Genomic DNA, 128,804 nt, shown 5'->3' with positions numbered 1-128,804 from the left:
TTGTTGGCCTCTAAAAGAAAAAAAAAATGTTGGGGTAGGGGAGGAGGAAAGACTTTTAATCTTTCAAAGACCAAAGGTTTTAATCATTTGCTGATAACTTGGTCCTGACCTCCACCCACCAGCACCATCCCCAGCCCCAATCCTCCCATCCCTGCCTGCCCCCCCCCCACTTCCCCAGCCATCATGTTGGAAATTAAATCAGCATGTTGTTTAGAGCACATGCACACACACGCATGCCTCCCAAGCTCTTAACCCCTGGTATTTATTTCTGGGAGACTTGGCTGGGCTGGGGAAGAAGAAAGGGGGGCCTTGAGCAGTTGGGTGTTTTTGTTTTTGTTTTGTTTTTAAAGAATGAAAAAGAAAGTGAAGCCCATCCAACAAAAAGAAAAATCATTAGCCAGTCTGGCAGGTCTTCCAGCCTGATATGATTCTCATGTCTCTGCGATATTAGTGGGTGCACTTTATATTTTGGGTTTGTTTTGTTTTTGATGTATTACTGACATTTTTTGTCTTTATTTCATCCTCCTTTCTGAATCCATTCCTCCACTCCCTCCCCCACCCAGCAAGTCATCCCTCCTAACAAAAGTTGAAAAGAGGGAGAACAAAGCAATTCAATAAAAACAATGACTATATCTACTATATCTGAGGAGATATATAATATTACACATCCATAGTCACCCCACCTCTGCAAAGAAGGGAGAGGTGTATATTTTCTCAACTTTTCTCCAGGGCCAAACTTGGGCATTATAATTACACAGGAATCTGTTTCTGGTTTGTTTGTGTTTTGTTTGTGGTATTAAACAAAAAAAAAAACTTAAAAAAAATCACCCCCATTGAAGCAGCTGGATATGGAGTCAGGAAGCCCTGAGTTCAAATCCCACCTCAGACATTTGCTAGCTCTGTAAACCTGGACAAGTCATTTAACCTTTCTCTGCCTCAGTATCCTTAACAGTAAAATGGGGATCATAATAGTACCTACCTCATACAGTTAATATGAAAATCAAAAGAAAAAATATTTGCAAAAAAGGCACTTAGCACATTGCCTGGCATATAATAGATGTTATATAGATGCTTTTCCCCTTCCCCTTCCCCCACTGGTGAAGATGCTGCTCAATTGGGAGGCCTTGTCTACAATACTAAAAATTTTGGAACTCCTCAATACTGTGTAACCCTGGGTAAGTTTTACTGCTTAGTAAAAAAGACTTGTGGTCCCTCTCTCAATTCTGTAGTTTTCATTTCATTCCTCGTTGAATTGAGCAATAAACTTTAATGTGGAGGTTGCAATTATTTGGGGGCCATGTGTGACTCTCTTAACAAGCTTGTAAGCCTGTGCACAAAAGCAAAGCCAAAGAGAGGGGCATGTTGTCCAAGTGGTGAAAAAAACAACGTGACTCCTCTCACACCCAGCAGTCCTTAACCCATCCCTAACAAAGCCCAGGAATTCTAGCCAGACATATTTGATTATATTCATGAGCTGAACTTATTAAAAGACTTGGTAAGGTGGTGTTGTTTTTTTAATAAGACTGAAAGCCAGGGGGAGAAAGAGTAAAGTGATAGAAGGCCATGAGGAAAAACACCAAGTAAAGGGGAGACAGAAAAAAGTCAAACAGCTAAAAGATAAAGGAAAAAGGAAGGAAGGAGGGAAGGAAATAAAACATTTATTAAGCACTTACTGCTTACTATGGGCCAAGCACTGTGCTAAATGCTGGAATTAAAAAGATTTTAAAAGAAACAATCATGCCCTCAAGGAGTTTACATTCTAATAGAAGAGAGTTATCTAGGATTGAGAATTTTGTTCGCAGGAGGTGGAAATCAAGACCAGCTGATGGTGAGAGAAGGTCAATGGCTGGATGGGATGTGAAACTGAGTCATGGTCTAGGATCTAAGTTCAGAAGTAAATAGAGGGAGCCAACTAGGCTAACTTCCACATGTTCTGTTACCAATCAACTGAATTAGGATCTAAGGAGCTCCAAAGATGAGTGGATTAATTTCCTCAGGGGTCTGGAGAATGGTTTCAGGAAGGCTGTGGCATGGAGAGGTCCAGGTGTCAAATCTAGTATGAAGGGCACTGGTCTAGTTAGAGACAAGTAAGTCAGTCAGTGGCAACAGGCAGATGATGAGATGACCTTGCTGTCTACTCAAGTGTCCCTCCCCCCCACTTTAAATAATAAATCATTTTCTAACACCTAGCCACAGTGCCCTAAGCACTTAAAAAATAACTGTTGATTGTCCTAAACTGAATTTCCAGAGATGCAACTGGGATTTTTTTTTTTTTTTGCACCTTGGGCAAATATTACAAACTGCTTCCCTTCACCCTTCAGCAAAAATTGCCCTGCCATCAGTTTCTTCCCTGAAGACATTCTTCAAAATTTCCATCTGGAGTTAAAGTCCCAGATGCATAGCCTTAGTCCTCACTAATGGTTTCACTGGTGCCAGGACCTCCCAGTGTAGAAACTTCTCTTACGGATGAAGATAGCCAATACACCCACAGCTTATATTCTTAAGAGCATAAGTCTAAGTTTTATATTAAGACTACTACAAATACCCAAAGTAACTATAAAGGATATATTGAAGGAAGATGCTCTCTGCATCCAAAGAAAGAACTGATATATAAAATGGTTCTATATATAATAATTAATTTAATTTAGTAATATATTCACATATGTATGTATACACTTATTTGTAGTAGCCATTTAAACACTTAAATCCCTTTACATAAATAGGATCATAGATTTGGAGGTAGAAGGAAAATTAGAAGCCATTGATTCCCATACCTTCATTTTATAGATTTGGAAATGGAGGTATAGAGAGGTAAATGATTTGCCCAAAGTCACACAGCTAGTAAGAACCTCAGGCAGGATTCTTTCCCTGACTATAAGTCCAGTGTTCTATGTACTGTGGTGATCAGATATCTTCATATCAGTAAACATGAACAACTCTATCATTTATTTTTAGCACTTCAAGGATCTCAGGGTATTCTCTCCGACTCTCTCAGTCCACCAATCATAATTCTTCTATAACAGCCTTTGAGAATCTGACTAAAATATTCATGACCCTGTAACTAATCTGGTGATGAGACTCTCCAAACTGGACGTGTCTTCAGAAAATACACATAGATCACATCATTGATGCCACACCTTTCCAGTTTGGCAGGGCTTATTCTGCTAGCAGAGTCATTGAGAACCCAGGGTCATCTGCATGCCTTTATGATACACTTGAAGATTTTTTTTTTTTAAAGACAATTCTGAGAGATAGGTTCTTTTGAAGAGAACCTATCAGAAATTAATTCAGTTCTTCACAGTTAGATCAATGATATTAATGACATTTATATAGCACTTTCTTTATAACAACACTTTGAAGTAGTTTACTATTCCTATTTTACAGATAAGAAAGTTGAGACTCAGAGAAATTAAGTAGCTTTGTGCAAGGCTACTATATGCAGAGTCAGGGTTTGAAATCAAGATTTCTGATTCTCAGACCAATATTCTTTTGGCTATATCACAATGCCTATCTCTTGGTACATACCTACACAGTTTGAGGCCATATACACACTCAATAAAAGGGCCAGTTCAATCATAAGCACATTTTTTTAAAAAAGAAAAGACATTACAACAATACTTAGAGTAAATCAGAGTTTTTTTCCTATCTTTAGGTAATTCTCACTCTCCAAAACCATCTGCAGTAGAGGAATTCAGTTTCATTAGACATGATATTTTTGTCAGCCCTCATGCTTTTTGTTTTGTTTTGTTTTGTTTTCTCTTGCTTTCAATTAAAGTATTTTTTCCCCTCCTGTAAATTCTTTGGGGATTTGAAACCCACTTCAAGAAGAAGAAAAAAAAAAAGAAATCCATCTCATGGTATTAGTCACTGAGATGAAGTATGAAGAAGCCCAGTTATAAACTGAAATCAACTCTGTCTTGAAAAAAAAAAGGGGGGAAAAAAACTAACAAACTGCTTTGAATTTTAAGAACTAGAAATAATGCTGGCAAACTAGTTTCCCTTTCTTAAAATGCAATAAAAAGCTCCAAATTGACTCCCAGTGGTTACATCCAAATAAAGAACACAGCCCAAGACTTCAGGCAAAGGCAAGGATGTTCCACAGGAGAAAAACACTTAGCTTTGAAGAAATAAAAATATGAGCTGGAAATAAAATTAAAATCACAGGAGGACTGATTTGGTATGCACCAGACCTCTTACATTTCACCAGTGAATAAAACCAATGTGTAGAGAGGGAGAAAGGGACTAAGAAGGGACCAGAATAAGTAGTGAAGGTCTGACTTGATATTAAAAGAAATGGAGATATAGAGTAGAAAAGTCCACACTGTGTATGTGCCTGTGCCCAAAGCAGGATGGTTTCATATTAAATAATTCTCCTTGATCCCACAGTCACCATTCCCCACACTCTTAAGATAGTCAATTTCTCAGTTCTCAGGACTTCTTTGTTTTAATTGGAAGTGAACGTTGTCACAAAAATCACGTGTCACCTACATTCACCGGTGTCTTCACTTTGAAGCATGAAGGAGCAGGTGTAAGAAGGCTGGTAGGAAGAAAGCAAGCATGTCCCATACAAGCTTGAACTTCCATAAATGGGGAGGCACTGACCCAAGGGAACAAAAAATTCACACATTCTTGGCAAAGCTCCCCCAGAGCTCACAAAGATATTATCACTCTGTCAGACCTGGGCAAATGCTCCCACTGATGACTTGTTCTGGAATTTGGAATTCTTCAAGAAGAGGCCAGTCACAAATATCTTGCCTTCAGCAGCCAGATGCTCCTTCCATTTACTACCACCCCCTGATGTTTGCCCCTTCTAAGGTATCTCAATGGGGTAGTTTAGAGTCAAGGTCCTGACCTGAACTGTGCCTGGAATTTCTTTCTAAGAGTTTTACCTCTGCAGGACAACGCTGGGCCTCTGAGGTCCCTTCAAATGCTAAAACTATGATCCTATCATTATCAGGTTCCTATTTTCAGACACAGAGCAGGAAAGACCAAGAGTGAATTACTGTTGGTGAACTGGTGTGCTTAAACGAGGGGGGGGGAGCAAGAGGAAGAGAGGAAATGGGCAGGCACATGCTTAGCGCGCACACACACACGCCAGGAAAGGAAAGGCTACTCTACCACCTGAGGCAGAATTAGCACAGGCCCAAGACCCAGAAAGCGTCTTCCAGTTGCTATCATGGGATCGTTACAGAGTCAGAGTAACTTGTTATAAATGATAAACAAATAACTTCCCACCTCCTAAAGCCTCACTTGTTCTATGTTGTCATTGCTTTAAAAAAAAAAAAAGAAACAAAACTCTCTCCCACTTCCCTCTAATTTATGTGGATCTTCCATATCCCTCCCTCTACTCTGGCTGCCCCCTGTTCACATACATGTTTTGCATAATGATCAATCAATAAACATGTGTGATAATGATGCTTCCCATCTTAATAGCTCATAATGTAACTGTATGGTAGGAATTAGGCAGAAGAGGAGTGTAACTTTTCCTCAAAATATGAATGAATTAAATGGAGTTCTTAGAAGGCAAAACTGGATATCTGGGAAAATGAAACATGTGTGATAAAGCTAGGAGTGGGCTGTGGCCTTCCTTCTCCCTAGAACCTCCTCCCACTCAAAAATTTGTATACAAAATATACTCCAAAAGTGTCACCCAAAAAACATAAGAGTTACTTGTTCAAAGATTTAAGTGGTATTATATGTGTAGTAAGAGCTGTCTCCCCCACATTTAGCTCAGGGAGGTAGTTACACGGCTCAGAGGGAGACAGAGTAGACATGTCTAGTTTCTTTTCCAAGGAGATTTTATTTCCTGCCAGGACGGGGAGAAACAGGAGGTTGGGCTAGAGGCTTGGCCACTCTGCTCTCTTCAGAGAGAAGGGCTACTGGGCTAGAATTCTATCTGTCTACTCCCTTAAATAGTAGTAGTCTAGGGAATGCAGCTCTCAGGTTCGATTGAACTTCTGAAAGCTGTTTCATTAATCGGGGGGAACAGGACACCAAGCTTTATAGCCAAGGATTGACTGGCTTCCCACCAAATATCAGTTCCACAATGAACACACATAGTAGGTAGCCAAGAAAGCCTTTTATTCATATCAGTAGCAAAACAGAAATCAAATAAGGTATGCATAGGAAAATACAGACCAGATAAAACAGAGTGAAGAAACTCTGCTATGGAGAGTGGAGAGGGAGAGAGAGACAGACAGTCACAGAGACAGAGAGAGACAGGGAGAGAGACAGAGAGAAAGGGACAGAGAGAGACAGAAAAAGAGAAGAGAGAGACAGAGTGAGAAAGAGAGAGAGACAGAGACAGAGAAGAGAGAGAGACAGGGAGAGATGGGGGGGAGAGAGAGAGAGATCTTACCTAAGGGGGAGTCCCTCAAAGTCTCTAGAGTAGCAAGTTGGGGATAGGGAAATGATGAAGCCTGCCAGTTACTCTCCTGCTGGCTTTTTCACATTCTTCCTTCAGCTGCCTGAAGTGGAGTTGGCATCTTCCATCATCTCTCTTGAAAATGGAAGCCAAAAGTGCCCCAAGCCCAGAGATACTGAAGAAACTGAAGAGTGTCAAAGAGCTTCTCGAGCTTGAAGAGATCATTGTAAGTGAGTAGGCCACTGCTGCTCTCCTCTCTCCTGCTCTCACCAACTCCAACTGAACCCATCACACAGGGTCAATGGATTGATTTCCTACAATGAGAAAAGAGTCCCATGCTGATGGACTCTGGGACTCGGGTTACATATGTAATGACAAAAAGGTAGAAGCAACCTAAATGTTCAAGAATAGGGAAATGATTAAATTACTTTCATTAATACAATGGGATACTATAAAACAATTAAGACTGACGGTTATTAGGAATACAGTGAAATTTACAAGGACTTTTGTGAAATAATGGAAAGGGGGCAAAACAGAGCTAGAAAAATTGAGTACACGTTAAGATCATCTAAGACAAAGGTTCTTCACCTGGAGTTCGTGGATAGATTTCAAAGCCCCCATAAACTGGGCAGGGAAAGGGAGGGGAATTACACCTTTATTTTCATTAACCTCTACCTAAAATTTGATGTTTCCTTCAATAAGTTAAAAACTTTATTCTGAAAGGGGGTCAGTGGACTTCACCATACTGCCAAATGGGTCTATGTCACAAAAAAAAAAAAAAAAGGAGATGGGGGATTAAGAATCTATGATCTAAGAGAAAAAGCTAATGATAAACAGTCCTGATGGGAAATTTGAGGGAGTGGCTGAAAAGTTGTTATGATACATCATACACTTAAATTAATGTGAATGTAAACAATTACTGAGCCAAGTCTAATTGACTGTATCAATGTAAAATATTGTTATTTTCTGTGGAAGAATGAAATGATCATCAAGGCAATAATTTATTAACTGCTCTACTTTAATCAGAAAGAGAACTCTGTGTACCACAATAGAAAAAAAAAATTTTTTTTTTAAAGCAATTGGGGTTAAGTAACTTGCTCAAGGTTACACGGCCAGGTTTTTCTGGGTGGGTGCTAAGTGTCTGAGCCCAGGATTCGATCTCCAGGTCTTCTCAACACTGGAGCCAGTGCTCTTACTCGCTGTGCTACCTGGCCGCCCCTAGAAAAAAAAATTTTTAAGGTTAGATCAGGAGTCATAAAACATGGAATGCAATCCAAGGTTATGATATTTACCAGTTAGGTGACCTAGGGCATTTCATTGTAACCTTTTAGGATCTCAGTTTTGTCCATTTTGACAGGGCTGGATTTGATTATCCCTAAGACCCTTTTGAGTTCTAAATACTATGACCCTATGTTTGTATAGCTGAAATCCTGCATCACCATCAAAGAATGCTTCTGCACAACTTTTGTGACCTATTTCTGTAACTCATCATTCACTTTCTCCTTCTGAACAAGTGCTCTGTAATATACATCTGCCACAATATTGCTTCTATTTCTCTCTCCATTGATCTTCAACCGAATGCTCTCTGTAATTCTGTCCCCTCCCTCATATCCTAGACTCATAGTTAATAACATGTCTTTTTAAAAGTTCTAATGCATTCTTCCACTTCTAAGACCTTGTTCTTTCTCTTTCCTTTCCTGTTATGGGCCTTGTCAATACCATGTTATATTTCCCCATCATCAATATCACCAGTGAATGAACTCAGTGAGCCCATTCTCTAATTCTCTTGCAGTCTATTTAAGTATTTGATGGGTATAAGAGAGACTGGATTTTTTCAGCGTGGCCTTACATAGCAGAATGAGAAGAACTGGGAAGAAGTTACAGAGTTATTTAAGTTTAATGTAAGACAAAATTCCTAATACTTCAAGATAACCAAAAATTAAATGGGCTTTCCCAGAAAGTTGTGGATCTCCCCTTCATCGGAAGTCTTCAAATGAAGGCTCAATATCCACTCGTCAGAAATACAGTTGGACTAGATGACCTCTGAGATCCATTCTAGGGACTCAAGCTTCCATGGAACCCGTGATTGCATAAAATCTTAATGTGTGTAGCCAGTTATAAACTAGGATAAAAGCTTCTTGAGAGCTAGGACTATGTGTTGTTTTTGTTATCTTTTGTTTTTTGTCTTTGTCTCCATTGGCACATAGCAGATACATACCAAATACTTTTTAACGAATTAAATAATGAACCAGTAAGTAGCATTCTCTTCCTATAGGAAAGACTACACATTAAGAAAAATTACTGTTTTATTCATAGGAGCCATTGATCTTTTTCAAATGTCTCCTTCACACACCTTCCCTTCTTTAGTAATCACACCTCCTTGCACCTAAATGGACAGATTCAGCAGATGTCATAGCTTACTTTATCTTTCACCTTGTCTACAGTCATTTCCTCTCTGTTGGGCACAGCCAGGGCAGAGGCAAAAAAGGACAATGTTGTCCCTTCTGATGCAAGAAAGCAAAGAAAAATAACCTTGGACCTTTCTTTTACTAGCAAATATCCTGCCTCTTTCCATCATGGCCTGCTCCTGCCTTCTGGATCATTTTCAAAAAGGCTTTCATTCCTCTACCACTAGTATGATGGGCCTGACTAGCTAATGACCTCTTTCCTTTCTTCAACTCTTTATGGATTCCCTATCTTTTCTCTGTTTCTTTCAGAGTTCCTTGATAATAATAATCAACTTTCTCTCTTGGTAAGAGAAACATTCTGAGATAATGTAATCCACTCTATTCATAACCTGTCAATAGCACAAATTCAACTGGGAGAACACGTAGCCAGGAAGTGACACAAGAGAGGCAAATGCACAAGGTCAGTTCTCTAGCTGCAACTTCTAAAGTGTGACTTTGTCCACATCACTTAATTGTTTTTTCCCAATCTGGAAAATTAAGACACCATTAGATAACCTGTTGGCCAGCCATGCCACATAACGATAAATAAGAGATAGGAATACACTTCACAATTAAATAATTATGTAAGAATACAGTGACGCTTAATATCAATGGTTCTCATTTGTGTTATTCCAAGAAGAAATTCCTCATTCTATTCTCATTTTTCAGGTTCTGAGTCTGGATCGTATCTTCAAATACAATGGGACATCTTCTAACACCGATGTGGGGGACCAGAACCAACAGCTACCTTATAGGCTAATCATGTCTTATCAGGCTTTTGCTGAATGTAGCTTTTTATCTTTTAGGAGATAGGATTTGACCTAAATTATAACTAAGTACATTTAATTATAAATACAACAAAGTGTAATTTATTTTATATGCCCTTTTTAACCATCTTCTTTCCTCTCTCTGGGAGATCTCACCAATCACCTGTAGGCTTAATTATTACCACTATCTTCAAGTTAGTGAAGATTCTCGGATTCTTTTGAAGTTTGCTAGCCCATCTTGTAGATATTTGCTTTTTTAATTTCATACCTCTCAGTTCTATTTGAGAGCCAGTAAATGTGATAAAGGGCCAACCTGGGAATCAGGAAAACCTGTGTTTGGATCCTCACCTTTCCCACATACTTTCCTGATGACATTGAACTCCTCTATTCTATATATTCTATATCGAAATTCTCTAAAACACTAAATTGCAAGATGGTTGCTGAATGGTCTTGGTAGGAGTTTCTTCCCTAAGAGTTCCCTACTCAGATATAATCACAAGTATAGTCAAAGACAAGTTCTTAGTTAAAAGGATTTTTCTCAGTTACCACCTTTGTGTCCAGGACCCTAACATCATTCCCAGGTATGATGCTTTTACGGTATTCTTGACTTTGACTTTTCTTCCTTCTATTTCCTTTTCATTGTTGTAGAAGACTCCAAGAGCACTAGAACCAAACTATATTCCCTTCCTCTGTCTACATTATAACCTCTAGCATAGTAGAGTTGAAGGAACCCTAGACCAAGAATTAGAAGGTCTGGGTTCAAGTTCTAGCTGATGCCTTACTAGGCATAGGATGTGGGACAAGTCACTTAACCTTACTGAGTCTCAATAACCTCACTTATAAAATGAAAGTTTTAGATGTCCTGGCTTTCTATTCTGTGATTCAAATATTGCCAACCCTGTCTGTCATTCACTGAAAACAGAAGGGACATCAAAATCCTATATATCAGAATATGACACTACAGTTACCTGCCATCATTTTAGACAGCAGATCTTTTTTTAAAAAAAATTTAATTCAAAACAAAATGTGTATGTTTCCAGAAATTCTCCTCTGGCATTTTGGTCCATACTAACCCTTTTGCTTTTATTCTTAAAAATTGAGAGATCAAATGTATCTTTCAATTACTTCTACTTTAAACACCTACTTTCTCCTCTCCCCTTAATTTCTTCCTTCTGTAAACTTATAGTTAACACTAAAAATCATTCTATAATCCTACCTAGAAAGGACATTATACACAAATAAAGTTTTGGTTTTCTGCATTTGAGGGTTATGATGGAAAACATGATCACTAGTCCCCCCAAGATAATATGTGGATAAAGGCATGTGTGTATATATTTATACATAGACACAAACACATCTAAATCAGCCTTTGATATTCGTCTATAAAGTGAGACATGTGTTTGAAAATATTGTTTCTATTCTGCTTTCCCCCTCCCCCATGGCCCCCAATCAAACGTTCCCAGATCTTTTCAGGACTGAGCTATTCATTGATGGAACTTATGCTCTCAGAATGTTCCTTACATTTTTCCAGACCCTCCACGTTTGCTGAGAACCTTCAGGGTGGCCATCAGATCCCCCACCACTGCCAGGAGACCCCTCTTCTAGAGGCTCAGAGGTTATGCCATCATGGGCCATCTTTGTATGCTAGTCAAGAGTTTTGGGTCTTCCCCACAAGGCTGCGCACAGAGAGACTAATCAGTCAGTGTTGCTCTGGTAGGCCGAACTTTGCTCCCCATCTTTTGTGGAGTATAAAAATGATTAATTGCTTACATAGAAATTGATCTAACCACTGTTTTATGAAAAATGCAGGATTTCCATATCTTTAAGAGGGCTGCACAGAGAAGTTTGAATTTAGGGAACAAAGTAATTGAATTTCTCTGTCTTTCCTGGCATTTTAAGATACTGATTAATGTAGAGGCCTAGGTGTTGAAGAGACCTAGGGAAATCAATACTAATATTAACCCTTATGAAAAGGTTTACTGTAAGAGAGAATTGCAGCTGAGGGTCTCTAAAATGGAAAGGGGCCATCCAAGACCCTGGCTCACCAGTGTCTCTATTCTGTTCTCCAGGTACACCCAACCAGTCTGTTTCCCTCCCTTCTCCCCTACATCCTATAACCCTTGCCCTGGGACCTAACTCTCCTTTGGTCCCTGGGAGTCAGATACCTGACAGATCCATGGGACAGTTGGGAGTGGGGGTTAAGCAAGTCACCATAGCCCTGCCAGGAGTATGAATGGGTATATTGAAGGGAGGGAGCACCTCCTCCTCCCCTTAGCTCACCCCCTCAAGAACACCCTGCTTTGTCTCCTAAAGAAGAACGCCCCTTGTCTGTCTCTCTGGCCACAGTTGGTCAGGAAGGATTAACCTCTCCCATCCCCCCTCCCCAGTCACAACCCCCACCCCTCCCTTTCCAACAGTCCCTTTTGGGTTGATGTGCCTGACAAGAGTGCCACAAGCGATGATGTCACAAAGAGAGGGGCACAGTGTGTCCTGCTAGACCATCTTTCACTCCAGTGGACTCGCCTTCACAGACAAATTGATTTGCAAAGGTTCAGGCTGGCAGGCCAGCCTGCTTTGCATACAGAACGCTCCCTTGTGTCACAATAAGTAGTAGCCAGGCTAACAGAGGAACCCAGCAGGAACTGGCCGGTTCAAAGTCCAGGCTCCACACCCCCTCACCCCAGTCTGGTTTGAAAGGTCACTGTGTGTCTGGGAAAAGAGTCTCAGGATACAATCCTTTATTAAAGGTCACTATTTTTCAACGGCACTTAACACACACTTACACACAAATTGAGACTGAAAAAAAAAAAACCTGGGGGCTGCCTTCCATTGTACATTGTGCTGGCAAGATTTATGTCTTGTGGTCACCAGCAATAAACACACACCGCTTCAGTATTAAAGTTCACATTAATCCACAGATTCCCCCCCACACCCCCCTTTTAAATCAGCCTCTGTCTTTGCAAGGCAAACAGTGGCAAGCCAAGACTTTCGTTAATCTCTTTTGTTTCTGCTCCTCCGTGGTCTACCCTCATTGTGAGAGATTTTGGTTGCTGTGATGGGAGGCATAACTCGACATTTGCTGGTAGGAGTTTTCTCTGCCCTGCATCAGTGGGTACTCACTGATTCCATCTGCCCCCCCCCCTCAACCCATACCCCCAAACACCTTAGTTCTTGTGTGTGTGTGTGTGAGTGTGTGTGTGTGAGAGAGTGTGGATGAACACGTGGGTTAAGAAAAGTTATTATTTTACATGCTGTCTGTGGAAATAGAGAGAACACTCGACCTGAGACAGTTGTCTTAAGACCATTCAGAAAAGTGTCTGTCCCAACCCCTCAGTTTGTGTTGTATATTTTACTTGGGCAAATAAATCTAATACAAACAAAAAAATCACAATTGTGTTTCCCCCAGTAACAGACAGTCCAAGTCTGGATCCAAAAGAATGTTAACAATAGCAATCTCTGCATCTGGAACAAAAGAGATTATCCAAAAAGATGGCCCAGAGTTGTTAGATTAATTTACTCAAGAACTGCAAAAGAAAATATTTAGGGGAAATTCTGTGAATTTCAAATAGGCAAAATATATAATGTTGAGGATTTCCACTCTGCCGTGTAACACATTTTTGTAATGCGTTTGCCAATGATAGATTTCCAAGCTATCAAAAGCACATTAATTTTTCTGATTAAAACAGCTGTGAAAATATACAAGTATAACTGTGAAAAATCCAGGGCTTATTGTAATACTTTAAGCAAAACAAGGATGAAAGATCTTTAAATACTGACTTGCCAAAAGTAAAATATTTAACACCATGAGAACTAATTCTACCCATGTTTCGAATATTTTGCCATAAATACTTTAATCCTCTTGTCCGTCCAGTTTGCACCTCATCTGGATTTGACTTGTTAAAGGTTAGTTCCTTTGTAATGTCTTCAGCACCTCTCCATGGTTATTGATTGTGCTCTCATTAAAACGGCGAGATCATAAACCAGCAGCAGAACTGGCAAAGGAGGGAGGCAGCCAAGGAGAAATAGCCCCTCACTCCTAAGGTGTTCTGAAAAGCAACAAGAAGGTAAAGGGGAAATGAAAGTGTTTGACAGAAGTGAAACTCTCAGGCTGGGGAGCATCTCTGAGGTTTGGGCGTTTGTTTTCAGGTTTTTATTTGTTTGTTTGTAGAAAAGCTTGAAGTTGCTTTCAAGTTCTTCCTTCCTCCTATTCTAGGCTGTATTACACACATATACACTTATTGCTCATGGGGTACAAACAGGCATGTGCTTACACATGTGTGTAATATTGCACTGCCCTGAATCCTCACACAGAAGGCTATGTATTTCTTTTCTTATCTCCATTACTTGGAAAAGAAATCCCCTTCATTGGAAATGTCGACTTCATCTTGCTTCTCCTTCTCTCTCTCACCCGATTTCAGCTTGGCTGATAATGACTTAGCTGTCTCCTTGGCCCCTTCATTCCCTAATCTGTTGTCTAGAAAGACGTGATGGTATGAATAAAGTCATTATGTAATGGAAAGATACTGGGGAAAAGAGACCCTCGTGTTTGGACAAAGCAAGTCCAGGAGAATCGCCCAAAATTTCTTCCCCAGAACTCTGAAAACAGGATAAAAATTGGGAAAAAAAAAAAATGTAAAAAACCCCACTGCCTTTTCTGCACCTTTGCTGTAGGCTGCGAATACAGTCAGGATTGGGAAGTAAGCCAGCACTGACCCTCTGCTGGTTCAGTTTCAAATAAGAGTTCTGGGATTTGAGGGCCATGGGTCAGACAGTAAGAGAGCCAAGTACTACCCATTACAAATATACGCCCAGATACCGCTTTCCCCTCTCTCCTGAGGCAGCCGCTCTCCTTAACACTAACACGAATGTCCCTCAAAGCTGTTAGGAGAGGGAGCTGGAGTCACACTGTAAACATAAGTGCCTGGAATCCAAACTTTAAGCCCCCAAAGTGTTGAAAGTTGACGCTCTAATACAGGAAACATGTGTGGCTCAGCAGAGGGGTCTCGTCAGCCTCAGCAAATGAGGCTTTTAGGACAGCAGGGAATGAAGAGTTAGGATTCCGAGAGGGGTTGGCAGTCATCTGCATGGGAGATCTTCCTCCCCTCTCTCCTCCTCTCCTCTTCTCCCCTCCCCTCCCTTCCCCTCCCTTTCCTTTTTCTTTCCTCCCCTCCCCTCCTCTTTCCCAACCTCTCTTTTTATACTCTTGGCTCTCTCCCTTGAAGCCCCCACCTCTCCCCTCCTCTCCAGCCAGGTGATTGATTCCCTGTCCCCTTGAGGGCCACTAAGTGATGTACATTAGCTGTAGTGACACCCAGAGAGGAGGGCACAGCTCAGCTATTGGCGGCCCTCTCCTGCTGCCAAACTTAGCAGATAACTCACTCTACTTCTGGGCAATCATTTCAGCTTGGTGCTGGCCAAACTTTATTTGCATTCAGTCCTATGAATGGAAATACATGGCAACCTGTGCCTCCTTCCATGCACAAATGTTTCAGCTATCCAACAGTACACGAAGGAGAGGATAGAGAGTATTGTAGAGAACCACAAACTAAGCTTGTCATTCTATCCTCAAAAACTTGTTTCACCCTTTGCAAAATTTCACTGGATTCCAGAAGAGTCCTCCAAATATCCTTCTGTGCAACATGGAACTGGCATCTACCTGTCTTAATTATCTTTGCATCCCTTCCCTAGTGCCTAACATAGTGTTTTGCACATACTATAGGCACTTAATAATAACAGATTTAATAAAAGGATTGGACTAAATGGTCTCTGAGATCCCTTCCAGGTCTAAGTCAGTGATCCTATGACTGGATAAATAAGTGAATGAATGAATAGATGGATGGATGGATGAATGAGTGTGCCTGCTTCCTTCCTTTACACCATTCTCCCCTGCCTGGAATACGGCTCTCTTCCTCTTCCCTTCTCTGCTAGAGACTACTGTCCTTCTTCCATTGACTTGGACCTCAACATCAAGGCAGCACTCAAATTTCTACTACCTCATAGATTGTATCCTCTGTTCCAATTCAGCGATCCTCTTGGCTCCTTTCCAGGAGATCTACGGTAAGTAATCTATCGCTTGCTATTGGCTCCCAGTTGGATAACTTTTTGACCACACCAAAAAAAAAAAAAAAAGCAACCAAGCTTTGAAAAAGTTTCAACTCTCCGTGATCATCTTCAATCATTCAATGAATAGGCATTTTTATTAAGCATCTATCTCATGTAAAGAACTGCAGCAGAGACACAAAAACAGAAACCAAACAGGAGTTATGTTCTATTGTGGGGAAGAAACACACATATTTAAGGGAGTACAAAACAGTTGCAAAGAAGATTCAAGGTTGCTTCAGAGGTGTAGAGGAGACAATAGCAGCCGGAGGGATCAAGAAAAGCCTCATGTAAGAGCTCAGTCTTAAACTGAACTATGAAGAAAACTAAGGAAGGAATGCATTCATTCCAGGCATGGGGGTCAGCCCTTACAAAAAAGCACGGAAACAGGAGCTGGAGTCTACTGTGAGGAAAAGCATATATGCCAATTTGGCTGGTCTATAGAGTGTATGAAGGGGAGTACTAGCAAATAAGTCTGGAAAGGGAGGCTGGAGTCAAATTGTAAAGAGCTTTACATGCCAAACTGAAGGCTTGTGTTTTATCCTAGATGCACAGGGGAGCCCCTGGAACATCTGGGCCAGGGGAGTGGCATTGTCAGGCTGGTGATTTAGGAATATCACTTTGGCAGCTGTGTAGACCATGGACTTCAGGCTCCTTTCTAAACTGGTTGTCTAGCTCCAAAACAGAAACCTCACCAATGCATCCTTTGTACCTTCACAGTGAAAGGTAGAGAATTAAATTGGAATTGCTTGTTTTGTTTGGAATTTGAAGGCAACAAGCTATATTCTAAGGATTCCTCTGTCCTTATACTATCAAGGCCCAGAGTGACCATGGTGATCCTAATATCCTATATGTGCGTGTCTTTAAACTATACCAAGGGAAAAACTCAATCAGTCATTTGGTTTTAGAGATGTATCAGTTGCTCAAGAGTTCTTGGGGAAGACTGTTGTGGATGTATGTATACAAAGATACTTGTTATACCTGTCAGAATCCAAGTACATGGTGCAAGGGTGCCTTTCCATTTTCCAATGGCTGAAAGAAATAACCCAAGGTTAGGGGGGTGAAGGTCAACAAGATCTTTCTACGCATTTAGTCCTTTCGTTCCTTGTCCCTCCAGGGGACAGTACAAACCTGTCCAGGTGTTTGTGTTCTGGGGGTGGGGGTTATGTGCCCTTTTCCCCCTCCTTGCATGTTACCCATTTCCCTCACCTACTTAACTGGCAGGGTCACGCACCTGAGCTCTGTTACAATCGTAATTACAATGGTTTTGACAGCCTTATGACTAGAGTTCGGAAAGCAGCTGTCACAGAAATTACCAAGTTTTGCAAACAGCTAGCCTTGGAGGTGACACAAGCCTGGGATTGGAGGAGTTAACAGAGATGAGTGGGGTGTTATGCAAAGCACCAAATCCCTAAACTCCTGCACAGATCTTTGATGGTAGTGATCAATAGATTCTCAGACCACACTGACATAACCTTGTCATTCCTCGGCAAGGGTACAGTGGCTAAAAAGGCACAGGAAGGTGGGGAGGGGAGGAGAGGAGAGTTGGGAACGGGAGAGAGAGCACAAGGGAGGGGAAACAGCTATCATATGCCCTCCATCTCCTCTCCCCCTTCTCCCCAATGCCCCTTTTTGCCACCCTCCACCCCCTCTCCAACAAGCATCACGCAGCAAGTGACCGGTAATGGTGCCTTGGCCTTGTACAGCTTTTAAAATCCTTCAGCTGAAGCAGCTCAGCTCCAATTGCCAGCAAAGCTTGAGCACCCTTGAGACCCTGGTACAGATAATCATCATCCACTCAGTGACAAGAAACAGAGCGCTGCTTCGGTACCAAGGAGACAGAATGTGGTAGGGCACTGAGGTGCCATCTTAAACCAATCCCAGCAGCAGCAGCAGCAGCGGCAGCAGCGGCAGCAGCAGCAGCATGCAAGGATGTTATAGATGTGAGGTGTGGAGTTTTGTTAGGGTTTTTTTTTTTCCCTCCCCCTCCTCTATGAGTATGCTCTCCCAATAGGAATGTTGCTAACGTGGTTTCCAGTACCCAGTGCCTGCCGGACCAAATTGAACCCCACAGCAAATACTGTTATAAAAGAAAATTACATTAATTTATGTAAAAGTGTAATCAAAAGGTGGCTGGGTTATTTTTCTTGCTTTCAGAGAAATGCAGGTTTGGGTTGGTGATTATATAAAAGAGAGCTGGCCAGGCTGGCCACTTCTCTCCTTCCTCCTGGTACAGTAGTTCTGTAGTGCTTTTCCTACCATGTGACAGCATTATGGTTAATGGTATTACATTACGTATACAATACACAGGGGACAGTACAGCTGTCTGGGACAGTCCCTGAGACTGGGGTGCTGATGGGTATTTATATGCCGACTGAAATGTGGGAGAGAGACTGTCTGGAAATTAAAGAAGACCCACCCACACCCACACCCACCCACCCACCCACACACACACACACACACACACAACACACCCACACATACATACACACACACACATACATACACACATGCATACACACACACACCGCAAATCCACATCTTTCTGGAACAGCAACAGTAAATTTCCAGATCCCCCAGAGTCTTACATTCCCTCGTTCCACCTCATGCCGTTTGTTAACATTTTCCAGCTATGGAGATCCCTGGCAGATTGAGGGCAGTCTAAACAAGGAATTCCCACCTCTCTTGAGCATCTTTTAAAATGTCCTATAAACAGCTCTCCCCACAATCAACACTACCACACCCCCAATTGTTGTTATGTGTATATGTGTTTTCAAATGTCCATTGTCTACTTTCCCTCAAGTGTCTTAAGCAAGAGTCAATCCCCAGAGAGAAATAACTCCATATGGAATTTGTCCTTCACTTGACATCACTTTGGTTCAGATCAAGGTCCTCAAATATCCAGTACCTAGCCCTGTACAAAAGCAGATCAATTTTATTATTAAGCAAAGTCATCCAAAGTAGAGGAGACTTTGGGAGGCCACCCAGTAGTTTGCAAAAATGGAAGATACTTTTCAATTCACAACTTTACAGTAGTCAGAGGTGGGTATTGGTATAAAGTTTAGCTACCCCCAGGGGATAAATGAACCTCAGGCACTGACCAGTCATTAAAAAGGTCACAATAATGAAACAGTGCCAGGGAGAAAGATGTTTGCCCTGAAAATAGTGAAAAGTTTGCCAGGAACTAAAGAATGGGTTTAGGATCCCAGAGTGGTTGAATAAAGCAAGTTAAATATATTCTAAAGCTATTTACAGGACTGGCCACCTATGGAGTAGGCTGGCCACCTATGAGGATAATTTCAAGGGGACTGAGGAAAGGAATTCAACCTAAGTTGGACTAGGGCTAAGCAAGGTAGGTAAGCACCTCATACTCACACAACTAGAGACACTTTTTGATAATGCTTTCTATGAAAAAAACATATTTTAATGCCAAAAAATTCTTTTCTCCATGATGCACAAGCTATTTATTTTATGATAAGCCAAGTCACATGCTACAGTGAAGGTTCTAACCCTCCAGCGGCTAGCAATACAAAGGAGATGCATTTTTTTTAATGCACAGCAGCACGATTTTAAAAACCTTGCCTAAGATACACAAATGCCTTGTCTTTACTCTGACCCTCCTTGCAACCCCCAGCTAAAAAACATCTCCCCTATTTACTCATTGATGATTGTTTTTCCAAAGGATAAAATCTTTTTACTTCATAATGGGAGATAATACTTCAAATACAATAACCCCAGAAGAGGTAGAAGAATAAATTCGCACATAAATACTTAAAGGATCTTTCACTTCATCTAGTGTAAGAAACTCCCAGTAAGGGAACTCTCTCCCTTTTACAAAACTGAAATTTGTAGGGAATGACAGAGGCACCTGAAGGTTAAGTGATTTTCTGCAGAATCACATTGCTGGAATCTTTCAGAGGCAGGATTTAAATCTGTGTCTTCTTGATACTAAACCCAGCTCCCTATGTACCACACCATTAAAGTATAACAATTGGCATTTTTTTAGTACTTTAAGTATTTTCCTTAAACAATATTGGGAGGTAGCTAGCACAAATATTATGATTCCCCCATCTTACCAATGATAAAATTGAACATCAAAGATGACTGTGAGTTGTTCGTAGTCATAGAGCTAGAAAGTACCCAAGTCAGAACTTGAACCCAAGTCTCTTAACTGGGTTTAAAGCATTCAAGGGGACCATCTCCAGTCTTCCTGATCTATATCTGGCCACTGGACCTAGATGACTCCAGAGGAGAAAGTGAGGCTGGTGACTATGTACAACCTCCCTCACTCAAATCCAATTCATATGCAAGTCATGGCATCACCTTCCTGATGTCATGGTCCTCTTCAAGAATGAAGGACAAAAAACAACAAAGCATGCAAAGAGTGCAAGCGCTCTTACCACATTGTCTCTCAAATCCTCTTCTGAAAGCAGGGTTTGATTGGTGGAGAATACAAAAGGACACTAGACACTGGAAGGAGGAAGGAGGAAAGGGCACAGAAATCAGAAGTGAGGATCATCAATGGCAAACTTTGCCTCCTTCAAAATTCTCATCTCCAGCTCTGGCCACTTTGGTCTACTCACCCAACTATCCATGTAGTTAAATCCCCCAAATCAGAGCACGCCATCAAGTTTATTCAGGAGGGGGTGGTGAGGGCAAGCAAATATCTTCCTCTATTCAGCTGCCAGTAGGAATGAGGTGAGAGGAAGGTCTTAGCCAGTAAAATCCAAGTTTTGGAAGGAGCAATAGCAATGCTTAAGTTGTTTGAGAAACCTACCACAAGTCCAAAGCATAACCTCACACTTAATATGCCCATATTAACCACAAGTCTCTAAGGCCTGTGAAATAACCGGAGTAAACACAAGCACTTCCACCAGCATTCAACACCCCTTTTCTTTGTGTTGACCCCTTTTCAGCTTTGAGCAATCAGTCTTTCTCATAACTGAAGCACTGTCTTTCCACCCAGACAATACTGTTTTATGGAAACCTTCTTCCCCTTATCCTACCCAGCATTCAAAAGGGCAGCAAGCATCCCCACCCCAGACACACACACACACACACACACACACACACACACACACATCTTCCCATTGGCCAAAACCATCCCACATTCAAGGGCTTCTGATGCTCAAGGGCTTGGCAGAAGTCTCATGTAGAGGTGAGTCATCCTATCAGTGGTATCCAGCTGCTAGAGAAGTGGGACTAGTGACCCAGAGGCCTTTGTGCTATTTAGAGCCTGGACACTGAGTCATTGCAGGAGACAAATCATGATCCTCTTTCTGGCCTTGGTTTTCTTAACTGAATTTCCAGCATTATTTTGTGTCATAGAACAACTTACCAGACACTAGCAAGGTAAAAAACCTTCTTTAACCCATAACTCCACCCACAAGAGTTAGAGATATCACCATTATCCTTCCCCTTAAAAAAAAAAAAATGGAACTATCTCCTGAAAAACATTTCACCAGGTTCAGATACCATTAGGAAAAAATAAGGATGTTTATAGTAGGAAGGAAGGAAGGAAGGAAGGAAGGAAGGAAGGAAGGAAGGAAGGAAGAAAGAAAGAAAGAAAGAAAGAAAGAAAGAAAGAAAGAAAGAAAGAAAGAAAGAAAGAAAGAAAGAAAGAAAGAAAGAAAGAAAGGAAGGAAGAAAGAAAGAAAGAGTGAAAAACAAGTCTTTAAACTATTGGCCTGGAAACTTCACTATCCCACAGATGCCCCTTTCCAAATAACTAAAGAAAAAGAGGTCAGGTCTGGCTCTGGAGCCTGTACTCTGTTTGTGGTCTTGCCCAGGGTTGCTAAAATAAAAGATCATCCAAGGAGTTGAAAGAACCCCAGGTGCTCTGTGTGCACACACTGCCCAAGGGTGCTGAAACAAGGCTCCAAATGGAATCCAGGGCGTGACTGCTGTGTGTGATATTGGAGTGTGGTTTGCCCAGGGTGCTGAACACCACACAGATGGATTGGGTGCTGAGTGGGTATTCAGTGATTCTAGCGGGGGAGGAAGGCACAGAAGGAGAGAAGGAGGAAGGGAGAGAGAGAGAACATGGAGACAAAAGGACAAAGTCAGAGAGGACAAAGGTTTTACCCTTTCCTTTTTTCATCTTTATTGTTCCCAAGGATTGTAAAATAAGACCAAAATGAATAAACCTAGGTCAAGTAAGGATGCACTAAGCAACAGATAATGCGATTGGAAACTCTTTTTTTTTTAAAGGAGAGAAAACTGAGGATGTCTTCCCCTTCCCCCTGTCCAATTTTTAAATTGTCTATAGGGAGCTGAAAAATGTAGTGAGAAAAGATAACTACAATGGGGGGTGGGGTAGAGAGAAGGGACTATAAACTGCCTGTGAAAGCTTGCTTTGCAATCAAATTGTGATACATTCACAAATCTGATTTCCACTTGCTATTTTTTTCCTTTGTCCCTCTTCTGCCATTTATTCTCTCAAGCTTAAAAAAAAATCAAACTAGAGTGAGCTTCAGGTAAAAGTGTAGGAATATAGGTTGGCAAATTTTGCCTTAGTCAGGACACCAGGCTGGAAAGCTAATGCTGTATGAAAGGATTTCTTATGGAGAGAGACCACATTGCCTGTTTTGTTATTATTATTTTTTAAATTCTTTTCTTTCAGAGTTAGTGAGTTTTTACTTCTGTAGAAATGGAAAACTCATCCAGATGTGCCTGAAGCTCCTCTGAAATGAGAGCTTTGCCTTTGGCTTTGGCTTTTCCAACTCGTACTATTTCTTTTCATCCTGCTCTTTACTAGTGGCCAGAACTGCCTCTACCTGACCTTAGTATATCTCAACCTTTTCCAAAGCAGAGCCAGAGTTCACTATAAACTCTTAACCTCTGTCCTAGAACCTACTGCAAGGGACCCAGTGTCTCTCAAACCTGCCACATTGCATGTGGACCAATGGGAGGCCATTTATTAGTTGCAAATGTTCAAATTAACACTTACTCATGTCTTTGTGTCTACAGGGAAAACCAAGACTGAGTACTAATTACAGCTTTTTGGGGTGAAAATAAACAAGAATGTGGCTGCAGAGCTCTCAGCACAAGGGGAAGCCCACCTTCAATCCATAATATCAGTTTGTCAGGGAATGAGCCCCAGAGGTGTAATGGGAATGTAAATTTTGAAGATCTTCCCTGCCCCTAGGCTAAAGTGCACCTGGAGCCTGGGGTGGGAGGCTTGTTTTTCAGTAGATACTTTTTGATTGGCCAGTGGGTCAAGAAGGTTGTTACATTCTCTGAGCCAGGAGAAGGATATATAAACCCTGATTTGAGGCTTTGTTTTGGGGCTCACTTTGAGAAGTGTTCTGTGATTGATATGGATTCTGGAAAGCCGTTGTCCAGAGCCCCCCAGCTTTGAAAAACTCAGATGTTGAAATGGGTATGGATGTAATGGTTGGACAGTTTGGAAATCTGTCTATTTGATCTGTTTCTCTGTCTTGATAATTCTGTCTGTATGCTTTGAAGTTCGGGGTGCTGACCTCTTTCCCCTGAACTAGGTAAATGATACATCTATGACTGATTAAAGTAAGCTTGTTAACCCATTTTGAGTTTATCAAAGCAGATCCAAGAACCTGTGTGAGCAGCAACCCTGAGGATGCTTGGGGGGCTTGCTGCTACAAGAGGGCTGCAGAGTGGGGTCCTGCTTCCGAAGCAGTTAACTGGTAGGGAAAGAATCTGGTATCACAATGGAAGAAAGGTTTCTGTTCACCAGAGTAGCAACTACAGTGATGCAAACAGAGCTTTGCCCTAGGGCTCTGAAATTTAGAGGAGCACAGATAGCACTCTTAGTTTCTTTGACTGCACAGAAACAAATAAGATTAGAATTTAGTTTCCAAGAATAATTACTTAAAACAGGAAGCTATAAGGTGATAACTCCTCCAGGGGTCATGACTCAGATGAATTCTTCTCCAGCCAGGTCCTATTCTGCTCCCCTGCTTTTAGCATTGGCAATCTCCTCAGTAGCTGTCTTATAGTATCCTAATGTATCTGCTACTCGCCTTGCCCCTGACTGAACTGAGAGTTCTTTTTGTGCCTCTTGCCCCAAGGATAACATTTACAGTTATGGCTCTGTGATACATACACATAAGGTGACGGCTTTCCAGATAGCCAGAAGGTATACTGTGACACATCAAAATGTCCTTGGGTTTCCTCTGTCAATTTTGGATGAATAGAATGAAGGTGGTGGTAACTATGGTGAAAAGAACAAAGAAAATGAATAGTGGGTAAGTGTGTATGTATGTGCATATCTACATATACTTGTAAGGGTTATGGGATTTAAAGATCTTCCATGCCCCATTGGACTTGCTGACGTAGCAGGAAGGGGCGGAGCAAGAGGAAGTGGAAGCCAAGCTGGAGTTCCTGTGGTGGCTAGCATTGGCGGCAACGGCAGCAGCAGAGGCAGCGGCGGCGGCAGCGCGAAGCCCTTTTTGAGTCAGCCAGAATTTCTGCTAAGGACTCCTGCTGAGGACTGCCAGGGGCCGGAGCTTCTGGGAGCATGCTTCCTGGACCTTGGGTGGTTGCTGTGAGTGGGGAGAGGAGGACCTTTGCCTGAGGTAGCCTGTTCTGTTTTAAAGGCTTGAGAATGTGGGTGCTTTCTACTTTATCTACCTGTGCCAATTTCCTAACTACTCTGATGGCTTTCACTTTCTGGTTTTGGGACTCAGTCTTTTGGTATTTTAATAAATTTTCTAGCTTATTCCCCCATATGGCAAGCATGATATATTTTGCAATGGATAATTATATCAGCATATCTGTAATTTCCATAGGCATTATGAATATGGCATTGCTGATACAATACTGTATTGTCACAATAGCCAATAAGATCAACTTGTTCACTGCCCATTGAACACATTTCAATGTTTTTTGCTCATGCTTTTCCCTGACCTGGAATACTCTCTTTACCTCAACTGTATCCTACTAACCCATCAAGGTGTATCTCCTCCATGAAACCTTTTCTGACCACTGAGGTCTATTAGAACTTCTTTCTGGTCTAAAAACCCTTTCTATAGTATTCATTTCATGGCAGTCCCTTGTCCTGGATCTCCTTCTGATCCTGTCTCCTTTGCTAGTTCATCTCCAACATCTTAACTCCTAACTAGGATGTGGAGATGAGGGGAGGATGTCCTCAGTCTGTCCTAGGTCCCCTTATCTTCTCTCTATATACATTCCCTCTTGCTTACCTCATCAATATAATTATCATCACTGGATATAATTATCATCACTGCCTTCTTGAGTCACAGATTTAGATACTTAGCTTCAGTCTCTCTCCCGGGCTTCAGTGCTGTATCACTAACTGCACATTGGACATTTCACACTAGATGTCCCAAGGACATCTCAAACTCAACATGTCCAAAACTGAACTCTTTAACCCCAAATAGTCCCCTCTCCCAAACTTTCCTATCTCTATCAAAGGCATCAGCATCTGCATGATCTAGATATAAAGGCTGATACTGTAAGCAATCTGGGAGAGTAAGGAATAGTTTACCTGTCAGATTTATGGAAAAGGAAAATTTTATGACCAAACCAGAGTTAGAGAGCATTACAAAATGCAAAATGGATAATTTTGATTACATTAAATTAAAAAGGTTTTGTACAAATAAAGTCAATGTAACCAAGATTAGGAGGGAAGTAGAAAACTGGGAAAGAATCTTTACAATCAGTATCTCTGATAAAGGTCTCATTTCTAAAATATACAGAGAACTGAGTCAAATTTAAAAGAATACAAGTCATTTCCCAATTGATAAATGGTCAAAGGAAATGAACAGGCAGTTTTCAGAGGAAGAAATTAAAGATATCTATAAACATATGAAAAAATGGTCCAAATCACTATTGATTAGAGGAATGCAAATCAAAATAACTCTGAGATACCACATCTCACTGGTCAGATTGGCTAAGATGACAAAACAGGAAAATGATAAATGCTGGAGAGGATGTAGAAAAATTGGAACATGAATGCATTGTTGGTAGAGTTGTGAACTGATCCAACCATTCTAGAGAGCAATCTGGAACTATGCCCAAGGGGTTATTTAAAAAAGTACATACCCTTTGGCCCAGCAATACCACTTCTAGGGCTAAATACCAAAGCAATTATAGAAGTGGAGAAAGGACACATATGTACAAAAATATTTATAGCAGCTCTTTCTGTGGTGGCAAAGAACTGGAAATCAAGGGGATGCCCATTAATTAGGGAATGGCTAAACAAGTTATGGCATGTGAATGTAATGGAATACTACTGCGTTATAAGAAATGAGGGGCAGACAGACTTCATAATAACTTGGAGAGACTTATATAAACCTATGCTGAGTGAGGGGAGCAGAACCAGGAGAACTTAGTACACAATTACAGACACATTGTGTCTGTGATGACTGACTTTGATAGACGGGGCTCCTCTCAGCAGTGCAAGGTTATAAGACAACTCCAGAAGACTCATGATGGAAAGGGCCACGCACATCCAGAGAAAGAGCTGCTGAGTCTGAATGCAGACTGAAGCAAACTGCTTGCTCTCTCTCTCTTTTGTGTTTTGCTTTGTTCCTTCCTTCTCATTGTTCACTCCACTGGTTTTAATCCTTCTTTACAACCTGACTAATGTTTAATGTGAAGGTTTTTGTAGATCCTGTATTTGATTGCATGCTGCCATGGCAGGGGGAGAGGGGAGGAGAAGGAGGGGGGAAATTAGAAACTCAATGTATTGTGGAACTGAATGTTGTAAACAAAGGCATCACCATCCTTCCAATCTCACAGGTTCATAATGTTCAGTCATGTCTGACTGACTCTTTGTGACTCCATTTAGGGTTTGGTTTTTTGGTTTTTTTGGAGGGGGGAGGGCAGGGCATTTGGGGTTAAGTGACTTGCCCAAGGTCACGTGGCTAGTAAGTGTTAAGTGTCTGAGGCCAAATTTGAACTCAGGTTCTCCTGACTCCAAAGCCTGTAGTTTATTCACTGTGCCACCTAGCCGCCCTAATTTAGGGTTTTCTTGGCAAAGAAACTGGAGTGGTTTGCCATTTCCTTTGCTGGCTCATTTTATAGGAAACTGAGGCAAACAGGATTAAGTGACTTGCCCAGGGTCACACACAGTTAGTGTGTGAGGCCAGACTTGAACTCAGGAAAATTAGTCTTCCTGACTCTAGGCTCGTGCTCTATGCACTATGGCACCACCTAACTGCTCTGGAATAATCCTCAACTCCTCATTCTTCCTTACCTCATATATTTAATCAGCTGCCAAATCTTACCATTTCTGTCTCCACAACAGTTCTCAGACGCAACTCCTCTCTTTTCCCACAGCTATCACCTAAGTGTGTGACCTCTCACCTGGATGACTGTAACAGCTTTCTAATTGTTCTCCCTGTCTCAAACCTCTCCCTACTCCAGTCTGTCTTCCAGAGTTTCCAAAGTGATTATCAATAAGTGTATATTTGACCATGCCAACCCCCTATCCAGTCAACTCCAGTTTCTCTCTATTAATTCTAGCCTCAGATATAAAATCCTTTGCTTAGATTTTAAAGCTCTTTATAACCTGACCCCCAGCTATCTCTCTAGCCTCATTACTTCCCCTCCTAGGGAGTACAGCATGTTATGTGTTATGCTAGACTTAATGTGGCCCAGTAGCAAAAGCATGGCGCTGGAAGCAAGAGAGTTCTGATCTTGGTCCTTCTGCTTGCTGAGTGACCTTAGGCAATTAATTTCACCAGTTTAATAAACACATTGCTACTGCAATATGGTACTAGGAAGACAAAAACAGAAATAATGCCTGCCCTCAAGAAACTTACATTCCATTGAAGAGATGGAAGTACATAGACAAGTCAACATATGACACAAGGAGGAGGAAGACAGCACTAACAACTAGCAAAATTGGGGAGACCTTCTTGGGGCAAGTGGTCCTTGAGTTGAGCCTTGAAGGAAGAAAATGATATTAAAAAGTAGAAATGAGGGGAAATGTCTTCCAGGCATAGAAACTATAGGTGCCAATGCAAAGAGGCATAAGGTCAAGTGTTAAGCAGTCCCATTTGATGGCAACATAGAGTTTGTGACGGGAAATAGAACGAAATAAGATTGGGAAGGTAGATAAGAGTCATGTTGGGAAAGGTCTTATATGTCCAGCCAAGTAATTTATATCTTATCCTAGAGGCAATTGGTGTTTGTTGTTGTTTGTCTTTCTTTCTCAAAGAGGACCAAAGACGTAAGGAGGGTGATGTCTTGACTTGCAAGTGAGTTCGATTTAAGTGAGGCAGGGGTGTGCAAAGTCATCGGCCTCACTCTTTCCTCCAGAGTCATCAGAGTCCAGTGTCAAAACACAGGTCAGGAGGCCTGGAGGGGGCTCTGGATACGGTGGGAGATCCTGGCCTTTTTAAGCAAAGTTCTTTCCCAGGTCTACATTTGTGGGGCAAAACCCAGTCAGCAACTAAAGACCAAGTAAGAACAGAAGCAAAAAATGGCCTAATTATCCTAGAGACAATAGGGAGCCACAGGAAGTGAGGGACATGGTCAAGAAAGTCATTTCTCAGGTGCCCCAGGAATTTTGTCTATGGGGGGGGGGGTGGTGAGGAAAGAGGCAGGATATTACAGGGTGCCCTGCCTAGTCTAAAGTATTGTTATGAAAATGGATTTGAAAGTATTTTGAAGTCAGTAATGGTCCTGAGGATAAAGTCAGTAGAATTGAGAGTATTTTGTGTCCTTTGGGGGCGGAAATAATCCGAGGGACCGTTGTGATTATTGCAAATTGAATTTTGATCTTCATGGTTATACTGTAGTGACTCTGCCTAGACCTCTAATCAGTCAAATCACTTCCTCAGCCAGAGCCATTTCCCCATTTCCATATGCACACACTTACCCCCTTTCTGTCCTACAGTGGAATGTGATCACCTACATCAGCTCTAAGAGGCACACACGTGCTTTAGGTTTAGAGAATGTTTTGTTGTTCTTTCAGTCCCCGACTGGATGCATGTCTCCGTTCTTCCTTTCCTGTCATTTTATATCCCAGAGTTGACATATGGTTGAACTGATATCCTCCCTCCATTTCCTTTCTCGTTACTAAATGTCCAGCAGTATTGCATAAAAAAAAAAACCTGATGGAAAGGTCAAGTTAAGTTACAAGTTTGAGGTCTGGGATTACATCAAATCCCTAACGTTTATCTGCCCTCTCCGTCAGCCAAATACTTCCCAATTCAGGCCTAAGTCACATCAAGAGAAAACAGAATTGTCTTAGGCTCAACTGTGGTCTGTCATTGTCTCCATTTTTCTCACTTCATTCTCAGGGCATGCCCTCTCAAACCCAGTTATGTTGGGTCACAGACAGATGGCCCTATTGGGTGGAGGCAGATGTCAATCTTGAGAAGCTCCTGCGGGCCCTGAATCAGAAGTGGCAGCAAGCCTGACTGAAGATAACTCCTGAGGAGGAGGGAGGACAAATAGGCAGGCCTTGACTTACAGAAAATGAGTGGCCTTTCTCCTGAGACACCTCTTCATCCTAGAGACAGCATGGTGTGTGTATTAGAGGGAGGGTTCTAAGTGGGACCAGTTCTAAAGTACTTTTTTAGGGATGTTCTTGAACTTGTGACAATGGCTGTTCTGTGTTCACTTGAAGTTTCTTTTATGTATTTAATAACATTGACATGCCCCCAATCAGTTTCACATTTAACTGGTAATATTTGTCATGATTTCGAAGCTTTTTAGATTTCTTTTTTTTTGCTTTGGTGAGAAATATAATTTGAGTTACTTTCAAAATTGTGTAACTGGAGTTCACTTTTATTATGATGCTGAATTTGGAGTTAAAGGACCTGGGTTCAAATTCTGCCTATGATCCTTACTACCTTAGTGACCTTGGGCAAGCCATTCTACTCCCTGGATTCTCAGTTTTCTTATGTGTAAAGTGGACTAAATGGTCTTTCAAATCCTTCTCCCCTCTAAATCTGTGATTATAGCCTTGAGGCAAATTAAATACTTGGTGTTCTTGGCAAGCTGATGACTCCTCCTTACTACACAATAGGAAGAACTCATAATAAGTGTGTTATCCTTTTCATTCATTCAACAAGCATTTATTAAGCCCCACCAGTCACTGGGCTAGGCTCTGGGGATACAGGTTCAAAAATTGAAAGGCTCTCTTGGCACCTGGTGGCCCAGTGGGAAACCTCTGGGCCTGAAGTCAGGAAGACATGGGTTCAAATACTGCCTGGAGAACTTACTAGCTGTGTGACACTGGGCAAATCACTAAACCGCTGTCTGCCTCAGTTTCCTCACCAGTAAAATGGGTATAAGGTGTCTCCCAGGTTTGTTGTGAGGATCAAATGAGAGATTTATATGGTCCTTTGTATATAGTAGGTGCTTAATAAATGCTTGTTCCCCTCCTTCCTTCCTTCCTTCCTTCCTTCCTTCCTTCCTTCCTTCCTTCCTTCCTTCCTTCCTTCCTTCCTTCCCTGGAGAGTTTAAATTTTACTGGAGGGAAACAGCATATACACATAGAAGCAAATTTAAAATACATACTAGGTAAATACAAAGTAATTTCTTATGCAAGGCATTATTAAGGGGGTCAGGGAAAGATTCCTGTAGGAGATAGTACTTGAGCTAAACTTTGAAGGAAGCTAGAAATTCTAAGAGGAAAAAAGGAGGATGGGTGGCTCTGGAATCAGAGGATAATAATTCAAATTTTATCTCTACCCCATTGTACTGCCCAACTTCAGACAAGTCTCTAAACCTCTCTGGGCTCCATTTTCTTCATCAGGAAAATAAGATGATTGGACTAGATCCTGGATAAGAACAAGGCATGAGTCAGGAGCTATAGGATCATGTAACTGGGGAAGAATAGGGGGGCCCAGTTGACTAGAATGAAGAGTGGATAAGGGAAAATAACAGGAAAGGTTTTCCCCTTATTTAACAAGAGCAGAGTCCAATGGAAGGAAGGGAGAAGAAGAGAATTTGGGGATTTGGGAAGGAGAATAGACAGAAAAGAAGAAGTGGGAGAGAAAGAGCTACAATCTGGACACTGCCAGTGGGATCCAGAAAACAGGTCATTGATTTGAGGGTTTGGGGGGCATTGCTCTCATTTGACATGCCAAGCAGAGTAGGAAATGGACAGCTCTCCCTTCTAGAGAAAAATGTTCTCCAAATTCTCCAAAGTTTTGTCCACCAGATTTTGTGACTTCTTCTGGTTCAGAGTCCGCTGTTCACTTTTGGCTTTGTTTTTGCACTCTGCTTTCAGTACACAACTGGAATGTGGTTATTTAACCCTGACAGCTTTCCCCAGGGAGCAATTAAAGTCTTTAAGATCTTACCTACGTTTCACCAGAAGTCTTCTCATTAAATAGAGAGTTACTTGCAATGTTCCCCGGGCCTAAAACATTAAGATTTAAAGGAAACAATTGACTGCTTTTTTCCATGCCAAATCAGACCGTTGTTTAACATGGTGAGAGCTACCACTGAGGTTAGCGAACTAGAAAAAGGGGGTTATATGTTGCTGAAGAAAAGAAACTTAGCAGGAAGAGCAGAGTCCTGACTACCCGTGGTAAAGTGTACGTGAATTCAGACCTGGCCCAAGGGCCAAACAAGAGAACTTGTCCTCTTCAGAAGTGCAGCTTTGTAGGAACACTCTGACCAAAAGCTCAAACGCTCCTTTTGCCTCTTTCTCTGCCCTCATTTTGCATGAGATCTCTCTAAGGAGTCAGGACAGAGCTTCCGGGAACACTTAAACTAAGAGGTTCAATGGATTTTAAGAGAGATTCTACCCAAATGCATGTAGTGATGCACAGCCATACACACCTGGCTACATAAAGGGTGAGTGTGTATAGACCCAACCCAAGGCTAGTCTTGAGTACCCTCCCTCTCTTTGCTTTCTTTGTCTCCAGTAGTTCAGTGGGAAAGAGGATGACCCTGAGCCACAGGACCCAAGTTCTGATCATGCTTCTGCCACCTACCTAGCTGTGCTAGTTTCTTCATCTGTAAAATGAGGGGTTAGACTAAATGACTTCTAAGATAACCTTCCAGCTCAAAAATCTGTGATTCTATAGTCCTATTGATATCTTTCTGTTTTAATAGCTATTTTTTTTGGAGGGGGGAGGGTAGACAATTGGGGTTAAGTGACTTGCCCAAGGTCACATGGCTAGTTTTGTGTGTGTGTGTGTGTGTGTGTGTGTGTGTGTGTGTGTGTTAAGTGTCTGAGGTCAGATTTGAACTCAGGTCCTACTGACTCCAGGGCCAGTGCTCCATTCACTGAGCCACCTAGCCACCCCTATAATAGCTATTTTAGTTAACCTGCTCTCAGAAAAGGGGCCAAAAAACTCATTTACCCAAATTGAAGTTGGGGAGGAGGGTGAGGGGAAAATGTTTGTAACATTAGGAACTCAAGCCACTAAAAATCTCAACCTGACTTAGCAGCTAAGTCCTAAGGGGTTTCCTCAGGTATCAGAGAGGTTAACTTACTTGCCTATGTTCCAACATCTAGTTTCAGAGGTAGAATTTGAACACAGGTCTTCCTGACTCCAAGCCCAGCACCCTTATCTACTACGGCACTTAATCCAAGTGCCTCTTCATACAGAGGTATGAATGAGAATAACTCAATATGGTATCTTACCCAGAGGTTGACTCTTAAGGTATGAATGAAAATAACTCAAAATAGTATCTCAGAGCTGTTTGCAGATTTATTTTTTTGACTGATTTGTGATTTCTTTGATTCAAGGAATTCCCTCTAACATTGCACATCAGTCATTGCTGCCCAGCAACTCATAGTCTTAAAGAGCCCTCTGAGACACTGAAAGTTTAAATAGCATTCCTAAGGTCACACAGCCTTCATGTGTCAGAGATGAGATTTGAATTCAGGTCTTCTATCTCAGAAGCCAGTTCTCTATCCCTCCTGTTAATACCTCTCACTTGAATTTTAATAGAGGCAAAATCACTGAGCCCCCCTCCCCCCAAATTGGGATTTAATGGTGGAATTTCAGGCTGGGATGGAGGCTTTAGTTCATTTGCTTGCTTGCTCTATAGAAGTGACCTCCTCAGTAGTCCTCTAGTTACAACAAGCCAACACTGTTCAAAGTACTGGTCCTGGGTATAGTATAGTTACATTGTGATAGCTCACACATCATTGGTTCAGAAGCTAACTCAACTGGGCCATACATCTTACTAATAATAAGACAAGGACTCATGTGCAAAGAAAGCTAAGCATGTGTCTGATTCACTCAACTTCTTTGTCTCTCTCCTACTGCTTAGGGACCTGCCATCCTAGGTCCTCTCTCTGGAGCTGAATGATACACCACCGAAGACACACAACATGCTTGTTGAACTTTTACATTATAACTTGCCATTTCTACCAGTTCTTTAGTCTTATTGGGTGTGGCTGGGTCTTCAAGGCTCATAAAGAGAGCTCATATGAGCCTAAGTAAAAAATCCAGGCTGAACTCCTAACAACTCCAACTTCTTCCTTCATTCAAAAGTGGTAATAGAGCCATCTTTCAATTATCTGTGCTACTTTCAGGAAGCAATGACAGGAATAATCCCAAATCCATCATTCCTTGGCCTTGGCGTTTCAGACTCTGTTACAGCAATTGTGACTTCCTGATTCTGTTTGACTTCAGGGTAGGCTAATAACAACGGTGAAATGACATTCCTTAGACAGCCACCAAGACACAATGGGGGCAGGTGCTGGATGGTAGCCAGGGAGCCTAGTCTGGGCTTAAACAAATTCAGTCTATGTGATCAGCAATTTGGACAACCCACTTCCAGAAAAATGAACTATGAAAACAGAACTATGGAACTGAGAAAGAGAACTTTTGGTCGAACCACATTCACTTTACAGATACAAAAAGCGAGGCCAGAGAAATTAGGTTTAGAAATTTGTCTACAATTCCACAGTCTGCAGCAGAGTCTTATGTAGAACTCAGGACAGTCATCTTTATACCACTTCATACCATAATTCCTCCCTGCTTCCCTTAGTTAACTCTAGCGTTTTCCCTAATTTCCTGATGCCTCTGAGGACCTGCAAGGGATCATGAGACTTAGACTTGGAAGGGACCTTAGGAAAAAAAATTCTAATTCATACCCTACACAAATCCAATTTGTAGCTAAAGAAACTGAAGTCTAAGGATTTGACTAAAGTCACACAGCTACTGCGCATAAAATGTGGGATTAGAACCCAGGTTCTCTGTCTTCAAATCCTGTTCATTATACTTCCATGAAAACATGTTACTCATATCCTCTTCCAGCTAAACATAACCACATTTTATAGCTCATCCAGCAATTAGTACTAGGCATATTTGGAATTGTAACTAAAATGACTTACACCTGGGGGAAAACTCAACTTAATGGTGTAAGAGCTGGGCTTGGTATACCCAGACCCCTGAAGAGACCATTGGGTTGTAGTTATGGTGGTACTAAGAGAGAAGATGGCTTCTCCCACACTCTTGCACATTTTCTCAGCATCTGTCTTCTCCCCCAAACTCTTCAAGAGTACATGATGATAGAAGGTTGCAAGGCACAGGGGATGATCATTTCTTTTTCATTACAGGGAGAAAGTGTGCTCTCCCCACCAAGATTGGTGCCTGGGAAAAAGCCCTAGATGTCCTGCCCTAGTTATATATAACTCTAGGGATACTGACCAGACACTCAGAATGCTCACCTTCAGCAAAGCATCTCAACCCCCTGTAGTTCACTCAAGGTTCCAATGCATTTAATAGAAGATTTTGGCCAGTGGTGTTGTGACATTCTTACTTTGCAAAACACTTTCCGGTCTACTGTCTTCACACATCCTCATTATATCCCTGAGAGATGAGATAGAGCAAGCTTCACCTTCATTTTATAGATTGGGACACTGAAACACACCGAAGTATAGTAACTTACCTCAGGTCAAATAATTAGGAAAGTCAATCCACCTCTTACTTTGTGCCAGGCCCTAAACTAAGGGCTAGGGATACAAAGACAAGAAAAAATAGTAATAATTGTTGCCCTCAGGGAAATTTTTTATTATACTGAGGGAAGCCAACAAAGAAAAGGTAGTATGTGGTGGGGACTTGAAGGTACCCAGGAGGACCTAGTGGCCTGGTAACACAGTCCAGAGAATCAGAAACACAGCCAGGAGTAGATGGCTGCCTCTTAGTGTCATCTGAGGGACACCAGTAGGAGCTCCTTGTCCAAAAAGCTCTCCCCTGCCAGTCTATCAAATTCTCCCTGTAAAGATTAATTTCTTAGTCAATCCACAACTATTTATTATCTACTAATTGTTTATCAAGGTACTTCCAAGAAAAATGGTGCATATTTACATAGGGATTTATAGTTTATAAAACACTTCTTTCATTACTTGCCTTTGAGGTAGATAGCAAAAGGATTATTATTCCCTTTGTACAGATAAAGGAACCAAGGATCAGGAAAGTAAAATGACTTGCCCACAGTCACAGAGCTGACAAATGGCAAATTCAGGACTTGAGCTTAGATCTCTGGACTCCAAATTCAGTATTCTTTTTACTACACCAAGAAATAATACCTAACTCTCAAATTAGCCAATAAGCATCTGTTTTTGTTGTTGTTGTTGTCTTTAATATGTTTTTATTTATTTCATTAAATATTTCCCAACTCCATGTAAAAAATGTTTTTTAACATTCATTAGTTACAATTTTGAGTTCCAAATTCACTCCCTCATTCCCACCTCTTCCCCACCCATTGAAAAGCAAGCAATTTGATTTCAACTAGACATATGAAGTCATGTAAAAACATATTTCTATATTAGCCCAAAAACAAGAAAATGTTGTTTTTTTTAAATGTGCTTCAATCTACACTCAGAGTTCAGTTCATCAGTTCTCTCTCTGGAGATGGATGGCATTTTTCATCACAAATTTTTGGAAATATCTTGGATGATTGCCTTGAACATCTTTCACAGGTGATTATCCTTACAATATTGCTGTTACTACATACAGTGTTCTCCTGGTTCTACTCAATTCCCTCAATTGCATCAGTGCATATAAGTCTTCCCAGGCTTTTCTGAAACCATTCTGTTATGATTTCTTATAGCACAACAATTTCACTACAATCATATAAACACAACTTGCTCAGTCAATAAAGATTTATTAAGCCAAGGCATTATTCTAAGCCTTGGAATACAAAAAGAGGTGAAAGACAGTCCCTGCCTTCAAAGAGCTTACAACCTGATGGAGGAGACAAAAAGTAAACAAACATGCACAAACAAACTATATACAATCTATATATAGGAACTTGCAATCTAGTTGGAAGCAAGTCATTTACGGATTAAATAATTCAAGAACAAATAATCTTGACTTGAATTTGGCCTCGGAGGAGAGGGTAGCTATGGATTGGTAGATAGGAAAAGAATGGATACTAAATCAGATAGAACATCAGTAGCACAGGCTGAGGACACATTGGAATACACTGAGGTGAATTCCACTGAGAGTGATTGTCAAAGTGTTCTGAGTCTTCCCAGTCTTCTACTTAGAGAAAAAGCCCCTAGGAAGGATAATCCCCTTAAGCCTTTAATAGGTAACTTTGGTTGACTGGAAAGGGTAGGCAGCACTGGTGAAGAAAGAAGTTCAGAGACCAAGTTCTTATGGAAATGGGGTAGGGGATACGGGTTATCTTCCCAGAGGAAGGAGAAAAAAGCAAAGTATTGGGGCTAGAAAGAAGAGAGTGGAATGTAAAGAGAGCCAAAGACCAAAAATTTTGAGGACCAACCTTACAATGAGTTTGCATTTGGGTCAGGACTAAAACCCAGAGCTACTACCAGAGAACTATGCTCTTTTTAATAAGCTGGTTAGTCTCTCTAAAAATTAAAACCAAGACAAAGAAAATACAAACAACACACCCAAGGTCTAGTTCCAAAAACTTATAGGTTCACAGATCCATGGCCTCTAGAGCTAGCTGGAAAAGACCTTGGGAAGGGATCTATGCCAATACCCCTCATTTTGCAGATGAGGAAATTAAGGTCCATAAGGTGAAAATACTTGAGCTATTTCTCTCTCACAACATGGTCCTGAAGAAATAGAGAGTCCATCAGTGAGTGCCCTCTTTATGATGTCTACTTTCTTTCCCAAATAACTTGATGTTTAATGATTTTTTTTAAATAGCAGGAAAGAATAGTACAAGCAGTAGAGTCTTGCTTTTGTTAAGTCAAGTGCCGCCATGTCTGCTATGTCTCCATCAGCACAGCCGCCAAAGCAGTGGAAAAGGCAAAGTGTAATTAGTTAATAGCAGAGCTCCTCTGTTAATGGAAAGGGCATTTCAAACTTACTTATGCAAACGTGATACCATAGGGTTTGTCAAAAACTGTCGATAGGATACTGCAGCGTGGAGTCACAGGTCGTTTGTCAAGTGCCAATGTGACTTGTCTTTACATAAACACTGAAAAAAAAAGGAGGCTCTCTGGACAATGGGCTAAGTCAAGGTGCTTGGAGAAGAAGCTTGCTTGGGGATCTCTATTCTATGCTCACCAAAAATATAGGCTTTTTTGTCTGCTCAGAGGGATTTTGAATGAGCCATTTGATAAAATGCATGATCCTCATTTTGCTATCAAGAAGCTATTTTTCATAGCAAAGTTGGTGGTATAAATAGCATATTGTTAACAAATAATCGTTAAATAATTACAGACACAGAGAAGGTTCTTCTAGATCTTTCAAGGACCACATCTCCATATATGACAGATCAAGGCCATATGCTCCTTTGCTCCTGTCTCCATCAGTGACTCAGAGCTCCAGTCCCTATTCTGGGACTACAGGCTTCTGATCAATGAGCATTCTCTCTTTCTTGCCTAAACCCAGACCTAACATGCTACTTTCTCATCATCTCTATGATATCATATACACTCTAGCTTCTACCTCACAACCTGGGACCACAGGCTTCTAACTGATGAGCATTCTTCCTGTCTTGATAGAACCAAACCCACCATACCACTTCTTAATCATCTCTATACCTTATCCCTTGTATTGCAGTCTTTACCTTTGACCTGGAACTCAAATTTCTACCCCTGTGACCCTGGGTTTCTGGATGGTGAAAATTTGACCATTCCCAGAACACAACTTCCCAGAAATCTTGATGCCACTGTGTGATTATCAACCTCTTACTTTTCAACTCTCACTCTGAGAAGAGTAATCAAATCAGCACTACAATTCCTAGAAAGGACATTTGATTCAGCTACTCAATGATTCCAATCACCATTCCTCTGACTTTCTTTTCCAAAACATTCCTCCTTGGCCATCACTCTTTTTGTATGTGGTCTTCACCTATTAGAATGTAAGTTCCTTGAGGACAGGGACTATTTTCATTTTTGTATTTCTATACAGTGCCTGGCACTGAGTAAGCATTTAATAAATACTTTTTCATTGATTCATGTTTATTTAATACCTGTTGTCATTCATCCTTTATATCTGAAGAGATATCTTGACTTGTGAGTGAATTAGATTTAAGTGAGGCAAAATCATCAGACTCACTCTCTCTTCCAGTAATTGATGTCCAGTGGCAGGACAAAAGTCAATGATAGGTGATGGCCTGAGATGAAGTGGATGAAAATGCCTGAACAAGCCCTAAGTGCTCCAAAGAGCCTGCTTCGGCCTTCATGGCTATTGGAACAAGTTGTTCTCATCCACCCATTCCACAGGGGGAAATATGCACAGGCTTGGGGTAGACATTCCTCTAACTCACTAATGGGTTTGAGGGCCATTGGTTACCCTCAACCTGGTTTAACCTATTTGCAGAAACAATTTTATTGGGATGTGAATGCTGCACATGCCACAGCTTCTTTTTCTTTTTAGTATATTTTTAGTAAAATTGTCATTTTTATTATATTGGCCCCGTGTACCCATCAAAAATTAATATTTCTCCATTTATTTAAATCTGATTTTATTTGTGTACAAAGCTTTTTTATTGCTTTATTCACATAAATCCTGGGTTTGTTTTTGGTAGGTATATTCCCAAGTATTTTACACTGTTTAGAGTTATTTTTTATATAATTTATCTATTTTTAGTTTTCAACATTCACTTCCATAAGATTTTGAGTTTTGAATTTTCTCCCCTACCCTCTCCTCCCCCCTTTACCAAGATGGTGTGCAAGCTGATATAGGCTTTACTTATACATTCACATCAAACATATTAGTCATGATGTAAAGAAGAATTAGAACTAATGAGAGGAACCACAAGAAAGAAGAAACCAAACAAAACAACAGAAGAAAAGGAGAGCAAATAGTGTCCTTCCATGTGCATTCAGACTGCAAAGTTCTTTCTCTGGATGTGGATAGCATTTTCCATCATAAGTTAGCGTTATCTTAGATTCTTGCATTGCTGAGAAGAGCCAAGTCTATCAGGGTCAGTCAAGGCACAATGTGGCTATTACTGTGCACAACATGCCAAAGCTTCTTGGAGCCACAGGTCAGGGTTGGGTAATAGGTGGACACCAAAGGTGGATGAGCAGCTCTGAAAAGGACTCGGTAAGTCCTCATACCTGAGCTGCTAGTCCTCCCCATCCAGCCCATGGCAATGGGGGAAGGGAACAAAATGAGTAAGAGGTAATTCCTGCCCTCAAGGAGCTAATAATTTAGTAGTACTTGTTATATGAGACATGTATATAAATAGCTACAGGATAAGATAAAATTGTTAAGTACAGAGTGCGTAACAGTTTAAGAAAATGGAAAAATCCAACCTGTTCAGGGAGATCAACTTTGAAGGAATTCTACAGTGGAGACATTTTTATCAATGATTTGGATAAACACATTCTCAACTCACACATATTTAGGAGGGATGACTAACATACTAGATGAAAGAGCCAACATACAAAAAGAATGTAATGGGCAAGGGTCAACAAATTATGGCCCATAGGGCAATGCTTGTTTTTGTACGGCCTACAAGCTAAGAATGTGTTGTGGGGAGGGGTTATAAAGGCTTATTGAATTAAAAAAAATTTTTAAACCATTCTTAATTCTTGACATACAAAAACATGCAATTGACTGGATTGGGCCCTCAGGTTATAACTTGCCAATGCTTTGGCTAGAATATTGGGCTCAGCCAATTGTGTGATATGCTAGCCAAAAATGCCATGTGCTTTGTGGCTTCATTAAGAGATGCATAACTTCTAGAATAAGAAGATAGTCTATATACTGTACTATGACCTTGACAGACCACATCTGGAGTATCGAGCTCATTTCTGGATGCCACAGTTTGGGAAAGACATTGATAAGCTGGAGAGTATCCAGAGGAGGGCAACAAGGACATTGAATAGTCTTGAATTCATTAAGATTGATTTTTGATCAGTTGAAGGAGCCTGGGATATTTAGTATGGTAAAAAGAAAACCCTGGCAGAATACGATGGTCATCTCCAAGTATCTGAAGGACTACCATGTTGAAGAGGAACTGCATTTCCTCTCTTTGTCCCCAGAGGAGCAAAACTAGGAAGGAGTAATGTGTGGAAGTCATTTTCATTCAAGTCTGACTCATCATGGCTCCATGTCACTGGGGTTTTCTTGGCAAAGATACTGGGGTGGTCTGACATTTCCTTCTCCATCTCATTTTACAGATGAGGAAACTGAGGCAAAAAGGTTTAAGTAACTTGCCCAGGGTCACACAGTTGGTAAGCATCTCAAGCCCGATTTGAACTTAAGTATTTCTGAATCCAGGCCCCCAGCACTCTATACATTGCACCATATAACTGCCCTTAACAACAGTGGGTGATCATTTCAAAAAGGCAGATTTAGGCTTGCTGATGGGGAAAAGAAATCTTAGCAATTAGAGGTGTCTAAAAAGCGAAATAGACTACTTAGGGAAGCATTGGTTTCCCTTCATTTGGAGGTCTCAGAGCAGAGGCTAGATGGCTATTTGTTGGTTAGGTTATAATGGAGATTCCTTTTCAGGCATGAGTCATACTAGATAGTTGCTAAGGTCCCTTCAAGCTGCAAAATTCTATGACAAGAAAAGATTTGATAGAAGAAGTTGAATTAAAGCTGAACTTTGGAGGACAGATAGGTTGTCAACAGGTAGAGGGCATCCCTGGAAGCAGCATGAACCAAGGTACAAAGTTCTATCATAGAATGGTGAGTTAACACAATTTGATTAGTGGATTACATGAAAAAGAGTGAAATAGAATCACAGAACTGGGAGGGACCTCAAAGGACCATTTAAGCCAACTTTATTTATAAAGGAGGAAACTGAAAAGCAAAGAAATTTTGAGAGATAAGGACCTGAAATTCTAGTTTAACGTGAATCAAACTAGCTAGACATAAAGGATCCATCTTATTTTTGCCCCACCCTTCACTCCTTCCCCTTTCCTCCCATGCCTAGCATACTACCATGCACATAGTAGGCATCCAATACATTTGGATAGGAGAATGACTCTACCAAAAGAAAAAGACTTTCAAATCTTCCCTCCCCTCCCTGTCTTATACACAGGCAACTAAGTTCTTATTGATTCCATTCCACAATGTCTCTCAAATCTATCTCTCCCTTCTAGTCCCACACCTATCATCCAAGCACAGGAACTATTATGATAGAAGAGAGAGAGAGGGAGGGAGGGAAGGAAGGAGATATGAATAGTCAGATAATAGATAAAGCATTTATTAAGTGCTTATTATGTGCCTGATTGTGCTAAGCATTAGGAATGCAATATAAGTAAGCAAGTGCACTAAGGGACTTACATTCATAAAGGGAAGCTGGTAAGGGAGGGCCTAGTTAAGTGAAGAAGTCCAAAGAGTGGAAATTCAAGTGAAGTAAAGCATGGCAGGAGGCTCTCCTGAAATAGTGGTAGAGGCAGGCAGTTAACTAATCAAGAGAGCAAGATCTCAGGGCAGAGGGTTCCTTAGGATGTGGAGGTGGTTAAAGATGAGGAAGAGGAGGTGAAGAAGTCTAGAGACTTTAGAGAAGTTTGGAGTCATAAGAACCTCCTAACAGATCATCCTGCCTCTTTTTTCTCCCCATTCTGTATCACCATCAGACAAATCTTATGTACATTAATCCTCTGCTAACAAATCTTCAGTGGCTCTCTGTTGTAGATAGATTACAATGCAAGTTCCTTTGCTGGATAGTTAAGGCCTGTTGAATATCAGGAGCCAGTCTAACATTCCAGATTTATTTTATAGAAGTTCTTTCAAAGTATCTTACGCTCTAGTTAAATTGGACTATTCTAGTCTCCTAATACACATTGGGCTCTCCTATTTCCATGCCTTTACTTGACATTGTTCCTATACCTAGAATCCATTCCAACTCCTTTTCCAATAATTGAATATCCCCTATCCTTTAATGCCCAGCTCAAAGGTCACCGCCTCTATGAAAACTTCCCTGATCTCCCTGGTTGATAACCTCCACTTCACATTTCATTTTGCTCAGTATCATCTCTCCAGTCTACTTTTCTGTTTTATAATTATCTGTATTTAGGTCTTAAACCCCTCTTAGACTGTAAGCCCAATAAGCTAGGATCCATCTCTTATCAACTCTAGCACCTAGCACAGTGCTCTGTAGACAGTAGATCCTCACTAACTTTTTGCTGAATTGATGAAGTGAAATGTCCTAATGATAGAACAATGACCTCTGAGAGCAAACTAGGTGGCAATTTCAAGACTTCTAGATGGGGTGGGGGCAGAAAGCTAACAGTGAGATAGGAAGACTTCACAGACAAATCTGACTCCCTTCACAATGTAACCATTGACTTATGTATGCTTCAGTGAGACATAGGCATTCATGAGAGATTGCTTGTAAAAACAGTAAAACCTCCAAGTTTGGGTTACTTCATGAAGGCTTAATTAGCAAGATCTGACCCATGCTCTGATCCCTACATCAATTTACAATGAATGAACCTTTCTAATTCAATAATTTAACAAATATTTATTAAGCACCAACTGTGTTGAAAGGCATTAGGTTAGGCTCTTCTTGGGGTTACAAAAACAAATCTTGCTCTCAGGGTACTTATATTCTACTCACTTACAGAGAGGGTGCTATACCGTATGATGGACAGGTTCACATTCCAGTCCCAGCAGAAAGTCAGCAGTAACCTTTTGAGTTGTGCCTAGAGAGAATAAGGGATTTTTCAAAAACCTGACCCAAAATAAGTATAAGAGAGACATATTCCTATTTCTACACTGACTTAGAGGACCTCCTTCTGCCCTGAAAAGCCAGTCTGATTAGCTCAATCTTCATGAGAGATCCTGAAATTATTTTTTTCTGCTGTACAATAATTTATGGAAATAATTTCCCTTTCAACCTTGCTGCACAATATGACAAATGATCCCGGTCTGTTGCTTATACATCTGTGACCAGCCCGAAGACATTTTCCCAGAGTCTAATTGGACTCCCCCCCTCCCCTTTTTCTTTTTTGGTACCAATGTCTAGGCTGGGTTAATAAAACTCAGATTTGACAGAGAAGGTGACATTCACCTCCATTGTCTGATCTGACCTGACACCATTTACATTATCTTTAAAATTTTAAATAAATTCAGACTCTGGAATTAGCTGGTTTTTCCCACCTACCATTCATTCTCTCTCTGCCTCTCCAAACTTATTTCTGACTAGTCCTCAATATACTTTTCATTCCAACCAGGCGCACATTACTATCCCCTAAAGTCACCATACTTACCCCACAATACCTTTGCTCATGTTCTTCTCTCCCCCCCCCCCCCTTCTCCTTTGTCAACTCAATATCCACCCATCCTTCAGATCCTTCAGGTCTTTCTTTTCTAAAACCACAATGGTTCACTTTGAAAGATAATGAGCTCTCCATTCTCTGGAAGTATTCGAGCAGAGGCAAAACATTCAGAATGCTGCAAGGAAAGTTCCTGCTTTGGGCTGAACTAGAATGATAAGACATCTCCTCTCCCTTCAAATTCAAACATCCAGAAATTCTATGACTGACTATTATAAGCCTTGCCTCTCTCTTCCTTCTCTGAACTTTCAAGTCAGCATCACAGCTGAATCCAAAATTTTGCCTTATTTCATTCCTTCCAGCTTTATCTCCCCCAATAGATTCTAAACTCCTTAAGGGTAAGAATTATCTTGTGAACTTTCTTTGCATCCCTAGCAGCGCCCAGCAAGCTGTTGGTTAGATATTAGAAGTAGTATAATTAAGTAACCTCATCACCACAAAACCAAGCAATCCAGCACAAGTTAGGAGAGGGAAGCCAAGGGGGCAAAGTTCCTTCAGGTGACTTCAGGAGGACATTTCATTACCCCTTTTCATGAAGGAGAAAAAAAAAAACCCTTTGCTTGCTTTGCTTGGTAATCCTAACTGCAAATTCCTAGGTTCTTAGTGGTGGAATATGGGCAGAAAGAGTCCTGGGTTCCATTCTCTTTTCTGCCCCTTAGAGCCTCTTAAAGATGGTAAAATCTCTAGACCTAAAGTCCCCAACTACTAACATCCTAAGAGTTGACAACCTTTGAAAAATCTCAGTCTACCAATGTAATAATGCATAAGCTCAAAAAAACCTGTGTTTGGTTGACTGACTGTCACTTTGCATCTTTTGAGAACAACAGGGTGGACATTATACAGAGCAGCTTTCAACTTGGACCCCACCTATGGTCTCTCAACCACGTGATTCATATGCAGAAGCCTATAGTCTCACTTCCTGAGGTGTATTTTTAGAAAATTCAGGGGTTTTATCTGAAATTTCAACATACAAATTATCCATGATTTCTCCCAACACACACACACACACACACACACACACACACACACACACACCTTTTGACATTTTAGGTTATACAGTGTTATATAGTTGCAAGGACTCCCATGATGTCCCATTCAGTATGTATTGTCAAAAGAATCATTGCATGTCAGAACTAGAAGGGACCTTGGATCATTTAAAGACCACTGTCTTCATTGTACAGATGAAGAAAGAGGGACCCAAAATCATACCACATGCTAATGACAGAAAAGGGATGAGAATTCAGTCTCTTTATTCCCTGACTACTCATTACACCATATCTTGTTGCTAGGTACCAATCTTCTTGACTTAAGAGACAAAACACCTATTTTCTAACATTGGCTCAGTCACCAACAAGCTATATAACTTTGGATGAATCGTTTAACTTTTGGGTCCCAGTTTCTTCCTCTGTAAAATGAGGGAAATTGAGTAGATAACCCCAAAAGGTTGGGTTTTTTCTCAGCTCTAAGATTCAATGATTCCACCTAAATTAGACATTTTGCTTTTTCTTCTCTCTCTCTCTTCCTGTCTCTCCTCAGCTCTCTCTCTCTCCCCCATATCTGTATCTCTCTCTCTCCCTTCCATCTCTCTCTCCTTCTCTCTCTCTCTCTCTCTCTCTCTCTGTCTCTCTCTCTCTCTGTCTCTCTCTCTCTGTCTCTCCCTCTGTCTCTCTCTCTCTCTCTCTCTGTTTCTGTCTCTCTGTCTCTCTTTCTCTCTGTGTGTGTCTGTCTGTCTGTCTGTCTGGCTCTCTCTCTCTCTCTTTCTGTCTGTCTGTCTGTCTGTCTCTCTCTCTCTCTGTCCCCCCCTCATCTTGAATTCTCTATGAATGAGTGGGAGTAAGAGACAGAGAAGCTACTATAAAAATACGTGATCTTATTTTCTAACTTTCCACAGGATTTGCCCTGTCCTACACTCAGCTATATGTGCCATGACCAAAAGTCCCAAGCCCAAGTTAGCTTGTGACTTTGGCGGCAAACATGTGAGCATGTAAGAACAAAGGTTTCCTCCACTTTAGGAAGAATAGGCCAGGAGGTACCAAGGAAGCCATCACCCTGAAGCAAGATTTAGAGTTTCCTCTCAAGCTGGAAGAGGCCTCAGAAAGGGGCTGCCCAGTTGTCCAGACTCGAGTCCCCAGAGGACTCAAAAAGACACATCTGGTTTTCTCTGTGGCCAGGCTACTCCTCCATGTCGCTATAAATCATGGCCCCTCTCTTGCTTGCTCTCATCTGAACAGGTGGCACCAGAATGAGGAACTGTGTCCCTCTGAAGAAATTCTACTGGGGGAATTCCTCTTCATGAAAACTTCAAAGTGTTCACAAGATCCTCTTGCTTTCCTTTCTTTAGAATTACATAATCACAGAGCTATATAGCAGGAAAGGATCTGAGAGATTAGCTAGGTGGTGCGGGAAATAGCATGCCAGACCTGAAGTCAGGAAGATCATCTTTTTGAGTTCAACTCTGACCTCAGATACTTACTAGCTATGTGACCCTGGGTAAGCCACTTCATCCTGTCTGCCTCAGTTTCCTCATCTGTAAAATGAGTTTCAGCTCATCAAGGAGAAAGAAAACCACTGGAGTATCTTTGCAAAAAAAAAAAAAAAAACCACACGGAGTCAATAAGAATCAGACACCACTGAAAAATGACTGAAGACAACAAATACAACCCATTCATTTTTCAGATGAGGAAAGTGAGTTTCAAAAGAAATAAAGTGATTTGCCCTAAGTCACATAGTATAGTGAGTTAGTGAAATTTGAAAAAAAAAATTAAAAAAGACAGAGACAAACTTTAAGCTCATAAGCATAGGGCATTTCCAATGAGGACCTGTCTTTTACCAATGCAGACTGGTACCTTCTCTGACAACTTGAAGGCTTAGAGTTCTGTCATTTTGTTTGTTTGTTTGTTTGTTTTGGAGGGCGGAGGGCAAGGCAATTGGGGTTAAGTGACTTAGCCAAGGTTACACAGCTAGTGTGTCAAGTGTCTCAGGCCATATTTGAACTCAGGTCTTCCTCCTGACTCCAGGGTTGGTGCTCTATTTTTACACCACCTTGTTGCCCCTAGGGCCATGAGAGTTTGAGTGACTTGCCTAGGGTCACACAACTAGTAAGTATGGGAGGTGATATTTTAACTAAATCATCTTGACTTGAAGAACAGTAACTTAGTCTTTACACCATTTAGGAAATGAGATTCTAAAAGGCACAATTTTGGAATTACATATATCATGACTTCAATGAAACTATAAACTTCCTGAGTGGAGAATGTGTCTCCCACTTAGTCTGTGTCTTTCTTAGCAACAACCACAGGCCTAAATGCATAAGAGAGGCCTAACAAATATTTGTGGGTTGATCAGCTGCTTTACTGCTTGTTGGAGAAACGCTGGAGTCCAACAGGATAAGGTTTGAAGTGCCCGCTTCCCCTGGGCCGACAACCTCTCTCCCTTTGTGTGAACATCCATGTGACAGTTAGACTGAGGGATGAGGAAATAAGAGTCAAGCTGAGGCTTCCAGCGAATCAAGAGAAAATGGCCGCAGGGCCCTTCTGTGTGGAAGGCCATTGACTGCTTCAGGGACCAGCCCGACAAAGCTTCTCTCTGACTCAGAGGCAAAAGGAGAAGGAAGCAGCCATGCAGGTGGTGGTATGAGCATGTCAAGTCTGACTCTCTGCCCTTCCACTTCCCCACAGAGGGCAAAGCAGGCAGCCTCCAACCCACTTCTACACCGGTAACCACTATCTCCCACCACTTTTGCCTCTAACCGCTGTTCTGGAGATTCATTTTAACCAGATCATACCTGTAATAAAAAAAAAAAAAAACTTGGGAAGGGGCTTCCCCATCCAGTGTGATTTACTCTTGACTCTGCATTAGATCAGAAAAATCCAGCCATTATTTATGAAGAATGTCCTATGTAGGAGGCAATACATAGGATGTTGGAGATACAAAAATAAAAATGAAAAAAGTCCCTACCTTCAAGGAGCTTATTTTCTACTAGGGAGATACGGCTTGAAGAAAGCAGTGTGTGAGAAAGCCTGGTAGATCATTCACCTAAGAATAGGCCATAAATCTTAGGAAGGATAGAAAATCATAATGTGTGGCATTGAATATTCAACAATATCCAACATCATCTACCATCTGCCACACGTAGTCAACCCCATCACAAAGATCTCGCCTCTCCTTCCTATCTCCAGTAGAAATTAGAGTCAGAGTCACATATCCTTTCCACATATAGGCTGCATATGAGAAAGAAGAAGAGAGAAATGGGACAAGTCCAGACATTAGAGGTATGGCAGCAACAAAAGCCAAGTCAACCTTGTTGTCGAAGTCTGTCTTGACACCTGAAAGATCCTGTACTTTCTAGGGCATCCAGGTTTATAACAATCAATGTAGGTGCTATCTGGATAATGCTTTCTCTACGATCTCATGAAGTTTGAAAAAAAACTTGGGATGAAAATACTTTCCCTTCCTTGAAACAACAGCAGGTCCAGACAACACTAACTTCCCCAAGTCAGCCACAATGGGGCCTAGCCAGGGGCTGGAAAAACCACCTTAACAAAAGTTAAGGGTCTCCTACCTAGTGACATTAACTCAGCCACATTCCACATATGTAATATTCCTGGATAGTGGTTAAGCTTGTAAATCCATTATTTATGATGCAGAATTATACAGTCTGGGTAACGCAATGTGGATATGTTAACATTACTGTAAGAATCTTAACTTTTGCATTTGCTTGCTTTGGGAGGTACAAATTTATAACTTCAGTAATGCATTACCATACATTACTTTACTTCAAAATGGTGGGCTATATTTAAATATAGAATTCCCCCTACCTGATTACCATGAGCAAATTAAAAACAGCTCAATCATTTGCATCAGTGTGTCACTCTGAGTTATTTACCACAGGCATCGCTTCCCTATTGTAACATTTGAATCAGGCTGTAATTGTATTTGTGAAACAAAAATACGGTGAAGCCATTTTCTTGCAGAACAGAAAGTTCGAGACAAACACCTGCATTTCTTTCTTTGTTAGAGAGAGAGAGGAGGAAGGAGGCAGAGAAGGAAGAAAGAAATAGGGAGGTTTCTATTCCAGCCCTCATAGTTAAATGCAGAAGAGGTTCAGATTAACTAAAGGAAGGGATGGGGGTTCTAAGGGCTGTTCCAATTTGCTGTGGGACAAAAACAAGTTTACCCTCTGGCCAGAATTTCCTCATCTCTGAATTCAATTCAATTAAAAAAGCATTTATGAAGGGCCTACTATGTGCTGGGCACTGTGCTAAACCCTGGGGGTACAAAAAGAGGCAAAAGATAGTCCCTGCCCTCAAGGAGTTTGCAATCTAGTGGGATCTTAAAATAATCCTCTAAGCAGCAATAAGAAGAGCAATTTAGGTCAAAGAGATGATTTAAGAGATTAACTAAGGAAAGTGATTATAGAAAATACACTCCATTTCTCTTCTTGAATTGGATTAATCTCAAAAGAAAATTCACTTTTGATTTCTCCTCTCTCTCTAAAAAGACTCCAGTTCTCAGAAGAGGAGACTGAAGAATCCCAGCCAAAAAAAAAAAAATTGGTCTAAGACTTCTGGTTTCTAATTTGTCCAGATGTTGAATAAATTGGAATGGTATTACAGAAGATAAGATCCTCTCAATTCCTTGCAAGGATTATCTATACTTGAAATGGTCTGTAATTGTGTAAAATAATGGGCTGCACATGACTTAGAGAGGGCTATCCTATCTCAAAAAAAACAAACAAACATAGAGACAAGAACTTGCTTCAAGAGGAAAGAAAGGTCTAACCTCCAAATTTACTTGCCATCTAACCAAGTCATGCTCAAAAAGAACGATAGGGTTCCTAAAACATTAGGTAAAGGAAAGAAGTTATCAGTGAACCTGGGTATTGGGAAGATAAACTAAAGACACAGTCAAAGCTTGACAGTGCTGTCTTGTAATACACAAATATTTAGTTTGGATGATGGTGGAATCCCACTTCACATTCCCTGTCCCCCTCCCCTTCCGCTTTATTGGTTGTTGTGGGTCCCTCCCTGCAAACCATGACTGCTTCATTTCATTACTTAGTGTCTGGTCTGTGGTTTCTATGACCTTTCTATGATATGTGTGTGAGTATATATGAATGTGTGAGTGTGTGTGTGCATGTGTGTATGTGTGCATGTGTACGCGTAGGTTTTTTCTTCTTAAGAGTTGTGTGACTGTAAGCATTCTTTTTTTACTCTGAGGATTGTAAATGAATCAGTATTGCCTGCTATAGACTATAGACATGCATACAAACATTTACATGTAGTTTTATTCATAACCAAGGCCTTTCTCCTCTCATTAGGATCTTTTTGTATTAGAATTTTATTCTCCCTCCCCTCATAGGTCTAGGTTACCATTCTTATGTAGAACCATGAAGGAAGGTGGGAGGAAGGAAGAAAGCTAGAAACACCTTTATGAAGCTTTACTCCAAAAATCATTCCAGGACTGTCCTCCTGGCACTTTTGAAATCCCTGGAAAGATTCATGCCCATACCCAGGCTAGTATCCTGGTAAGTATTAATTATTTCTTGCTTTCATTCCTAAAACCAAGGTTTCTCCTTCTTTTTCCAATAACTCCATAGATAAGTATTGATCTAGGTTCAAATGAGCCCATAATACTTATTACTAATAATTGTTATTACGGAGTGACCCTCCATATCCCCCTTATTAGATAAATTTGAGAAAAATGTTTCAATATCATATTCTCACTCCTCTCAACTATTGACTGTACTCATAGAGATCTCAAAGCACCAATATGTAAGCAAAAGTATCAGATAATACCTGCTCCCCACCAATCTCCACACTGGAGCCCCCCAAACGGAGGGAGAATCTCTAACACACATTAGAGATAGGGCTTTTCAGTGAAAGTTGGGAAGCCAATCCTTAAAAGAACTGCCATATCACCAGAGTCCCAATTAAGCTCTCTGGCCCCCCTAAAGTCTTGGTTAGGTGGACAGAACATCCTTTAATAAATCTTTTTGTAAATGTAAATCTTGTACATGAGGCTTGCTGCTTCTTCAACCTACCTTGTACAGATGTTCAGTTACGAGATAATCACTCATTTGGAGAGACCTTTGCCACCAAAAGCAGGAACTCACCCAGAGAGCCCTCAGCTGCAGGGAGTGACCCAGACCTCTCCCCAGGAGTTCGCCCAGCTGTCTGACCCTAATAAGAATATTCCACAAGGCTGCCAACAAATAGATAAAGTAAGTATCATGATACCTCACTCACAGGCTAGGCACCGATATGACACTTGGCTTTGAATCTAGGTCATCCACAGCTACTAACCCTTCAAGAAACAGAGAGGCAGGAGTCCAGGGATAGCTGTTTTAGAAACTCAGAGCTTATACTATCACATAAGCTATACCCTTCAAAGTCATGTGGGCAGTTTCAACATTAGATAAACACACACACACACACACACACACACACACACACACTCTGAAACTTCACAGAACGAAACCCCTGAGGGGATTCAGTCAAAGGGCTGCACTTGAGGACCTAGAGGGCCACATGTGATCTCAAGGCAGCAGGTTCACCACTCCTGACCTAAGCTCTCCAAGGCTAACCATCTATGGACTTATTGTGGAAACAAAGATAATTAGGCACTTTCTGACTACACTGAACTCTCTGCTCAGGGCAAACTTATCAGCCACTGAAAAGTAGCCCTCATCACACCCTACACTCCCACATCTCCTTAAGCTGCAACCTTGCTAATATTCAGGCCTAGACCTCTCCTACCATCTGCTTTGCCCATTCTTGCTCTGCCCTCAGTTCACAGAGCATCACTTGGAAAAAAGATCCAGAAGCAAGAAGGCCTGGACTGCTTCAAATACATTGTCTCCAACTTCAACTAGGCCTTCGATGCTATTTGGCAGATAGAAGCCATCAGACTTGAACTTCTGAATTAACCTTGTCCCCCATTCAATGCATCCATTCTTCCCTCCATTCCCTTCACCCCAGTTTGTCTCCCTTGGAGAACTCATCTCTTCTTATGGCCTCATCAGAAGAATCCCCTAGAAAGGTCGGGGATTCTTAGTTTTTTTATGTAATGGACCCCTTTGGCAGTCTGGTGAATCTTATGGACCTTTTGTCAGAACAACATTCTTAGATGCATGAGATAAAATATAAAGCATCACAAAGGAAACCAAATTGTTACACATATGTGTATATATGTATTCTATATACATATTTGCGTAGAAAGTATATATAGCATATAACCATATATTAAAACATGCATACACACATGCACCAAATAGTTACACCTATATGTGTATGACTGGTTATATTTATACATGTATGTGTATATATGCAAAAATATTATAGCTATCTTATTGCATACATGCATGTATGATTATGTGTATGTCTGTGCATGTGGGTATATCTGTAACTATTTTGTGTATTGTGTATATATGTGTAATACATACCGTGTTTCCCCGATAATAAGACCTATCCCATAAATAAGCCCTCCCCTTCCTGTGTAAGATTCCTCTAAAATAAGCCCTCCCCCGAAAATAAGCCCTATTGAGATTGCTGCTGTAGTGAAGGTGATTCCCTGCGCTACACGCTACATTACGGTACCCTCTGTATCCACCGTCCGTCCCCCCCCCGTGAAACGCATGCCGCGCTCTGAGCTGCATCCAATCAGAGCTGCAGCAGTGAGCGTGTCATCCTGTTCTTCCCCAGTGATTTGCTTATTGAATAAAGGTACATTTTTTTGTTCACATTTACCTGTTTATTAAAATTGCTGTCAATGTTCATTAAAATAAGCCCTCCCCTGAAAATAAGCCCTCTGGTGTTTTTCTGTCCAAAAAATTTAATAAGACAGTGTCTTATTATCGGGGAAACACGGTATATATAACTATTTGCTCTCCTCTGTGATATATAGTATTTTACCTTATTCATCCAAGAATGTTATTCTAACAAGCTGGTTCATAATTTCACCAGACAGACAAAGGGGTCTATTACATAAAACTAAGAACATCTGCCCTAGAAGATGTGGATAGAGAGATAGATATAGATATATACATTCATGTGTATATGTATATATTTCAAAATTCATGAACCCCGGATTAAGCTTAATTTAGGGAAATTACTGTTACATCTGAGGGAAGGAGAGAATTAAGGCAGGGGACCCAATAGTAGGAACCACAACCCCCTTGGAGGTGAGAGTCAGACCATCCCTTCTCCTTAAGGAACTGTATCATTGGTTCAACTGGCTCTGCTTCCTGACCCCTTGTCATCCCTAGTCCACTCCCCAATCTGACCGTCTTGTTGCTGAGCTCCTTTCCTTTAAAAGTCACTACTCAGTTTTCCCATCGATGCAGCTAGGTGACTCACCGAATAGAGCACTGGGCCTGGCATTAGGAAGACCTGAGTTCAAATTCAGCCTCAGACACTTACAAGCTATGTAATCCTGGGCAATTCACTTAACTGTTGTCTGCCTCAGTTTCCTCATCTACAAAATGGGGATAATTACAGCACTACTTCTAAGGGTTGTTGTGAGCCTCAAATGAGTGAATATTTGTAAAGTGCTTAGAGTAGTACCCAGCACATAGTAGATACTATATAAATGCTTGTTAATTGGAAGGGCTCTCAGAGGTCACTGATATTAGCCAACCTTCGCTTGAAGACCTCCATTAAGGGGGAACGGAACTCCCTCCCTCCCTCAGCAACCCCTTCCATGACTGGATAGCTCCAATTCTTCTTCTTTTCTTTCTTTTTTTTTTTTTTGCTTTTTGGAGGGCAATTGGGGGTAAGTGACTTGCCCAAAGTCACACAGCTAGTAATTGTGTCAAGTGTCTGAGTCTGGATTTGAACTCAGGTACTCTTGACTCCAGGGCCGATGCTCTATTCACTATGCCACCTAGCCACCCCTTCTTCTTGGGGGGGGGTGTTTTGGTAGGGGGGGGGGTTGATAGCTCTAATTCTTAGAAAGCTTTTGCTTACCCAAAGTCTAAAGTTGACTCTCTGTCATTTCTACCTACTTTGGAGCCAAAGTGAACAAATCTAATCCCTTCATCATAAGACAAAGCTTCATATACTTGAAGACAGCTTTTTCCGGCCCTGCTACTTTACATCTTAGAGGCTCACTTTCCACATATGTAAAGTAAGACAATGTTGTACGGTTATAACAATAATAACATTATTGTTATAATTAGAGATCACCTTAATAATTATATATTATCTTCAGGTTTGCAAGCATGTTACGTATATTATCTAATTTGGTTCCCATTTATAACTTCATGACAGAGGTGCTATTATCATCCCCATTTTTACAGATGTAGAAACCAAGGCTGGTAGTTGTTAAATGACTTAGTCAGGGTCACATAGCTCATATTTGAGAGGGGATTTGAACCCGTATCTTCGAGACTCCTAACCAACACTCTCCACTACACCAAGCAGCCTCTCATTCTTTTTTTTTAAGTTCATTTTCATCTTTATTTCAAGTGAACAAGGAGTTGACCATCAATTTTGTACAAAAATGGGACATGACTTCTTTCCTCCCTTTCCATGCTCTTTCCATGACAAAAAAAAACTGACAAAAAAAGATTAAAAATGGAGGGGAGAAGTCACCCCACCAGCCCCTCCTATTCTCCAGAAAAAAAGCTGAAAGAGGGGTCCTGCTGGCCATGGAAGAGGCTGAGTGTTTGGCAAAGTCTGGAGGGAGAAAGAAGCAGACAATAGGGACACGGGGCAGTGGGAAGAATAGATCTCAACTGGGGGACCCCCATTTCTCCCCCAGACAGTTTATAAAAACCTGACAAGACGATGGAAGGAAAAATGAGGAGTTACCTAAATCCCAAGCAAATCAAAAAAGATTTCCCTTTGTTTCTCTAAAAGAGAAAACATTATAAAGAGTCTGAGTTCCTGAGCTTTTGCTTTCCAAGGCTGGGGGTCCCATGCCCTCCTCCCCATCCCCCCCAGCCCTGGGGAAAAGAGGAGGCAAGTGGGAATCCATTGATTCTTTTAAGAAGTTACCCCTGTGCTGGGCAGTTCCTGGGCCTCCCCTGCCCCATCCCACCCATGCTTCTGTGGCCTGTCTCCTCTTGCCACTGCTGCTTCTGCTGCAGAGATGACCTTGGGAGCTACCATGTAGGCAGGCTTAGCTTTTTCCTTTTTAAGACTTTGGTGATGTCGAAGTAGAAAGAAGTCTCAGTAGAGGACATTCTACACCAGGCCAACCATGATAGTGACTTCAGACTGGTAGCACCAGATCCAACTGAGCAGGTATAGCGTCCTGTAGGCACCCAGGGCAAACAGGTAGTGGCTGCTGATGGTCTCAGCTTCTCCCATCTTGCTCACTGTGAACAGCTGCAGCATGATGGCCACAGACTCCGGGTAAATGGAGAAGGTCCACTGGTTCTACAGTGGGGTGAAGTCGTGGTTAACTAGAAGGGCCAAGGTGTCTATGGGGACCACAAGAAACTCCACTCAGAAGTGTCATGGTTGCTGATATATATAGGTGACCTTAAACTTGCTATAGATCTTCCAGACAGTGGTGAAGGAGAAGGCTGTGCAGACCACCTTCACAGACGTGTTGTCAAGGGAGATATAATTAGTGAACTAGATAGTAGTCTAGATAAGGGGCAGTGAAGACCACTGGGAACAGAACCTGACTCATCCCTGAGATTCTGGCATAGGACCAGGACTTCTAGATCTTAAGGAGCAGGATGAGGCCCAGGAGGTGGGAGAGGTCCTCCAGGAATCAGAAGAGGTTCAAGGCTATGGGCTGGGCCAGCTTGGGGCCAGGGGCAGGCTAGCACATGTATGAATCACCAGCAGGGGAGCTCAACTGACAAAGGCCCAGAGCTCCCATTCTTAATAGAACGCAGGGGACATGGGTCCAAATCCAAGCTCTGATTTTTTTGTTCAGTCCCTCCAGCCATGTTCAGCCCCTCCAGCCATGATGAGAAGCCCACTGGATGAGGTTCTTGCACTAAAGTAATAGGAGTCACCCATAGAATCCAAGATAGCAGCTATCCTGTGGGTACCCAACCATCCAGTGCGGGAGTGAGTGAGTTGGGGATGTTAAAAGGGAGGGGAAGCCAATATCCCAGGAAGAGTCCAAATAAAGCTCATTTCATTGGTGTGTGCTTATTTACAATGCTAACTTCTGGCTTCACCTATCGCCTTACCTAGATAAAACCTGTCTTGACCAATCCCTCTTGACCAACTCAAATCCTTTCCATTTTTTGAGGTCCACTCAAGTTCTTCCTCCATGGAGCTTTCACCCATCACCACAGCCCACAGTGATCCCTCTCCCTTATTCAAATTCATGGCATTTATTCATGTGACGTCATGCATCATATCTTTGACATTGATGGAATTTAGTCATAGGATCATAAAAGAGCTAAAAGGGAACTCAGAGGCCATCTAGTCCAACCACCTCATTTATACATGAATAAACTAAAGACCAGAGAGGTAAGGTTATTTGCCTAAGGTCACACAAGTAGTAAATATCAGAGGCAAGATCTGAATCCAGGTCCTTTGACTCTAATCCAATGCTTCCCTTAATGTTACTGACCTTAAGCTTCCCACACATTTATTATACCTTTTCTCCCCAACTAGATTGTAAACTCCTTAAAAGTAGTGACTATAGTTTTTTTGAATCCCTCCTCTACATTGGATTAGAATACTACCCTGTACAATAGGCCCTCAATAAGTACTTGCTTATTTGATCATCTTAAAACAGCAGCTTAACATCTGTCTCTCTCGGGCTAATGGGCCAATCCCCATGGTATAGAGGAATATTCTGAAAGAGAAATTTCATTCCACAACTCAGTTGCATTACAGACTTCAAACTAGATTACAGAGAACATAAGAGTGCTAGGTGGTGTATGTCCTCAAGTAGCTCCCCTTTGCATTGCAAAAGACATTCTTGCAACTGGGAAAAATTCAGGTGGGACCTGGGGAAGGCAACATTGGTATCAGAGAAGAAAGTACAACTGAAAGGGGAAATCTGAACCCCAAAGAGTCCAACCCTTACCTCCATGGCAGTTGAGAGGAAAGCGCATCTAGGAAGGAAACAAGATGGTAATAGTATTCTGAGAATGGGAGCCTGGGGGCAATTGTCCCATGTGAGAACACAAGTTTGCCAAGGACTGTGAGGTGAAGCATGGGGACAGTGTTGTAATGGTGTGGTAGTATGCTTTCTTAGGGAGGAAATGGGCTCTCCTGAAGGTTGATATCCTGGGGCATAGCCCCATTCAGTCTGTACTGCTTATAGCATTTGATTACACTGCCCAAAGGACAAAAATCTAAACTTCTTCAGCTTAGAATTCAAGGTCCTCCCCACCCCACCCCAATATGGACCCAAACTATGCTTCTGACATTATCAGTCACCACTCCCCAAAGTGGACCCTCTACCCTACCCTCTACATAGTCGAATTCTGCCTATATCAACTCAAGTCTATATCCAACTCAATTCACACCTTTTCTTGAATCTTTCCCTTACCACTCTAAACCACAGTGATTTCCCCCATCACTGGGCTCTTGTATTCAATCTCTCTATCACCATGTCATTCATTTGAAACTCATGGACTACCTTATATTCTGAATTATCTTTACACATCTATGTATATTTTGAGAGCTTGTGTTGCATAATGAATTGGGAGCTAACCAAGGAGACACAAGACCTGAGTTCAACTCTTCCTCTTGATGCCTCCTGGCTATATGAAACTGGGTAAGGGTCTCACCTCCTCAGTATTGAAAACAAGTCTCTAAGACCAGAAATCAAAGACTAGTTGGTGACTGGAAGCATGTGTTTCCATACCAAAAATTCCCTACACCAAAAGTATCAAACTGAATCCACCAAACCCTATAAAAGGATCCTTACAGGCTACACATTGACTTCAAAAACCACATGTTAACATTCTATTCTATTCTATTTCTATTTATTTTGTTAAATATTTCCAATTGCATTTTAATCTGGTTTGAGCTGCACCCTGGAGTATCATGGGCAGTGTGACTGATACCTATGCCTTACACCAGTGCCACCCCGATCTAGTCCTAAATGTAGGCTGTACCCAAGATCTCAGTATACCTTTAAAACTGCACACTCCAGACAAAGCTGCAGAGAAATAATCACCCAAGGAAAGAAGCAACTTCAAGAAGCATTACCCCTAATGATGAGTCAAGGTATAGAGAGGAACAGACCCTGGGAACCTAGGTTGATGACTAAATTTTAAAAATGTACCAAGGCTTTTGGGAGACCTTGTACTTATCACCAGGCCTAGGATTTTGTGGTATAAGCTGGGGTGGGGAATCTTTGGCCTCGAGACCACAATTGACTCTCTAGGTCCTCAAGTGCAGTCCTTTGACTGAATCCAAAGTTCACAGATTCCATCAAAGGGCCGCACTTGAGAACCTAGAGGGCCACATGTGGCCTCGAGGCCACAGGCCCCCCACCCCCAGAGGCTATTCCTAGCAAGAAAACACACTCTACTAACAAAGATCATCACCTGCTCTTCCACTTATATAGTCCTAGAGAGTTGCTTGAGGTACTGAAAGAAGGAGTTACTTCCCCAGGCTCATATCCAAGAGGCATATGCTTTAATATTTTAAGCTTTAATAGCTTAAAACCACATTTAGACTTTTGGGACACTCTGTATATGCATGCAGCTATATATCTATATCTATAATCTACCTCGCCAACTAGATTACAAGCTCTTTAAGGTCAGAGACTTTGTATATGCCACTTTGTCCCTTTCTAGTAGTCATCTAAAGTGTCAGGCCTGGAGTCAGGAAGACTCATATTACTGAGTTCAAATATAGCTTCAGACACTTACTAGCTGTGTAACTGGGCAATTCACTTAATCCTGTTTGCCTCGGTTTCCTCATCTGTAAAATGAGCTGGAGAAGGAAATAACAAACCACTCTAGCATCTCTGCCAAGAAAACCTCAAATAAGGTCACAAGGAGTCAAACACAACTGAAAAATGGCTGAACAACAATGATCTCATAATACCTTTCTCTTTCATAGTAGGTTATCAAGAACTTGGAAATTGATTGGAAAAAAATCTTCTGAAGAAACATAAGAGGAAATACAACTTAATAACTAGTAGTGGTATTACTAATTTTTCAGACTATCATTTACATCATCAAGTTATTTTCATTTTTTTTTCTCTCCCAGAAAAAAACAAAACTTGGGGATCTAGTTTTTATCTGATGAGAAGTATCTTCCTAAACTCTCTTATAGTTTGGTGCAAATTAGAGACAGAAAAGTCATGGGGATTTTCAGCTGATTTTCATCAGCCCTTAGTGTGAAGGCTAGACAGAATCTATGTAAATGACTGTCCTAAGGAATCAGAAAAGCAGACAATGCAGCAGATGCCAGAAGTTCATTTAAATATTAGGCTCAGAGATGGAATTAGTTTGGTCAAGCTGCTAAAATGAAAAGGCAGGAAAGGAAATGCCCTGGAGAAGTGCTGAGTGTTTCATCTTGAATCCATTTGTTGAGTAAACACATTTATTTACAAACTTCTTGTACTCCAACTTATTCCTAGAATCACTGTTTGCACAAACTCAGTCTGACTTAGGTAGAATTAAAAAATGACCAGCAATGTTCCCAGATTAATTTCCCATCCCTCAATCCCTTATTTAAATTTGTTAAAAGGACCTAATCCAATGGGAAGTTTACAAAATATTTTAATTTCATCTTGGAAATAGTTACAGCATGCTGGCAAACTAAGGCGCTTAGAGCCTCCAGCCCGAACGTGGCTGTGACGACCGTCCAGACTGCAACTGTTTATGAGATGCAAACGCAAACATACCCAACACTTCTTTGGGAAAACCTTCCATCCTCACTGACACTTACTGCTGACTTACAGATGGGACCAGTGCTGAGATTTCAAACATACCACAGGAGAAACACACACACACACATACACACACACACTCACTCACGTACACACACACTCACGTACGCACACCCCTCAGGACACAAGTTACCCAGAAAGTCGAATGGGTGTGTTTTCAGAAACATCCCAGCATAGGGCTTCATTTTACCATTACATGTATGCACACATTGAGTAAACATAAAGTAAACACAAGACTAGTGGCAAACCACATGCCTTTTAGGTAGTACAGAGGTCCCGAGGATAACCAGGCTAGTCTCCTGGCACAGTCCATGCTTCCTCAGGATTGTGAACTGTCCTTTGCCCTTTAGTATCCACAGCTTCCTGTGTCCAGCAAAGAGAAACAAGAAAACCACATCACAGCAGACAAAATATCCCACAAGATGGGGTATAAAATAAACTGACCCACTGGACTAGAAAGGACAGTAAGGACTATGGGAAAAGGCTTCCTTCTTGGCTCAATGTGGAACCTACTAGCCAGTTTTGCTATGAAACACTTCCTTCATCACCTCTTGAGCATTTGAACTCTTATAGGTCATGTTGCCAGTACCCCTCACAAGTTCAGGAAGCCCCCTCCACCTTTACAAGACCTTTTGATGATGGCTTCATCTAACCCCCATATGAGTCGCTGATTATAGCCCCACACCAACTAGATGGAGTGCCCCATTCAATTTCCCACAAAATGGAGTTTGAGAATAAAAACACATATTGTATGTTGGTTTACATTTCCTGAACAAGCCCGGGAATGGCAGGGAGGAAGGCATTAAAAGGACCATTTCCCAAGTACCACGCTACATTTTAACATCGGCACTCTAGATGACCTTAAAAAGAGAGCCATTCTGTTGGCTAAAATTCCATATAATTCTTTGAAAACGCTCCTGTATGATCCCATTTAAATTTCCCGAATCAATATGGCTTTAACACAAATATGTCCAATGACAACAATCCATATTGCAGGGGAAAGAGAAAGGGAGGGATGAACATTTTTCTAGGAAATTGGAAATTTGGTTATATTGAAGGTATCAGAGCACAGGTAAAAAGGGGTTTCACGTCATTGCTCTATCCCTAGAATGCTATCTTCTCTTAATCTCCTTCCTTTTATTAAACATCAGGTCATAGGTTTGGGGTCACATTAGACCCCAGAAGAGAAGGTGGGAGAGCCAGCTTCTTCTGAAGGATCACAGACTCACAGAATGTCAGAAAAAGAGGCCTTAGAAATATCGAGGTCCAGTCCCTCATTTTTCAGAGAAGGTAGATGAGCTTTGTACACAGGAAGTCAATGTTTGCATGTACTATACTCCTCCATATCTTCTTCCCAAAATAAACTGCAAATCAGCCAGCCCTTACTTAGGGAAGGCCAGCGTGACTCAGTAAGAAACCTGAACTGAATTGTTTTATATATCTTTTTATTATTATTATTATTTTCAAGTAGATACAGTAATTGGTTAAGGATTCTTTACAATTAGAACATTCGTTATACTTCTTTCTTTCTTTCTTTTTTCTGGCCTGGTCCTCTGATTTCATTGGTATAAGAAACTTCCAGTGAAGACACTAACTCTACCAATGCAGGTGGCAGCTGTTCTGAAACTTAAAGCTTGAGAGTTCCTTGGGAACTGAGAAATTCAGTGACTTACCCAGAGTCACACAGCCAGCAGGTACAAGAGGCATTCCTGATCCCAAAGCTGGAGCTCTCTATCCATTATCCTAGTACTGGAAAATAGTTGACTCTCTAGTCTTGTTTACCCTACTGGTTTGTTTTGCAAATAGAAGGCTAAGGTCACCAAGTTCATTGAGTGTCATCCAACACCCACTTTTTGACATTTGTTCCATCTCTTTCATTGACCACTCCTTTGTATCAAAGCTATCTTTCGTCATTTGAATATTGCCTCCTCTCCTAGCTCTAGCTTTCCTTTGGTGGCAATGAGGAGAAGGCGAAAGTAAGGTAAAATGGTAGTTGGTGAAACAAGAGGCTCATTCATACCCTGAATAACCATCCCTAAATGACTAATAATCAGAGATGACCAGCCTTGAAACCTCACACTCCCCTTTGATTCTCTTTCTCTTCCTGGACACCTACATTCATTAGTTGCCAAATCCTACTGACTCTAGCTCTGTTGTCTTTCTCATCTGTCCTCTCCTTTCAATTTCTCCTGCACCCACACTAATTTAGTCCCTCACCTGTCCTAACCAATGTACAATAGTTGTCTAACTCTTCTCTCCCACTCCCAAACTACCACCAGATTTATCTTCTTGATGAATATTTTTAATCCTTCCTCTGCTAAAAATCTTTCAATGACTTCCCATTACCTATCAAATAAATATTCTTCAGTATGGCATGAGAAGCCTTACACAATATGGCCCCAGCCTAGCCACAATGTGTCCCCTAGTCTTCCTACACTTCTCATTCACTGATCCTCCACATGTTCCCTAAACTCCAACCAAACTGAACTCAGCATTTCCCCACCATAACTCAGTTTCCCAACTCCACACCTTTGCCCATGTTCTTCTCTCCAAATGAATTGCCCTCCCCTATATTTCCTGTCAAATTGCTACCCATTTGTTAAAGCCCAATTCAAAATGGTACAGTGGGTAGAACACCAGGCCTAGGAGCCAGGAAGACCTGAGTTCGAATGTGACCTCAAACAGTTACTAGCTGTGTGACCCTTAAGTGTGAAGTCACTTACTTCAGTTTGCCTCAGTTTTCCCATCTCTAAAATAAGGATGACAATAGCACCTACCTCCCAGGGTTGTTGTGAGGATCAAATGAGATAATAATTATAAAGCACTGGGGCAGCTAGGTGGTGCTGTGAATACAGCACTGGCCTGGAGTCAGGAGGAGCTGAGTTCAAATCCAGCCTCAGACATTTAACACTCACTAGCTGTGTGATCCTGGGCAAGTCACTTAACCCCAACTGCCCTCCAAAAAAGGAAAAAAAAAAGCAAAATAAATTAATTATAAAGCACTTAGCACAGTGCCCAGCATATAATAAGCACCATATAAATGCTAGCTATTATTCTTCTCCATGAAACCTCTCTCCCATCTGCTAGATCACTTTCTTTCTCTTTCCCTGATGACCACAGTGCTTTCCTCATACCTCTTTGGTGGTTTGTCATCTATAGGTAACTTCTGCTACTGTTATTCATGTGTATTTTCTTATCTGCCATACCAGATAGCTCTTTTGAGAGCAAAGACTATGTTCCCTATAGCACTAAACATAGTATGTTATATAGAATAGGCACCTGAAGAGAAAAAAATTTGTAAAAATTAACAGTCAACATACCTCAATATGTTTTTGTACAAAGAAAGTTGAGATTTGTGAAAATTTTCTTACGTACTTTTAGCACCAACCTGAAACACAACCGTGAATATGTGGTAGGCAAAGATATTAAAGGTCGAAACATCACTAGGGTCTGCAGCTGAAAAGGTCCACATACATGTAATCAGAGAGCACAGAACATGTTGAGATATACTATTAATCAGTTTCAATACCTGAGAGCAACTTGGATAAGAACTTTGGCCAGGAGGAAAGGATCATTGGAGGCTGAGTAACTAGTTGGCGGATCGCGAGCACCAAGTGTGGGAAACAAAGTGGAAATTCTGGATCTCAGGAAGACACATTGCAACATTCTCTATCAAAGGAGTCCAGAGGCTGAGTCAGAATAGGAAAAGACCCAGGTCACCCCGAAGAGTCACAAATTAAAAACCAACTGTGCAATGCCCTATAATTGCTCAGTGTGTTGCTATGACATGTCAAAAGATTTCATCATTTTTAACTTTGCTTAGAATGACAATTAACTGTCTTGTTAACTGATTTTGAAACTAAAGAATATTCATATTGCGTGTGAAAGAACCTTTAGTACCCAAAAGAACAAGACCTGGGACTCAACAGAGAACACTCAGAGAGTTTCTTCATTCTAAGGAACTTTTTTAAAAAATACATTTCCCAGGACTCTCCTGGAAGGGAAAAAATTAAAAGTAATGTAGTTTCAGAAATTTTGAAATATTTTTACTACTTTTTTTTTTTTGCTTTTTGGAGGGCAATTGGAGTTAAGCGACTTGTCCAAGGTCACATGGCTAGTAAGTGTTAAGTGTCTGAGGTCAGATTTAGACTCATGGCCTCCTGACTCCAGGGCCGGCACTCTATTCACTGCACCACCTAGCCACCCCTTAGAGAGAACTTTATTATTATTATTATTATTTGCTTTTTGGAGGGGGGAAGAAGGTAGGGCAACTGGGGTTAAGTGACTTGCCCGAGGTCACACAGTTAATTTGGTGTTAAATGTCTGAGGCTGGATTTGAACTCAGGTCCTCCTGACTCCAGAGCTGGTGCTCTATTCATTGTGCCACCTAGCCGCCCCAGAAATTTTGAAATAATTTTAAACAGATCTGGGATTTAGGAGTCAAGGAATAGAGTTAGTTAACAAGCATTTATTAAATTCTTACTCTGTGCCAGTCATTATACTAAATGCTGGAGATACAAATAAAGACAAAAACATAACCCCTGCTCTCATGGAACTCACATCATAATGGAGGAGACAACATGCAAACAACTATGGACATACAAAATATATACAATGTAAAAGGGGGGAGGGGAAGGGAAATGGGGGAGAAGGAGAAAAGGGAAAGGTCTCTTTCCAAGGTGGGGTTTGAGTTGAGTATTAAAGGAAGCCGAGAGGGAGAACATTAAAGGAATGGGGGTCAGAAAGAGAGAAGGCTTTAAATGTCGGACAAAGAAGTTTATATTTGATCCTAAAAGTTATGGGGAACCAATGGAGTCTATTGAGTAGGGGAGGAAAACACCATAGTCAGACATGTGCTTTAGGAAAATCATTTTGTTATCTATAAGGAACTGGAGATAAACTTACACTGGATTTATGTGTCCATCTACCATTTTGAAACAAATGTCATTTAGGCCTTCATTTTTAGGATTTTTCATGAATTTTAATAAATTAATGTAGCAGCAAGCACCCCAGCATCCCCAGGGTGTCTGCCAATACAGGTTCTTGGATCTGCTTTGATAAAGGAAAGCAACTCAAAATGGGTTAACAAACTTACTTTAATCAGTCAAATATGTATCGTTTACCTAGTTCAGGGGAAAAAGGTCAGCACCCCAAACTTCAAAGTATACAGACAGAATTATCAAGCAGAAACAGATCAAATAGACAGCTTTCCAAATTGTCCAGCCATTACATCCATACCAAATCAACACCTGGGTTTCAACATCTGGGTTCTTCAAAGGCGGGGGGGCTCTCAACAACGGCTTCCCAGAATCCAGATCAAATCACAGAACACTTCTCAAAGTGAGCCCCAAAACAAAGCTACACATCAGGGCTTATATAGCCTTCTCCTGGCTCAGAGAATGTAACAACCTTTTGGACCCACTGGCCAATCAAGAAGTATCAACTGAAAAACAAGCCACCCACCCCAGGCTCCTGGTGCACTTTAGCCTAGGGGCAGGGAAGATCTTTAAAATTTACATTCCCATTACAATTAAGTCCACAAGTAAAAGTCATAGAGCTGTGTGGTATCTCTGAGGAAGAACTACAGGTCACTGAAGCACCAGTTACAATAAAGAACTTCTTTTTTTTTTTTTTTTTTTGGAGAGGGGAGGGCAGGGCAACTCAGGTCCTCCTGACTCCAGGGCCCATGCTCTATTCATTGTACCACCTAGACACCCCAAGGAGCATCTTTTGATGTTCCACCACTCACTATTTGATCCCATGGCCTCATATTATGAACATGAACAACTAACGGAGAAGTCTGTTGTCCTCCTGGAGTTTAGACTCAAGATATGACAGGGAAATACCTGAGATATATCAAAGATGAAAACCTCTGGAAGCTCCCTGTGATTTGTGTGATTCAAGTCATCATTGATCCTGCCCAAAGTAATCTACAAGGTAGGACTATAAATGATGAAATCTTCAACAAAACTTCAGAAGTCAAGAAGGGTTATAAGTGATATTTTCATTCCTGCTGCTCATTGAAGGCAAGAGCTTCAAAAAAATTGAGGAGCTTTAGAGAAGTAAGTAACTAGTTAAGAAGCTAGCCTCTAAGAATGTAATTTGTATTTCTGAGCTTAAAATTTCTAGCTTAAAATATAGGAATGATGGGCCCTTGAGCAGAAATGAAATGTACCTAATGAGAGTAAGAAAAAAACAAAACAGTTTCCTAGATTCTGATCAAGAGGTCTTTAAACTAAAAATGAAGAGGGAAGGAGAAAACTGCCCATATACAGCTTCCAAACTTGATACCATGGAGACCAGCAAATATCATAAAGGAAGGAGAGTTTCAGTAGAAAAGACCAATAATTCAGAAGAGATAATAAACAAGTAGAAATCAAGGAAGAAATTCCATTTGCTCAGATGTCTATATATAAAGTAAAGACAATCAAAGGGCATGAACAGGAAGTTCCTAAAGTAAGAAAGCTATCAAAATGTCATGGGACCTCCCTTCTTTCCCAATGGCCTTTGCAGTCCTTCAGCCCAGACTCAAGATGGTAATAGGTCAGAAATATATAATGTAGTAATGATAGTTCACATTTAAATGGCACTTTAAGGCTGGCAAAATGCTTTATACACATGCATAATCTCTTGTGATTTTCACAAAAACCCTGTGAGATAAGCATTAAAGTTATTATCTCCATTTTATAAATGAGGAAACTGAGGCTGAGATAAGAGAACTTATCTAGAATGACAAAATTAATCAATCAATACATTTATTAAGTGTCTACTTAATAAATCCCAGGCACTGTGCTAAGCACTGGGGATAAAAAAAGTGGCAAATACAATTCATACCTTCAAAGAGCTTACAATCTAATGATGGAGATAACAATCCAATATTCTACGCATTAAGCCAGACTTTCTCACAGTAGCCTTAGATGTATAACTAAGGGTCTTCCTAGAAAGTCATGGAATATCAAATTCACAACCTCCTCTAGTATGTACCCACCCCAAACCAAATGTAATTGGAAAATGTTTAATAAAATAAATACAAATACAATAAAATATAAATAATGTTAATTTGTGGTTTTCTAATATGCTGCTTGCAAAGATCCATGTCTATCTGAGTTTGACAGCAGTGATGTAGAGAGACAATAAGGTAATGAGTTCTGCCCTAATCCTCTCACTGATTCAAAAATTGCTACTTAACCTCCTCCCTGTTCCATGAAAAAGAGAGGATGAACATACAGAATTTAAAAAATAAAATCCTTTGAGGATAAAAAAAATACCAGCTGAAGAACTGAGTAAGCTTATGACTATAAATATTATCATAAAACTCCCTGATCCTGCTACCTAACAATGCCTCAATGTAAGCCTGCACTGATTCACATATTACCCCATCTCAATACCCTAGGTGGAAGTCATCCAAAATGTTTATCTCTTTCCCAGTGTGGGTTGATGGGCTATAAGTTTGAGGCATTTTCTCATCTCAACTCCTGTCATACACGCAGGACGTAAGCATGGCCATGCAGGTCTAGAAACCACACCCTGCATCATGAATGCCCCTGAGTATGGAAGTCTCTCTTCCTCACCTCAAGTCCAGACTGAGAAGAAGTTCATCCTTATTCACCTTCTTCACCTTAAGTGGAGACGGCCAAAGTCTGCGGAAATATTTGCCTGCCTTTCCACTCTTAAAACCCCTGCATTATATGGGAATTCTATTCTTCAACCTACCATTCTTATCTCCACCCTAAAGCAGTCCCCAGCAAGGGCTGAAAGCTGTTGAGTCTTCTGTTGCTCATTCTTGGGATTTTTCAGGCCTTTAGTTTGTATGCATTTCCTTGAGAAAGATTTAGTTTGCTTTGAGTAGCACCTTCACCCTCAGGAAAGATTTAGGATACCCTGGACTGTTCCTTTCACCAGACCAGAAGCAAACACTTCTTCTGCCTTCCTGCAAGTTTTCTCCTTTCTCAGGAAAGCAGACAAAGGGTTCAGACTTCTCTGGGACACTCTTCCACCTTGTCCAGGACGCCCAGGTCTTCCAGACAATTTCTTACCTTGGTAAAGAATCCGGGACTGAAATAACCATTCTTTACCTGCTGTAGTCCTGGACAAATTGCCTATATTTCCCACTACCACGACTAACAGATCCCTCAGGGATCTCTGAATCCTCAGTTCTCACCCAGTTTATAACCCTGAAATTTGCCTCTTCTATCACTCCCAAACCAGAATAGTATAATGAATTAAAAGGTTTTTTTTCAAGAATAATAACTCAGTAGAAAAATCTTGCCATATTAAAAACTTAAGGGACAATTTCTTTTAGACATTCAAGTTGAAACATCAATGGAAAGAAGAGAAAAATTCCAAAGGGTCAATTAAATTGGATCAGAAATATATTAAAATAATTAAAATACTATTCTTTCCATTTTTAATAACTCAAGCAAAAAAGAGATGAAGGAAAAAATTGGGAAATTACAAAATTATATCCAAGCACTAAAGATATTCATAGAAGTTTTAAATAACATAATAAATAAAGTCAAGTAATACCAAAGACAAAACTGAAAAATAAGTGAAAATTGTTACAAATTAAAAGAAACTAAATGGGGACAGCCAGGTAGCACAGCGAGTAAGAGCACCAGCTCCAGTGTCGGGATGACCTGGGGATTGAATCCGGGCTCAGATACTTAGCACCACACCCAGAAATAACTGGCCGTGTAACCTTGAGCAAGTTACTTAACCCCGAATTGCTTAGGGGCGGCCAGGTGGCTCAGCAAGTAAGAGCACCGGCTCCAGTATTGGGATGACCTGGGGATCAAATCCAGGCTCAGATACTTAGCACCACACCCAGAAATAACTGGCCATGTAACCTTGAGCAAGTCACTTAACCCCAATTGCTTTAAAAAAAAATTATATATGCAGATGACAGTGCAAGAAGCAAAATCATTAGATTGGTTGAGTACCAAAAGACACAAAAAAATAAAAGATTTATCATATATCAAAAATTTAATTAAAAACAATTTTCCACAGTACACAAGACAAAGTAATATTTGGCAAGTAGAGACAATATAGAGGACAAGAACATCAGCAATGAGAAAGCCAAAATATGATTTACTGAGGAAAATAATTGAGAAACTACAATGTTACAAAGAAAAGAAAAAAATTCTACTCCCATCAAGAAAGAAAAAAGAAACTATATATTTAAATACATTTTAAAGTAATATTATACTTTTCAATTACAACAAAGTTAAACCAGAATCCACATCTTAAATTTGAACTCAAAAATTGCATACCTTGCATACATGACCATAAGGGGTTTTTTTGTTTGTTTGTTTTTTAAGCAACCGGGGTTAAGTAACTTGCTCGAGGTTACATGGCCAGTTATTTCTGGGTGTGGTGCTAAGTATCTGAGCCTGGATTCGATCCCCCAGGTCATCCTGACACTGGGGCCGGTGCTCTTACTCGCTGTGCTACCTGGCCGCCCTGAACCATAAGGTTTTAAAACAAGCATCAAGGGGCAGCTAGATGGCAAAGTGAATAGAGCACTGGCCCTGGAGTCAGGAGGACCTGAGTTCAAATGCACCCTCAAACTCTTAACAAAACTAGCAATGTGATACTGGCCAAGTCACAACCCCAATTGCCCTACCTTCCCCCCTCCAAAAAAAAATAAAGCAAGCATCAATTTCAATGACAGACAAGACCTGAAATAATATATCAACAGAAATCACAAGGAAAAAGACATATAAAGGGGTGGCTAGGTGGCGCAATGAATAGAGCACTGGCCCTGGAGTTACGAGGACCTGAGTTCAAATATGGCCTCAGACACTTAACACTTACTAGCCATGTAACCTTGGGCAAGTCACTTAACCCCAATTGCCCCTCCAAAAAAAAAAAAGCAAAAAAAAGACATAAAAATACTAATAGAAAAATTGAGTTGAAAGCTACATAGATGATGCACTTAGATAATAACAATGTACTAAACCTTGTGCTACTTCAAGTTAAGGTTGCATATATTATATGATTTGAATAGATATAAATTGGGTTGGATCTTCTAATGAAAACTTATTAAAGGAGATTATGCTAGATAGGCAGGGATGGATAGGGGTCATGATCTACATCTTTGGAGAGAACATCCAAATTGATGAGATCATATAACCATTTGAGAATAGAAATAAGAACAAAGTATGTGCATTTTAAAAATTGTAATAGAAATGAAACTAGCATTTGAAATAAATATGCGTGTTATGATAAGCACAAAAAGAGAAAGAACACTAAAATGTATGTATATATACTAACAAAAGAATATTAAACAGGGAATAAAACCAAAAATAAAGGGAAAAAAAATGTCAGTCTTTCAAGTAAAACTCCTGTTAAGCCTCAAGGACATATAAGATTGAATAACCTAAACATCAGAAATACAGTTTGTTTTAATAAGGAGTTCTAGTAATTGCAATAGTTAAGAGATCAAAATATACCTCATTCTCTTTTGACAATACCATAAACAATGAGAAAAAAATAAAAGGTAAATGATAGCAAACACAAATGATCTCAAGTCACTTAATTTTTTTAAAGGTATTACCAATAGGATCAAGGAACAAAACTCATCAATACATTATTTACAAGAAGCGTGTTTGAGGCAAAAAGATATAGCTAAATTAAAATTGAAAATGGTATAAAGCATGTAGTGCAACTCCAAGTTCACAAAAATTTAGGTGAATGGAATACCAATAAAATATTCTCACATTGAAAAGATGGCATTTTGCTGATATGGAAAGCTTAGGGTCAATAAAAGGGGTCATATTTTATGAATATCTAGAAAAATATAAATTCTCAAAATTGAAATAGTAGGAAATTAAAAACTTAAATAGACAAATATTGGAGGAAATAGGATGATGTCATCAATGAATTAGCACATTTTAAAAAATGGTTCAGTAGAATACTTACAAGTTTTCCAAGATCAAATAATCCTGGTTACACAGATTATTTATAAACAGAGGAGAATATGTGTTATTTTCCCAATATCTTTTATGATATTAGAGAGTGCTGATTTTTAAAAACCAGGTGAAGATAACACTAAAAAAGAAATTATAAAATAATTTCATTGATGAAGAGAATGTTCTCTATTCAGAAATTATTATTCAAAAATCCTAAATAAAATATCATTCTTAGAGCATAGAAATACATCCTCCAGGGCCGCTAGGTGGCACAGTGAGTAAGAGTGCCAGCCCCAGCATCGGGAGACCCAGGATTGGTTCCGGCCTCAGATACTTGTCACCCACAGAAAATCACTGGCTGTGTAACCTTGAGCAAGTTACTTAACCCCAATTGCAAGAAAGAAAGAAAGAAAGAAAGAGAGAAAGAAAGAGAGAAAGAAAGAGAGAAAGAAAGAAAGAAAGAAAGAAAGAAAGAAAGAAAGAAAGAAAGAAAGAAAGAAAGAAAGAAAGAAAGAAAGAAAGAAAGAAAGAAATACATCCGCCCCACCCAAAAAAAAAAAACCCATTCATTATGATCAATCAAGGTTAATGTTGGGCAAGCAAAACTATTTCATCATCAGAAAGTTTGTCAATATTATGAAATACATTAAGCAAAAAACTCCTCCCAAAATGATATCAATAGATGTGAGAAAAGCCTGCAATAAAATTTAGCCTTCATTCATTGTTTTTATAAAAGAAAAACACTAAAAAGAGTACACAAGAGTTTTTCTCATCACAAGAAAAAGTATCTTATCTTAAGCCAAAAACCAACATAATATGCTTTGGAGCTACATTAGAAGCATTCACACTAAAAACAAGTACAAAACAAGAATATCCCTCACCAACGCTTTTTACTTGATATGGGAAATTCCAATAGTTACCATAAAATAGGTTTTAAAAAATTAGAAGGACTGACCTTAAAAATGGGAAGATCAAATCATCATTATCTGCATGTGACATAAGGATAAATCTAGAAAATCCCATTGTCTCAAATATAAAATTAATGGATAAAATAAATTATTTCAACAGTCATGGGACACAAGACTAAGCCACAAGTATAATTTCCATTCTTACTTACTAGTAATTAAAATCAGGAAAGCAAAATAAAAGCTATTTATAATGACAATTAAAAAATGTTAAAAATATTTGTGAATTAGCCCTCCAAAAAATACACAGAACCTGATTAAGGAAAATTGTAAAATTAAAATGGCCAAAACAAAGGAGGACACAAACAATTGGAAGGAATGGACTGGATTGATATAGTAAAAATGACAATTCTCCCCAAAATAATTTATGTATTAAATGGTATACCAATGAAAGTCCTAAGGGGCTTTTTAAATTCTGAACTTAAACGCCAAATAAAAATGACATGTCCACATTTAACATAGAACAGAAAATGAGTATAATACCATTTTATTTTACATTTCTCAAATTATTAATGATTTATAACATCTTTTAATATGGGTAGCTGCAGCAGACTTCTTCCTTTGAGAACTGCCTGTACATATCCTTTAATTGTCTGTCTATTGAGGAATGGCTCTTGTTCTCAAATATTTGAATCATTTTCTAATGAATCTTGGATAACAAATCTTTGTTTTTGTTTTGTTTTGTTCTGTTTTTATTTATTTATTTATCTATTTATTTATTTATTTATTGTTAATGCTTTATTAACTTCTGATTTACATCATTCGTTTCCACCAGATTTTGAGTTACAAATTTTCTCCCCATTTTCCCCCCACCCATCCCCCCAAAACAGCAGTCCCACAGGATATCCCCACCTCCAATCTGCTCTCTCCCATATTTTCTCCCATACCCATTTCGACTTTTCCAGTGGATCTCTATGCCTCAGTGCCTGTACATCCCATTTCTTAATTACATGTAAGATGGTATTAATAATAGTGTGTGTGTATATATATATATATATATATATATACATACACACACACACACACACACACACACACACACACATATATTTGAATATTTTATTTTAAAACTTTCAATCCCAGATTCATTCCCTTCCCCCCCCTGCCACCCACCCCCACTGGGGAGACAAGCAGTTCAGTATAGGTTGTACATGTGCGGCTAATGCAAAACAATAATATAGTAGACATATTGTAAAAGACTGACTACATTTCCCTCCCACCTGTTCTATTCTCTACTTTGATCCTGTCCCTTTTCAAAAGTGGGTGCTTCCAACTTCCCTCCCCCCCAGCCTGCTCTCCCTTCCATCATCCCCCCTCTCATCTCCTTCCCCCCCATTCTCCTAGAGGGTGAGATCCCCTATTTAGTGTGTATTTCCCTCCCTCCTCAAGCCAGATTCAATAGGAATAAGGTTGACCCATTTCCTTCTGCCCTCCTACTCTTCCCCTCCATTGCAACCATTTTCCCCTGCCTCTTCTGTATGAGATAGTTTGCCCCAATCTGTCTCTCCCCATCTCCTCTCATTATACTCCTCTCACCTCTCAATTTCCCCTTTTAAGTATCATCCCTTCCTGTTCAGTTGGTCCCATGCCCTCTATCTATGTATACCTGTAAACGTATATACACACATTCACATATGTATTTGTAATGTAATGCCAAAAGAAAGGCAACTTCCCAAGGTTCAGAATACCAGCATAGGTGCTCTCCATTTTATTCAGTGACAAACCAAGAACAGAGAAGATCAAAACATGACATCATTCCAAATACAGCATTTACTAAGTGTGATTAAATAATCTCCAAGTACTACCCCACCCCTGGATCTTCCAATCATTCAATCAATTACAAAGTCCCTGTTCTAAATACTACTCCACCCCTAGGCTATACCTTCATTTAGTTCACCACAAAGCCCCTCTTCTCAAATGGAGATTAGTTTCCAAACATAAGTAAACTACATTCATTTGTTCAACCACAGAACACAAAAAGGTCAAAAGTTCCCCCCCCTGGATCACAATTGAATCTACCCCAGAGTTACATCAAGTTTAAACATAGCACTTAATACCCAAATGGAGGTCTTTTCTTCATCTTGACGCGAGGCAAGTTCTCAGCAATCTTAGTTCCTGGGGAGACAAGGCTTAGCAAGGCCATAAGATACATTGCCAATCCCTTCATGAATTTATCCTCTGTCTGTAGAACAGTCCTAGAACCCCTGAACACATTAGCAAAGCCCTCTCCCAGGATTTCTGTAAACATACAACAAGAAAATCCTTCTTCAGGGCTTCTGAACCAACAGAAAGGCTCCCAGACCCCTGCAACAACAGCACTGTCCTTCACCAGTGGACAGTATTCACTCTGTCTGCAGGACAGTCTCAGGGCTTCTTAGCGAACAGCCAGGTTCCAGGACTTCTTCAACAAAAGGACTGTCTTTCACCAGTGGACAAATCTGGCAAAACAACATCAAAACAGACAGACAAAGTACCAGCAAAACAGCCATGTCTCCTCAGTCCTTGGCAGCTCAAGGGGCAGGTCTCAAAAGTCCAGGGCAATTCAAAGCGGCCACCAGCAATTCTCTTAGTCTCTCTCTCTCCACGAGGTGCTGCTTCCAAAAAGATCTTCCGCCTCTCTCTAGTGTCTCTCCAAATCTACATCACCAGCTCCTCCCAGTTCAGGACTTTCTTTTCACATCAACAAGCCCATCCCACAGGTGGGATTAACAAACTCTGGGTTTTAACACAATCAATTTGAAAACCAAGCCAATACAGGGGAATCTTTAATTGCCATTACTATCACAGTATTCATATGCCCACATTCCCTCATATAAAGACATATATATTTCTAATCTCTTCAACTACTGAGAAAAGTTTCATAAGTTACAATTATTGTTTTTCCATGTAGGAATGTTAATAGTTCAACTTTGATAAGTTCCTTATGATTTCTTTTCCCTGTTTACCTTCTCATGCTTCTCTTGCTTCTTGTATCTGAATGTCAAATTTTCTATTCAACTCTGTTTTTTTCAGCAAGAATGCCTGAAAGTCCTGTATTCCACTGAATGACCATATTTTCCCCTGAAACATGATACTCAGTTTTGCTGGGTAGGTGACTCTTGGTCTTAATCCCAGCTCCCTTGACCTCCGGAATATCACATTCCAAGCCCTTCGATCCCTCAGTGTAGAAGCTGCCAGATCCTGTGTTATCCTGATTGTGTTTCCACAATATTCAAATTGTTTCTTCCTGGCTGCTTGTAATATTCTCTCTTTAATCTGGGAATTCTGGAACCTGGCTATAATATTCCTAGGAGTTTTCTTTTTGGGATCTTTTTCAGGAGGTGATCGGTGGATTCTTTCAACCTCTATTTTGCCCTCTCGTTCTAAAACATCAGGGCAGTTTTCTTTGAGAACTTCCTGGAGGATGCTTTCTAGGTTCTTACTTTGGTCATGGCTTTCAGGTAGTCCAATAATTTTTAAATTATCTCTCCTGGATCTATTTTCCAGGTCAGTGGTTTTTCCCATGAGATATTTCACATTGCCTTCTATTCTTTCATTTGTTTGGATCTGTTTGACAGCATCTTGATTTCTCATAAAGTCATTAGCTTCCATTTGCTCCAATCTAATTCTGAAGCAATGATTCTCCTCAGTGAGCTTTTGAGATTCTTTTTCCATCTGGCAAATTCGACTTTTTAAGGCATTCTTCTCCTCATTGCCTTTTTGAGCCTCCTTTGCCATTTGAGTCAGTCTGTTTTTTAAGGTATTATTTTCTTCAGTCAGGCTGTGACTCTCATTTCATAATTTTCTTGCATTGTTCTCATTTCTCTTCCCAATTTTTCTTTCACTTCTTTTATCTGCTTCTTAAGGTCCTCTATGGCCTGTAACCAGCTTGTATTTTTGAAGCTTTTGGTGCAGGAGTACTGACTTCACTGTTTTCCTCCTGTTCCATGCCTTGCTCCTTCTTATCCCCAAAATAGGAGTGTAACGTTGGAGTCTTCTGTCTGCTTTGTTTCCTCTGCCTGCTCATTTTGCCACTCAATTATTTGACTTTTGGGCTTTTTGCCACAGTAGGACTCTGCCACCAGACAGGGGAGTTTTCGTCCCAAACGCTGGGGTTTTCTCAGCTGCCGGAGGTATTAGATGGGTGCCCTCTCTGAGGTCTCCACAAGCTCTGGCAAGCTGGACACACACCCCAGGACCTCCACCCTAGACTGCAATCCAGATCCAAGCAGGTTAAAGCAAGAGCGATTACCCCTCAGACTGGTGCTTGGTCCCCCTACACTCTGCAGGCCAGGAGCTGAAGCCGCCATGTGGCGCTGGCAGGCTGTGTTTCTCGCCCCGGGGGTAAAAGCCACGCACTCCCACTTACTGGTCCCAAAGTCCAGACTGTACTGACCTCTCACTTTGTCCTTTGTGTCTATGCCTTGATAAATCTGGAAACGGCCACAGCTGCTGCTGATCTGGAGTCCCTCTGGCCGGTGGCTGGTCAGGCCCACCCTGGGGCTAAAGCCTCGGCGTGGGGCTGGGCTCGGCTCCCAGAGCACTGCGCTGGCCGATTCCTGCCGGCCTGCCGGGCTGTCCTCAGCGGGAGGTTAGCTTCTCTGTGTCATTATGTGGGTTCTGCAGCTCCAAAGTTTGTTTAGAGTCCCCTTTTTACATGGATTGGGGAGGGTGGAAGCCGGAGCCACGGGAAGGTCTTCCAAATCTTTGTCAAAGAAACTTTGCACAAAGACTTTTCCCCCAACTGTTTCCCTTCTAATTTTAACTGTATTGATTTTGTTTGTGTAAAACCTCCTCAATTTTGTGAAGCCAGAATGATCCATTTTATTTTCTGTGATTTCATCTTTTGTTTGGCTATGAAATCTTTCACTTTCCATAGCTATAAAAGCTATTTCTTTCTTTGCTCCTCTAATTTGTTTATGATGTGACCTTTTATAAATAACTAATATATTCCTATGGAACTTGTATTGGTATATGGAATGAAATGCTATTCTAAGTTTAATTTCTGCCAAACTGATTTTCAGTTTTCCCAACTGTTTGTCAAATAATGATTCCTTGCCTAATTATTTAGAACTGAACAATAGGTTTCTATACTCATTTGCTTCTGTATTTTTTGTACCCAATCAATTCCACCAATTAACTTTTTTATGTTTTAACTGTGATAGTAATGGAATATAAAAATCCCCCTGTATTTGCTTGGTTTTCAAATTGATTGTGTTAAAACCCAGAGCTTGTGAATCCCACTTGTGGGATGGACTTGTTGACATGAAAAGAGAGGGCTGAACTGGGAGGAGCTGGTGACGTAAATTTAGAGAGACACAAGAAAAGAGAGAGGCAGAAGAACTTTTTGGAGGCAGAGAGAGACAGAGAGGATTGCTTAGGGCCACTTTGAATTGCCCAGGACTTTTGAAAGCTGACACCCAGAGCTGCCAAGGACTGAGGAGACATGGCTGTTACGCTGGTACTTTGTCTGTTTTGATGTTGTTTTGCCAGATTCATCCACTGGTGAAAGACAGTCCTGTTGTTGCAGAAGTTTGGGAACCTTGCTGTTGGTTCAGAAGCCCTGAAGAAGGATCTTCTTGTTGTATGTTTACAGAAATCCTGGAAGAGGGTTTTGCTAATGTTTTCAGGAGTCCTAGGACTGTTCTGCAGACAGAGAATGAATTAATGAAGAGACTGGCAATGTATCTTGTGGCCTTGCTAAGCTTTGTCTCCCCAGGAACAAAGATTGTTGAGAACTTGCCTCTTGTCAAGATGAAGAAAAGACCTCCATTTGAGTATTAAGTGCTGTGCTTAAGCTTGTTGTAACTCTGGGGTAGATTCAATTGTTATCCAAGGCTGGGAAACTTTTGACCTTTGTGTGTTCTGTGATTGAACAAATGAATGTACTTTACTTATGATTGGAAACTAATCTCCATTTGAGAAGAGGTGCTTTGTGATGGACTAAATTGAATGTACAGCCTAGGGGTGGAGTAGTATTTAGAACAGGAGCTTTGTGATTGATTAAATGAATGTAATGTCCAGGGGTGGGGTAGTACTTGATTAAATCACACTTAGTAAATGCTGTATTTTGAATGAAGTCATATTTTGATCTTTTCTGTTCTTAATTTTTCACTGAATAAAATGGAGAGCACCTATGCTGGTATTTTGAACCTTGGGAAGTTGCCTTTGCTTGGCATTACATTAACCAATACAAAATAATTTTGATGATTACTGCTTTGTAATATAGTTTGACATCTGGTACTGCTAGCCCCCTTCCTGCCCCCCCACTTTCTTTCCATTTTTTTTTTTCATTCCCTCCCTGGAATTCTCAACCTTTGGTTACTTCAGATGAATTCTTCTAGCTTCATAAAGTAATCCTTTGGCTACTTGTTATGGCACTGAATAAATAAATTAAGACAATATGTTCATTTGTATTATATTGGCACAACCTAAGCAAGAACAAAGAACATTTCTCCTGTTATTTATATCTATCTATATTTCTGTGGAGAATATTTTATACTTGTATTCATATAGTTCCTATGTGTGTGGTAATAAGCAGACTCCCAAATATTTTACGCATCTATCATTATTTTGAATTGAATTTTTTTCTCTCTTTTCCTGCTGAGTTTGTTCATAATACATAGAAAAGCTGATGACTTATGTGGCTTTATTTTCTATCCTGCAACTTTGTTGCAGTTACCAATTGTTTCAATTAATGTTCAGTTGGTTCTTCAGGATTCTCTAAATAGAGGATGTTATTGTCTACCGAAAAATTATAGCTTTATTTCCTCTTGGCCTATGCATAGTTCCTCAATCCCACCATCTTGTCTTACTGCTACAGATAGCATTTCTAGCATAATAACAAATAATATCAGTCATAGTGGACAGCTTTGCTCTACCCCCACTTACTAGTATGAACTGTAATATTTTTAACAGAAAGGGGTATGGAATTTTGTCAAAAATTTTTTAGCAAAGAGGCAGAGCCAAGATGGCAGAGAAAAGGCAGCAACTCCCCTGAGCTCTACTTCAATGCCTTCCAAACACCTTTAAATAATGCCATAAAACAATTTCTGGAGTGGAGAAACCACAAAAGGACAGCCAAAGACAACTTAGAAGTTCAGCAGGAAAGGTCTGTCATAACTGGGTGAGAGTAGACCATGGTTCAGCATAGACATAGCCCAGCAAAATAGAACCAGGCCTCAGGAGCCTCTGAATCTGCAGAGGCACAAGTGGCTTCTGGAGCTCTCAGCCCTTAGATGGTAAGGGAGTTGAACAATTGAGGAGGTCAAATAACCAATCAGAAGGAGATTATAAGAGTCTCTTTGTTAGCACTGAGGCAGGACTGTGTTGCTTTGCCCATACTTGGATCTGGGTCATAGTCTTGGGTGGCAGTCCCAGGGCAAGGAGGAGCACTAACACACAAAAGTTTGCACCTGTAGTGGAGTAAGGACCCTCATCACAGTTTCTGGCCTCAGACACTTAACATAAAAAAACTAGCCATGTGACCTTGGGCAAGTCACTTACTTAATTGCCCTACCTTTCCCCTCCAAAAAGAAAAAAAATTTTTTTTTTAAAGAAAAGAAAATGGCTATGCAAAATACCCTAAAGTTTGGGACACTACACCCTCCACCCTGGAAACAGAACCCTACTTTAGAAAAGAGTTAAAAGTCAAGAAATTGACTGGAAAAATGAGCAAACAACAGAGAAAATTCTGACCATAGAAAGTTACTATGGTGACAAGGCAGATCAAAACACACACACACTCAGAAAAAGATAACAAAGTCAAAGCTCCTACAACCAAAGTCTCCAAGAAAAATACGAACTGGTCTCAGGTTATGGAAGGGCTCAGAAAAGGATTTTGAAAATCAAGTAAGAGAAGTAGAGGAAAAATGGGGAGGGGAAAGGAGAGTGATACAAAAAAATCATGAAAAGAGAGACAATAACTTGGTAAACACAAAAAAATACTGAAGAAAATAACACCTTAAAAACAAACTAGGCCAAATGATAAAAGAGGTACAATAAAACAATAAAGAGAAGAATGCATTGAAAAGCAGAATTGACCAAATGGAAAAAGAGGCACAAAAGTTCACTAAAGGAAAACACTCTGTAAAAGTTGTACTGGCCAAATGGAAAAGGAAGTACAAAAATTCACCAAAGAAAATAATTCTTCAAAACTTACAATTGATCAAATGGAAGCTAATGACTTTATGAGAAATCAAGAAACAACAACAACAAAAAAAACAATGAAAACAAATAGAAAACTATGAAATATCTCATTGGAAAAATAACTGACCTAGAAAAATAGATACAGAAGAGATCATTTGAAAATTTTTGGACTACCTGAAAGCCATTATCAGAGAAAGAACCGAGATATCTCTTTCAAGAAATTATCAAGGAAAACTGTCCTGACATTCTAGAACCAGAGGGGAAAATAGAAATTGAAAGAATCTACCAATCACCTCCTGAAAGAGATCCCAAAACAAAATCTCCCAGGAATGTTATAGCCAAATTTCAGAGCTCCCAGGTCAAGGAGAAAATACTGCAAGCATCTAGAAAGAAACAATTCAAGTATCATGGAGCCACAGTCAGTATGACACAAGATTTAGCATATTCTACATAAAGGATTGGAGGGCTTGAAATATGATATTCTGGAGGGCAAAAGAGTTAGGATTACAACCAAGAATCACTTACCCAGAAAAACTGGGTTAATCCTTCAGGGGGAAAAATGAAACATAGGACTTTCAAGTATTCTTGATGAGACCAGAGCTGAATAGAAAATTTGACTTTCAAATACAAGATTCAAGAGAAGCATAAAAAGGTAAACAAGAAAGAGAAATCATAAGGGACTTAATAAGGTTAAACTGTTTACATTCTGACATGGGAAGATGATACTTGTAACTCATGAGAACTTTCTAATTATTAGGGCATTTAGAAGGAATATATATAGGCAGAGGACATAGGTGTAAATGGAACATGATGGAATGATATCTAAAAAAATAAAAGTAAGAGGTGAGAAAGGAATGCACTGGGAGAAATGGAAAGGTAGAATGGGGCAAAATGTCTCACATGAAAGAGTGAAGAAAAAACTTCTACAGTGGGGGAGAAAATGGGGGAGGTCAGTAAGTGAACCTTACTCTCATCAGAATTGAATCAAAGAGAGGATAATATACCTAATTTTTATAGAAATCTACCGTGTTTCCCTGATAATAAGACACTGTCTTATTAATTTTTTTTGGACAGAAAAACACCAGAGGGCTTATTTTCAGGGGAGGGCTTATTTTAATGAACATTGACAGCAATTTTAATAAACAGGTAAATGTGAACAAAAAAATGCACCTTTATTCAATAATGATCATGTCATCTTCTTCAACAACATTGTCATAAGTGTCCATACCCTGAATTCCGTCCTGGATGTCTTGCACCTCCATTTCCTTCAGAAGAAGTGGACCCAATCTGTCATGTCCAGCAATATAGCTCTCTTTAAATGAATATGTCTTGTCCAGGTAACCTGCTCGTAGTGCCTTGGCAACACAGCTGTCAGTAATTTTATCCTATGACTTCTTCACCCAAGTCACGACTTCTTGCAGACAGGGCTTCACAAAGTTTCCACACTGATTTCTTTCCATTCTATTTTCAATGTAGTCATTGACTTCCATGTGCAAATGGTCCTTGAATGGCTTGTTTATTGCAATATCAAGGGTCTGGAGATAGGCAGTCATTCCTGCAGGAATCATTACTTGATCTATTCTTCTCTCTGCAAGGAAGTTCTTCATTTCTTTAGCGTAGTGAGTGCTGGCTGAATCCCAGACTATCAGACCTCTTTGGTTACCTCGCATAACAAGTGGCAGCATTAAATCAACCCACTTTCTTCTAACGGCTTGTGTACACCAGGCTTTTTCAGTTTCAAGAACGTAAATGCCAGGTACACGTTCAATCATATCTTTCTTGCCCTTACCGATGATTAGAGGTGTGGCTTTCTTTCCATCCAAACGAATTGCCAAAACACAGGTGACCCATGCACTTTCATAGCCAGTGGTGGGAATGTAGGTTGACGTTGCACCCCTGTGATGAATTGTTGTTTGAGATCCTTGTCCCATAAACACTGCAGTTTCATCCATAGCAATCATATTGCAGGTTGGTACTTGTAAATGTTGATCCTATCAATAAAGGACTTGAATGCAAGTGCACGTTTAATAACTTCAGCATCTTCCAGCTTAAACAGTGTTGTTGATCTTCTTAGGGACAGTTCATACCATTGAAGGAAATTGTCCAACCAGTGTTGTGATGCTTTGAATCCTTCTGAGACCATTTCAAACTCTGGTGTCATTGAAAGGGCAAATGCTTGAATATCAGCCCTGCGCACAACCAAGGCCTTTGCTCTCCTGTCAGCAATCCATTCACCAATGAGGATCTCCAAGTCAGGATATAAGGGCTGCCGACCTGATCCAGACCTGCGCTTTTTCCCTTTTCCCTCATCCACCTGTTGATTGAGGTTATTATAATCTGCTCTCCATTTTCTGACCATTTGAAGATCCAAAAATTTTTCTTTACAGAAAACTGCAAGATTCTTGCCATGTGACTCCTCTACGATTGCTTTCTTATACTCAACAGTATACGGTAGCTCTTCCTTTTTGTACTCATGTCTGGGGGTCAAAACAGACAGAATAATAAAATTATGACCATCAGTCCTTCTTTTCACTCCATCATGCACCCTGAGTTCTTCTTTTTTCCTCCATCATGCCCTTTTTATCCTCCATCATGACCCCTCACTCCCGCTTACATACCGGGTTTTTATGTTGTCCTGCCTCAGCTCTCCTCCGTGGCACTGCTCTCAATGGCGCCAGCAAGCAAATCACTGGGGAAGAACAGGATGACACGCTCACTGCTGCAGCTCTGATTGGATGCAGCTCGGAGCGTGGAGTGCGTTTCACCCTGGGGGGGAGGGACGGTGCATACAGTGGGTACCATAATGTAGCGTGTAGCGCAGGGGATCACCTTCACTACAGTAGCAATCTCAATAGGGCTTATTTTCAGGGAAGGGCTTATTTTAGAGGAATCTTACACAGTAAGGGGAGGGCTTATTTTCAGGATAGGTCTTATTATAGGGGAAACACGGTATCTTACCCTACAGGAAAATAGGAGGAGAAAGGATAACAGAAAGGGAATGGGGGAGGTGATAGAAGGAAGGACAGATTGCTGGAGGAGATAGAAGAAAAACATTTTTGAGGAGAGACAGGTGGAAAGGAGAGAGAGAATAGAATAAACAGAGGAAGAAATAGGATGGAGGGGAAAATAGTTAGAAATTGCAACTGTGTAAATAAATTAGAAGCAAATTTCTCTGAAAAGGTCCTCATTTCTCAAACATATAGAGAACTGAGTCAAATTTATAAAAATAAGAGCCATTCCCCAATTGCTAAATGATCAAAAGATATGAACAGTTTTGAGATGAAGTAATCAAAACTATAACCATATGGGGAAAAATGCTCTAAATCACTATGGATTTGGATAAATGCAAATTAAAACAATTCTAAGGTACTACCTCATACCCATTAGATTGGCTAATAGGACAGAAAAGGAAAATGATAATTGTTGGAGAGGATATGGGAAAAATGAGATATTAATGCATTATTGGTGGAGTTGTGAACTGATTCAACTATCATTTAGAGCAATTGGGAACTATGACTAAAGGGCTTTAAAATCATGCATATCCTTTGACCTATCAATACCACCACTAGATCTGTATCACAAAAGTGGAGGAAAAAAGAGGAAAAACACCTATATTATGAACCTTTTCTGGTGGTAAAGAATTAGAAATTGAGGGGATGTTCATCATTTGGGAATGGCCGAACAAATTGTGTTATGTGATTGTGATGGAATATTATTGTGCTATCAGAAATAATGAACAGGATGCTCTCAGAAAAACCTGGAAAGACTTACAGAAGGATGCAAAGTGACATGTACTATGTACAAAGTAATAGCACCATTGTAAGTCAGCTGTGAATGACTTAGCTACTCTAAGCAATATAATGATCCAAGACAGCTCTGAAGGACTTATGATGAAAAATGCTATCCATTCCCAGAGAAAGAACTAATAGTATCTAAATACAAATTGAAACATACTGTTTTTACTTTCTTTATTTTTCTTGAGCTCTTTGGTTTATGTTTTCTTTCACAACGTGATCAATATTGAAAAATGTTTTGCATCACTACATATGTATAACCTACACCAAATTGCTTGTTTTCTCAATTAGGGTGGGGAGGGAGGAAGGGAAACAATTTGAAACTCGAAGTTTTAAAAACAAATATTAAAAATTGTTTTTACATGTAATTAGGGAAAACTAAAATACTCAACAAACAAAAAAATTTTTTTAGCAACTATTGATGTAGTAGTGTGACTTTTGTTATCAATAAAACCTATTAAGTTTAGAGTTTTAAGCCTGCTTTCCTGGTATAAATCCATATTTTCAATATATTTCATTTCAGGATTTCAATATATATTCATATCCTATGTATGTGTATGTGCAAATATATGTGATTACATATATATGTACACAAAACTAGGGTTTTTTTTTAAACTTATAGAAAATTAAATCGGGGGAGGAATTTATATTTAACAAATCTTCTTAGGAAAATTTGGCTGGCAGTATGGCAGAAAATAATTTTATATCATCAATTTTTTTTCGCTTTTTGGAGGGCAGTTGGGGTTAAGTGACTTGCCCAAGGTCACACGGCTAGTTTTTATGTTGTGTCTAGGGTCAGATCCGAACCCAAGTCCTCCTGACTCCAGGGCCGGTGCTATATTCACTGCGCCACCTAGCTGCCCCTATATCATCAATTTTTATACCACTTATATTAAACTTCTTATTCAGCTAATTGAGAGTTAAACATTTTAAAAAGTGAACTCTAGAAAAGATGGAAGAAATTAGAATGAAGTATTTATTTCAGTTGTGGTGGGGAGAAAATTTTTTCTAATTCAACTTGAAAGGAATTATTATGGATAACATATATGTGCTTGATTACTCTAAAATAAAAATTTCTATACATCAAAAACAGATTAAAAGAAAAATAATGAATCAGGGAAAATACTTAGAGCAAATATGACCAAAAATATTCAACTTTTAAAATATAGAAGGAACTAGTATTTTTAAAAGTCACAGAAGCAAACCCCTCTCCCACCCCACCATACTGGTCCATAATGACTAAATGACCAAAAGATATAAATAATTTTCAAGAAAAGAAAACTTAATAAATAAATAATGAAAGAAATGCAAATAAAATAACTTTGAGGCATCACCTCACATTTATGAAATTGGCAAAATAATTAAAATCAATAAACTCAATATTAGTAGATTTGAGGGAAATGAGTATAGTTATTCATTGCTTATAAAATTGCCAACTCATAGAATCTTTTTGTAGAGAAAACTGGCAGTATACAATCTAAGTTACAAAAAATAATCATTGCCACTCTGAAAACTTTGATTCTGTGAAGGTATTCATCTGAATAAAAAAAAAAATCAGACTCTAACAAGCAATCAGAAAAGTGACTTTCATCAGGCATTGCTACCCACAGTGATTTCTTCTTCTAACCCTCAATTCTTTCTGGTGATTTATCAGTCAAGTTAGTTCTCTGTTTTCTCTGATAAGGAATAGGAAGAATATCAATAATTTAAAAGATTTATGGATCACTGTGATTTCAAAGTGCCAGCAAAGAGGATATTTGACATGGAATTTCTTTCCTATTCTCTGGGTGAGTTGCTAATGAACAAAAGAATGGCCTCAGAGTAAGGTACCCAGAGGGACAAAGAGAAGTGAAAGGACTTAATACGGGATTGCAATAAGTAGTTGAGAGTTGACCATAAGTCCTATGATTGCTTAGATAATAATGTAAAGTTCTCTGATGTTTCAGTCACTTCAATGAATTCTTTCAGGTCTTAACTCTGATGCTTCATCGTGGCATGGAGATGAACCTGGGTTCTCAAATGCAATGGCCAATGAAGCACAGGCTATGGCATGTGCTACCAAACTAGAGAGTCTTCTAGTATAGGGCCAAGACGGATCCTGCACTTATTTTCTGAAGACCAGTTATGTTGTTTAGAGAGACTAATCACCAGACTGGCAATAGAAATAGAGGGTAAGGGATTCCCCTTCCTTAGGGTATGTATGGCTCTGGGATTCCACTGGTATAGGAAAATCCTAGGTAAGAACATACCCTCTACCAAGGTAGGGCTGCAACTTACTGTCTTAAAGAGTTGCCTAGATAAACCTAAAGATCCCAGCTTCTGGGATAACAGCTCACTGCAGTATGGCAGAAACTAGGCATAGGACAACATCTGACACCGTATATCAGAATAAAGTCCAAATAGGTACACGATTTAGGTATAAAGGCTGATACTATAAATAAATCAGGGGAGCAAGGAATAGTTTATCTGTCAAATTTATGGAGAATGAAGGAATTTATGACCAAATAAGAGATAGAGAACATTATGAAATGCAAAATGGATAATTTTGATTACATTAAATTGAAAAGTTTTTGCACAAACAAAGCCAATACAACCAAGATTAGGGGAAGCAGAAAACTGGAAAAGAATTTTTACAACTACTGTCTCTGCTGAAGACTTCAATTCTAAAATATAGAGAGAACTGAATCAAATTTACAAGAATACAAGTCATTTCCCAATTGATAAATGCTCAAAGAATATGAACAGGCTGTTTTCAGAGGAAAAAATTAAAGATATCTATAGTCACATGAAAAAATGCTCTAAATCACTATGATTAGAGAGATGCAAATAAAAATAGCTCTGAGGTACCACATCACAACTATTAAATTGGCTAACATGACAAATCAGGAAAATAATAAATGTTGGAGAAAATGTGGGAAAGTTGGAGCTCTAATTCATTGTTGGTTGGAGCTGTGAGCTAATCCAACCATTCTAGAGAGCAATTAGGAACTATGCCCAAAGTGCTACAAAAACATGCATCTCCTTTGACCCAGCAGCACCACTTCTAGGACTGTATCCCAAAAAAGATCATAAAAATAAGAAAAGGACCCACATGTACGAAAATATTTATAGCAGCTCTTTTTGTGGTGGCCAAGAGCTGGAAATTGAGGGGATACCCATCAATTGGGGAATGGCTAAAGAAGATATGGTATATGAATGGAATGAAATACTGTTGTGCTATAAGAAACGATAAATAACAGACTTCAGAGAAACCTGGAAAGACTTATATGAACTGATGCTTAGTAAAGTGAGCAGAACCAGGAGAACACTCTACATAGTAACAGCCACAGTGTGCGAGGATTGATTTTGATAGACTTAGCCCTTCTCAGCAATGCAAGGACCTAAAACAGTTCCAAAAGACACGTGATGGAAAATACCTGCCACATCCAGAGAAAGAACTATGGAGTTGGAATGTAGAGCAAAGCAGACTGTTTTCTTTTTTGTTTTGTTTTGTTTTTTCTTTCTCATGTTTTTTCCCATTCATTATAATTCTTCTATGTAACATAACTAATGTAAAAATGTGTTTAATAGGAATGTATGTGTAGATCCCATATCAGATTACAAGTCATCTTAGGGAGGGGGGAAGGAGGGGGAGAAAAATTTAAAACTTACAGAAGCAAATATTAAAAACTAAAAGTAAATAATTTAATAAAAAAAACTGTTAAGAGTTGCCTAGGGTACTGAGGTTAATAACTTGCCCAAGGTCACATGGTTCAGTATATGTCAGAGGCAGGACCTGAATTCAGCTCTTCCTGTCTTCAAAGCTGGCTCTGTAACCACTGTACTACATTGTGAGACTTATCACCAGGGTGATTATAGGGCAATGGATTTTTCAGTCCCAGTAGCTCTTGAAGATCCTCCTCTAAACTATAATACTTTTAGTGGTCATTATCTACAGTGATAGGATCACAAATTTAGAACTTGAAGAGACCTGAGAAGTCATTTAGTTCAACCCACTCTCTTTGCAAGTGAGGTTAAGTGACTTGTCCAAGGTCATATAGGCCAAAAAATAGTAGGACTTGAACCTAGATCCCCCGACTCCAAGTCTGGTACTTTTTCCAGTGCCTCTAGATGTTTACCTCCATTTTGTGTAAGAAAATACACCATTGAAATTACAAATCTGGGAAGCATTAAAGTTGAAATAGTAATGATAATAATTTTCCACTTACAAAGAAACTTCTTCAAAAACCTCTAAGGTGGGTAATGCAAATATTATTATCCCTATTAACCATAAGTATTATCCCCATTTCACAGTGAAAGATATTGAGGCTTAGGATGATTAAGTGACCTTCTCATGATCACAGGGCTTATAAATTGAAGGAAAGACATTCAAATCCAAGTTAGAGGAACTTGAAGAAAGCTTAAAGGTCATCTAAGTCAGTCTCCTCACTTTACTGATGAGGATGTCAAGTCCACAGAGGTGAATGACTTGCCCAGGGTCATACAGGTAGTAAGGAAGAGAGTCAGGATTCAAAACCAGGTCCTCTGACTACAACTATTAAGTCTGCCTTCAGGTCCAGTGTTCCTTCTACTACACCATGCTGCTCCCCTCCAAAATCTCAAATTACAAGGGATAGAAATTTCCTGACTCAAGTGCCTAAAGAGAGACTTTTAGTGATTTAAATTTTTAAAAAACAAAAAAGTTCTAAAATCTGCTGCTGAGACCTTCACCCAGTGGCATGCATTCTATATAGGTGCATGCAGTCTGTGTGCTCAAAGGAAGAATTGTTTTTAGCGGTCCTATGACCCCTTCAAAAACTTTAGCTCATCTTGATGTTACTTTGGAGCTGTCATAAATCAAACCACTTGTCAATCTTCCTATGTTTTATAATCAGAAGGGAAGTTGGAACATTGCATGCCAAATGATCTCCCTGTTACAAATGTCAATTCTAATGCTGCCCTGTTTTCTCACTAAATGCTGGACTTCTTAAACAGGATTCCACAAATATATGAACTGTGATATTTTCTCTTTCTTTTTTTTTTTACAACAGGAAGTAAAAGCGTTCTATATCATGACTAGCTTTGCAGTAACCAAGGTCAGCGTCTGTCTCTTGATTGAAATAACACCTTAGTGGGCTGGGCACTCCCTACCCTTGGGGCCTTCCTTGCTCTGCACAATTGTCCACTGCCAGACTCCACTGGGTCCACCATCTACTCCTGGAATCTGAATGAGGGCCAAATCCAGCCCCCAAAAGAGGGCATCGTCAAAGGCCCTCAGGATCAATCCAAAAGGCTAAAGCTAGGCTAGCAGAGGGGCTGGCTTGCCTTCAGGAAATTCCGGGCTGTCTGCAGCAGCTGCACTTCGAGTAGTACAACAAATTCACTTACTGAATGACAACAGCTTTATTGGCAAGCCAATTCAATTAAAGCCCCTGCATCCAACAAAGTCGCAGGCAGCCCTCTCTGCATAAAGAATATGGAATCATGCCTACATTTCCCTGAGTGCCCTCAGCCCTAGCTGTCCCTCTACATGAGAGGGAAAGGGATGAATGAATTAGACTCAGATGATGGTAATTAATGGCTGGCTGTCAGAGAGTCATTTTGTAGGCTCAGCCGTTGAAGGCTCCATATTAAAGACAGAATCTCAGCATCGCCTGACCAGGGCAAGCTAGCTTTCCCTTTTGGAATAGTTGGAGTAAGGGTTGAGTGTAGAGGAGGGGGGAGAGAAGAAAGAAGGGGAAGAGAAGGAAACAAAACCCACTCCTGTTTTGCATTGATCAATGCTTTTTGTACTATCGATATATAAATAATATGTTCATTTTTCATTTTTACAAAATATGTCCTTTAGGCTACCATTAAGGAAAACTCATGTTGGAGTTCTGACATGAGCCTATTAGGGGGAAAAGGGCCCTGACTGTGGGAGCTATAAACAAAACACATTTTCGTATAAAATATACATAGCAAATCATTTTAGCCTTCAGTAACAAAGATAAAATCAGGAATTTTTATGATCACAGGCAAAGTCTACCAGTTTAGAAAAGAGTTATGATAGACACACTAAGAGGTTAAAGGGAAATACAGGAGGGAAAGGAAATGGTTAAGTGGGCAGGATTCCACCCACTCATTTACATGGATATGGGCAGTGTTCATTTCATGTACTGCCAATGCTGCTGACCAAGTTCAAGTTAAGTGCCTAAGAGGAAATAAACTGTATAGGTTCAAGGTTTTAATTACTTCCAATTAGAAGTAAGCTTCCATTTGCCATGAGGAAAACCTAAATAGATGCCGCTAAGTCGACACGGAGACTCTTCAGGTGAATGGCCCAGGCACCTCACTCCCTGGGTCTGAACCAGGCTTCACGCTCATGTGCCATGGTGTCTAAGACATAAGACATTTTATAGAATCTCGGTCATTCTGGGGCTCTATAATTATTGACTGGTCACCCATAAACATAGGAAAAAGTAGAAAACCCACTTAGAGATTATACTTCTCCTTCTGGGTTTCGCTTGCTGCCTTGAGGGTTTTCTTCAAGGCCCAGGTCAGGCACCTGGAAGCTTCCCCTCTTCTTCCCCATCCAGGTAAAAGTATTCTTTGCCTCCTTAGAAATTCCTGGATATCTTTTTGGCCCTATCACATAGATAAATGGCCTCTCTTTCAGTTCCAGATCTCTGATCCCACACTGTATCTTACATATGTATGTATAAGTAGCATTGCTCCCACTTCATCAGTCTATTAAGTTATCATCAGTTAAGATGCTATTGTTAGCTTTCATCTTTGCATTCCCAGCCCCCTAGCACAGTGTTTTACACACAGTGGGTGTTCACTAGGTGGCCCAGAAGATAGATAGAGCCCTAGGCCTGGAGTCAGTAAGACCTAAGTTCAAATCTAGCCTCAGACACTATCTGGCTGACCCTAGGCAAATAACTTAACCTTGTTTGCTTCGGTTCCATATCTGTAAAAGAGAACAATAATAGCACCTACTTCCCAGGGTTGTTGTGGGAATCAAATGAGATAATATTTGTAAAATGCTTTAACTAAGAGCTGAGCACATAAGTAGGTACTATAGAAATACAAGCTATTATTATTAAATTGATGCCGTCTCTGAAATTAGTACAGCTAGGTGGCAAGGTAGATAGAGTGCTGGGCCTACAGTCAGAAAGACCTGAGTTCAAATGTAGCCTCAGACACTTACTAGCTGGCTGACCCTGAGTAAGTCATTTAACTCTGTTTGCCTCAGTTTCCTCATCTGTAAAATGAGCTAGAGAAGGAAATGACAAGCCACTTCACTATCTTTGCCAATGAAAACCCTAAAATCGAGTCACAAAGAGTCGGACACAACTAAACAACAGCTCTGAAATTCAGAACCAACTGGAATTGCCCTCTAGGGGGAAAAAACGACAATGCAACAAAGTCTTATTCTAGGTGAGTATAAGCCCTTATAGCTGGAGAATGTTTTGTTCTTTCTATCTTAAACAACTGATTGGTTACACACTCAAGTGTAAACTATGTCACCAAGATGTCCAGCTAGTACCAATGCAATACATAAAAATAGAAGACTGATACTGACCTTTCACAAAAGGGATCTGGCTTGCTTGCTTAATGTGAAGCTAGGTCACATGGTATGCACATGTGCACACACACTTACATATACACACAGACACTTCTTCTCTCTCCCCTTTCACTCCCCTCTTCCTCAAGGGCAATTGTCTCCTTTATCAGCAAAAGACCTTTCTTGACAATATATCTGTCCAGCAAAATGTTTCACCTGACCACTGATTCTCTTACCTAAGGCATTTGCATCTTTGATCATTGCAAGGGCATGAAATATTTGTGTCCATAAGAGCAGGTAGAGGTGATATATCCCCTTACAGAAGCCTACTATCTACTTAGTACTGAAATCTAATATTTAAAGGGCATGACACCCCCTTCATAGTAGATTTCATTAATCAACTTTTTCATGGAAAGGATAAATCCTTTATGCATGCCTTTTTTTCTGATTTTTTCACCCATTTAAAAATTCGATGCTTGTTTTTCTACACTGTCACAAGTTCACAGAGACCCACCATGAACCCTGGCTTCTGGCTTTTCCCAACGAGCACCTGTGCACACACACTCACACTCAGAATGAATGGGTTTCAAGACAAAATGAAAACAAAGTGATAGGGAGGAAAGCTGGTGGGTCCTCAGTTCTTCTTAAATATATTTTATTTTTAAAAATTAAGGAATATACGCCTATGTCATTGTAATTCTGTGTCTGTATTTGATGTCAGAGTGACCAATACTTTCTGTGCCTCTGGGGAGGGAATGCTGAAGTTCACATCATCCACTTGGATGCTCATTAGGGGCCTCATTACTGTACATTAAACATTAGTATCTTTAAAATAATGGCATTGCTATTATCAGGCACATTTCTGTGGAGTTCAAATGATTAGGGCATAGCTGACTATCTCCTTGAGGATCACACTGCACTTAGGGTATTTGCAAGAAAAAAATGCTGAGATTTTGTTTCACAATCCAGCATGGAGTGTATTGCAAATCTGCATATGGCATCAAGCTATTGATTAAGCCATAAGGATTGGCATAGTAGTCCTTAATCATGTAGATAAGGACCAAGGGGGTAGGAGAGAGGCTGGAGTGGGACCCCCAAGGCCTCTTAAGGAGCCAGCTGCTCTTTGAAGGTTTCTGAGCATCAATACTAGACCATCTCATAGCCCTACAGGTAGTCCTAACTTTGAAAAACCGTCATGTTCCTGCAAAGTTTGATTTTAGGCTAAGTGCTCACTTCCCATTGACTTCAACTGTAAGGCTGACCATATATTTTCTTGCCATAAATAAATAAATAGTCCCTGGATCTCACTTGAAGACAGAAAACTTTTTGAAACATGTACATCTTTTTTTTTTTTAAAGAGCTATTTGTAACTTTTTAAGAAAACAGTGCAAAATACTGATCATGCTAAAAATATTGACACTAGTCATTTTTTCCCCTTTACTTCATCTCACAATCCCTCCAGATTCCCCAAGTCTCTCTTCCTTTACTCCAGTCTCTGATAGAGTCCTGTCTCCTCACTAAAGCCGGTCTTTCTATATGTACCTCCTTGATTCCTTTCCATGTTTTCCAGCACACTGCCTCCACAACCTTCAGTCCCTCCCTCCCTACTGGCTCATTCCCTGCTGCCTGCAAACATATATATCTCTTCTATCCTTTAAAAAAAAACTTTCAGTAGACTTTATCATTCTATCAAGTGAACATTCTATTTCTCTCCTTCCTTCCTCAAACTCCTTGAAAAAGCTGCCTACACTCATTGCCTTCACTTCCTTTTCAAATCTAGCTTCCAACCTCATCACTCAACTGAAGCTGCCCTTTCCAAAGTTGTAAGTGCCCTCTTAATTACCAAATCTGATGGCCTTTTCTCTGTCTTCATCTTTCTTAACCTCTCTGTAGCATTTGCCACTGTTGATCACTTTCTCTTTCTAGATACCTTGTCTTCTCTGGATTTTCATGACACTGTTCTCTCATAGTTTTCCTCTTATTTGCCTGACCATTCATTTCTCTCAGTCTCTTTTGCTGGGTCATCAACTACAACACCCTCAACTATGGACCTTATTCTCTCCTCACTTTATTAATTAATTTATTTTTTGCTTTTTTGGAGGAGGGGAAGGCAGGGCAATTGGGGTTAAGTGACTTGCCCAAGGTCACACGGCTAGTAAGTGTTAAGTGTCTGAGACCGGATTTGAACTCAGGTCCTCCTGACACCAGAGCCAGTGCTCTATTCACTGTACCATCTAGCTGCCCCTCTCTCCTCACTTTATAAGATCTCTCAGTAACTCCATCAACACACATGGGTTTAATTATCATCCTTATGCTAATGACTCACAGATCTAAATTTTCTGCCCTACTCTCTTTTCTCTGCTCTAATTCCACACCATTAAGTACCTACTGGACATTTTGAATGAGGAACTCTCAGTAAGTCCTACACTGAATTCTTTCTCTTCAAACTCACTCCTCTTCTGAGCTTCACTAATTCTGTAATGGATACCTTTTAGTCACCCAGGTTTACAACCTTCTATCCTTGACCCCTCACTTTCACCCATCCCAAATACCTACTCAATTACCAAATTTTGTTTCTATCTCCATTACACATCTCAGAGCCATTACTTTCTCTTCATTCACATAGCTACCACTCTCATCACCTCTGGCATATAGTTGACTCCTAATTGCTTCATCTTATGTCTCTTCTCACCGATCCATACTTCACAAAGCTGTGGACCATCTCATGCCCCTATTCAATAAACTACAATGCATGTTTATCACCTCTAGGACCAAAGATTCTCTCTTCTGCTTGGCATTTAAAGCCTCTCACAACCTAGCCCCAAAGTACCTTCCTGGCCTTACTGTATATTATTCCCCTCTACATAACTAGACTTCTTTCTGCTCATTATTGTTCCTTACACAGCTTATGTCATCATTCCCTTCCAAGTCTTTGTATTAGCTGTCCTCCAGGCCTGGAATATACACCCTCTTCACCTTCATCTATCAGAATCCCTAATTTTGTTTGAGGTTCAGCTCAATCACCATCTTCTACATGAAGCCATATGTTAGTACTTTCCCCCAAAATCATCTTGTATCTATTTCCTATATTTCTATACATGTACGTGCTTTTCCCAGACAAACTGTAAGGTCCTTGAAGACAAGAACTTTTTAGGTTTTCTCTTTGGCATAATGCCTGGCACATAGTAGGTGCTTATGCTTGCTGACAGATTGAATGATCTGTAAAATGCTTAAAATCAATTACAAAATGAAAGTAATGAATGTAAAAAAATAGTACACTTTGACAGTATAAATGTTCACTGCTCAACTGTTGAAATAGGAAGTTTTTAAATTGTAGCTAATTGAGCTACATTTCTCCCCATCTTCAGTTAGCTACGACTCAACTAACTTTACATCTTAGATATTTCCTTTACCTTTTGCAAACTTATTGGCCTTTTCCCAAACATCTCTATCTCATTGGTACAGATTGTTATGGCATCCCTAAGCAGGAAGAATTAGCAACACATCAAGAAAACTGAGCACTGAAATGGCTAATGCCCACTTAGCCATGGAGATTGTTCTCAACATCTGCTACAATGGAATTGTTCCTATAAGACTAAAGGTATCCTGATAGATAGATTTTGGAAGTGAGCTTGAGGCAATGGAGAAAGCAAATCTCTCGTTCTTCTACTGCTTAAGTCTAGAAATCTGTCAAATTAATTTCTTTTTAGAGACATTGTGTTAAAATCCCATATATAACTTGTTTATACATAGTTGTTATACATGTTGTCTCTCCCTGTCAGACTGTGAACTCCTTGGAAGCAGAGACTGACCTTTCCTTTTTCTGTATCCCCAGAATTTGGCTAAGTGCTTGGCACACAGTAGGCACTTAACAGTTGTTGTCCTTCATTCCTGAAGAGGGCCAAAATGCCATCTCTCTGTTGGGGTCAAGGAACAGTGTATCCAACTGGGGCTGATCAGACCAACGCAAGCTCTAAAGGCTCTACTAGGCACAAATAATCCATATAAACATTTGGAGCAGAGCTGTCTTTAAATTTGTTCATCTCATGTTTCTTCTGAGCTACTACAATTCTGCTTTGCTCATAGAACACAGCACCTTCTCTGACAAGGACATGCCATACCAGGCAGTCCTGTGCCAGTGTCTCCCATGTCTCACGATGGATTCCAGAGTTCTTCAGAGAGACCTTGAGAGTGTCATTGTATCACTTCCTCTGACCACCATGTGAATGCTTGCCCTGTGTGAGTTCTCCATAAAATAGTCTTTTAGGTAAGTGTATGTTTGGCATTTGAACAATGTGTCTAACCCGTTGGAGTTGTGTCCTCAGCAGTAGAGTTTGAATACTTGACAGTTCAGCTCAAGAAAGGACCTCAGTGTCCAGCGCCTTCTCATCGGAATCTTCCTAAGACAATTCAGGTGAAAGCAATTTGGTTTCCTGGCATGGAGCTGATTGTCCAGGTTTCACAGGCATACAACAATGAGGTCAGTACAAATGGCTCTGTAGACCTTCAGTCTGGTAGGCAATCTGATAAATGTTTATTGACTGACTGGGTGAGATTTCTTTGAAACTCTCCCATAATACTTGTTTTATACACTGTTCAATAAATATTTCTTGAATGAATAAAGGAATCCAGAAAGTCAGCCAAGGAAAAGGTTGAAATAATAAGTCCGTTTTGTTGCTCAGAGCTAAAAGAACAAGGAAATGCTGGGCCTACTTCTTAAGAAAACTGGTGGAATTTGAACAGGCGACAAAAGGCAAAACAGGAAGGTGTTGAATGAATAATCAGAATGATAGCTGACATATCTATAGTTCTTTGAGGTTTGTGAACTGCTTGACATTAATTTTCTCACCGGAGCCTCATGATGACTCTTTGAGAGTGGGTGCTACTATTATAATCCCATTTTTCAGTCCAGGAAACGAGACTTAAAGGGAATGATTTACCCAAGCTTATCCTACAAGGTCTAAGTTCATTTGCTCCCAGGTCTTCCAGACTCCAAGTCTAGGGCTCTATCCTTTTGTACTTAGTAGACGCTTAATAAATGCTTGCAGAATTGAATTGGAAATGACTTTGTCCACAAAATATTTGCAAACTACAATATTCACACTTTGTGCCAATGTCTGTAACATGACCAATCTCACACTGCTGCTGTATTTCTATACTTAGGAGACTGTGATAATAAACCCTTTTTTCTATTGAATTCATATTCTTATACAAATCAGGAATTTTTTAAAAGTAAGTAGCCTCCATTTGTATCTGGCTTCCTGATTTAACATCTCCAAATGATCTGATCAGCTTCAGCCCAATTCATGCTTATAAGCACTCAACTGTCTAAGCATTTTTGGTAAGTCTGTTCTGAAGTTTGACCCTGTTAGTGTTCCTGGACTGAAAAACGGGATTATAATAGTAGCACCCACCTATCTCAAAGGACCCTGAGCAACAAAAAAGGACTGGAAATGTGGGAAGGGGTTAGATTATGAAGGACTCTGAATATCAAACAGAGCATTTTGTGTTGGATTCTAGAGGCAATAGAAAGCCACTGGAATTTACTGAGTAGGAGGGGGTGAGATGAGTTCTTTATCATTTTTTTGCTTCTTTAGCCATTTTAGTCATGTCCAACTCTTTGTGACCAAGTCTGAGATTTTCTTTGCAAAGATACTGTACCAGTCTGTCATTTCCTTCTCCAGTTCATTTACAAATGAGGAACTGAGGCAAACAGGGTTAACTGACTTACCCAAGGTCACACAGCTACCATGTTTCCCTGATAATAAGACATTGTCTTATTAATTTTTTTGGACAGAAAAACACTAGAGGGCTTATTTTCAGGGGAGGGCTTATTTTAATGAACATTGACAGCAATTTTAATAAACAGGTAAATGTGAACAAAAAAATGTACCTTTATTCAATAAGCAAATCACTGGGGAAGAATAGGATGACACGCTCACTGCTGCAGCTCTGATTGGATGCAGCTCGGAGCGTGGCGTGCGTTTCACCCTGGGGGAGAGGGACGGTGCATACAGAGGGTACCATAATGTAGCGTGTAGCACAGGGGATCACCTTCACTACAGTAGCAATCTCAATAGGGCTTATTTTCGGGGGAGGGCTTATTTTAGAGGAATCTTACACAGTAAGGGGAGGGCTTATTTTCGGGATAGGTCTTATTATTGGGGAAACACGGTATTAAGTATTGAGGTCAGATTTGAACTCAGTTCTTCCATACTCCAGGCCTGGTCTCTATCCACTATACCACCTTGCAATTATATTTATCAATCTCTTTCATTCTCTAGAACTTTGACAAATAAATGGTTTTACCTGGTCTGTTTTTTAGGGACAAGAAGAAACAGTAAGGGAGACTGCGGGTTAGTGGGAAAGAAGAAGAAGACAAATAGAGAGATTTCTGTCCTCTGAAGAACTTTTCATTTCACAATTAACAAAAACTGAAAGCCTTTCTGATGGGTTTTTATTTGGTTGGGTGTGGGGGAAGAGGGTGTCACCATTTTAAAATTAACTCCTCTACTTCTCTCTCTCTCTCTCTCTCTCTCTCTCTCTCTCTCTCTCTCTCTCTCTCTCTCTCACACACACACACACACACACACACACACAAACACATATCCACATCCGCCCATACTCTAGGGATGTGCGTATCCTCTCTCCCTTAGGCACATTTCCATGCCAACACACTCTGATTTCCCCTTGGTCTTCTTCTCCTGCCAGGTTGTGATCTAGGGCAGACACACACTTTTGATGGCTCATTGCTGCCTAAATTGTTTCCACATGTACCCCCACAGCAGCCTCTGCCCACTCTATCAGAAGGTAAAGGCATAGGGGCAAGGCTTTGTCCATCCCACTCAACTGGAGCCTGAGATACTGGTCTTAATCATTTTGAATAGAGCTATGTTTCTCTACATTCCATATGTTCTATCCTAATACACATCAACAACTGGGGCTCTATGGCTAATTATTTTTTGTCAGAATCTACATGATTTTAATGCTGGGAAGTCAAAGCTTTTTAGCCTCTGTTTTCTATTCCATTTGTAACAAGAAAAAGAATACCTTGAATTCAGCTTCATTCTCTTCTCATGCATTCCCAATGGAAAATTTAGTTAGAAGCATATGATCAGTTGGGACTTTATTTAGGCTATTGACAGACATTCAGGGACCCAGTTGGGTAGCAGCAGGTACTTACCAAAATAGACCTGCCATCACTATCTAGTTGGATGGAATGAGATGCTTTTCCTTAGGACCCCAGCTGGCCTTTCAGCAAACACATGCTGCCTCTTCCTTCTCGACTGTGAGCTGTGAGTCACAGAGAAACAGCTCAGGATACGGTCTCATGTGGACCACTCCACCATTCAAAAAAGAGCAGTAGCATCTGCTGCCATAATGCTTAACCAAAACAGATCAAGATTGGTCTTCCCACTGACCCAGAGGCTCACCTGCAGTCTTTTGCCCTAGACAAGTCATGAAACTAATTACTACCCAATTTCTATGCCAAAATGTGGGCTCTTGTCCCAGTCTACAGTGTCACAGAGTCCCAATTTATCCTATTATCACTCATTCTCTAAGACCTCTAGGTAGGGTAGATTCTCAATATCAGTGATGTCTCAAGTACCAGTCAACAAGGTAAACTTCATCCTTGACCACCTTTGCTAATTGGTCACGGTAGTCATAGAATCCTAGAATTCTAGAACTGAAATCAGTTTTAATTCCTTCATTTTACACATGAGCAAAATAAGTTTCAGAGACAAAGAGATCTCTATAAGATCACGCAGCTTACAAAGTCATTCACCTACATGGCTTAATGATACAGTCTTCTTTCAGGTATCCACAAGGAAAGCAAGCTTCCTCAGAAAGAAAAACAAAACAACCCTCCATGGGTCCAGATGTCTAAACCACAAGCAGGACCTACATACTCGCGTATAGGTAGAAGGCAGATTAGGGCATCCAACACCTCTAAGTGTGGAAGGCCGTGGGTAGAAGCTGCAGTGAGCATGGAGGATGTAAACTTTATGAGAAGCAGACCAAGGTTCAGAACACTAGACCTCTGGCAGAAAATACTGCAAATGGAGGGCACAGATATCATGGGGATGATGACCAGGTCAAAGAGCTCTCCCCAAAGGTTATCCATAGTATATGTACGGCCACCACTCTAGATGGACATCAGTTCTAATGTATTCTTCATCATGGCTATGGCTCTATTATGTCCATCAGGGCCCCCTCCCATCAGGCCATTAGAATCTTGATACATAGAGGCCTGCTGCCTCAATTAGTGCAAGCTATGAGCACTAATGGGAGTTCCTGAATTCTACTTTCCGATTCACCTCTTATATACATACTCCCTTAAGTCCACTGACTCTCATACTTCAGTCAAACTATCCCCTCAACTCTCACCACACGTTTGCTCATGGTATTTGCTGTGCTTAGGATATCCTCCCTCCCTTGATTATTGAATCACAAACTCATCTTTTTTTCTGATTTATTTAGTTTTAGTTTTTGACATCCACTTCCATAAGTTTTAAATTTTCTCCCCCTCCCTCCCCAAAACGGCTTGCAGTCTGATATGGGCTCTACACATACACTCCTATCAAACACATTTTCACATTAGTCATGTTGCATAGAAGAATTATAATGAATGGGAAAAACCATGAGAAAGAAAGAAAAAACAAAAAAGAAAATAGTCAGCTTCACTCTCATTCAGACTCCATACTTCTTTTTCCAGATGTGGACGGTATTTTCCGTCATGAGTCCTTTGGAATTGTTTTAGGTCCTTGCATTGCTGAGAAGGGCTAAATCTACCAAAGTCAGTCATCACACACTGTGGCTGTAACTGTGTACAACATTCTCCTGGTTATGCTCACTTCACTCAGCATTGCAAACTCATCTTTTAAAGCCCAGCCCCAGTGCCCCTTCCTCTATAAGTCTGCTTTGGTCAGTAACAATCTTCTCACTCCAGCCTCACAAAGAACATTGTTTTGTGGCTCTCTGAAGGATTTCTGTTTAACTGTATGTCATAGCTAACTGGGTATTATTGTTGTTAATTATCCTTTATTTTCAAAATAGACCAATGGCATTATAGAGAATGTGACTTGGATGTATCCAATACTTAGGTTGTGCCTTACTCTCTCTTCCAGAATCATCTCATACACACAAGACCATAAAGTTCACAAAGGGAAGAATTATGTCAAATCTCAATTTTGCATATTCACCAGCACCTAACATAGGATCCCTGGTAGAAGCTTGTTTATTGAATTTAATTAACCTATCTTTGACTCTGGTGAATGATAATATTAATAATGGTAATAATAATAACATTTATATGGTGCTTTTATGTGCCAGACACTGTGCTAAGTGCTTTATAATTATCTCATTTGATCTTCACAACAATCCTTCAAGGTGGATGCTATTATCATCCCCATTTTACAAATGAGGAAATAGGCAAACAGAGCAAGTGATCTGCCCAGGGTCACACAACTAGTGTGAGTCTGGATTTGAACTCAGGTCTTCCCTAATTCCAGACCCAGCACTTTATCCACTGTACCATCTAGTTGCCTGGCAACTCATTTCCATCATGTTTTGTAGTTTTCCTAGGAAGGGATCTTATTCACTATTGACTAGCAACCTTTGGCATAAATGTCTGAGCTTTAGTCTCATGGGGGACAGTTAGGACTTTCACTCTTTTCTCACCCGTGCCCCACTGCTTTTGAGAACCCACTGTCAGTTTCTAAACGCAACATCCCAGCTTCTCAGCTCACAAGAGATCAGTCAACTTAGGGCTGACACCCAATCACCAGCACCCCAAACCTGCTGACGTGGCAAATGAACAGAGATCAGAACCACGACTTCTCCTTCGAATAGCACCCAGGCCTTGGTATCCACCAAAAGGGAGTCAGAAGGTACAACTCTATCAGGAGAACAACATCATCCTGGTCTAGTTTCATGGTCTGGTCTCATGAAGGAAGGTAAAATCTAATTAAATCAAACATTAAATATTTAACAAATCTTACCATGTGCAAAGCATCATGCTGGACACTGGGAGAAATACAGGGAAAATATGGACCCTGCCTTCAGGGAGTTTAGAGTCCAAAAGAAACTGAGTACTTGTCTTAGGGATATTAGTAAAGTCAGTACTTCCAACAATATCTTGGCTCATTGGATATTCAGTAGCACTGAATGAATTTCAAAATTATCCCAGAAGCAGGCAAAGTTCCAGAAGATTCTGACTTTTGTTTTTCCGAAAGGGAGTCTCCTTTTCTTGTTCTGGCCCCTGGTAGGGGTGAGTGGTGAGGGAGAGAATAAGGGGTGTGGAGGCATCACCTTTCTATAAAGCAACCTGTTGAGTGAGTGACTGTTGGATTCTGCTTGCTACATGACATGCCTCTGGCACTTTCCCAAGTAATAACCAAATGAAGCTCCAGGCTTGACGCAGAAAGAGAGGGGACAAACAGATCACTAGTCACCAGGGTGGGGAGATATACCAAAAGGACGGAGATGTACCATGGCATGGGTTATGCATTTCTCTCATGCCTGATCCTCAGGAGACACTTACTTGAAAGGGCGTCAGAAAAAAAAAGAAAAGAAAGAAAAAATAAAATGAAAAATACATATTCATTATTATGTTCTAAGGGAGAGAGATAATAGCATCATACCTTTTACTTAGATATTACCCCATACTTTGCAAACTGCTCCCATATCCTCATCAGATACTGGTTACAAGTAACATCCCTGAGGGGTAGTGGGCATAACTATTAGTCCAATTTACAGATGATAAAACTGGAGCTTCAGAACTTCTTCAAGGCCCCACACCTGGTAGGTGATAAGGCAAAGACTCAAATCCTGCCTCAAACTGATCCCAAGTTCCATTCTCATCGCACTGTATGGTGCCTCTCTAGGTGGTGCAGTGGGAAGACTGGTAGGTGTAGCAGCAAGCACCCCAAGTGTCCTCAGGGTGGCTGCCAACACAGGTTCTTGGATCTGCTTTGTTAAAGGAAAGCAACTCAAAATGGGTTAACAAGCTTACTTTAATCAGTCATAGATGTATCATTTACCTAGTTCAGGGGAAAGAGGTCAGCACCCCGAACTTCAAAGTATACAGACAGAATTATCAAGACAGAGAAACAGATCAAGTAGACAGATTTCCAAACTGTCCAATCATTACATCCATACCCAATCAACATCTGGGTTTCAACATCTGGGTTTTTCAAAGCCGATGGGGCTCTGGACATCGGCTTCCCAGAATCCAGATCAAATCACAGAACACTTCTCAAAGTGAGCCCCAAAACAAAGCTACACATCAGGGCTTATATAGCCTTCTCCTGGCTCAGAGAACGTAACAACCTTATTGACTCACTGGCCAATCAAGAAGTATCTACTGAAAAACAAGCCTCCCACCCCAGGCTCCAGGTGCACTTTAGCCTAGGGGCGGGGAAGATCTTACAAATTTACATTCCCATTACAGTAGGCCAGGAAGATCCGAACTCAAATCTGACCCCAATCACACCTCCTGTGTGACACTGGGCAAGTCACTTAGTCTCAGCCTGCCTCAGTTTTCTTAGCTATAAAATGGGATGATAATAGTCCCTGTGTCTCAAGGTTGTAGTAGAAATCCAGTGAGATGATATTTGGAAAATTCTTACTTAGCACAGTGCCTAGCACATAGTAGGCAGTTAATGAATGATTGTATCCTTCTTTCATTCCTTCCTTCCTTCTTCTATACCAGTCCCTTTCCTCCCACTTTTTTTTAACAGGTTCTCTCTACATTCTCTTCCCTGTGTTTTGTCCGTTAGTCATGTTGTATATAGCATGATTAGCCCTTCTTACAGTTGGGGCTCAGAAATCTAGGAGTTCATGTATGAAGGGAACAAAAAAAGGGGAGATGGAAAGTTCTCTCTCCCTTCCTCCCCCTTGCTCAAGAGGGGTCCATTGGTAGTGGTCCCAGCAAAAGAAAGAAGGGAAGGAGGGAAAGAAGGAAGGAAGGAAGGAAGGAAGGAAGGAAGGAAGGAAGGAAGGAAGGAGAAAGAGAGAAGGAAAAGAAATACCAAAAGGTCTTAGATCTCTCTCTTTATAAATCAGTACCATGGCTGAAACAGTAACCTCACAATCCCTTTCTGTCAGGAAGAGCAGAAAGCCCCCTGTGGGCCCTTCTCTTAGAGGTGCTATATCCAATGGTGAGAAATAAAAATGGGGAGTTGGAGGAATGGTAAAACTCTACCTTTCTGAGAGGATTAAGGGGTGAAATCTCTGTCATGTTTGGCTTTGAGCAATGAGTCAAATGTCCTATCTCTCTCTTATCCAAAACCTCTATGCTTCTAGTTGGCATTCCAATAGCAGCAAAGAATACCTCTGGGGCATGCTTTGCTTCCTGGTAAAGGCTAAAGTCTCTCTGGACTTCTTCAAACACCAAAAGCTAAGAATTCACTCATTCACTCACCAATGAAGAAGGGCTTCAAATTTTTTTTTCCCTTTATTTTAATTTTCTCCTTGAGTAAAATGGAAGAAGCAACACAGACGTTGAAATCAGGAGAGTTCTGAATTCAAATACCCACCTCTATAAGTTGTATAACTATAGGCAAACCCCTTAACATTGCTAAGCTTCACTTCCTCATCTACAAAATGGGAATTAGAATAGAATTTGCCTCACATGATTCTGAGGGGAGCAAATGAGGTGATGTTCACAAAGCACTTTGTAAGCTTTAAAAGCTCTATGTAAATTTTGGCTGTTATTATTTCAAAGCATTCTTCCCACTACCCAGCAATAAAAGGAGGCAGCAATGACCTAGGCCTCACCTGAACAGTGAGACACAGCATCTGAATCTGTCCTTGACTGGTGGTCACCATTCTCAGATCACCTTCTCTAATCTTAGTGCATAATACGGCTGCTCTCAGCAGCAGGGACTACAAGTCCCATTCCTCCAAAAGCACAGTGTGAAAAAAAAATAATCCAGACCCATTCTTGGGAAAGCTAGGTGCCAAGAGGTTAGAGGTCAGCTTTATTCTTCTTATCCCTGGCTATGGATCCTAGAGATTCTAAAGTTAGTCTCTTCAAAATCAGCTCTTCCTTGAAAAGGGAGATAGAGAAGGTAAAGATGTTTTATCAGATGAACAGATCAAAGAGCATATGTCTTAGGTCTTTCCAAAAGGAAATTTCTGCTTGGGCATTCAAGTCAGAAGTTTTTTTGGTTGCCATAATCCATGCAAAATCCCTGGCTTTGAAATATCCATCAATGCTCAATGTTCTTGGGGTTTCCTAGAATATTGCACAGCCTTCTCATACCTTGAACCCCAGTAATCACAGCCCCGAAGCAGCCATGGTCAACAAGATGAGGTCAAGAGGTGAAACTTCCTTCCCCTCTGGCCTCGAATTTTGAATTCTCCTTGACAAATTTCACTTGTGTGTGTGTGAAAAGAACAAACAATGTTTAAAAAGAAAATACACGCATAGAGAGTTCTATGAAGAAAAGGTGAACATGGCACAGCTTTCGTGGAAACTCAACTGCTGCAACAGGAATAAAGCCTTCAGGGCACACAACTAAAACCCTTAAACAAACCCATCCAAACATTGCCTGCCACCTCCTGCACACACACAGTCCAATAGCTTGTGGTGGCCCTGCTCATGTAGCACTATTTTCCTTCCCTCAAGGCCTAGCAACTGGTCACCTAGGCCTCCCCGCATGTAAGTTCAATTCTAGCAACAACCAGTATTCCTTCCCAGTCAACCAAATTGGAGTCTTCCCAGTCCATGTAAATATTTATATTCATTGTTTGGCATTATCTTGGGGGGGGGAGGGAGGGTGCAGTTGAGGAAAGAGATGGAGTGTAATGTTTGAATTTTTTTTTGCATTTTTCTAAAAACTATAATGAATCATTTCAAACCAAGAATTTCAGATACTCAAAACTTTTTTTCCCCTCTATGAACCATGTCTAACATGCCCATCAGTGGAATTTCTCCCCTAGTACAGAGATCTGAAGACACAAACTGGAAAGATAAGATAATGTTATCATCATAGGTCAATGGTGACCAATACTGATAGAAAAACTGGAGCGCTTAGATATGTGACCTTGGGCAAGCCACTCTCCTTCTGGATGCCAATGTGTAAAATGAGGAGGTGAGTCCTCACCTCCATCTCTGAGTAAGAATAAGTGAAGGAAGATGAGAGCATTTTAAACTCTTCAGAAAATAGATCATAAATACAAGGTAGGATTATCCTATGGTACTATCTGGTCTTCTGGGCCAGTGTATACCAGTAATTAGAGCAATCATTGAGTTTGAAGGGAGGCTGAGTCCATAGGAAGAGGTACAGACACCTCTCCATCAATATCTAAACCACTTATGTCACAAGACCAACTGGTGCCAGATTTTCTTCAGAACACCAAAATCAACTAATCTATAAGTATTTCTTGAGTGCCTACTACTACATAAGAAGGTTCTATGCTAGTATTAAGGATACAAAGACAACAATAAAAGTCTGCTCTCAAGGAGTTAATATTCTAACAAAATCCAACAGGGAAACCACTTGCTGGAGTGGAGATACAGGCCAGGAGTTCAGTTCTGAGTCAGGACACAAGATACAAGGAGGGTCAGGAAGCACACATTTGATCTGTGCCCTCAAATGTTTATACCCATTGCTGTGTATGTGCCCTGGTCCCAACCTCTGTCCAAATAGTTATGGGCAGGTCTATCATGCCCCATGGCTATGGGGGCATGTGATTCACCCACACCAGGAAGGCTGTGGGTCCAGACAATGATGACCTTATAAATCCTACTTTACCCATCAGTTCTGAAGTACAAGGGAAGATATGTCAGTACAACTGTCATTGAGTTAATGGGTATGCCCTTTCTGATTCAGTAGCTGGAAAAAAAGAAAAAAGATCTTATTCCTTTAACTTCCTGGGAGGGGGGGAAGAGTCTAGACCTCAAATTTCATCATTTCAGGGGAACTCCCAGTGTCAAAACTCACTTCATACATGCAATCAGCAATTCATCTGTAACTTATGGTCCCTGAGAGTTTAGATGGCTTACAGCTATATAGTCAATAATGTGTCAGAAACAGGCTCTGAACCCAGTCTTCATGATTTCAAGATCAGTCCTCTACCTGCTCTGTCACATCTCCTTTTCTTTTATTCAATAAATGTGTAAATTCATACTGGGAGAATTTTTCTTTACAGTATGTGGGCAAGGTAGAAAAAGAGAAAGGTAATTACTTAGAGAAAATATTATCCAAAGTTTTCTTTTATTCCTTGGCAGCTTATTTGTAGCATGCCAATACCAAACTTGACCTGCCATCTCCTTTCCAAATTAACTATTGAACATTTATACCCAGAAAGAGATGGAAAGGACTCAGATAACTTCCATACTAATCTTGTCCCCAATAATCCTATATTCAAAGGAGATCATAATAATAACAGCAACCAGGACTAGCATTTAGATAGCACCTCAAGGTTTGGAAAGCATTTTCCTTATATTACCCCCATCTGATCATTATAACCCTGTAAGGGAGGTGCCATTATTATCTCTACGGACGAGGAGGGTAAAAATGAAAGTGGTTAGTGACCCAGGTAGGTAAGTGTCCAAAGTAGAATTTGAACTCCAGTCTTCCTGACTCCCTGTCTAACTGCCTCTCCACTAGACCTCCTAACTAAGCTATTAATGACTAAAAATGTAATGCCTTAGGGCAAATGCTTTTATTTCCACATGCTCTCCTACCCTCCAGTTCACTTTGCTCTATCTCAGAGAGTGAGAGGAGGATAGAGACTCTTCTATTTACTTTATAGAAGAGGAGTTTGAGGCAAAACATTTCCCTAAGATCATGAAGCAAATCAAAAGGGACATTTATATGACATCACAAAGTTTGAAAAATAAGAGACATTATTTCACTTGAGCCTCCGGACAGCCCGGGTGAGGCAAGTGCAACAAATGTTATCACCCCTAGCCTACAGATGAGGAGATGGGAGCAGCAAGCTTAAATGATTTGCCAATGAGGCACGAAGCTGGAACACATCGGAGATAAGATTTGAACCTGAATATTCCAGGCTAACTGCCCTCTCTATTAATGACATGTTTTCAATAAACTCAAATAAACTGAAGTCATAAAAATCAAGTCATTCTCTGACTGGCCTAAAATGTCAGACAGGTTGGAAATGTATCAGAGTCATATTTAACCTAGCAAAAAGTTTGCTTTTAAGAAAGGTATTATTGTTGTGTTTCAGTCATGTGCAACTCTCTCTGACCCCATTTGGGGTTTTTTTGGGCAATGATACTGGATTGGTTTGCCATTTCTTTCTCAAGCTCATTTTAAAGATAAGGAAACTGAGGCAAACAGGGTTGAGTGACTTGTCCAGGGTCACACATCTAGTAAATATCTAAGCTTGGATTTGAACTCAGATCTTCCCAACTACAGGTCCAACACTCTTGCCACTTAGCTGCACAGAGGTATTACAGTATAGTGGAAACAGCACTGGGTTGTAAGTTTGGATCAGTTTCTATCAATCACCGACTATAGGACCTTGGGTAAGTCATTTACCTTCTCAAGTTCTTAATTTCCTTATTTGTAAACGTTAGGGCTTGACTAGAGGATTGTTAAACTCCCTTCCAATTCTTGCATTTCTAGGAGCCTAAATGAATCAGCCTCTACATTTCAGGAACATGATTACTGAGCTTTTCCAAATATGTTTCTGGGGAAGATACAAACAAGACCCTCCAAAAGGCAGCAGATGAAATGTAGGATAAACTTGTGTCTGGGAGCATGAATGAGACCAGTAGCTGATTTCTCTCTAATACATCCAAGTTTATCATTTCCACATGACAGACACTGTTGGTTCAGATTATCTAACCAAACAAGGATCCATGCCATGCACATTCCAAAGACTGCGCCTGCAATCAAACATGGTAAGTCACTAAAGGACTTTCATCTGCTCTCCACAAACTCCCAGCCCAAGGGCTAAACTTCAAGGGACCCTCTGATGATTGTTGTTCATTTCTGAAATCCAGGCATGTTACAATTAAAGGTATAAACTCCCTCCATAGAATCGGTTCAGGTCGCAGGGAGGAGTTGTTGGTTTGCTTTTTGGTTCTGTCTTTGAATTACCACCATTCACCATCCATCAGAACCCCAGGATTTTACATTGCCTCTGGATGGCCTGGGTTCATGGAGGACACTCATTAGATACTTGGTGAAATGGAACTGCCTACCGACATTTCCAGTCCTGGGAATTCACCAGTGGTTTGCCATCTGAGATGGTTTTCTCCTATAAGATTCAGTATTAGCCCACTGGGGATTGACATAGCATATTTTAATGAACAGAGGGGAAGAGATATATCACTCCACAATATCTATTTATGAATTAAAGGAGTTTTGAGCAAGGACCCCTATCTAAAAAATATCCTATGCCCCTGCCTATTATTTAAACTAGTCTAATTTGATTCAGTTGAGTCTTAAAGAACCCCCCAATGAGATGATGAGGATGACAATTACAAATCTAGTATTTTTATTATATTTATATTATATTTTACATCATTATATTTTGTCATATTTATAATATTTACTCTTAAGTTTTCAAGACACTTTGTATCTATATAAAACATGTGTGTATACATACATGTATATGTATGTATTTATATAATCTCATTTGACTCTTACGACAAGCCTCTGAAGTTGGTGCTATTATTATCTACATTTTTTAGGGTTGAGAGGGGTTAAATGACTTGTTCAGGATCACACAACTAGTAACTAAGGCAAGATTTGAACAGAGGTCTTCCTGACTCCCAGCCTGGCACTCTATCTATCCATTGTACCATTTAACTATGTATTATCAGACAGTACCTTAGCTAGCCATTAACACTTCAGTAGGAATTAACAGAAACAGAAAGCATGAGAAAGGGAGTCCAGTGTAGTACACAGAGGGCTCCTTAGAGACAGAAAGCCCTCAGTTCAAGTTCTGCTTTCTGAAACATACTGGCTGTGTGACCAAGTCATTCACTTTCTCAATGTCCCAAGCAACTCTCAAGAACTGTAAGGAACAATCATGTCACTGATATACACTAGCATAAAGAGATTCTATTCCAGAGAGTTCTCCCACATAGAAGAAAACACAAGACTGGACCAAAAAAGAGAGAATGTCTAATGAAGAACACAAATAGAAGAGAGAATCCCTATCAATTATGAGTTCTTCCAGATGAAATTGTGCTAATTGAAATAAGCCTCAACAAGAATCATAATCACTTTAAGAGTTCAATCTACCTATCCACTCAGGAAAAACCAAGTGGATGAAGAATGCCTATTGCCCCAGATTACACTATTCCACTGGCTAAATACTCCATGAATCTGGTCCATTGGGATATATAATCCCTTACCCTGTGTAAGTGCTCTCTCTGCAATGTACCAACCTCTGCTTGAATGTTATCAGTGATGAGAAACTCACTAACTCACAAGATAGTACATTCCATTTGTGGATGGTTCTAATTGGTAGAAAGCTCTTACTTGAGCCATAATCTGCCTCCTTTTATACTTCCCTCTTCCACATGACAGTGTTTAAAAATTTGTTTCTCAGGAGCAGCTAGGTGGCGCCGTGAATAGAGCACTGGCCCTGGAGTCAGGAGGACCTGAGTTCAAATTCAGCCTCAGACACTTAACACTTACTAGCCATGTGACCTTGGGCAAGTCACTTAACCCCAATTTCCCAGACTTCCCCCTTCCAAAAAGCAATATCTATATCTATATCTATATCTCTCTCTCTCTCTCTCTCTCTCTCTCTCTCTCTCTCTCTCTCTCTCTGTCTCTCTCTCTCTCTATATATATATATATGTTTCTTTTCTCCAGGAGAAACATTGACTTCTCATATGAATATAGTTTCAAGACCCTTCATCATCCTAGTCACTGGATAGAGTACTGGGTCTGGAGTCATCTTCCCAAGTTCATATCTGGCCTCAGGTACTTACTAGCTGTGTGACCCTGGGCGAGTCATTTTACCTAGGTCACCTTAGTTTTCTTAACTGTAAAATGAGCTGCAGAAGGAAAGGATAAACCACTCCAGTATCCTTGCCAAGAAAACCTCAGATGGGATCACAAGGAGTTCTACATGACTGAAAACAACTGAAGAACATAGCTCTCCTCTGGAAATATGGTAGTTCATCAATAACTCCTCTTATATTGGGGCACCCCCAGCCAAGTTCATCACTGGATAGCATATCACACTCTGGACTGCTAAGAGTTAGAAAGACCCGAGTTCAAATCCTCTCTCGGATATTAACTTGCTCTCTCCGTCTCAGCTCCCCCATCTGAAAAATGGAAATAATAATAGCACCTACTTCAGAGGACTGTTATAAGGAACAAATGAGATAACATGTGTGAAGTGTTTTGCAGACTTTAGAGAGCTATATAAATGCTAGTGTTCAGTCATTTTTCAGTCATAAATAACTCCTCATGACCCCATTTTGGAGTTTTCTTGGCAAAGATACTGGAGTGGTTTACCATTTCCTTCTCCAGCTCATTTTACAGATGAGGAAACTGAGACCAACTGAGTTAAGTGACTTGCCCAGGGTCAGTAAGTGTCCCTTAGATTTGAACTCTGGTCTTCCTGAATCCAGGCCTAGTTCTCTATCCACTGTGCCACTCTAGGTACCCATTATAAATAAATGCCAACAATTATTATTTTATTGTCATTATCCATACCTGAAGGGGACAGAGAAGGGAAAAAAGGAAATAAGTGTTTATATAGTACCTACTCTGTGTCTGGCACTATGCTTTTTACAAATATGTTCTCATTTGATCCTGACAATAACCTTACAATGTGGGAGCTATTATTATCCCCATTTCACAGTAGGTAAAACTGAGGTAAAGTAGACATTAAGTGACTTGGCCAGGGTTACACAGAGATCAAGTGTCTAAGGTCAGATTTGAACTCAGGTCTTCCCTATTCCAGGTCTAGCCCTTTATCCACTGAGCCTCCTGAATACTCCAGACATGATCTGACCAGTACAAAGTACCTGGAGACTATTACTTTTCTTTATGGAAAATAAACTTCTATTAATGCAGCCTAAAATTATATTAGCATTTTAAAACTCATGTCACACTGTTGGCTCATACTGAGCTTGCAGCCAACTAAAACCTTTAAGCCTTCTTCCCATGAACTTGCTGTTAAGCCAGGTCTCCCCCATGCTGTACACGTACTGTTAATTCTGTGAACTTACATTAGATTTATTGCCATTACATTTCACCTTCTTCAGTCCCTTGTCACAATTTCTTGGAACATATTTTCGAATCTTGAGTCCGTTAACCCGATATGTTAGTTGTGGCTCATAGTTTTGTTCCATCCATGAATTTGATAAGTGTGCCTTTTATATGTAGTGCTACCTTTTGAAACTATTTGCTTTTCCTTCCATTCTCCTTCACTGTCAAACTTCCTCCTCTCCATCCATTCAGTCCTCAGTCCCCCAATCTGGTTTTCATTCCCATCCCTCTGATGAAAGTGTTCCCTCAGAGGTCATAAGCAATTTCCTTACCACTGGGCGTGGTTTTTTATTTGTTTGGATTTTTTTTTTTATCCTTCACCAAGACATCTCTTTCACACTGGTATCTACCCCTTCCTTCTTGGCAGTCTCTCTTTCCTCTGCTTATTTAGCCCTGTACTCTGATGGTTCTTCCCCTTCCTCTCTGACAACTGCTGTCTCCCTTATTCCTCTTCATCCTGCCATCCCTTATTCATGGAAGTCCTCTGAGTGTCTTCCCTGGCACCCCTCCTCTTCCTATACCTTCTCCCTTAGTGATTTCAATCATTGTATAACTTTAATTTTCATCTATATGAAAATGACTCTCAAACCTTCCCCCTCTGGATCCAACCTCTCCACCCAGAGCTCTCACCCCATATTTCCAACTAGCTGGTAACTATCACTTTTTGATCCTTGATGGAACCTATGTGAAAAATACTCTCTAATCGCCACCTCTGGATCCAACCTCTCCATCTAGAGGTATTTCCAACTACCTGGTAGCTACCACCTTCTTGATCCCTGAGGGAACCTCAAACTCAATTGTACAAAACTATCTCATCATCTTCCCTCCCCAAATCTTCTCTTCTCCCTAACTTTTCTGTTGCTTATCTTTTCTGATTCCCCCAACTGAAAGTGATCTCTCATGACAATTTGTCTGTCTGTTTCCCCCTTGCACTTTTCACATTCTATCTTTTGTTATAATTATTTATGTGCATGCCTCTTCCCTCTCTATTAGACTGTAAACTCCTTGGGGATAGGAACTGTGTCTTATCTCAGCTTTGCATCCCTCAATGCCTGGAACAGAGTAAGTATTTAAATGTTAGTTGAACTGAAAACACTTTGAACAAGATAGGGCCCCAAATCAAGCTGTTTTACATCAGTAGAGACGTCCCTCCAGCTTGACATTAAACCATTCACCAATTCTCTGTAGGCATTGGTGTTCAAGCAGCTGCAAGTCCATCAAACTATGCTATCATTCCACCACATTTCTCCATCCCATCCACAAGAATATCACAAGAAATTTTGTCAAATGCTTTGCTGAAGTCCAGATGTCAGCATTCCCCTAATTCATCTGTCTAGGAACCCTATCAAAAAAAAAAAAAAGTGGAGTGGGGAAAAGTCTGGCATAATGTTTTCTTAGTCAATTCAGAGACTAGGTCCTAGCAATCACCTTTTCCTAAGGGCTCAGAAGCCATTTGTTTAAAAAATTCATTTTGGAATCTTGTCAAATACCAAAGCCAAGCTCAAGTCGGTAGTTCCCAAAATTCACGTCTTCTCCCTTTCAAAGAAAAAAAATCAAGGTATTTTCCACCATTTCATTCACCACAGCTCTGTAGAGACTATTGACAATAACTGTGCAATTGTTATGTATTCTCTTTCTTGATTTTATTATTGTTTTTTGTTTTTATATCACTTTCAGTTTTGAATACAATCCTCCTACCTCCCCCACACAATGGGCCATCCTTTCTTTGCAATAAAATAAATAAAAAGAGGAAAAGAAAAACAGTTCAACAAAATAAACCAATGTATTCCCCTGACCCTGGCAGTGTTTGTAATAGTCGGCACCCCTAGTTCTCCACCTTTGCAAGAAGGGAAAGAAGTGCATTTTCTCTTCTAGTTCCCCACCTTTGCACCTTTTTTCTCTCAGGGTCTGCATGGTCTTTTTTGTTTCTTCTTTTGTTTCTTTACATTGTTGTAGTCATTGTGTTTCTTGTTTTCCTGGTTCTGCTCATTTTACTTTGCATAATTTAAAGGATGAAAGGAGGTAATGTTTGTAAAATACTTTGCAAACTTTAAAGAATTACTTAAATGGTAGCATTTTTGTTGTCATTATTATCATCAGTTCTTATCATGCTTCTCTGAATTTCTATGGTACAATAATATTTCTCTATATTCTTAGACCACAATTTGTTCAACCATTCCCCAATCAGTGGGCATCTAATTTGTTTCCATTTCTTTGCTACCACAGAGTGAATATTTGGGTTAATATGGGACCTTTTTCTTTCAATCTGACCTCTTTGGGGGTGTACTCCTAGTAAAAGGATCTCCAGGTCAAAAGGTTTGGATATTTTGTTCACTTTCTTAGCATAATTCCTAATCATTTTCCAGAACAGCTGAACCAGTTGCTGTGAGTTCTTTCAACACCCCAGGATGTCATTTATCTAACCTGAATACTTAAGAACATAGGTTCAAAGAGACCTTAGAGATGATCTAATCCAACCCCTCTCACTTTACAGATGAGGAACCTGGATAAGTGACTTGCCCAAGGTCACACAGATAAAAAAAAGTAGCAGAAACTGGGATAAGAACTCGGGTCTGACTCCTCATCCAGTGTGTTTCCATTGTTCCACACTGCCAGAAGTCATTTATGGAAGCTGGGTGCTCCATTTTCTATCTTTCCCAACTATCCTAGGTTTCAATTCCCCCCATTGTAGGTGTTCTGCTCTTTCCAGTCTAAATAGAATCCTTCCTGATAAAGAAGGAAGGATAAAGGAAGGAAGGGAGGGAGGAAGGAAGGAGCTCTCTTTTCCCTTTTTATCTCCAAACATTATGTGGCGTTCCTTAAGCAATGAGTCTTTCCTTTTCTTTTTTCTTTTTACTCCAAATATATATACCTTTAAAATTTCCTTGAATTCCCCTTACCATTTTTTGCAAGCCTTAACTCATTCTGTACTTTAACCTTCCTGATAGTATTCTTGCTATTCCAATCAACAAGAATGTTTTAAACACTTTCTTTACATGTTATTTTTTTTTACATATAAGTTCCCAGAGTTCCCTATGCAGCCACATTGTTGTCTTTAGATACAGCTCCCTTTTCTCCTCCATTGGGGTAATTCACAAGCATATCATCAGAAATTCATTTTGAGAAATTCATCTTCCCTCTGAGGGAGGGCATAACTATCTCTTCTCTAAATGTTAAAAATATTCTTTCTTAAAATCTAGGGAACTTGCCTAGTCATGCAGAGCATTTCTTTTATTTAGTTATTATAAATTCTACGTATTGGGACATGAGATAGAACTCAGATTGGATTAACCTTAGTTCTACCATTACCTGTGGGACTTGGGGCCACAGTGAACTAAATAATCTCTACAATTCTCTCTAGTTCTGAAATCCCTACATAATTCTACAATCCTCCAAAAGCAGTTCATGGCTTATTTTCCAAACTCCTAAACTGAGATGCCGCTTGATGTTAGAGAAATTCAAGCTACTAATCATGAGTGGTCAGAGAGCAGAGTCATAGGAGGCGTCTCTGAAACCCAAAGCCCTTGGCCAGCATAAAGGACAATGCAATAGGAGAAGAAGGAAAAAAACTTAATTTTTTCCATAGGAACTTTGTGTATGCCAACTGAGACCTTTAATGTAAACCCTCCTGGTTTAAACAATGAGCATAATTATGGACTCGTTTACTCCATTCAAATGTGGAGCTCTGGGTCTGTCCTCTTCTGGGCCCTGCAGGAGGTCTTGTTTCTGAGCAAGATGGGGCCTCTGGTTAACCAGAGTGAACCCAGACTCTACAGGGCAAAGTTGAAATACCATCATAATTACACATAGGTTGGTCATATTTACTCTAGTTCTGTTGTTATAAAATTTCAAACAAAGTCTGAACCCAGGAGCATGAGTACATGTGCACACACACACATTCACACCACACACACACAATCAACTTGTCCTGGTTTATTTGCTGAAGCAAGCAACTAGGGCAAGAAAATTATCAGAAGAGAATTATCAGATACTTACACTTACTTCCCTTTCCTTTGCCTGCCTGTCTTAAAAGGCCATGACACACAGGGACTAATATATACTCCTTCCATTCCCTCCCCTGGTCTTTAACATAACTACCATTTTGTTTGCTTGGAGGAACACACGGTAATATTCATGCAACAAAATCAGTGAAAATGTTCAGACTTGTCAGAAAAAAATGGGAGTACTTGTTGATGAAAATATCTTCTCTCATGAGAAAGAAGGGAGAAGAAGGGAGAAAAGCACAGAGGGAAGAAGGGAAAGGGACAGAAAAGAGAAAGACAGGGGAGGATGAAAGAGGGAGAGGCAGAGAGGGAAAAGGAGAAAGGGACAGAGAGATTGGGGGAGGATGAAAGAGGGAAAGGCAGAGAGGGAAGGAGGGAAAGGGACAGAAGGGGAGAGAAAGGGGAGGAAGGAAAAGAGAGTATACGTATGTGTAAATAAATGTATATGTATATATATATATACACATATGTGTGCATACATATATAAATGTAGATATATTCATATACATGTATATACAAGGTGCTGGTCACACAATGACAAAAATAAAACAGTTCAATCCTTGAGGAGTTTACTTCTACTGGGGAATATAACATACACCTAAACAGGTAAATACAAAATAATTTTTGGAAGAGGTGAGGTGAGAGGGTCAGGAGCATCAGTGACTAGAAAGATCAGATAAGGCCTCCTTCACAAGATGGTGCCTGAGCTGAACCTTGAAGGGAACCGGGGATTCCAAGAAGGAGCAGTGAGGAGGGAGGGTCGTTATAAACATTCCTTCTGGACCTGTGAATTGACTGGTAAGGAAAATCATCATCATTATCATCATCACCAATCATTATCATCATCATCAATTATCATCAATCATCATCATCTTCTTCTTCCTTTTGTGGATTGTCTTTCTCCCATTAGACTGTAAACTCCTTGAGAGCAGGCACTATTTTTCTTATTTGTATTTATATCCCTAGAACTTATACAGTGCCTGGTACCATCAGATGCTTAATAAATGTTTATTCATAATGATGATAACCAGCATTTATATAGCAAAGATGTTATCATTAGCATGTTGCTAGATGTTATCTCATTTGATTTTTCACAACATCCTGGAGCTAGGTGGTATTATTTTCTCCAATTTACAGATGAGGAAAGTGAAGCAAATAGAGGTTACATTTATTGCCCAGGGTCATAAGGCTACAAAGTGTCTGAGGCTAGATTTGAACTCAGCTCTTCCTGATTCCAAATCCCAGGCTCTATCCACTGTACCATCTAGCTGCCACACTACTAGGGTGGAACTTAGTTTCGTAACAGAAATTGGTAACCAATTTGTAAATTGCTTAGGGCCCAGAGGGGCTAACTTACTAACCCATGGTCACAAAATTTGTATGTGTCAGAGATAGGACAGGAGTACAATTCTTCCTCACTCTAAAGCTGGTCATCCAGCAGCTGTGCAAGGCTGCCTCCCACTAGATAGAATTTGTGTGGGTGTGTACAAACACATATATGTATAGGTGCATACATACTTATGCTTATAAGCATATACTTAACTGTATGTATATGTATTGTGTATATATGAATATAAGGATACTTGATATGTGTGTGTGAATAAATACACCTATATTCACATATGTGTGTAAACATACAATGTGCAGGTGTGCATCTTTGACTACATGTGTGTTGTGCATGCATGTGTACATGCATGCATATGTGTGTATACACATGCTTGTGTATATACAACAGAAATATACATATACCCAAGGCTGAAACTTGATTAGGGGAGTTCACAATAACAGGTCAGGCATGTGACTGTCCTTTGCTAAATAAGCTTCCTCATAGAAAGCCTTTGAGTTAGTGCCAGAACTGTTTGGCCTCAGGGCTGGGCTATCCCATGTAAATGAGTCCTGGTGATAGGAACTACAATCTTTCTAAATGTGAAGTTCAGAATTCTCATTGATCTGCTAATAGAGGGGTAAAGGTACCAGAAATGTGAGGGAGGGCATAGCTTCAAAAATATCACAGAATACTTCTGTGTGGTGACTGGTGACACCTTCTGTCTCAGGTATAATACTTTGCATAGGACAATCAGAATGATGGGACATTGCAGCTACATGGGACGTCAGAGATCATTTCATCCAGTACTGAGGCCCAGAAAGGTCAATTCAATCCAATTTGATTTAACAAGCATTTACTCAGCCCCTACTATGTACAAGACACTATGCTAGGTCCTGTGGATGTACAAAGACCAAAAAGTGATGCATTCAGGGGCGGCCAGGTGGCTCAGCGAGTAAAAGCACTGGCTCCAGTGTCGGGATGACCTGGATCAAATCCGGGCTCAGATACTCAGCACCACACCCAGAAATAACTGGCCGTGTAACCTTGAGCAAGTTACTTAACCCCTATTGCTTTTAAAAAAAAAAAAAGTGATGCATTCCCTGCCCTCAAGAAGCTTGCCTTCTGCTGGGGAAGATGATATGCTTTAGATTATATAGCTAAACAGTGGCAGAAATAGAACTGAACCAGGTCTTCTGATTCTATGAGCATTTTAAATAGATAATTCCTCTCTCTCCCTCTCTCTATCATCTCTCCTCTATCTCTCTCTCTTATACACACACACACACACACACACACACACACATTTCAGCAATTATTTCACTTATTCATTCAAAAAATTATTTTCCCAACCCCTGCTATATTCGAAACAGTCCATCAGGTAACAATGCTTATTAAATGTTTTATTCACTGTGCTAAATCTAGAGACACAAAGATGAACAAAATCAAGACCCTTAGAAGACAATGAGTAAATGAACAGGTACATATAAGACATATACAGAGCAGGTGAAAGTCCTTCTCAAAGGAGAAAGCACTAGTAGGTAGGCGACTGGGAAAGACCTTCTATAGTAGGGGAGATTTGAGCTAAAGGACACCAGAAAAGCCAGTCTGTCCATCAGTCAGTAAGTATTTGCCACATGGTGTGCTAAGAGCTAGGGAGAGAAAGAAAGGCAAAAGACAGTCCTGACTCTCAAGGAACTCACGATCTAATTAGGGGCGTTGGGGTGTCAACACACTATGTGCTCATAGGATTTACACAGGAGGTGAAGGTGAGGGGTGAAGCATTCCAGGCACAGGGAACAGCACCAGGGAATGTGGAAGACACATCAGACATTATCTCTGCTGTCCATGAGTTCAGTCTCAAGATATTACTAAAACCATCTGAGAACAATATACAACAGTATTAGACCAAGTTCCTGAAATGCAGCTCCTTTTCAGATGGCAGCTGACAGATTCTTAGATTCAACAGGATTGTCAGAGGAGAAATCAAGGTGTGGGAGTCACCACTTACAGTGAAAGTGGAAAACTATTGCTCAAGGAAATCAGTCAACAAACATTTATTAAGCACTTACTGTATGCTAGGCACTGTGCCAAGGACCATAAGACCTTAGACTTAGAGCTGAAAAGGGACTGTAAAATGTCTTCTAAGCCTGACTCCCTCCTTTTAAAGGTGAGGAAACTGAGGCCCCAAAATTTGCCCACATATGTCCCCTGGCTCCAAATTATTGTCACTCCCATTGTCACTTCTGTGACAACACTGCAAAAAATCGTGTGTTCCATGAAAACCTGTCCAAAGATCTCTTGCCTCCCTTCTGCCCTCCACCCCAGAAGAAAGGGGTCATCTAGGCTGCAGCTCAGGCTTGACTAAACCTAAGGCAATGACTGAAACAGACCAGCCAGAGCTGACCCTTGGGGTGGGCTTAGCCCTGCTTCGTTCCTATAAGGTTTCTCAGGCCTGTCAGGCTGCTTGAGTTACTGAGCTGTCTGCCACACATGAAGAAGCAACAAGCAATTTGACTAATTAGCTTCTCTGAGTATACACACGTACACACACACACACACACACACACACACACACATACACACAAATTGTGAAAGAATTTAAGAAAACTGTATTGCTTTGTCAAAAGCCAGATTAAGAGCACAGTATTGAAAGTGATTAAACTCATATCTTATTCACATTTACTGATAAATGGCTGGGGAATGGAAAAGAACAGGCCTGGCCAGCTCTCAGTTGGAGATCCTCCGCACAAAACCCTCAGACTGAATCACTCCAGATATCCAATCTGAAGCCAAGGGCTAGTTCTGAGCAGAAGGGCAACCCTGTCCCCTCACATCAGCAGAATTCAGCTGTGAGGCTCCTCCCTCCTTCCAGTGCTCATGGACCCTATCTCACCCCTCCCGTATTCACAGATATCCAAGGAGAAGGAGCACATTTGATTAAAGGACCAAGCTCTAAAGTCATTGATTACAGGCTGACCTGTAAGAGAGGTAGGCACAGAGGTAGAACACTGTCTCTAAATGGATAATCACCATGAGGGCTGACCCCAATTATCTAAGCGGAAAAATGGAAAGAGAAATGGACTCAAGAAGACCTGAGTGAAAATCTTGCTTCAGACACTTACTTGCTGTGACCCTGGGCAAGTCATTTAACCTCTTTTAGACTCAGTTTCCTTACCTGTAAAATGAGGATAATAAAAAGAGGGTTGCTGTGATGATCCAATGAGCTTCTATGCAAAATACTGTGCAAATCTATAAGTGTTATTTAAATTGTAGGTATTATTAGCATTATGACTATCTCCTTTCTCCCACCTCCAATCACAAACCTATCATGGCATGGCCCTTCCCTCCTCTTTGCCTGAAATACTCGCCCTCAGAGTCCCTCCTTTGACTTAAATAAGAAAGGCAGGGGAATAGGTTAAGAGGCAGGTCCAAGACTCAAATCCACGGTTCTTCCCACTGTATCTCACAGCCCCAGATTTCTATCCCTTAGAAAATATTCTTAATTCTCACCCAACTCAGAAGATCCAGAAGGAAGTGAGAGGAGCAAGGGGAAGAGAAACACATCGCAATGCATCCATGGGGCTTGGAACTGCCCTCTCCTATTTCCTAGTTGTGTAGCCTTGTAGGTCATGTAAGTCATACAGGTGGCAAAGTGCCATACTTGGAGTCAGGAAGACCTGAGTTCAAATCCAGCCTCAGACACTTAGTGACTGAGTGACCCTAGGCAAGTCACTTCTCTCAGTCTCATCTATTAAAGAGGCGGTTAATAATATCACCTCCCAAGGTCATTGTGAGAATAAAATAAGACAATATTTCTAAAGTGCTTAATACAGGGTCTGGCACATAGTGGGTGCTATATTATTTGTTACCATGATTATTATAATTAAATCTCCATGGAACTATTTTTTTGCCTTTTTTTTTGTATCCCTGGTATTTAGTACAGTGTCTGGTACATTTGTTGTTCAGTTATTTCCATCATGTCCTAGCCTTCGTGACCCCATTTGGGGTTTTCTCAGCAAAGACATTGAAGTGGTTTGCTATTTCCTTCTCCAGCTCATTTTACAGATGAGGAAACTGAGGCAACCAGGGTTAAGTGATTTATCCAGGGCTACTCAGTTGGCAAGCCTCTGAAGTGGATTTGAACTCGGATCTCCTTGGCTCTTGGGCCAATTCTCCATCCACTGCACCACCCCCACTGCCCCAAGACCTGATTTGACTTATTGATTATAAAGTGAGGGATTAGCTGACCTATAAGTTCCCTTCCAGCCCTAAATCTATCAGCCTGTGAATATACTTCTAGGACTTAACTATAGAATAAGGAGATCTAAAATAAACAACAAGCAATTGGTGAGATTTTACGCATGTTAACCTGTCCCTTCAAAAAAAATTGGACTAGAAAGACACAGAGCAAGGCAATAGAAAGGTTTACCATTCAAAGCCTCAAGCTGGTGCCCCAGCCCTGAAATAGTTTGGAGTGATGACATCCGTGACCCTTTGGGTGGCAAAGTGGAAAGTCCCAACAAACTGTCACATTCTGGCATCCTAGGACACCTGGGTAAACAAGAGACAAGTCAGGTCTTCCTGACTGCAAGCCCAGAACTCTATTCACTTGGCCACCTAGCTGCCTCAAAAAGTCCCAGAGCCTTCCTTTCCTTTTCGCTGTAGAGATATGAGACTACAAACTCCATGAAGGCAGTGATGTCTTAGCTAAACTTTGCATCCACCCCAGCCTGCCAAATAGCGCTATATATGTAGCAGATAAGCATTTGATAAATGTCTGTCAAATTAAACAAATAGGGGCCATTCTCCCACATGCACACATAGAGCACTCCCTTCCCTGTCAAGATATTTGTTTATTTTATATAGATCTAAGGATTTGAGGTCCAGTGAAAGGTGTGGGGAGATGGGGGAACTTACTAAAATTTTTCATATGGGCCTTAGCAGTAATCTAGACCAATTCTCTCATTTTATGGATGAGGAAACCGAGACCCAGAAAAGTAGAATAGCTAGTCTTATACCCCCCTACTTGACTATGATACCACAGGAGTACATGGCAGAGCCAGGATTCAAACCCAGGACTTATGACTCTCATTTAGTACTCCTTCCACAATACTTCATGTTCCTCTTTTGCTTTAGAATCCAACATTTCAAGTCCCTTGAAAAGGTCCTCAATTATCATCCAACTCCAGAGCTCTGAGAGTGGGAGGAATACGAATACGAAGTATCTTTTGTGCTATGGAAAGGGCTCGAAGCTTGTGACAGAAGACATACTTGGGCCCCATGCCAATAGGAAATTCAGAGCGTAGAGGGTTTTTTTTCTTCTACTTTTTTGCTGTTATACTGCAGGGCTCTTTGGGTGAGGTAACAGATTCTCATAGATGGTCATAGTTTATGAAGACCACAGACACTTCGTCCACTAAGTATTTGTTGGCTATGCCAGTGAGTTGGGCTCTTAGGATGTGATAAGCAAGCCTCTACCATCTTCCCTCTACACTTCCATAATTCCAATGCCAAAGGAAAGGATCTAGGATAAGGAGTTCCAGAGAGCTATTTGGTGATGGTGATGAATATAAATTAAACTGTGATTTATTTTATTTCTAACTCAGGGGATATTGCCCAAACCATTGGATAGAGTTAGTCTGAACTGGACAAAGAATAGCAGGTTATATTTATCACCACTGAAGTCAGTCAGTCAATAAATATTTATTAAGCACCTACTATATGCCAGATACTGTAGTAAGCACCAGCAATAAAAAGAAAGGCTGAAGACAATCTCTGTTCTTGAGGAACTCACAGTCTAATGGGAAAGACAAAAAAACAAACAATCATGTACAAACAAGTTATATACAGGATAAACTAGAAATATTCAACAGAAGGATGGCACTAGAATTAAGAGGGACCGGGAAAGGCTTCCTAAAGAAGGTGGGATCATAGCTAGAACTTGAAGGAAGCCATGAAAGAGATGAGGAGAAGGGTGAGCAATTCAAGCATGGGGATAAGCCAATGAAAATGCTCAGAATCAAGAGATGGAGCATCTTGTTTGGGAAAGAGCTGAGAAGTTAGTGTCACTAGATCAAAGAGTGGATAGGGGAGCAGTGTAAGAAGCCTGGAAAAGCAGAGGGAGAGAGAGGGTCAGGTTATGAAGCCCTTTGAGTGGGAGAGGATTTTATATTTGATCCTGGATGTAAAAGGGAGCCATGGAAGTTTTATGAATAAAAAATCATTTGACAATTGAGTAGAAGATGAATTGGTGTGGGGAGAAATTTGCGGCAGGCCAAGCCACTAACAGGCTATTCCAAAAATCCTGGTATGAGGTGATGAGGGTCTACACCATCATGGTGACAGCATCAGAGGAGAGAAGAGGCATATGCAATAGAGCTTACAAAGGTAAAAACCAATAGACCTTAGCAATAAATTGGACGCCAAGAGCAAAAGAGAATGAAAGCATCTGATGATGACGTGATGTCCATCTGAGTTATCAGTCTGGGGAATGGGGAGGAAGTTTAGAAGGGTAAGAGGTTGGGGGAAGGCCATGAAAGGATGAGTTTAGTTTGGGACGTTGTAAGATGTCTAGAGGACATGCATTTCAAAATGTCTAATAGGTAGATAGTTGGGAGACGTGATACCGTGGGTAAGGAGAGAAGTTAAGGCTGGATAAATAAATGAGAACCATCAGCATAGAGATGACAATGGAATCCATGGGAGCTGATGAGGCTGCCATGTAAAATAGTACCCAGGGAGAAGTGAAGAGGACCCATGCCCAATCTCTGTGGAACAGCCATGGTTAAGAGAATGTGGCCTGAATGAAGATCTAGCAAATGGAACTGAAAAGGACCAGTCAGATAAGGAGAAGAACCAGGAGGGAGCAGTATTATGAAAACCTAGAGAGAAGAGAGAATCAAAGACCAGAGAGTGATCAAGAGTATCAAAGCCAGCAGAGAGATCAAGAAGGATGAGGACTGGGAAAAGGCCATTAGATTTTGTAATTAAGACATCATTAGTAACTTTGGAGTAGTTTCAATTTAATGATGAGGTCAGAAGCCAGACTGCAAAGAGATAAGAGAGAGAGAGGAAAGGAAGTAGAGGTTCCTATTATAGATGGCCATCTTAAGGAGTTTAGGAGAGAGAGAGAAAATAGCAAAGATAAATGGATCAAGTAAGGGTTTTTTGAAGATAGGTGAATTTCTGAATTCATTTTTTAGTATGTTTACAGGGAGTAGGGAAGAAGACAGGAAAAACATGAAGATAAATGAGAAAGTGGGAATGATAGAAAGGTCAATCTCCTGGGGAAGCTAGGACAGAATGAGACCACTTCTGGATGTATAGGGTTTAGTCTGGGCAAAGAGAAGGATCACCTCATCACATGAGACAAGGGTAAAGGAGAAGACAGTGGCAGAAGGCATAGCCACCTACCATGCAACTATGCTATGACCAAGGGCAATGAATTCTTACAGGTAAATCAGCCCCTACTAAACCTGGCATTTTACCCAATCATTGCCCAATCAATGCAAAAAAAGATACCTGCAAGTTCCAATTGGTTCAATTGACTACCACCTTAAATAGCAACTCAAGAGGACATCGACATCTATTTCGAGGTCATTTTCCTTCCATTTCAGCAACAGCGTGAGAAAGAGAGAACAAATAGGAAGCATCATCTGGTGCAGAGGTAAAAAGAGTTTGATTCAATTAATCTACATAAATGGAGGTGAAAATGAAACCTTCTTGTGAAAAGCCTATCCAGTGGCTTCTTCATTTTTACTGAATTATTAGTCTTTTAGAATTGTCCAATGAGAACTAGAATATCAGGGCTGATTGTACAAATACCCATCAATGGTTATAAAGAGCAAGGAAAAGAGGAGAAATTGAATTAATTTGTTCAGTTTGCATTTACCTCGATTTCAACAGACTCTTGGCATAAATTCTTCAAAGAAGGAATATGAGAGCACAGGCATTATAGTGATGGTAGCTTAGTTTAAATATTCTTTGCTTGAATAAGGACTATAGGAAGCTTTTAACTCAATTCTTTCTCTTCCTGTCATGTGGAATCTTATAGGGGCAGTACTACAGTGTCTAAAAAATAGATCTCACAGTCAGGATGATCCACATATTATCTATGCTAGTTCTGTGATGCCAGACAAGTCACTTAATGTCTCAGGGCTTGAGACAACTTTCTAAAGAGTATATATTGTAGAGAAGGTGCCAACCAGCATTGATAGAAAGAGTTTCCTCACCTGGGAGTTCCCTATATCAATGAAATCACAGGTCTAGTGCCTGTTCCTGTTCCCTATTCACTGACAATCTTGGGAAGAAATTGGGAAGTAGGGAAACAATTTGAATACTGTGTGCTATGGTCTACATGCACAAAGCCCCAGTGCTTTGATATGACAATGAATAGGTGATCTTATGACTATGGGCAGTCCATCCACTGGGGGAGAATGCAGTCTACTCCTCCTTACTCTCTCAACTTCTGTCATTCCAGATTTTTTCTTTCCATTAATTTCCATCAATGATCCACCCAAAGCTCTAGAAGCCCTCTTTCTAGAAGGATACCAATGAAACATAGGGCATATCCATTTCATATCCTTCGTTATTGTCAGTTGTGTGTGTGTGTGTGTGTATTTTTCTGGTTATATCTGCCTTTGCTCATGCCTTTCATGGAACTTTTTCTAATGACCAAATCATTGTCATGGTATCATAACACAGCTTACCCCCTATCCAATATTTCCATGTCTGAGTCACCCACAATTGTGATTCTTCTGAAATTGTAAAGTGTCATGATTCGCAGTCATATAGCATTATCAGGAGGCTATTTTTTGTTTAAAAAAGGAAAAAGAGATGAGCTTTCAGGGCAGTAAGAGGTTAGTTCCCCATACAGCCTAAGGTTTTCTTCTTATTCAACAGGCATTTATTAAGTGCTGGAAGCTGGGAATTAAAAGATTGGAAATGATACTATTCCTACTCTCAAGTGTCATATAGTATACTCAGGAAAATAAGACTATACTAAGTCTGTATCCTAAAGAGATCATAAAAACAGGAAAAGGACCCACACGTACAAAAAAATCATAGCAATTCTTTTTGTGGTGGCCAAGAACTGGAAATCAAGGGGATGCCCATCATTTGGGGAATGGCTGAACAAGTAATGGTATATGAATGGAATAGAATACTATTGTGCTATAAGAAATGATGAGCAGGTGGACTTCAGAAAAACATAGAAAGATTTACATGAACTGATGGTGAGTGAAATAAGAAGAATCAGGAGAACATTGTACACAGTAACAGCAACATTATGTGATGACCAGCTTTGATAGACTTAACTCTTCTCAGCAATACAAGGATCTAAGACAATTCCAAAAGATGCTATCCACATCTGGAGAAAGAACTAAGGAGTCTGAATGCAGATTGAAGCACACTATTTTTTTGTTTATTCTTTCTTGTGGTTTCTCCCATTGGTTCTAATTCTTCTTTACAACATAACTACTGTGGAAATATGTTTAATATGATTGTATATGTAGGTCCTATATCAAATTGCATGCCATCTTCAGGAGGAGGGAGCAGAAGGAGGGGGAGAAAATTTAGAACTCACATCTTATAGAAAGGAATGTTGAAAGTTAAAAACAAAAAAAAAATTTTAAAGAAAATAAGACATATATGCAGAAAAATCTATGTTTAGGTAACAGGTGATTAGGACACAAGAAACATCCAAACAAAATTCCCTAAGACATTTGAGGAAAGAAAAAATACAGTTCACCAGAGAAATCTAAGAAAGCTACATGGAAGAGGTAACATCTTCTGTGACAATGGTAAGGTGAATAAATGCAGGATTTCTTGTTTTATGCTCCCTTTTATCCCTGCCTAGAGGCAACTAGGTGTGACACAGTGAAGAGAGTCCTGTGCCCAGGATTAATCCAGCCTTGGAAATTACTAGTGAATGACTGTGGGCAAGTCACTTAATCTCTATCAATTTCCTTCACTATAAAATGGCAATAATAGCACCTACATTGATTTGAGGAGCAAATGGGAGAACATATGTAAAGTACTTACATAGCAAAATACCTGGAACACAGTATTGTTTTTCAGTGGCTTCAGTCTTTGTGATCCCATTTGGGGTTTTCTTGGCAAAGATCCTGGAATAGTTTACCATTTCCTTCTCCAGCTCATTTGACAGATGAGGAAACTGAGGCAAACAGGGTTAAGTGACTTGCCCAGGGTCATACAACTAGTGAGTGTCTGAGACTGGATTTGAACTCAGGTCTTCCTGACTGATAGGACCAAGGCTCTATCCACTTAGTTACCTAGATGCCCCAGTAGGCACTTAATAAATATTTATTCCCTTCTTCTTCCCTTGATGTTTTCAGTTGAACAGTTATTCCCATGGCCAAAACAGTTATATAATTTCATGGGATTTTAATGTATGCATGGGAAGCTCCTTGTTGGAAGATTCTTTAAGCTGCATTTTATTTCACTGAGTCAAATGCTTCTTTAAAATCCACAATGAATCCAATGGAATCTCTGCACTTCTCAGTTAGTTGTGAAGATGTAGTATGTTGGAGAAAATTGTCCTGGGAAGCCTGCCTATTTCTTTCTTGTGTCTCACTGAGGGTATCTTCAATGCTTGCATAGACCATTCACAAAGATTTTTATAGGGAGATTCATGGGGGTAAATATAATTAGCAAAACCTTCCTAGATGAGATGAACTTGATCTGTGCACCAAAGAATGGATAGGATTTAGTTAGACCAAACGGAGAAGCAAAGATCTTCCTTAAAAGTGACTTGATTGGGGCAGGGAGGAAAGGGCTAGAGGAAAAATGACTGAGTTTGGAAATTATTAGCCAGCAATGAGGGGAAGGAGAGAGCGACCTTAACAAACAAAAGTTGAGTTGATAAGGCTTTATGGGCTATCATAAAGGTTCCATCCAGCTACTCCGTGAAAGACCAAGGAAGAGCTTTTCAATGACTCTCAAAGCAGGTATATACCAAGGCTAAGCAAAACACATTCAAAAAACAAGTCAACTTACCTGGGGTCTCTGTAGAGAGGCAACAAGCAAACTGGGTTCAAGTCCCAGCCCAGCCATTTACTGTGTGATTTTGGACCTCTCTAGGTTTCGGCCTTCTCCATCTGTTAAAAAAAAGAGAGAGATGGAGTGGCTAGGGGCACAGTGAATAGAGCACCAGCCCTGAAGTCAGGAGGACCGGAGTTCAAATATGACCTGACACTTAATACAAGCCATATGACCTTGGGCAAGTCACTTAACCCTATTTGCCCTGCCCTCTCCACTGCAAAAAAAATTTTAAAAAAAATTTTTTTTAAAGAGAAAGAAAATTGGAAAAGATTATGTCCAATCTAACATCCCTTCCAGCTCTATGAATGGAGGGGAGGTGGGGGGAAGTAAGGAAGTCTTTAAGAGATCTGGGCAAAATCACCAGCTTCTGTTACATGAGGCACCCTCCCCCACAACAAAGTCCAGTACTGGGGGTCTAATTTAACACCTTTCATGTTAATAAAATTAAGTGAAAAGCCCCAGCTCCCTCCTCCAGCCCCAGGAGAAAAAGAAAACTTGTGGTAGGGGAAGGGGAAAAAAAAAAGAAGTGAGAAGATTTACTACAGGCTGGTCACCAAAGCCAGCTTTTCCTGCAGTGGGCCCCTTCACATGGGGCAAATGGAAGTTGCTAGTTCCTCTGGCAGTACTCAGGGCAGCTTATCTGTCCCCAGAGGACCTGGTTCTTGACTAAAGAAAACCATATATTTTCTAGGTCCCAACAGGCACCCAGACTCCCTTTGGCACCCCTGCTTTTTGCCCCCCCCACCCCGCCCCACACACACCCAGAGGCAAGATTTAGAGATTGTCTATATTCACACACAAAACCAGGACTGGAAATCAGAAGAGGGAAGAGCCTCACTATCGAAAGTTGGTCAGCAAAGGGCAACTCCATTAAGCAGACTGAGGGAAGAGAGCCTGGTCCCCAGCTCATGCCTGGATGTTGGGTGGTCTTTCTTCTAGGGCCTCTCTTCCAAGAGACAGGAAGGCCAAAGGGTCTGTCCTAGACCCTGAACACTAGGGAGGCAGTGGCACAAAGGTTCATAAACTATTGGTTACTCTAGGTAAGATTGCCATTGTCCCAGAAGGAAAACCTTGGCCACTCTGATGCTGGACCAAAGTCTAAACCAGCTCTAATATGACCCTTTACTCTGGGTTTTTTTGTTGTTGTTGTTGGGTTGTTTCTGTTCTTCCATTTTTCAGGCAGTCAAATGCCTCCTCTCAGCTTCTTTCTAGAGAGCCTGGGCCAAGCCCCAACACCTCCCTCCCCTTTCCCCTATATGCAAGCCAGTAATTGAAAACTCCCCCCACCAGGTCTAGTCAGCCAGCCTTCTGACCCCTAGCCAATCCCTCCCACCCACCCCCAGCCAGCCTCCTCCTTCTCACCCCCCTAGCCCTTTGTCACAGGTGGCTGACAAAGGAGAGGAAAGCAAAGCAAAGCCCTGGGAACAATAGCTTCTAGAAGTGGTCTGAGCCAAATGAAAGGAAACACCACGTCCCCAGCAAAGTTAAATACCCTGAAACTCCTCCTTGATAATGGTTCTCCCCAACTCGTTGGAGCACTCTGAGCTCCCATTGTTTATGGAGACAGGCAGTAGGGGTCTAGGGCCCCCCCCCCCAGCAATTGGCTGAAATCCCAGAGGCTGTGACCCACCTCCCCTGCCGTCCTTCCCCTGGACCCTATCCATCCCCAACATCCATACACACTGGGGACTTTGCCTCTTGAGGCCTCAATTTCCTCAGCTGTGGAATGGGGATCATTCATTCTTAACTATCCCCAGAGC

The 128,804-nt window shown here is 40.5% G+C and overlaps 2 long non-coding RNA genes and 1 pseudogene across 4 annotated transcripts in view; all 3 read right to left on the bottom strand.

Annotated features, from left to right (window-relative positions):
* Window positions 1-7,370: 7,370 nt before the first annotated feature.
* Window positions 7,371-101,830, bottom strand: LOC138146898 (uncharacterized). Of its 3 annotated transcripts, none has more exons than XR_011164638.1 (6): window positions 100,435-101,830; window positions 97,617-97,726; window positions 42,562-42,642; window positions 34,279-34,420; window positions 20,078-20,147; window positions 7,371-7,582 (listed from the first exon to the last, which is right to left on the bottom strand). It is a non-coding gene; the product is annotated as an uncharacterized lncRNA (long non-coding RNA). The 3 variants fall into 3 exon arrangements; XR_011164639.1 differs by lacking the exons at window positions 97,617-97,726; window positions 100,435-101,830 and adding exons at window positions 30,944-31,002; window positions 62,639-62,856; XR_011164637.1 differs by lacking the exons at window positions 97,617-97,726; window positions 100,435-101,830 and adding an exon at window positions 62,639-62,856.
* Window positions 54,380-56,286, bottom strand: LOC138146902 (ER lumen protein-retaining receptor 1 pseudogene; annotated as a pseudogene).
* Window positions 101,831-121,674: 19,844 nt separating the features above from the next.
* The window catches only part of LOC138146897 (uncharacterized), a 21,336-nt gene continuing 14,206 nt past the window's right edge, over window positions 121,675-128,804 (bottom strand). The window contains exons 5-6 of the long non-coding RNA XR_011164636.1: window positions 127,000-127,100; window positions 121,675-121,780 (exon numbers count right to left, since the gene is read on the bottom strand). This is a non-coding gene — a long non-coding RNA (uncharacterized lncRNA). The remainder of the gene's footprint in view (window positions 121,781-126,999; window positions 127,101-128,804) is intronic.

Source organism: Petaurus breviceps, unplaced genomic scaffold (genome assembly GCF_028583685.1).
Source record: "Petaurus breviceps papuanus isolate PSGF00001 unplaced genomic scaffold, PetGlider_PUasm1.0 90775, whole genome shotgun sequence".
In the NCBI taxonomy this organism is placed as follows: Eukaryota; Metazoa; Chordata; class Mammalia; order Diprotodontia; family Petauridae; genus Petaurus; species Petaurus breviceps.
This window is presented reverse-complemented; position numbering and strand designations above follow the sequence as displayed.